The sequence below is a fragment of the Notolabrus celidotus genome, chromosome 11 (assembly GCF_009762535.1).
Source record: "Notolabrus celidotus isolate fNotCel1 chromosome 11, fNotCel1.pri, whole genome shotgun sequence".
Classification (NCBI taxonomy): Eukaryota; Metazoa; Chordata; class Actinopteri; order Labriformes; family Labridae; genus Notolabrus; species Notolabrus celidotus.
The window spans coordinates 13,797,755-13,919,650 of NC_048282.1; the positions used below are offsets into that span (position 1 = coordinate 13,797,755).

The 121,896-nt window shown below is 39.8% G+C and overlaps 9 protein-coding genes across 12 annotated transcripts in view; 4 read left to right on the forward strand and 5 right to left on the reverse strand.

Moving 5' to 3' along the window:
• Nucleotides 1-17,710, forward strand: part of kif5aa (kinesin family member 5A, a) — a 20,798-nt gene extending 3,088 nt beyond the window's left edge. The window contains exons 2-29 of the mRNA XM_034695640.1: nucleotides 1,071-1,158; nucleotides 1,240-1,313; nucleotides 1,670-1,774; nucleotides 1,933-1,981; nucleotides 2,098-2,153; nucleotides 2,293-2,380; nucleotides 5,269-5,393; nucleotides 5,512-5,616; nucleotides 6,315-6,463; nucleotides 6,658-6,806; nucleotides 6,941-7,125; nucleotides 7,468-7,536; nucleotides 7,717-7,923; nucleotides 8,318-8,464; nucleotides 8,599-8,787; nucleotides 8,901-9,018; nucleotides 9,231-9,292; nucleotides 9,537-9,646; nucleotides 9,805-9,906; nucleotides 10,367-10,427; nucleotides 10,647-10,718; nucleotides 11,007-11,111; nucleotides 11,440-11,656; nucleotides 11,906-12,080; nucleotides 12,311-12,390; nucleotides 12,562-12,601; nucleotides 12,869-12,954; nucleotides 14,946-17,710. Coding sequence (XP_034551531.1) covers nucleotides 1,071-1,158; nucleotides 1,240-1,313; nucleotides 1,670-1,774; nucleotides 1,933-1,981; nucleotides 2,098-2,153; nucleotides 2,293-2,380; nucleotides 5,269-5,393; nucleotides 5,512-5,616; nucleotides 6,315-6,463; nucleotides 6,658-6,806; nucleotides 6,941-7,125; nucleotides 7,468-7,536; nucleotides 7,717-7,923; nucleotides 8,318-8,464; nucleotides 8,599-8,787; nucleotides 8,901-9,018; nucleotides 9,231-9,292; nucleotides 9,537-9,646; nucleotides 9,805-9,906; nucleotides 10,367-10,427; nucleotides 10,647-10,718; nucleotides 11,007-11,111; nucleotides 11,440-11,656; nucleotides 11,906-12,080; nucleotides 12,311-12,390; nucleotides 12,562-12,601; nucleotides 12,869-12,947 — 3,006 coding nt within the window. The 3' untranslated portion in view covers nucleotides 12,948-12,954; nucleotides 14,946-17,710. The remainder of the gene's footprint in view (nucleotides 1-1,070; nucleotides 1,159-1,239; nucleotides 1,314-1,669; nucleotides 1,775-1,932; nucleotides 1,982-2,097; nucleotides 2,154-2,292; nucleotides 2,381-5,268; nucleotides 5,394-5,511; nucleotides 5,617-6,314; nucleotides 6,464-6,657; nucleotides 6,807-6,940; nucleotides 7,126-7,467; nucleotides 7,537-7,716; nucleotides 7,924-8,317; nucleotides 8,465-8,598; nucleotides 8,788-8,900; nucleotides 9,019-9,230; nucleotides 9,293-9,536; nucleotides 9,647-9,804; nucleotides 9,907-10,366; nucleotides 10,428-10,646; nucleotides 10,719-11,006; nucleotides 11,112-11,439; nucleotides 11,657-11,905; nucleotides 12,081-12,310; nucleotides 12,391-12,561; nucleotides 12,602-12,868; nucleotides 12,955-14,945) is intronic.
• Nucleotides 17,711-30,034: 12,324 nt separating this feature from the next.
• On the forward strand, nucleotides 30,035-55,643 carry LOC117820972. The gene is made up of 25 exons (XM_034694933.1): nucleotides 30,035-30,365; nucleotides 39,238-39,435; nucleotides 39,626-41,927; nucleotides 42,021-42,224; nucleotides 42,666-42,786; nucleotides 43,036-43,129; nucleotides 43,524-43,610; nucleotides 43,897-44,013; nucleotides 44,136-44,234; nucleotides 44,467-44,618; nucleotides 44,778-44,916; nucleotides 45,448-45,570; nucleotides 45,662-45,859; nucleotides 46,049-46,770; nucleotides 47,524-47,970; nucleotides 48,736-48,985; nucleotides 49,139-49,228; nucleotides 49,461-49,784; nucleotides 49,877-50,047; nucleotides 50,186-50,363; nucleotides 50,460-50,576; nucleotides 51,230-51,514; nucleotides 51,934-52,175; nucleotides 52,602-52,661; nucleotides 53,571-55,643. Exons 1-24 carry the CDS (start codon nucleotides 30,363-30,365, stop codon nucleotides 52,638-52,640), a joined length of 6,702 nt encoding a protein of 2,233 aa, XP_034550824.1. The 5' UTR covers nucleotides 30,035-30,362; the 3' UTR covers nucleotides 52,641-52,661; nucleotides 53,571-55,643.
• A 2,072-nt stretch (nucleotides 55,644-57,715) lies between these two features.
• Nucleotides 57,716-65,784, forward strand: LOC117821642 (protein-glutamine gamma-glutamyltransferase 2-like). Of its 2 annotated transcripts, none has more exons than XM_034696065.1 (15): nucleotides 57,716-57,923; nucleotides 58,295-58,480; nucleotides 58,636-58,869; nucleotides 58,962-59,080; nucleotides 59,256-59,384; nucleotides 60,706-60,874; nucleotides 61,079-61,211; nucleotides 62,428-62,531; nucleotides 63,228-63,316; nucleotides 63,533-63,686; nucleotides 63,802-63,890; nucleotides 64,366-64,549; nucleotides 64,636-64,796; nucleotides 64,938-65,074; nucleotides 65,290-65,756. In XM_034696065.1, exons 1-15 carry the CDS (start codon nucleotides 57,839-57,841, stop codon nucleotides 65,435-65,437), a joined length of 2,121 nt encoding a protein of 706 aa, XP_034551956.1. In that variant the 5' UTR covers nucleotides 57,716-57,838; the 3' UTR covers nucleotides 65,438-65,756. The 2 variants fall into 2 exon arrangements, with proteins under 2 accessions (XP_034551956.1, XP_034551955.1); XM_034696064.1 differs by having other exon boundaries at nucleotides 57,875-58,002; nucleotides 65,290-65,784.
• Nucleotides 65,785-66,471: 687 nt separating this feature from the next.
• LOC117821229 (kelch-like protein 10) lies at nucleotides 66,472-70,175 on the reverse strand. The gene is made up of 5 exons (XM_034695373.1): nucleotides 69,900-70,175; nucleotides 68,924-69,410; nucleotides 67,885-68,502; nucleotides 67,449-67,598; nucleotides 66,472-66,867 (listed from the first exon to the last, which is right to left on the reverse strand). The coding sequence occupies exons 1-5, from the start codon at nucleotides 70,040-70,042 to the stop codon at nucleotides 66,520-66,522; spliced, it is 1,746 nt and encodes a 581-aa protein (XP_034551264.1). The 5' UTR covers nucleotides 70,043-70,175; the 3' UTR covers nucleotides 66,472-66,519.
• Nucleotides 70,176-73,426: 3,251 nt separating this feature from the next.
• On the reverse strand, nucleotides 73,427-85,521 carry LOC117821228 (gastrula zinc finger protein XlCGF57.1-like). Of its 3 annotated transcripts, none has more exons than XM_034695369.1 (2): nucleotides 85,017-85,521; nucleotides 73,427-76,110 (listed from the first exon to the last, which is right to left on the reverse strand). In XM_034695369.1, the coding sequence occupies exons 1-2, from the start codon at nucleotides 85,183-85,185 to the stop codon at nucleotides 74,468-74,470; spliced, it is 1,812 nt and encodes a 603-aa protein (XP_034551260.1). In that variant the 5' UTR covers nucleotides 85,186-85,521; the 3' UTR covers nucleotides 73,427-74,467. The 3 variants fall into 3 exon arrangements, with proteins under 3 accessions (XP_034551260.1, XP_034551261.1, XP_034551262.1); XM_034695370.1 differs by having other exon boundaries at nucleotides 85,021-85,134; XM_034695371.1 differs by lacking the exon at nucleotides 85,017-85,521 and adding an exon at nucleotides 84,913-85,011.
• Nucleotides 85,522-90,927: 5,406 nt separating this feature from the next.
• Nucleotides 90,928-94,439, reverse strand: LOC117821231 (kelch-like protein 10). The gene is made up of 5 exons (XM_034695375.1): nucleotides 94,147-94,439; nucleotides 93,401-93,887; nucleotides 92,324-92,941; nucleotides 91,907-92,056; nucleotides 90,928-91,325 (listed from the first exon to the last, which is right to left on the reverse strand). The coding sequence occupies exons 1-5, from the start codon at nucleotides 94,287-94,289 to the stop codon at nucleotides 90,978-90,980; spliced, it is 1,746 nt and encodes a 581-aa protein (XP_034551266.1). The 5' UTR covers nucleotides 94,290-94,439; the 3' UTR covers nucleotides 90,928-90,977.
• A 3,074-nt stretch (nucleotides 94,440-97,513) lies between these two features.
• LOC117821230 (kelch-like protein 10) lies at nucleotides 97,514-101,017 on the reverse strand. Its single transcript, XM_034695374.1, has 5 exons — nucleotides 100,735-101,017; nucleotides 100,003-100,489; nucleotides 98,926-99,543; nucleotides 98,493-98,642; nucleotides 97,514-97,911 (listed from the first exon to the last, which is right to left on the reverse strand). Exons 1-5 carry the CDS (start codon nucleotides 100,875-100,877, stop codon nucleotides 97,564-97,566), a joined length of 1,746 nt encoding a protein of 581 aa, XP_034551265.1. The 5' UTR covers nucleotides 100,878-101,017; the 3' UTR covers nucleotides 97,514-97,563.
• Nucleotides 101,018-103,262: 2,245 nt separating this feature from the next.
• On the reverse strand, nucleotides 103,263-110,854 carry rprd1b (regulation of nuclear pre-mRNA domain containing 1B). Its single transcript, XM_034695386.1, has 7 exons — nucleotides 110,147-110,854; nucleotides 108,491-108,620; nucleotides 108,015-108,148; nucleotides 107,362-107,480; nucleotides 106,969-107,095; nucleotides 106,545-106,720; nucleotides 103,263-104,841 (listed from the first exon to the last, which is right to left on the reverse strand). The coding sequence occupies exons 1-7, from the start codon at nucleotides 110,295-110,297 to the stop codon at nucleotides 104,692-104,694; spliced, it is 987 nt and encodes a 328-aa protein (XP_034551277.1). The 5' UTR covers nucleotides 110,298-110,854; the 3' UTR covers nucleotides 103,263-104,691.
• Nucleotides 110,855-115,835: 4,981 nt separating this feature from the next.
• LOC117821222 (taste receptor type 1 member 1) lies at nucleotides 115,836-120,897 on the forward strand. Its single transcript, XM_034695355.1, has 6 exons — nucleotides 115,836-116,020; nucleotides 116,148-116,475; nucleotides 117,165-117,929; nucleotides 118,037-118,255; nucleotides 118,561-118,681; nucleotides 119,762-120,897. Exons 1-6 carry the CDS (start codon nucleotides 115,836-115,838, stop codon nucleotides 120,685-120,687), a joined length of 2,544 nt encoding a protein of 847 aa, XP_034551246.1. The 3' UTR covers nucleotides 120,688-120,897.
• The last annotated feature ends 999 nt before the right edge of the window (nucleotides 120,898-121,896 follow it).

A 121,896-nucleotide genomic window follows, 5' to 3' on the forward strand; every position in this document is an offset into this window, starting at 1 on the left:
TATAATGTACACAAGTAATCATATTAATGCCATCAAATGTGGATTTTTTTCCTAACACATCAGAGAGACACTAAATTCCGGCCACCTCCTCAGTATGTCTGGCTAGCATCTGTAGCTGAAAGTTAAGTGGTATCAAATGAAAATGTTCCTATAGTCAAACTGGAGAGTGGAATGAAAGACAAATCATTCATTGGGGTATATTTGGTCTTCCTGCTAAAATGAGATGGAAAGAGTGATACCCCTCCCACTGTTAAATAGGAAAGTTGGTAATAGCTCCTTAGTCTAACTCATTAAGTTAAAGGTCTTCATGGTTCTGCATATGACTTATGTTCTAGCATAAGATTGGAAGCTTGTGCTAAAAGAAGAGCTTTTATTTAAAGCACATTGTAACCGAGTTCTGGATGAGATATGGTTCTTACCAGCTGGGGGAAAGAAACACTGCAGAGCTGACTTTCTCACTCTTTGCTGATGTCATCTTATTTCTCTGCTGGAAAATAAAAGATGAATTGCTATTGTACCTGCTTGTCCAGATAAGGTTGATATTACCTTATTACCTTATTAAGGTATGATGTATGATGATTCATATCACGTGGAACCAATACAGTTTTTATACCTTTTTAACCATCTAAATAATGTGCACTTACACGTCATTTGAAGTGGTCATTTAACGTTTTGACAAGTTATTAATTCCATGTGTCTTCGACTCAATCATTATTTTGTGTGTTTCCTGACCTTTAAATAACAAATATAGGACAGAGAAAGTGTCTTGTGAGCTGGTGAACAGGCAGCGACCATATACTCCACCAAAACAAAGACACCTGACTCACTGCTGAAGTGAAATCAATTATTTTGACATGTATTTTAAAAAGATAATTGCTGTACAAAGACATATAAAGTAAGACACATTTTGATTGGCTAGTTTGCTGTGCCTTTTATCTGCTCAATTCCAGTCACATTTCATTAAACCTGTAGGATGTAAAACAGCAGCTGTTTTGATGTCCTCAGACTATAGAGGGAAACTCAGTATAGAGATACATTGTCAACATTTGTTATTTTCCTGATCTCTGCAGGGGAGGTCCTACTCGTTCGACCGAGTGTTTCCGGTCAACACCACCCAGGAGCAGGTGTACAACACTTGCGCTAAGCAGATTGTCAAGGGTGAGGATCAGCTGCATCACTATAAAGTGGATTTCTGAATGCATTTTCTTTTCTCTTATGTTTTCCTTTGGGTTTTTTCAGATGTCTTGTATGGATACAATGGTACTATCTTCGCATATGGACAAACCGCCTCCGGGAAAACTCACACCATGGAGGTAATTAAGTAAAAACATTTCCACATTGGTATTGTCCAACCAGTCCAAAGATTGATTGATTTATTGATAACACAGAACAGTAAATAACTGTATTTAACTTGTGTCATGATAATATCTCCAAGTTAAAGTTTGTGTCACTGTAACTGCTAGAAATGTGTGGCAGGTGTTTCAGAAGAGATCAACCAGTCTTTTGTAAAATAGGTGTCTTGTTTTTTTTTTCTTACCTCTTTTTTTTCCTCAGAATGTTTTTTTTTTCTTCTGCCGAGCCATTTTATTAAATCTGAAAGGAGCAACTACACAAAGTCTCCTTTGACCTTTCACCTTGTTATACTTTAAACATCGACCTCCTGTTTCAGGGCAAGCTGCATGATCCCCACCAGATGGGAATCATTCCTCGCATTGCTGAGGACATTTTCAACCACATCTTTGCTATGGACGAAAACCTGGAATTCCACATCAAGGTATTGTAATACATTAGTTTGTGAGTTAATGGCTTGTACAGCATTTTGTGTGTTATTTTATATGTATGTATGAAAGAAAGAAAAAAAACATTCTGCATTTTAGCCCAAGCAAGCTTTAAACATGATGATATATTTAATTGTTTTTCTATTTTCAACAGGTCTCATACTTTGAAATCTACATGGATAAAATCCGTGATCTTCTGGATGGTTAGTCCCAATTAACTTTCAATGCTATTTTTTAGATAAAAAAGCAACCAGTGTTACTTCTGCATGACTTTTTTTCAGAAATACTTTTAAAAAACTAAATTTTAATCTCTTTTTAGTGACAAAGACCAACCTTTCTGTCCATGAGGATAAGAATAGGGTGCCATATGTCAAGGTTTGTCAGAGTTGTTTGTGTGTTTTGTATGTCTTTGTATGAGGTACAGATCTGCCTGTTTTCCTCATCAGATACATGATGTAAAGTCTCTCACATGGTGTGACTATGTATTTTGTGTTCTGTCCTCTTCTTGCCTCAGGGATGCACTGAGCGTTTCGTCTCCAGCCCCGAAGAGGTTATGGATGTGATCGATGAGGGCAAGGCTGCCCGTCATGTTGCTGTTACCAGTGAGTCTTTATTTAAAAAAATGTCATAACTACAAAGGTTATTCAGTAGACATACGAACATTGCAATCAAAAATCAAAAACAGCGACACATCATTATCCTTTTTTAAAGAAGAGAGTAAATTCTCTTGTTCCTCCTTTCGCATTTCAGAGCACGAGATCTCGTTTCTCTTCAGAGGCAGCAGAAGCGAGGGTTACTTGTTAGTGAAGCGCAAAGTGACAGCTGAGTCGGTGAAGCCTGTTATTGTGTTGGGTTATGTAATATTCCTGTTACAGCGCACTATAATGTTCAACGTCATTTATTCTCATAAAGAGAAATAAGATCCTGTCAGAGGGAGCTCACAGCTCGTAACTGTTCAGTCATTCTTAGGAACAAACTAAACCAGCTCCTTCTTCTTGCTCATTTAAGAAGCTGGTAGCAGTTTGCTGCAGTGTTCATTAGTTCACTTTTGATTCATGCAAAACCTTTAAAAAAAAGCTCTGATCTGTGACACTCATGCTGCTGACTCACTTCTCTGTGGTCCAGTAATATCTGACTAATACCGCAGGTGTACAGGTCAGAGTGATGATTTAGCTTCACTGTACATCTCACTACTATTTAATAACAGGGAGCTAGAAAATAGCATGTGACCTAATAACCAAAATACAGCTGTCATGCGGTTTTGGTTTATATTTTAAAGGGTTAAACTGAAACAATGCTTCTTTTTTTTAATCAAGATTAACATTGATTACACTACTTTCCTTTTTAACAAGTTACATTTCTAAACTGACTAGTATTAGTTAATGCCACCGTGACAAATGTTTCTTTGCATATGATGTATTTCAAATGGGTAAAATAAAACCTCCTTAAGAAACTATGTAAGAAACAAGCCTTGGCAGTATATTTATCAGTTTTCTTTACGAGTCTCATGCTGACTCACCAAGCTGAGGTCGACTGAAATGAAAAGAGCAAGGACAGATGAGCGTTGGGATTCAGTGCTGAACAAAAACACAAGAACTGCTTCGCTGTAATAAATCTCAACCTGCAAAGTTCACTTTCCTCCCTCATAAATCATTTTGTGCCCTGAGTGTTTGTGTTCAATAAACTCTCTGAGTTATTACCATAAAAAATGTTTTGTGTTCCCCTATGGTGCAAAGTGATTGACGGAGTGTGGACTTGAATGCATACTTATAGAAAAAGATGCATAAGGTGGTCTAAGGGGTAAATACTACATTTTGTGAAAAAGATCCAAGTTCAAGCAAACGAAGAGTTAATTTCCTAAAAAAAAAGTGTAAACAACAGTAGCTTATGCCATATATGGTCATTCTAATTAACCACAAAAACCAACATACAAGAGTTGACTCAACTGTAGTCATAAAATATGACTTATCTGGTTCTTTGTTACAACAATAGAGCACTTGTACATTACTTTTTGAGCTGCAGCTCCACACACACAATGACTGTGCATTAATCCTCCTTTCTCTCAGTGCCAGTCTAACTCACTGCAGCTTCCTTATGATGAAAATCTGAGCAAGGAGGATGAGTAACAGGTCAAAGTGATACTCTCAATCAAAGAGACTTAAATGAAACATACCAGCTTTGCCAAATTAAAATCAGTAAAAAAAAACAGCGTCATCTTATGTGGAGCATATCCAATCCAAACTCGGGTGAGGCCCTCTCGGGTGAGTTTCATGCCTAATTTAATTTAACCAAACCTTCAGTATTATAAACTAATACAAATATATTTGTCTGAAGCAGAATGAGATAAGAGGATTTTCTCTGCAGACACAGGCACTCACCCAGCAACAGAGTGTTACTATATGTGAGACTACAGCACGCTGACAGCTTTTCTATAAGGATGAAAGATCAGATAGCTCATCCTACTCAGATTTTTATGAAAGAACATGGTTGTCGTGAATCAGTATCGACTGAGCTGATCGAGGATCAATGTCTTACCAGACTGGCCAATAAAATACAGTCCCATTAAACTCACTACCCTGACTCTGAGCTGAAGTTTTGCTGAGAGGAGATCTGTCAGAAATGTTTGATTTTATGGTGTAAAATTTGGAAAATGATGTGGTAATTGGATTCCATGTTTCCTTCCTTTATAACAAACCAAATAGATATCATGTATTTTGAAAAGCAAAACTTAGACCTCGTCTATTTTGCATCCATTGATGAAGGGAAAATAAAGACGATGTTTTATCCGTGATAGAATCTCACAACAATCAAACTTGTAATCTCAAATGATGTAAGCAGCAGTGGATCAGATTTTGTAAAATGCGGTGCTTCCAGGCAGCACCGTCTTCTCTGTTTCCTGTCTGATGCCTGCTGACTCACTGTGCTGCAGAGAGGTGTGCCAATAGAGGACTAATGGAGCGACATCCCACAGACATTTAGCTGATGCCCTCAGATATCATCTGCAGAGAAACCTGAACTTTTTGTTTGAGAGGAGGTTCGATGAAAGGGGCATTTAAATCAATGCTGTTTTGTGCACTCTGTAAAGTGATGGTGCTGTTCTGCTGCAGTAAACATTTATTCTGGTTGACAAAATGGGATGTTGCAGATTGTGACATTTGTTATTTTACTACATTTAGGTGACATGATCCCAAAAAGTGAGAGGGGCATGTGGAGTTTGTTGTTTCTCAAAAACTACCCATCCTTCAGTCTGAATTTTGCAGTTGAAATGTAATTTTCTCATAAACTGGACCGTTTGAAGAAAATTGATTTAAAACGAAAAATGTCACTCATGCTGTTGTTTCTTGAAGGTTTGATTAGGCTTATATATACCTTTATGACCATCTGAAAAAGGATGAACTGCTACAAAACAATCATATCTAAAGGTATAGTGCTGCAGAAAATCTCTTTGCCTTTCATTAGCTTTATATGTGTTGCCTTTATCTTTACGCAGACATGAATGAGCACAGCTCTCGCAGCCACAGCATCTTCCTGATCAACATCAAGCAGGAGCATGTGGAGACCGAGCAGAAACTGTGTGGAAAACTGTACCTGGTGGATCTGGCTGGTAGTGAGAAGGTAAGAGACTCCACAGAGTCAGTAACGATTCAATGTATTCAGCCACTTCAAATCCATCACTCTTTAATGAGTGTGTCTGTTGTTTAACTGAAGTCATCCCGTCCCTTTTTTATTCCAGGTCAGTAAGACCGGTGCTGCCGGAGCCGTCCTGGATGAGGCTAAAAACATCAACAAGTCTCTTTCTGCTCTTGGAAATGTCATCTCTGCTTTGGCTGAGGGCACGGTGAGCCCCTTCAACTTTCCTCCATCTATTTTCAATTTGTGTGACTGTACTGTGTACAGTAAAACAGACCAGGTGGAATAATAGTAAACATACTGTATTTATCTTTTACCAAGTTAAGGCTTACTTTGGTGATTTTAGGCTCATGACATATGTTTAATTTCTATTTCTTTAACCATGTGTCTCCTGTTGCTGTGTTATATTTCAGCTCCAGAGACTGTAGCAGTAGACCTGTAGCCTTCTTCTTTCATTTTTAAAACTTAACAGACTGTTGGTCTCTCTTTGCATCTTGTTCAAAGAATCTATAGAGCTTGTTACAGACACTCTTCTTCCCTCCCTGCCAACCTAACAGGTTTTTCCATTAAATGGCAAAATTGTCCCCATCAGTAACAAATTAGTTTGTCATGCTCAATTCAAAAAAGGGAATTAAAGATATATTTAAAATTACAAGTTTATAGGACTTATATTTTTGCTGAAGATAAGCTGCTGATGAATCACTGCAGTGGTAATCAGCAGAGAAATTAAAGCGCAAAAAATACCTCAGAAATGTCTGTCTTTGTTGTCTCTTGATCTTTATCTTGTTTCATCTCTTCTTTTTTAATTACCATCCTTTTCTTTTTAACATCTGACTGACTTTTTGATTGTCCTCTCTTCATCTCCTCCTCCTCCATCCTCCCCCTCTTCTATCCTCTGTCCTACAGAAAAGTCACGTTCCATACCGTGACAGCAAAATGACCCGTATTCTGCAGGACTCCCTTGGTGGAAACTGTCGCACCACCATGTTCATCTGCTGCTCTCCCTCCAGCTACAACGATGCCGAGACCAAGTCGACTCTGATGTTTGGACAACGGTAGCTATATCTGTGGATGAAGTCAATAAATCCTGGGAAATAAATATTAGTTCCAAGATATTAGTGACTCAGTTTATAACTGTTTCCACCAACTACCATTTTAACCAAATTATCCCATTGATCTTTTGAACATAAATTTATTCATCAGCCTTTTTCTTTTTGGCTTAAAAATCTGATTATCTCTCATTGTCAAGTGCCAAGACCATCAGGAACACCGCCTCCATCAACCTGGAGCTGACTGCAGAGCAGTGGAAGAGAAAGTACGAGAAGGAGAAGGAAAAAAACAAGACAATGAAGGAAACCATCCAGAGGCTGGAGGCTGAGCTCAACCGCTGGAGAAATGGTGAGACAGATTGAGAGTCTCCTCACTTGCTGCCTTTTAGCTGAAGCTTTCTTAAAGTTGCATGATTCAACTTCTTGTGTTGACATTATAAACAAAACTAAGATACGCAAATGTGCCTTCATCCCTATCCACAGGAGAGAATGTGCCTGAAACCGAGCGGACCACAGATGTGGTGAACCGTATAGACCGTATAGAGTCTATAGAGGAGCGCCCCATTCTGGACAATGACACCTCCTCCATTGTGGTCCGCATTTCTGAGGAGGAGAGGCAGAAGTATGAGGAGGAGATTCGCAAACTGTACAAGCAGCTGGATGACAAGGTCCAAAAACTAAAACACAGAAATACTAATGTCAATGGACAGTTTTATTGTTTACTAAACTTAGTTCTACTGTTACTGATGTTGTGAATTCACAACTTCTGTTGTCATTGAATTATACATTAAAAATAATCACTGACAAAAGAGATTAAAACTGGTCAGAATATGTTTAAAGATAAGATAAGATATTCTTTATTGATCCCTCATAGGGGAAAATATTTGTTACAGTAGCTTATAACACAGGGCAGGGTTCTTCAGAATGTGTCACATTCATGCTTAAACACAAACATGATACTGAGGCTAGATGGAACTGAGGTAGATATTAAAGATAACATGATTTTGCAGGATGATGAGATCAACCTTCAGTGCCAGCTGGTGGAGAAACTGAAGCAGCAGATGCTGGACCAGGATGAGGTCAGTACACACAATCTCACCCAAACACTTCCACACTGTTTGCATGCAATAATTGTGGATAATTACTAAATCTAAACTTAAACTTAAGCCAACTTCCATCTATCTAGCAGCCCCTATACAAGAATAAGGAAGATTCACTGCTTGTCTATTTCACTGCTTTCCATCCCTCTGTCTCTCCAGCTCCTGGCCTCATCTAAGGGAGATGGTGACAAGGTCCAGGCTGAACTCGGCAGGCTGCAGGTGGAGAGCGACTGTGCCAAAGCTGAGGTGAAGGAGGTTCTGCAGGCTCTGGAGGAGCTGGCTATCAACTACGACCAGAAGAGCCAGGAGGTGGAGGAGAAGGGCCTGCAGAACCAGCTGCTTGCTGACCAACTGTCCCAGAAAATGGTATGTTTGAATCAGAATTGTGTGAATTTTTGAAATGGACAGAAGGAGAGCTAAAAGTCAAAGACAGAAGGGAAAACTGACAGACACATGTGCTTGATGGACTATAGACAAGCATATGCTGTAGTGTTGCAGGTTCCAGAAATTGAAAGTGCTGTTGGTTTGATAAGACAGACCAGTGCTGAAACAAAGGTGTTTCTGCATAAGTCTCTGCATTCGTCTAAGCTAACTGGAGCTGACAAGCAGATTCTCAGATCAGTTATGTTTGTTGACGTACATAAAAATTTGAAAGATGTATATTCAACATTCTTTAGTGGAGGTCTCAAGTTGTTCTTTGCTTCTTAATGTGTGGAGTTCTTTCCTAAACTGACTCTCTTCTCTCTTTTTCTTGTAACAGGCCAGTCTGATGGAGCTGGAGGCGGAGCTGTCTCGTATGCAGGAAGTGAGCGGTCAGCAGAGGAAACGCATCGCTGACGTCCTCAATGGTCTGATGAGGGACCTCAGCGAGTTTAGTACCATTGTGGGCAACGGGGAGATCAAGCTGGTGAGTATAAAATGAGTTTACATTAAAAAGATAGTAAGAGAGATAGTTTGCCACTCTAAGTCTTATTCTGCTGCATGAGACTGCTGGAGGAGCTGTGGAAGAGATGAATCAGAGTTTTCTCCTCAAATCCACAGCCAGTGGAGATAAGTGGTGCGATTGAGGAGGAGTTCACTGTGGCTCGCCTCTACATCAGCAAGATCAAGTCTGAGGTGAAGAGCATGGTGAAGCGCTGTCGCCAGCTGGAGAACATGCAGCTGGAGTGCCACCGCAAGATGGAGGAGACCGGGAGGGAGCTCTCCTCCTGCCAGCTCCTCATCTCTCAGGTGAGAATGGTAGAAGGAAGGAGATGAAAACTGATGAAGGGATGAATACAAAAATCAGTCATACTTTGTCATGGCTAAACAAATTCTGTTTTTCAAATTTTTAAATGTTACAGCATGAGGCTAAGATCCGCTCTCTGACGGAGTACATGCAGAGCGTGGAGCAGAAGAAGAGGCTGCTGGAGGAGAGCCACGACTCCCTAAGCGAAGAGCTGGCCAGGCTGCAAGACCAGGGTAACATGCAAACCATGCATTTATACATAAATATTTCTATAGTTACAGGATTATTTTATTCAACCAAAAAGAAAAGGAATCTTTTTTTATTTGTTAAAAAAAAAAATCACCACTCAAAACAGAAGGACATTTCACTTGAAAGAATTTGCCTGAAGATATAATGTGGTTGAGGCTCTGTGGGAAATAACTTATTTCTGTTTTTCTTATACCAGATAACTCCCTGATGGATGAGAAGGAAGGGGAGAAGGGCGAGACTGAGGATAGTAACATTAAGGTAAAAACCTCAAAAGGCAATTTTCCAGTACCCCTCCTGAAACATGAAGGCATTTATTTAAACACAAATATGACTCAGGCATGCGAGAAAATTACACTTGAAAAATATGATGCAACGGCTACATCATCTAGCCCTGCTTGATCTCTTGCTTCAAAGAAATCACAGATTTTGTATTGTTAAATGTTTGCAGCTGAAGCCTGTATCCTTTAATAGATGTTGCATGTTTGCTTCTTTTATTGTGCAGTCAACTGCTCGTCAGCAGGGGGAGTCTCACCGTGGCCTCCACCACAAGCAGCTGGCCCGCCTGCGGGATGAGATCAACGAGAAGCAGAGGATCATCGACGAGCTCACTGAGTCTGTGGCCATTTATTATTTCTGTATAGTCACACAAAAATACAATGGATTTAGTCATTACTTATCTCTGAAATAACATGTTTGATGTAGAAGATTTCAATCTAAAGTCTTCTTCTTTTTACCACCTCATCACGTCTTCAATTTTTTCACATCTTCAGTCGCAACTCCAAGCTGGAGCTGGAGCTGGCTCAGGTGCGTGCTGACTTTGAACGCCTGAAGAGCCAGGACAGCACCAAGAGCGAGCGCCTGGAGGAGCTCTCGTAAGATCTAATTTCTCATACTTAACTTAACATGTCAGAGAAGATATTATTCCAACTTTAAGAGTCTCCATTGGTTGATATTTCTTGTTGTATTTTAATGATGTTTTCATCAAAATTATTGAAATTGAAATAAAGAGGTGAGAGTCAAATTTCCCTTCTCTTAAATTCCAGTAGAGGGCAGCCAAAATGACTCTGTGAATATTGTCCTTACATGCACAGAAATAATGGCTTTGTCTGGAGACACAAATGATGGAGACCACAGTCTGTATGTGGGACACAAATATACAAGTTGTGTAAAATAAAATGTAGGATTTCAGTATTGTACTAAAACGTTTTATTCATTATATTTATATAATCAGTATTATCAGTATAATACTTCTCATCACTGAAATTCATGCTGTTATTTATTATTAATCAAAAATTGTCTATTTTATTATGATTGCTTTTCTGTTCATGTCAGATTCCTGCATGAGCGCCATGAGCAGACCAAACAGGACTTAAAGGGTCTGGAGGAGACTGTCGTAAGTGCATCATTCTGTCTCCTCTCTATGTCTGTCTTTTCCCCATCCATCAGAGTCAGACCTTTTCACTAAAGTGAAACCTTTCTCAAACATCTCACGCATCTTGAGACAACATTTGAATTAGCACTGTGTAAATACTTATTGACTGATCGATCGATCACAGTGCCCATACTTTTCTCTTGAACCTAAACCTAAACTCTGCACCCGTCTGTCCTCCAGGCCCGCGAACTCCAGACCCTCCACAACCTGCGCAAGCTGTTCGTTCAAGACCTCACGTCGCGGGTTAAAAAAGTAAGCTGCTCATAGATGATAACAGCAGAAAATAACTCTGTGGATTTTGTAATCACGCTAAGTGGGCATTAATGAATCTACAACATGATTGTAATTTGATAAACCTCAGTAAGAAAAGCAACATGTTAGGGTTAAGTTTCAAATGCCATCCAAGTTTTTAACCAGCAGGTTAGCAGTGTTTTTAAGAGCTGCTGTCCTGTCCAGTGTTTCAGTAATTACTGCCTTAACAGAATAGAAAATCATGTCCTCTAACTTTCCTTTGATTTATTTTTCAAATCTTCTCTGCAGAGTTCCGAAATGGAACCTGATGATAGCGGGGGGTCTTGCACCCAGAAGCAGAAGATTTCCTTTCTTGAAAATAACCTGGACCAACTTACAAAGGTTCACAAACAGGTAAGAAACTTTCTAAACAATCAGAGGAAATATAGCATAGGATGATGTCGACAAGGTCTGAGATTTGAACCATTTTAAACCAGAAGACAGTTTTATTCTGATACCTTTACTTTTAAGATATCCATGTTTTGGAAGATCATTTGCCTGCTACTTAAAAACAGTACATTTTACACCCAGAAGCTTGACCTGTAAAAAACTATCACTATATTTAGTTTAGTAGACTATCACTAACTATATATATATAAATATATATTTATTTTTACCTGTCACCAAGTACTGCACCTCTGTGTCACCTGTCATCTCTCTCTCTCTCTCCTTCCACCCCCAGCTGGTTCGTGACAATGCAGATCTGCGCTGTGAGCTTCCAAAGCTGGAGAAACGTCTTCGGTCTACTGCTGAGAGAGTTAAGGCCCTGGAGACTGCACTGAGGGATGCAAAGGAGGGTGCTATGATGGACCGCAGGCGCTACCAGCAGGAGGTTGACCGCATCAAGGATGCCATGAGGACAAAGAATGCCATGAGGCGCCCCCATGCAGCACAGATTGGTACTGCAGTTAAGCTTGTTGGTGTAAAGATGTTAGGAAGTAGATGTGAGATATGAAGACACATGACTTTTAGGTTTAATTGATGTTTTGGTTTGGACATATGTGAAGCCTCCTGTATTTCTAGTGTGTCCACTAGTTTGTGTAATAAATTGAAAGGCATCTTATTGTAAATTACTTAACTTTTTTCAATCATATTAGAGGCCCAATTTTGTATTTGTACTTGACCTTATAACTTTATCCTCCCAACAGCCAAGCCTGTGAGACCAAAGCAGCTGCCCGTCTGCTCTCCCACCAACCCGTTCTACACTTACATCCGTGCCACTGAACAGGCCAACACCTACAGCAACGCCCTCTTCCAGAACAGCGCAACACAGCCCGCCTCCGCAAGTGTCAACAGCAACCCAAACTCTATCCAGAGCAACACGTGAGTTCAAATCCTTTCAACTTCTCCAGATACACATTTCATGCTTTAAAGTCAGGGATGTCTATAATGCCCGTTACCCAAGGTTAGGATGAGACTGCACTGGTCTCCAGATGATAGATGAAGCATTTGATATTTACCTTAACAGGCTTCTTACTTAAATACTAACTGTTCCTTACTATGTTTTCTGTGTTTGCTCTGATTGTGTCATTAATCTGTGGGTTTTTTAACAGAGTTTCCACAGCGCTGGGTTACAGAGCAGGCAGATATAATGGAGACACACTGGAGTCCTACCCACTCAATATTGACAACGGTAAGTGCAAGAGCACACACATGCACCTGTATCCAAAATAATGTGAACACTCATGTTTTGGAATCAGATTGCATACATGATTCACATTATGTCCATAAGAGCCGTATAACATGTAGTTCTGTTTGTGCTACTTAATTACGAGATCATGAAACACTTGTTTTTTACCAACAGGTAACGCCATCACGGAAACAAGAGACATCAATGACAACAGGTGAGGAAAAAGAAGAAGAGAACTTGAGCTTTATTTATTTCTGATCACTCCAATTAACTGAATGCAAGATTAGGATTAATCTACATTAAACATTTAACAGTTTATGTATTTATATAAAGGTTGAATGAGAGTGAGTCAATGTTGGATCATTTAAGTTAATGAGGCTAAAAATCCTCCTCACCTTGTTAGTTGAAGTGATGTGTGGTAAACAGTTATGGTAAACTGAGTTGTGTACTGACTTTTGTGTTTGTGTATTTGAATCTATAGAAGTGATGTTCACTGTGGCAGCGAGGTGGATGATTCCAACAGGCACTACATCATTCAGCAGGAGACCGCTGCAAGTTAATGCCCTGGTAAATTACAAAGAACTGAGATCACATGCACTCTGACCGTACACACACACACACGTGCGCAATTTAAAACTTGTGTTTATGTTTACCACTCAGATGGATTTGGTCACTGTATTTTATGTTTTAACCAGTTAATTAAAAAAGGAATATTTTATGCAAAGATAAATACTAAGACAAATAGTCAAAATCACATCAGTCTTCTTACAGCCGATATTTAATCTTATTTTCTTTAAATTTAAATTCAAACTCCTTTTAAAATTGAAGTTTTAATGTTTTCTCATACAGTGGGGCAAAAATGTATTTAGTCAGCCACTGATTTTGCAAGTTCTCCCACTTAGAAAGATGAGAGAGGTCTGTAATTTTCATCAGAGGTACACTTCAACTATGAGAGACAAAATGAGAAAAAAAATCCAGGAAATCACATTGTAGGATTTTTAAAGAATTTATTTGTAAATTATGGTGGAAAATAAGTATTTGGTCAATAACAAAAGTTCAACTCAATACTTTGTAACAACCTTTGTTGGCAATGACAGAGGTCAAACGTTTCCTGTAAGTCTTCACCAGGTTTGCACACACTGTAGCTGGTATTTTGGCCCATTCCTCCATGCAGATCTCCTCTAGAGCAGTGATGTTTTGGGGCTGTCGCTGGGCAACACAGACTTTCAACTCCCTCCACAAATTTTCTATGGGGTTGAGGTCTGGAGACTGGCTAGGCTACTCCAGGACCTTGAAATGCTTTTTACGGAGCCACTCCTTCGTTGCCCGAGCGGTGTGTTTGGGATCATTGTCATGCTGGAAGACCCAGCCATGTTCCATCTTCAATGCTCTCACTGATGGAAGAAGTTTTTGGCTTAAAATCTCACGATACATGGCCCCGTTCATTCTTCCCTTAACACGGATCAGTCGTCCTGTCCCCTTTGGTGTTCTTGGGATGCAATTCAGCATTCTTCTTCCTCCAAACACGACGAGTTGAGTTTTTACCAAAAAGTTCTATTTTGGTTTCATCTGACCACATGATATTCTCCCAATCCTCTTCTGGATCATCCATATGCTCTCTGGCAAACTTCAGACGGGCCTGGACATGTACTGGCTTAAGCAGGGGGACACGTCTGGCGCTGCAGGATTTGAGTCCCTCTCAGCGTAGTGTGTTACTGATGGTAGCCTTTGTTACTTTGGTCCCAGCTCTCTGCAGGTCATTCATCAGGTCCCTCCGTGTAGTTCTGGGATTTTTGCTCACCGTTCTCATGATCATTTTGACCCCACGGGATGAGATCTTGCGTGGGGCCCCAGATTGAGGGAGATTATCACTGGTCTTGTATGTCTTTCATTTTCTTACAATTGCTCCCACAGTTGATTTATTCACACCAACCTGCTTGCCTATTGTAGATTCACTCTTCCCAGCCTGGTGCAGGTCCACAATTTTCTTCCTGGTGTCCTTCGACAGCTCTTTGGTCTTGGCCATGGTAGAGTTTGGAGTCTGACTGTTTGAGGCTGTGGACAGGTGTCTTTTATACAGATAACCAGTTCAAACAGGTTTTTTTTCTCATTTTGTCTCTCATAGTTGAAGTGTACCTCTGATGAAAATTACAGACACCTCTCATCTTTCTAAGTGGGAGAACTTGCATAATCACTGGCTGACTAAATACATTTTTGCCCCACTGTATATGAAAAAATAGGAGCAAAATATTAATTATAAGAGAAGTGGTAATACAGAATGTTTATAGATTAGGTCATTGGAAAAATTCTTCTTCACTGTGGAGTGTCTTTTTATATTTATGTCAAGCAGAGAATGAGAAGTCCCTGCAAATGTCATTTCCCGACACACTGCTAAGAACATGAAACTATGGCTGCCTGGTTAGAGAAAAGATCTTGCAATTTGCATTGGGAAAATGGTCGGCAATAAAAGCAAAAGTGTGTTATTAGTCTGCTGAGACCAGAGAAATCTGTGGTTTCCTTTAATTGATTTCTGTGTTTCGTTTATTTTCTCTTTTCAGGAGATGACCAAACACTGTACCACCCAAGGACTGTCCCCTCCCATCTGCATGCAGCCTGTCCCTCTGTCTCCACACTGCATCTCTGATGAAGATGATGATGAACATCTGTAGCCCCTGTAGTCTTTTAACTAGATGAGACCCTCTCTTCCCCCATGGTGACTGCATCACCCTCAGGTTTGAGGTGCCGTCTCTCTCAGTTCAGCCAGTGCAGGGAGGAAACTGTAAAAAAAATATTCTGTTTTTATTTTTCTCTGAATACAGAACCTTGTATTTACTCAGTGGTCGCTCAGCCACTCAATTTGTCTCTAGATATGGCTGATGATAATTACTTCCGTAGTGGTTGAACTGGAAAGGGACTGACTTCACCCCTGATACTTAGTACACACATGTTGTAAATAATATTATTGCTGTATACTCCAGTAGAGGTTACTGACCATCAACTGTTTGTGTGAATGCACTGCCTCCACCCTTCCCTGCACACATCTTCTTACGGACATCATATGGATGACATACTGTAGGCAGACATGACCTTTTTCTCTGCCGTAAATAAGAGTATAAGTGTGTAACGCCAGCTTGTAACAGAAGACCCAGACTCTGCATGCATGTTGCCTAGCGGGTTAGCTTTCAAATCTTTGCATGTGTCCTGATTCCGGTCAGGAGCTGGTATGCTGTGCGTGAACAGTCTGATCGACTTTGACAGATGTCAGAGACACAGACAGAGAGAAGGAAAGAGAAAGCTGGTTTCCCTTTAATCCTGATCCTGGTTCAGTTTTTTAGATTACATATTGAAATCAAAACTGAGCTGATGTGTTAATCCGGCTTAAACACTCCCAACACAATAGGTAGTTTTAATTTAATATTGGAGGAAATTAGATGTAACATGCATGAGGGAAATCTGGCCTAGAATTGCAGTGTGTATAGAGGAAACCTTTTGTAATTGCTTTGATACTGTGATGCTGAAGCTGTACGATGCCACCGTACATTGTTCAGATAATGTTGCCCTCATCTATTTGAAGTGGCTCCCTTCCTGCATTGCACCTACAACTTGTAACAACAACATAACAAGCTTTTACAAGAGTTGCTTTCTCATAATCAAACTAACACTGTCATGTCCATACATTTGTATTTACTACCTCTAGAGCTGCTCATTACACATCTATTACAGTATACTGAAATATCATCCTTTCAAACAGCCAATAAGAGCTGTTGTAGAGTCTCTAGACTTAGTCTTAACCTTAGAACAATAATAGCTGTAAGTAGTTAGAGAAGTAGTTATGCTCTCCTAACATACATATATACAAACACAGATCCCTTTTTTCATCTTATAACAGGATCAGAGCAGGCAACACAGTGGAAGGTCGATTATCAAAACAGAAGTATATAGCAGAAATATTCAACAGTTTTTCTCTTTTGGTGCTTGATACATTTCTATTTAGCACCTTAAGGGTGGAGGAGTTATACGTGCATCTTTCGTCTCCTTGTACAGACGTCTTATTTTAGTATGAAAACTTGGTTTTTAATACAGACATGAAATAACATCACAAACCTTTTTAGTGACCGTATGGAGGTTATTCAGTGTTTCAGTGCTTTATAACAGAGCCAATAATGTCCAGTGGTGATGGAGTGTCTGCCCCAGACCAGCATCCACCAGTCTGGTGTGGACACACTGTTTGACAGAACATTGTTATGTAAAGCGTGTTGTCAGGTCGTGTTGTTATTCTTCTGTTTGAAATCCTGATCAGCCAATCAGGACAGAAGAGAGCACGAGCCTTACATGAATGATGAAGACTGATGTGTTTGGACGTTGCTGAGTCACTGGATAAAAGGACAGATTGGACCAGCAGAATGCATAACAACAAAATCAATTTAGATCTCAGCCAATATCTACTATCAGACATTTTGATCATGAATTAAGTGTTTAATCATATTATTCGTCTTACTTAAATAATTAATCATTTAATTCCACACCGAATATTTCCTCTTGTAAAGTTTCAGTAAATTCCGTCCCATGGCTGGACTTTTATATAATTATTTGCAGAAACGTGCCCAAATGATTACTCATCTAACTCTTAACAGCTTCTTCATGATGGCACTACTCCGTCTCCTGCTCTTACTGGCATTAACAACATCTCAGGGCTTCACATTCACAATCACAGCCACCATGGGCCACCGTCACTGTCTTCCATGGATTTAGAAACCATGTGAAGGCTGATGAACAATCATGTTAATGTGTGTTTTTTGAGGCTTAGCAGAACTGTGTGATGAATCGAATTATGCAGAAATAACATCATATTATACATAGTACATAACCTGTCATTTCAAGCACATGACACCAAAAAGAGAAGAGAAAAACGCTCAGCTGCACCTGGTCAAACCCTACTGAATGTGTCCAAGCAGACCCTCAAATTGTCATCTTGTATTTATTATAGTCAAATTTTAAAAAGGGGGGAATGTGTACTATATTGTCACCTGCTATTCCACTGTCTGATTTCACATATCTAAATACATGTGCTATATATTGTTAATCTTGTAAGTAAAATAGTGTGCCATGACATAGTAAAATGCAAAGAGAGGCACATGCTAACTTTGTTTAGAGAAATGTTTGTTTTATTTACTGGTATTTCTGTATGCCTATACTGTAGCGTCAACCTGATTATGTGAAGATTCACCGTGCAGAATTTCTGTATATATAGACTCATCAATATGCTGTATTGTATGTGTACCATTGTGTTGTATTTAACAGTTCAATAAACTTGTAGAAAGGAGGTTTTGGAGGAGTCATTTCATTCCAAAGACTTTATTTATCATTATAGGTAATGTTTCAGAAAAAAAGAGAGAAGTGTGGGGAGGCGGGGAAGAAGCTGAAAATGGCCCCATCTCGGGAATAAAAAGGAAACTATATTTATAGATATTTATTTGAAAGGAGATTCATTTTAATGGCTTTCCTTCTCTAATTTTCCAGCATAAATCAAATCAGTCAACTGATTTAATGAACACACTGAGAGAAATGTTCTCTAGAACTTCCTCATGCTGCCTTTTAGCTACAATGACAATTAGATGGACTGAAAAGCTAGACTCCAAATACACATCTTTTATTCAGTATATCCCAGCAGTTGATTTTTACCAAACTAAATGCAACTCTCACTACATATCTCTCTCTGTCACTGATGATGAGTTGCATGTATGCTGGGCACTCTAATGTCTCTACAACAGAGAGCTCCTACTAACCTAAACAGGAAATACATTTTCAAACTATGTTATGAAAGGAACCTTTGCAAAAAAAGTAAGACATTACAACATTTTTGGTGTTGTAGAGAGAAATAGAAATAAGTTCAAGAATGACCCCCCACCCAAGTAATGTGGTCACAGTGGTAACTTCCTCATTGATACCCGTATTAATTTAAAAAAAATGAATGAAAATTCAGAGGTGTAGATGTGAAACATTTTACAATGTCCAAATTTCAGGCATTTTGCTTTAATATTTAAAATAAACAACACTAAATATAAAAAGTATAGTGTAGTAGTCAACCTCTCCTGTCACTAAACACAATAAAAAATGTTTGAGTCTGAGACTCCAGACTTTTTAAAAGGTACTTTACAGCTGTATTATAATAAATTCATATGTGAATGGTCAGTATTCTTTATTTAAAGAATACGTATTATCTATGAAAATTATCATTTACCCCAGTTCCCAAATCTAGTTGAAAGGGTTAAATACCATTTAGCAAAGAGACTTCCTCTGTGCCCTCTGATATTATTGTAAGCTGCTCTCCATCGTTCCCACGAGAAAGGAAGCTGTGATGTAAACAGCAGAGGCATGTGAAGCATCTTTATATGATGTGTGCTTTGTTTCAGTGTGGTGGGGACGCTGCATGTCCGTCCTGCCACAGTCTGTTGGATCATTAAAGATTATCAGACGTGGACGAGTGAGAAAAACTTACTTAATAAATCTGAAGTCAAGCTGTTACGAAAACGACATGTATTGCAGGCCTATTCAGCATTATTCTAAACTGCAGGCTATTTCAGTACACTTTGGGGAGGGGGGGGCTTAAAGTATAACGTTCTGCGTTATGTACACATGGAACTATTTTGCAGATTGATTTTTAAAGGGTTCAAAAACATATCCATTAAGTTGGGTAGAAACGTGATGCTCTTCTTTTCATTCACCGCCCACTCAAGCTGTCCATTGATTTCCATTCACTCCCCGCGCATCCCCGCCGCGCGCTCCCGCTGCCAGATCCGCTGTTGGATCAAACTCGGGAGACTCTGCGGCACCAGGAGGACGCTGCACCTCCGACCCAAACTAAAGGGCGCGATGAGCTGCCCTAGCTGCTGCAGCATTCCAACTCTAACTCTGCACACAGTCTGGACTTGAGCAACGAGCAAGGTAGAGCACCCACACTCAATAAGTTTCAGATTGTTGGTGATATGCCGAACATGCTTGACCTTTAAAACCATAAATGCTGAATAAGAGGCCGTGTTGTTCATATAATGCTTCAATGGGCTCAAAGTTGGCGAATTGTGGGACTAATTGACTTGTGTCAAATTGGTGTCAAGTTAAAGCAACACTTTCCGCCCTGTGGCTTGTCACACTGATTAAGTATTGACAGCAGAAAGACAGCATTACAGTTTTGAATCTTATGTTATCATTATTTTGATTCTGTTAATCATGTCTATTATGTTTTCATAATGTTGTCTGTGGAATCTCCTTCACTTAGAGGGCCTGTGAGAAGTAAAGAGGCCCATGGTGTTTATTTTGACACAGTGCTGTAACTGTATAGCAGCACAGGCCTTTGCATTATGCATGTACTGGCACTGCAGTATGTTAATGCCGGGGATCCAAGATCAATAGTGACTTTTTCAATACTGAATAATTAAAAAAATGCTCTTCTATTATCACCAACTATTAGAAAGATCATTCATTTAGCTTACATTATGTGATTTCAAGAAGTGATCCCACACTGCCACTGTACACTGCAGTATTTACACTTGATTGTGCCAGAGGGTGTCTTCTTAATAATAGCTAATTTACTTCCAAACACACATCAGCACCAACTCTTGTTTCAATCCAATAAAATCAATAGGCTATCAAGAGGATAAATGAATCCATTCTGATATTCTTTTGATCAGAGGTCAAGGAGAAGGCGATAATCTTCAAAACTCTGCACTCTGCTGACTGTCAGTTATATAAATTTAAGACTGATGATGTGATGACACCCACAGACACACATATACAGACACACACACAAACGCCCACAGACACACACACAAACACACACACAAACACACTCTCAGTGGTCTTATATTCCTACTCCTGCAAGCTTGTCTTATTTAATAAACTGTTGGATGATTGTTGTGGTCAGACACAAATACTCTCTCCTGATTGATGTGCACAAGTGTGTTGAAACATTATTATGTCGGATGTCATTTATAGTTTAGGTTTGAGATAAAATGGAACATCTTGATTAGCAAATATCAGGAGTAAATTACACCAGTGGTCATTATTTTATCTTACATTATATTTTATGTTTCTCTTTTGGTACACCCTTTAAAACGAAGATGATTAGAATAAATATGATTGATTAATGAGAATTTAATTAAGATAAAGTGAGGCAAATTTGAAGTGTTGATTAGTGGGTTTCTGTGTATTTGACTTATTTAATCATTTCTCAGGTACAGGCTCAACAATAAGTCAAAAAAGTAACTGAAAGATGATACATAATAGACAAAATAAAACTGTTTAGTGCTCTAATTTGCTGCTGTCTGTTATTCCACACCTAATGTTTAATGTTCCTCCTGTGGGACTTGAAAACTTTGGCTCCGGTAACCAGCTGTTACTGTCTGTCTGTGTGGCTGCGTCTCCCCTAGTCAAGGGCTTCTTCACTGCTGTGTGGCCAGGTTATAAATAAGAGGCTTGAAGGGATTTTTTGCGTGTGTGTGTGTGTGTGTGTGTGTGTGTGTGTGTGTGTGTGTGTGTGTGTGTGTGTGTGTGTGTGTTTGTGTGTGTGTGTGTGTGTGTGTGTGTGTGTGTGTTGTTTAACCAGCTGCTTGGAGGTTTGTTTGTCTACCCTGAGTGCAGGTGTACCGCTTGGCCTCTAGATGCTGTTCTCGGGCCTGTTTTAGCTCTTTCCCCTGACCGGCACCAGCCACCCTGCTCTGGAATCTTTGTGTGTTGAATCAGCATCACCTGTCTCCTATTTTGAAGCTATGTATGGCTGTATGTGACTTGTTTAAGGTTTGAATATGTTCAAATCTTTCAAATAAACATCGATTCAAGAGTAAGAAAACAGCATACTACATACATACTATATAGCTGATGTTGCTGGATACTTTTCTCTGAGACATATAGGCCCAAAAATCATTAAGTTAACAGTCAGACATTTGCAGAGATTTAAGAGTGTAAGGGGATTGCCTCTGTGGTGTTTATTACAAAAGAAATGTACTAATATTTCAGGCTGAGGAAAAGTGGAACCACCCATATTTTGAGGTTTTATTACTATATTACAGCACCATTATTAGCTTCCATAAGATACGTTGCTGCCTTGTGTGTTTGTGTGTGTGTGTGTGTCTGTGTGTGTGTGTGTGTGTGTGTTCTCGTCTAGACAGAAAGGAGCATGGGAAAATGGCCTTTCCTTTCCTCGACAGACCACCAGCAGTGACATTCACAAATAGATTCATATATTGACAACTTAATGACGACAGTGTAAAAAGGATCTGGTCTTCAGGTGAATATAGAGGATATTTAGCAGTGATCACCGTGCCCAAAATTGTTCACTGCCCATAGTTTTTTTCATGCGAACGCCATAAACTAGTACATTTTGTCACAAGCTATACGTTTTTATCGAAACAGAAACCTAAACACAAAGAAACAAATGAAAAACCACAAAAACTAACATTAGATCTCCTCGAAACTGCTACAAATCAAGCTCTACAGTACTTTTAATGAATACCTTAGATTGAAGCATGAGAAAAAGTTATTCTCTGAGTAAGAGTTTCATTGATTTCAATTCAAATCTCAAGTCAGTAAGTCCCCAAATAATTTGTCTAAAGGCATGTGGCAGATGCACTTAATTTAAAAGAATGACTTTGTATCAGTATGTCACAGCAAAGCCTGCCCTTTAATGCTGCCTGGGTATACATTCCTACCATTGCATGACTTGTGAGATTCAGTAAATGTTCATGTCTTCCTGAGAATGATTTTTTTTTCTTTTATCGAGCAGAATCATGATATCAAAGCTCAAAATTATCTGTTTCTTTGGTGTATGATCAAAATACTTGTAAACCTTAAAACATTCAAATTAGCCTCAGCTTGATTTGTCCTATGTATTTAATAAATCAGCAAATGTTAGCATGCCAAAAAATAAATTAAAAAAAACAAGTTATTTAACATGGTAGGCATACATGCTAAAATAAGAGTAGCATTGTCATTGTGAGTATACTGATGTACACATTCAGCTAAAAGCCTCCTGTGTCCAGACAACCTCACAGAGCTGCTAGCCTGGCTGTAGAGTATAGAGGAAAATTTTCATCCACACTCCGCTACAGTTTATTGGTGATGTGATGAACTTTTTTCTAAAGCCCTGCTGAGACATGACACTCAAGCCCTGCTTTGACATGAATCATATAGGAGTCATTTTATTAGAATCCAGCCTAAGGAAGATGAACAAACAAACAGTCTGACATAAAGCTCGATAAAACCTTGCCAGTGGGCCAGCACTCGGTCAATGCTATGGACATTTGCAATAGTAGAGTAGCTATTCTTGAATTCACTTTACATTCTTCAAATGTATCAGAGGAAATATGAATGCTTTGAAATGTAAGTTATATTTATTTTTGTTTGGTTTTGCCAAATATTAAGGCCTGAATGTGTCTTTACTTGTTAATCCAGCTACTGCAGGCGTCAAATTTCATACAGACATGAAAAAACAATATGACAATGTTTTCTTTTAAATCCACCCAGCCTCACAAGTCATTCTGAGTGGCCCAAACAGCTCGTGGTGATTGGTGACCTGTAGGGTTAGCTTCGGAGGAGACTGTGAGGGGTCACACAGTGAGTAAGAAGGCCAAAATAGACATCACCCCTTCATTCCCCCACTGGGTCAATTTGTCTCTCTTATCCCAGAGCTGTCACTGCAGAGCAAGTGTTGAATCACACAGCCTAGATCTGGTTCAGTCTGAAGAAGACCCCAACTGTTTGAGGTTTGTTGAAGCTCCCTGTTGTGGCTCTACTGGGTTCAACATGAGTGAGGTATAATATTAGCACCCAATGAGATACTGAACAGGTTTGTGTGTCGCATGGCTGTCTACACCTTTGTAAAGTGGGTCAGTGCATGTATAGGTTCTTAAGCAGTATGCTTAAAGTTTTGGTGTAACAGTCTGGATTTTGATCAACTTGTATGAAGGTTTGAAAATAAGTTTTATGCATCAGGATAGAGGCTGCAGAGAGGTTAGAGGGGTCTGCCAGTGGTTAAAAACACAGTTAAGGGTTGAAGTATTCAGAGAGTATTCATTAAAGGCTTGATGGCAAAATTATTCTAAAATGTCAACACAGAAACAAAAAGGAAAAAGGAGCAAGCTTGTTGCAGTTAACAGTGATTGAATTGTCAAAAAGAGAGACCTTTGCTCTACTCACAGGTTTCTTTTGGAGGTACCATCTAGTGGTTTATAGTGGAACTGCACCTTTGGGCACATGCACATTGATTTGACAAGTTCCAGCTGTGGTGGTTGTTGCTTGGGGGGAAACCAATGTGGATACAGCTAAGTGCACTTCTGCAACAGAGAAACCATAGGGTTGTAGGCCAATGTTTTCCTTTTTCTCTGACTGCTGATTATAGATCACGAGATATAGGCAGTATGGGATGAAAAGCTTGGAATGAAAACTACTTGGTATTTTTCCAGCAAGTTAGAGCTAAATTTATATTTATTCTCTTTATTTTCCAGATGGTTTGATAATCGGTGCATCTTGTTACTGATTTGTGCTTCAGGAGTTTTGATTTGTTGCAACAGCAGGCCTTAAACCTGTTTCTGATTTTGCTTTCCAGTGATGCTGCTAAAAATAAACAATAAATCTTCACAATAAATCTTCAATCTGAGAAGTTTTAGCTTTTTGTGACAAGTGAATAGTTTTGATTTGTATCTTTGTACAGAAGTTATTCAGAGAGTAAAGAAAAAAAGCACATTTTTCAACCACTGCATGTGGAATGCTTGCAAACCAAGCGGCAACCTCCGGTCTCAAACTATGAAGCCCATGCGGAAGTGTTATAAACTGTAGTTCATCGAGAATCCGCTTGAGGCTGGCTGCAGAAACACCGGAAACCACATAGACACCCATTCAAAAAAGACGATCTTTGCAGCATTAATAAACATGTTTACATCCTGGTTCAAAAAATGTCTTGGCTCTTTGTAGCTAATTTCTCTATCGGCACACACTGTACAGGGGGTGAATTTTTTTCTAACGTGACGGTTCAGAAGATATTACGATTACGAGTTTTTGCCCAAATAAGGACATGACTGACGTGACTCACGGTCGGGAACACATAGCTGTTGGCTAGGAGGCTCAAACTACGTCACACTCTGCCTGGTTGAGTTCCGCATTTCCAATATGACTGCCTCCATCGATTGGCTTCAAAACAGCTCTCAGGAACAGATGGGTGACGTCATGGATACTATGTCCATATTTTATACAGTCTATGTTGCAAACACAGGCACCTTTATTTATTTATCTATGCCAATTCAACCTTCAAGTGAAATATAGTCAACTTCTAAATGTGTCACTATAACTTGTAAAGACATATTTACACTGTAGTATTTATTAACTACATGCTATTGTCTGTGTTTAAGTGAAATACCTTAATGCAGAATGACACTTTCTTCAAAAGTAATATCTGCCTCATTGAAGCAAATTCAACCAAACTGATGTTTATACAGTATAACAAACCTACCAATATAAAGAGGTGCATATTTTACTGGTTTGAGGCAACCCTATAAAAATTAAGGGTTGGCAGTGCTATGCTTAGATATTGTCATCAATAGTACATCCATATAAGCTTTATAATAGAGGAGGTGTAGCTTCTTAAAAGAGCATTACCTAATGTTGAGGTGTAACCTTGTACAGGTTCAACTTGAAAACATACCCACTGTCTGTATCACTACAAACATGCCTGCATCTATGAAGTGGCCAACTGCAAATAAAACTGTTAATTATCTGAACTTCCCATGTTGACCCACTCGGACTCCTGTGTGTTCACTGGTTGGAATGCTTCCCCAGCTATGTTAACTGCTTTAAAGAATGGTAATGAGGTGCTAGCTGCTTAAACCAGAGTTTGGGATGATGCATTCTTCAAGTGCTGAGGATTCTGGAGGCCAAAATAGAAGCCAAAAGCCTGGTGCTGTTTTTATCGCTGCCTGGGATTAGCAGCTACCAAACACTTTGTTCCATGAAGTTTATTGTAACAAAGTAAACCAACTCATAAATACATAAGGCCATTTTAAATCTGCTCTGAGACAGACTAACATTGACACCAGCGCTCCAGAGTACACTGCAGTAAGTGTTGCATTCAGAGCAGCAGGCCTGTTTTATTGGCTGTTTTACATGTCTGGAGCTGGAAGTGTTGCACAGACAAACACACTGTTAATAATAGATGACTGAACCTGAATTCATGCCAAATATTTCTAAAGGAAGGTATATCTTATATGAATTGCCAGAAAATAAGCCTTGAAATTCTTGGTCCCTTTTCCAATTGTAGTCAAAACCATATCCACTCTGTTGTGCTACAAAATAGGAAGGCTGAGATCACCTATAGGCATTGGTCTCACTTACTTCCAATCAAACCATGGAGCTGAGCAGTGAGAACGCAATTAACCCAGCAGGAACAAATAGCTGCTGGAATATAGCTTGCCCCCAAGTAGCAGGTAACGGAGTTAGCATACATAGTGATAGGCTTATGTAAGTTATAACTCTTTCTGATTCAACATTGGCAGAAGAGCTGATGCTAGGCATAGCAACATCACAGGACTTGATAACATCTGGGTTAGCCTCAGGAATCTTGTCCAGCACATCAAACCGGGGGCATTTGTCCTTAGCCAAGCTGGTTGAGATTTTGGCCTTCATGCAAACCCCCTCTTGTTCATGCGCTGACTCACAAGTTTTTAAACTTCTGTGTTTTTATGAGTGATGTTCAACATTTGACAAATATGCTCATCTGCCCAAATGTTGATAAGGAATTTGACCTCCTCACTGCTTCAAGTCAACCCACGACTCATTTTGTTGGTAAGTTAACTGGCTAATGTACTGTACGTTGACATGTTGAAGCCAGCTTTCCACACTGCAAAGTGAGACCCATATGCATTGACATTTGTTTACCTTCTGACTGGGAAGGAAACTGTGATGTAATGACACAAGAACAGCCCTGCGATGGTGTGCTTTGGCCCAATGGCCCGACGTAGGATCTGCATAGCACACTTTCCATTCATGTCTCTCAGCCTTGACCTGATCATGCAGTAATAGACAAGGGGTTGTCATTTTATAGATGATTGATGTTTTACAATGGAGACTTAAAAAGGAGCTTGGTTTTCAGTCTTATAGACCTGCTGTCATTCATGTTTTGTTAGTGGGATCTATCCAAGTTTAGTCTGGTTCACCAGGCTAAGAGTGAAAAAACTGCAGTTCTCTGTATTGATTTTATGATTTATTTAAAAGGTAGAACATTTGCACGCAATAAAAAGACCTGTGATTTTTCCCATCAATAGTATCACATGTATTTTTGTATTACTATATTTGTATAGTTATAGAAGGGGGAGGGGTTTAAGTGAAGGATATGGACATTTAATCAAACAACAGTACTGGTTTGATTTCATCGTATCCAACCCGGGTGAATGAGTGTCTCGCAACAAGTTTACAATCAGTTCTCATCTTGTAATTACAGAGATAGTTTCTAGTTAGGGGCATACACACATAGCACACACTCACACACAAACAGATTTCGATTGACTTATTTTTGTTTCACATGGGTCAGGCCTGGTCTGTACAGAGTGTATTTTACAATGATGACCTGCTTTGGGATTAGGTAAAATGTCCTTTTCATAATATGCAGAGAGAGATTGTTGTTGTGGTGGTGGGGATTTGAGAGCGTGAGAGAGACAGAGAGATGAGGACAAGGGCGACAAGGCCTTGGCTGTGACCAGTTGAATCAAGAGATAGTCTCCTCTGGCGAGGACACGCTCCCTCTGCTTAAACCTTATACCGCAGACATGCTGTCACACACACAAACATGCGCCCACACAAACATTCAGTTTACTCATCTCCCCCTCCCTTTGTGACTTTTGCACATTTGCCTTGCCTTGTCAGTGCATTAACAGAGCCGGGAGGAGCACCGGAGAGGGAGGAAGGTAGATAAAGAGAGTGAAAGACAGAGATGGAGAGAGAGAGAGAGAGAGAGAGAGAGAGGAGGGAGGGGGGAGGACATGAGGACGGCAATGCTAGCTCCAGCATACGACACAAACAACATCAACACATATGTTTTTCCTCGGGCTTGTTCTCAACTGCAGAAGCCGAGGCAGAGGGCACACTACCCTCCAATAAATTATGAGGAATAAGTTGTTTTGTTGCTGAGTAAGAATCGGCTGATATTCCTCTCGTTCTTTTGGTGGAATCTATCAATGCTATACCCTAGTTCGGGTACTCCTTAGAACATAAATGTAACTATGCTTTTGTAGTCCCCCTGCAGTTTGTTTGATACAGTCATAGACCATGGATTAGACTTGAGCTTACCAGATAGCAAGAGTTTTAAAAGTGATAATATGCCAATGTGATGTTTACAGCTCATTCAGCTCAGTCCCTTAAACGGACAAAAAAAATCCAAGTAAATCATTCAGTCCATCACATTTTTTTTATTTCATGCGTCAGACACATTTTCGTGGATACTGATAAATATTGAGAGTTAAAATGTTCTCATACTCATTAACAGGTTTTGACTTTTTGATGACACGTGCTATTAAATACTTTGGAGGAATGAGGTGCATTGATTCAGTCTGACAGTCTGAATCAGAAACACAGAGAGGGATACCTCACTGTCATTTTATCTGTGGCTGTCACTATGTGTCTACTTTGACACAACCAGGTCAAATGTACAGAGATGAGATATTCTCGTAACCATTTTACAACAGCTTCCATCAGTGTAGTGTTTCACACAGTGGCACTGCCTCTTCGGTTCTGACACTTATCCTCTCCCCCTCAAGTTGTTATACTTCAGCTTCAATCACCAAAGCAGTGTTGTCATCGAGTCACTAAACCTTGTGTTCAAGTCAGAGAAGAATCTGAGTTGAGTCCCCGTTACTTGTGTCAGAGGTGTATATCCCTGGACAATCTTAATTTCCCAAAAACACAGTTGTCAGTATGGAATAATCAAGTCTACTTAAGAGCCATAATAAAGGAAATTATTCATCTGGCAACAATAAACAGTTTTACATACGCTGCAATAATTCGAGGCTTGTTGGTGAATTAGTATTAAAACAAACAGACATATGTTTTTCTTTTTTAAAAAGTCCCTTTTAAGTCTGTGACAACGTGGACTCTATCATGCCATTTATCACAGAAGTAACATTTATTTTGCAATAATCAAATTTCGTTTGTTCATTTTAAATTATTTGTGGTGTTTTTTATTTAAATTACTTTTATTGGCAGTGTTGCTTAAAAGTTTTAAACTCGCCAGTCACAGGAAATCTGAAATGAAGGGCAGCCTCCCTCATTTCCCTGCCTTTTAAGCTTTCTGAGGTCCTGATGGTTGTTAAAGACACTCCTACGTCTGGGGGAGAAACTTCCCACAGTAATAAAGTGCATTTCCTGTGTATACTATCTGTAAGTCAGAAATAGCGCATGTTCGGATGCATTCGAGTACTGCAGGAAATTTGACTATCGTAATGGCTCTCTATTTGTGTTTGTTTCCTAACGTTCAGTGATGTGTGTGCTCAACCCTGTAGGGAGGATGGTTCAGGGCAAGTGCTGGTAATTGATGATGATGATAATCAGTTGGTTGTGTGAAGTCAGGGGGAGGAAACTAGCAACAGATACCAGGATTTTATTTGCATTTTAATAACTTTATTTTTCAAGTGTGTTACACCAATGTGACATACAACAAGGTAATCCCCTTGTACACAACAGTTACAAAGTAGACCACCTAAACAGAATAACAACAAAAGGAACAAGACAGATTAAGATACACAGATTAAAAGTTTTGTACTGACAATTACACAGAAAAAAAATCCATAAACTTTTTTATCATACTCCACCCTTTCTATTGTTCATCCCCACATGCAGTACCTCAACTCGGGGTGCATAGCATGAGATAAGTTAATGGGAAAAAAATAAATAAAATAAACACAAAGCAACAAAAAACAAACAAACAAACAGATACCAGGATTTATGCTGTTACAAGTTTAGTTTTAATCAGTTCCTTATGTTCCTTGTGTTACTAGTTGTTCTTTGTTTTTGGATAGCCTGATTTTAACCATTAGCATTTGGGGAAAAGTGCCAGTCTCTTGGTCAGTGCTTACAATGCAACAATTTGATCAAATTTGTACCCAGAGAACAAGAATAACACCAGGACAAACAAACACATTCCCTAAATCTGCATGTGTATCATTTTGTGTTGGCTGGCTTGGGTTCTTTTGGCATCAGAGATTACGTTCTTGTTGGAATTACAATGAAGACAAACCCATTTTATTTATTCTCTGCATTTGTTTGTTTGGTTGTGTGTGTGTGTGTGTGTGTGTGTGTGTGTGTGTGTGTGTGTGTGTGTGTGTGTGTGTGTGTGTGTGTGAGAGAGAGAGAAAGAGAGAGAGAGAGAGAGTGTGTGTGTGTGTGTGTGTGTGTGTGTGTCTCTCTTTCTCTCTCTCTCTCTCTCTCTTTTCTCTCACTCTCTCTTTCTCTCACTCTCTCTTCCTCTCACTCTCTGACAATTTCTATCCCTCTCTCTTTCTCTTTCTCTCTCTCTCTCTCGTCCTCTCTCTCTCCTTCTCTCACCTCCCCTCATGCCCCTCTCACTCCAACATAGCGCCCAGCACTTGAGTCACTGCGGGAGGGAGAGAGAGCATACACAGAAGGCAGAGAGGCAGATACAGAAGCATAGAGAGCACAGTGAATCAGAGACATGGAGTAAGAGGACAGAAGGAAAATCAAAGACTCAGTGCATCTTAAGCGCAGCTCAGCTGGGGACCTTCCGAATGCTCATTCAGCTGGCTTATGATTGTCCTCACTTGCTCAGCTGTGAACGAGAGTCTGGCCAGAATGGATTTCATTTTGGTCAAACAGCCACGGACCAGGAGCGGCAGCAGCTCTGCAGATTATTATAACTCCGCTTGGATTATTTCAGAGACTTCTGCTCTTGTGATGAACGGAAATGAGAGCTTGCAGAAAGGAAGATGGTAATGTGGGAATCCATTTTGTTTACTCTGAGATGCTTTTACTTCTTTGGTTCTATCTTTGTTGAAAGCAACACATGAATATTTCCTTGGCTATGTATGATAATGTGTGTGATCAGTGAGTCAGAATGAAAATTTAAACAGACCTCAGTGTTTAAAATTCACTCACTGAAAAATTTAAGGGGCTTAAGTAACTTTGAATTTTAAATGATGTTTTCTTTACTTGCAGAAGCTTCTCCTATTAGAGTGATAGTTGCTATAGGCACTTGATATGGCTTTATTTTTCTATTATGTTTGACAGAGCATGTTTTTATATAACAATACCAACCTGACTGGATTTTAAGTTTAAGCCAACTGGCTTTTAACTCTCATTTCCCTGCTATATTCCCTGTCTCTCTGAGATGACAGTGCAAGGTCAGCTGCTATAAGCTTCTCCAACTTGAGAAGGTGATTTCGATATCTTGAGAATTAGATGGTATAAAGGGAAAATATTGGACATTGTTGTCCTATAGCTTCTGTATGAAATAATCTCTGGGTTACAAGCTGTTGGTCTGATAAGGAAATGTTTTTTCTACTTTCTTCTATTTAATGGACAAAATGATAAATTAATTAATTAGGTGTAAAAATAATTTTAACTCCTTTAACCCATCTTCAATGAGTCACTGATGTAGACTCCTGTAACATCTAGCTGCTCTTTTTAAATAGAACTGTCTTATTTATTGCTCATTGACACATAGCCTTTTATGTTAGAGCATGTTTGTACTCTGACTGTGTATAGCATAGCTCCCATAACTTCCTTTAGCCGCGGCTCTCTGCTGGAGTGTTTTGACTCAAGGTGAAGGTCTCAGGTTTCAGAGCATTAAGGCAGATTTCACAAACCAGCCACTGTATCTGCCTCCTTCCTGGATTGCTGTTTACTGGCATGTGAGTCATGCAGGAGCTAGAGCAGATTCAAAACATGAAGCCAATGGAGATACACACATCAACTCCATCTGACATTTTAGTATAGATTTGAAAGTTCAACACCTTTTGATCATTTCAGCCTGTTGAGAATCTTAGCAGCACATCCTGTTGAGGACATTTCTAAATCTTTCATTCAAAGCTGTTCTCAGTTGAAGAGAGGGTGTGTTAGTAGTGTATAAAGTAGATTTTGTTTGGCACTCCTGCCTTGGAGGGTGTTATGTAGGAAGTTTAATTTTAAAAAGCCCGCCCAGCTCTCCTTTAGGTTTTTTTGGCAGGGCCATGCATGTGTGTGTGTGTGTGTGTGTGTGTGTGTATGTACGTGTATGTATTGCTGTGATTTTCCTGCCGGTTTCCAGCATATTTGCCATCTCATTGAAGCCAGAGTCCATTAACCAGCTATTCCTGCTTTGGGAGTGACCTCAATGTTTGGGTATTTGTTCCTGTGTTGAGCAGGTTACACAGAGCATCCTTTTACTCTCAGCAGAAGGACTTCTTGTCCTGTTCTGGTGATTCAATGGAAATACGCAACAGTCGCCTCAACATTTCTGTTTGTGAAGCTACAAATCATCACCTCGCCCTCACCTTCAGCTCTTTCCTTTATGCTGCTTTGGCTGGGATCTGGGCTGCCTCTGGAGTCAGTGTATTCAGCAACATGTTTAGTGATACAAAACATTTCAGTGACAGTTACTGTGAGCTGTCGTGTTGAAAGGTCTGATGTGTCTCTGAGGCAGCTGCTCAGAGTGTTGGAGCCTGATGGGTCAGGACAACTACAAAGTGTTCATTTTGTTACTTTTAGGAAAAAAACACTGACCGTTTCCTGGAGATTCAGGGCCTTGAGGTTTTCTTTCAGTCTTGTTCATCCTGGCCTTTCGTAGAGCTGCATTAATGCACTCAGTATTATGTCCTGTCAGCCTGATTATACATTGAATTGTATGTTTCTGTGTATTTTGAGTAGAGATAGAATGATATGGTTTTTTCAGGGCCGATACTGATACTGATTATTAGTTGTCAAGGAGGCCGATAAACGATATTTGGAGCTGTAACTGCTGCAGGCGGAAGAGCACGTCTGTGTTGCGGCCGTAAATAGTGCAAAACCAAACAGACTTTCTGTTGGCAAATTAAAGTGCATAAAAAAAAATCCAAGTGGAGCGTACACCTAAACAGAAGTGAGTGCTTGGGATAGAATCTTTAAAAATTCACTAAATCACGTGGCAGAAATGACAGCGTCAGCAGAAACGGTAGCCTAGCTTGCGTTCCATTACTCCCTGCAGTTTCTCATTGGCTGATTGGCTGTTGCCCGTGCCGTGGGTCTGCGTGTAACCAATCAGATGGTGTAGTGACAACAGACAGAGAGGCGCGGCTGCATCAGAGCCAAAATAACCCAGTTTTAATTTGATCTCTTATCGGCCGTCGGATTTTTAAAAAAGGCCGATGCCGATTTGCGTCAAAATGCCGAGTGCAGTATAAATACTAGAACTATTTTGGTGTGGGTCCGATGAGTAAGACTTGGTGAATTTATCTGTGTTGTCACTTGTTTTTCTTGTATCTAAGTGATTGTTTCTGGATGTTTGTTATTAAATCTGCCAGTGTGAGTACATTTAAGCACAGCTGTGGGCTAATTACAGATGAGTGTGTCAGTGAAAGCGAAGCCACACTTTCATTTAATAACACTCCTCATACACACGGTGCAGATATCTCAACTCACTCGTGAGGAGTTTAAAGACGTGCCTAAAGTCCTGGCTCATTGATAATTCCCTGACGTGTTTTTAATGACTTAAACACAGGCTTTGCTGCCACCTGACTGCTAGTTTACAACCACCTTCAAACTGTCCTGCTGATCAAGGACGTCATGATGAGTGTTTGCCTTCCACAAGCCCAGATTTGCTGATCCCTGTGAAGCTACTAAATATACCGTCTGGCCATCATGGTGCCTCAGTGGTCTTGTTCAAGCGCTCCTCTCAGCCTGTGTTTAAGTCAAACCACAGAGGTATTTGGTTTGTGCTTGTGTGTTCAGCTAGAGCGCAGCTAGAGGTAAGAAACATATGAAGAATAAGAAAAACATTTCACTATTTAGTTTAAAGGCTTAAGTCCCAAAGTTAAATCTCAACATACAATATAGTTTTTTCTGCTTATAGTGTTTTCCGGCTGTGGATTGCCAAGCTATAAAAAACTCAGAATAAAGATAATGGGCATTAGAAAATATTCAGAAGGAACAGAAGATATTTTGGAAACCAGAAACAATCTTGTTATTATTTTCTGTTCTCTGTTTTTGCAGCAATAAACAAGAGATTCAGACATCTAACATTTAAATACTGTTTACAATTATATAAATAATGACAAAGATTAAATTCAAGTTCATTTTTTCTAAAGATTAAAGACATTTTCAGCGGCAGTATGAAAAAGAATGAATGAAAACAATGTAAAGGTATCTAGAAAATGCTAGCTTTTTTAGATACAGCTCATATAGTTGCTTAAATAACACTTGAGGTTTGATTCAGATTTATGGATGTAACTGAAGAAAAAAGAAATGTGACATGTTGCTTCTTGACCATTAAAGAATCTCAATTTAGGAATGTCTGTTTTAACAGGGAGACATCCCCATGCCTGGTGTGAGGCACTCCTTTGCTCTGTCCATTGTTCTGTGGTTTGTCACTCACGCCACTTGAGCGTCAGTGCTCATCTGCACACTGCTTTATTAGATTTTCCTCAGATTCACAAAATGTTTCAGATTGTCTGACACTATCAGGTTTCCTGGTCATGACTGGTTCTCATTCAGAAAGCTGTTTTCAGTGAACAGATCTATAGAGCAGCTGACTGAGGATAGCAGCTCAGTGGAATACGTGATGTAGTGACATAGATATTAATGTGTGGGTCTTACTTACAAATAAGAAGACAGCAGATGGAAAATTTCTCTTCTATGCTTGTATGCTGACTTGTTCCTACTTTGTACCTCCCATAGGAAGGTAAGAGGTCCTCTACATGGCATTTTAAAACCATTAAATCTATTTATCTATGTTCCAGTAGCTTAAAAGTCACCAGCAGAAGCTTTCAGAGTAGAAATAATTACATTTTTGGTGTTATTTAATGACGAGCGAAATCATTTGTTCACATTTCCCATTAAAAGATAACCCCAAACACTGACAGAAAGGAATCCTAACCTTTACATTACTTAATGTTTCTCCCTTCTTTATGTGAGCAATGGGAAAGTCATTTTAAGTATTTACTAAGAGCATTGGTTCCCAAACTTGTCAGCCCGCGACCCCCAAAATATAGGTACCAAAGATTCCTGACCCCCCTTGGAGTTGTTTCATATTTCATAGTTGGTTTGCAGAAAATTAAGCACCTACATGCACACCTGGCTGTATTTCCTGTGGTGCTGTGAATTAACTTGCTGCTACTGATGCTTCTATTAATTCATTGTTAACTTACCCTAACCTTAGGAGTCATCAGGCAACAAAAAAAGACAGAAAAATAATGAAACATTTTTAATTTTGCATGATTTTATTTGAAATTCACTATTTCTATCAAAATTATTTAGAATAATGGGTAAAACAGGCAACTTTAGATCATTTAGAAAAGAAAAACAATTCTGAAAGACATCTTGCAACCCTAAATTTGTGTCTCGCGATCCCCCAGGGGGTCCCGACCCACACTTTGGGAACCACTGACTTAGAGTAATCCTGTTGGGAATTTGTGTATTTAAGTCTTCATTTTTTAAGATGAAAAACCATAAATATAAACACAGGAAATGGATTCTTATCATGCTTATTTATGGACAGTATCTGACAGTATGAGGCTCTGAAGTGTGGCCAACTTGTATCAGCTTTGCTTATATGTTTCACATATTTCTCAAACATCTTGTATATAAGAACTGAATATTTTTAAGGCTACTTCATTTGGCCTCATCATTTGAGGGGATATGTTTCATTAAGAAAAACACCCTTAAATACATTTTGCCTTTGAAGTAGGAACTAAATTATTAGCAAACGTTTTAGCTATTTGTTTTCTAATGATTTACTTTTGAAATGACTGAATTCAGAACAAGGATTCCTTTTATGAATATATTTTGATTTTGAATGTTTTTTATGTTTCAGAATTTTTTTTTTTCCATACCCTTAACATGAGAAAAAGGAATTTGCAAACTATACAGGTGCCATCGGATAGCCTAGTTGGGGTTATCCTGGTTGCCTAGCTTAACCACTAAAACACTCATCATGTAATAGCAACATTCTCGGGTCAGATCAGGCAGCCTTTGATTCATATCATAACCCCTCTCAGTACCACACTTACAACCCTCCTCTGCCAGATACTGTCAAATAAACAGAGCAAAGGCATCTACAAACACAATAGATATCATATCACAGTTGAGGTTACCCTTTTTTATGGCATGACTGTCCCGTAAGATAGTATTCAATCATCATACATACTTTTCTTTTTCACTGTGAAATATTTTGTTCTTGTCCAGGCAGGAACTTGTTTGACATAGGAATGTACAAAGACTATTTCTGTTTCATAATGATACTGGACAGAGATATTCAAACTGTCCTGAGACACCTTATCCACAGTTATGTGTGCGTCGTCTTTTATTTCAGTGACTGAGTAAGAGAGATCTGAGTGTTTATATAGAGCAGTGTGAATCTATAGCAACAGTATTCTGGCTAGAGCAGGAGGACAGGTTCATAAAGTTTACTTATACATTTTCAATGAAACAAGCAAACAGAATAGAGTTTTTGGAGTCTTTACATGCTTCTTCTAAGCAGACAGTAAACAGTGTCTTGACTTATTACCTGCAGTTACAACACTCCTAAGAAAGGTTACCGTCTCATTTCAGTATCAATACAAATAATTTTCTTTAATGCATGTTAATTTATTTACATTGCCAGGAGACAACATCCCTATTTGGTTTTCGTCTTGAGATCACCTTCATTCAAGTTGCTGCAATTGTCAAGCTCCTGTAACCATGAAAGCCAGACCTCCCTCACCGATGACTGAGAAAAATTTGCAGACATTATTTAAGATTTGATGAAGAAAGCTCTCATGTATTCAGGATGGGAGAACATTTCATTAAAATTTTATAGACCGGAACAAAATTTTCTTACAGTACACAGTGTGCTTGTGTGCTGGCTTCCATACTCATCCTCCTCTTCTCTTATTTGACTTATTTGACAACCACCTCCATTCCTGCTTTATTGTCCTCCTTCTTTGTTTCCTTCATGTTAACACGATCCCCATCACTGGGATTTGTTCCAGGGGGTGTGGCAGGGCTGACCTGAATGCTCTGAGTCATTGTGCTCTTCCAGAAACTGTGGGGGCTGCGGACTGACCTAGAGCCCAGCATTTGGGGATCATAATGTAAGAGGATAAGACAGGGGGGCTGGATGACCAATGTTGTTTGAGAGAAAAACAAGATTACAGGCACAAAAACAACAAACATACTGTTTATTCTCAGAAAAGGAAAGAAGATTCAGGGTGAAAGTCCCCTTCTTATGAGGTCAAATCCTGAAAGTTCAGGCTTCTTGAAGCAGAGAGAGCAACATGTTTTTTATAGGGGTGCAGGGACAAGATGTAAAACAGATAGCAGAGCTGGACATGCAGAGAGCCAGTGTTAGTCTGAGGGGACATAATTCATCACACCCTAACACACCCCTCTCTGTTTTTATCCCTTTTTATCTGTGTCTGTCTTTCTTCATCAGCACAGCTGGGAACCCTTGGGTTCACTGAAATGATTTTGACCAACACATTTGAGGCTAATATGATCTTGTTACTCATCCCGCCACTAGAGAGGCAATTAAATTATTTCCCCTTCATGTTCCAAATATACCTTTGACCCAAATCATTTATTAAATTCAAGACAGCAAGATTAGGAAGTGAGCTTTCTCCAGTTTCAGCTCCTTGTTTATTCACTGACATTAATGTAATCTCAAACAGTAAATGGCACCGGGCACATGCAAGAGAGGGGAAATTGCAATATGCATGCTATGTGTCCACATTCACACATTAGCCTTCCTGATGCCATACACCTCCCCGCGGAGCCTCAGCCATGCATGTATACATTAACCCTGAGGTCTGCTGCTGTGGCCTTTGCTGCGCTAAATAAAGCAGGGCCTAAAAGTGGGAAGCAGGCTGTGAGTTCAGGTCAAAGAGAATGTGAAACCATAAACCAGGAGGCTAGCTAGCCTTGAGACCAGTAATTACACACTGTGTTTACTTGGATGTTTGCTGTCAGGCAGGCCGACTATATGTTTAATGGCGAGCACGGGGTGTTTGTGTTTGTGTAGCTCTTCTCACAGAAGGTCAAAAGGTTGAGGACAGGGCCTGTGTAATTTACAGTGAGCCACCAGTGAGATGAAAGTGACTGAGTCCAGGTTTCCTGTTGTTTAGCTCTACTGTTCCTTACAGGGGATTCAACTTAAATAAGAAGTTTCTGTTGACTAGCTACAGCTCACTCCTAAAAATTAAGTTGGATTTTTGAAGTTGGCTTGTGCGTTTATTATGCGTGTTTATCTTAAGATATGCTAATTTACTCTTTTAATTGCTAATATTTTTTTAATAATTACTATTTTATATTCTCTTGTTTACTGTATACTGTTTTGCACTCTCTACTTTGCGGCTGTAACACTTTAAATGTCCCCATTGTGGGACTAATAAAGGAATATCTTATATCTTATCTTAATATCAGAAACATATAAGTTATTGTTAATTCTAATATACTTATAAAAGTATGTGTGCCTAGAATAGAAAACAGTCAGTAGAGCTGTTCCTGTGAGAGCTGTCTGTGTTACACTGAACGGTGTCATGACAAAAAAAGACTTAAAAAAAGTCCAAACATTTCAGTTTATATATATGCTTTATTCTTGAATATCTTTTAAAGCACCTCAAAATCAGACAGAGTGTTTATTCAACTCTAGATTTTTTGCTGTATAACCATACAGTAGTCTTACTCATGCTTTGAAGTATAATAACATACGACAGCTATTTGGATCAACAAATGTGGTGACCAGCTCACAATGACATCACACCTGACTAGTCTGAAAATATCAATTTGTGTATGCTTGTGTTTGGATCACACAGATGACACAAGTTCTGCCGAGTAATAAAAGCTTGAGACAGCAGTGGCAAACTATACTGAATGTAAACATCATACTCCAACGCAGAGACAACACCACCTCTACAGAGATTATTTTCTGCCAAATAATCCAGCTAGACTTTTGCTACAATAGTACTCAAACAACAGGAAAGGTAGATACATAATGAAGGTAGATAAAAAGATGCAATAAACGAATGAAACAACGCACTAAACAGTTTTATACAAAGTTACCCTTCTCTGTCCTTAAACCAAGGTCTGCTTAAGTCATTTCTCTGTGTTCTCTGGATCATGAGATAATTACACAGTCCTCATGTAAAAAGTTCCAAACAATTGTCTGTCGGTATTTTCACTTTTCCCCTGTAAATATCTTTATATGCAAAACTGTTGGACAAAAACAAAAAGGCATCCAAAGGCTTCTCCTCAGACTACTTCAAATTTTAACTAGCTTTTTTTGTTTCTAAAGTTTGGCCTCTTTATCAAAATGTATACTCTATCAATAAAAGAATAGTCTGTCAATAATATGTTAGTTGCAGACCAAGCAGAGATTTGTATGTGTCTCTTATTATCTCTCCAAGTGCTGAGGAGTTGAATGTGGGGATTCATGAGAGAACAACAGAGTAGTTTTGTTTTTCATAAGTTCAAACTACACCACATAGGATTCCCGGAGTTTCTGGCTTTACATCTTATTTAGTAATTACTGACAGCTTTGAGAGTTTTCCAACTCTTGCATGTCTGTTAATCACGCACAGATTGTGACACGCCTATTTTGTTAATGAAGTTGCGTAGACTTATAATGGACTCTTCATTTTCTCTCTCACTCTCCAGAACCTTGATTCTTTGGAGGGCTCGATCCAGAACCTGCTGTCTGTGCTGTATCCGCCCTTCGAGGCCACTGCCCCAACTCTTCTCAGCCAGCTCTTTCAAATCATTGAAAGTCGATACCAGGGAGATGCCCTACGGTGCCTGCTGGACTTTTTGGTCCCAGCTAAGCACATTTTAGACACTGTGCAGCAGGCTGCTTGTGTAAGTCACAATTTGTCATCAATAACAGCTAAACCTGTGCCAGTGTAAGGAGACATTCACTATGTGTGTTGATATTGAGCAGGATCTTACTGGACTTAGTATTACAATAAAAAGACAACAGTTTTGATGTATTAAAATCTGTTTTTAAAATGTCTAAAACCTCATCCTGACTTCATTGTGTTCCCTTCAGGCTCCGTACTTTGATGCTCTCTTCTTGTGTGAGGGCTGGCCTCTGTGTTTACGTGACCAAGTTGTTCTCCACCTCGCTCCCATCAGCCCCCTACAACTTCAGCCTGGCGACTTTTACCTCCAGGTCGCACCCTTTTGTGACCAATCAGCTCGAATCGTGGTCTGCAGCCTCCTGGAAGAAGAGGGGCTTATAATAGAGGTAGTTGAGGAGACTCCAATCCCTGAGACTTCTTATCCTTGTATATTCAGCTGTGACTGGTTAGAGGAGATCAACCGAGGCCGCCATGGCACGCCTCTCAGCCAATGCCTTCTTGCCACAGAGAAGGGTGTGGTGAGGTTACCATGGGAACGGGTGGCCGTGCCTGACTTTGTGGATGTGCCACAGTGTGCTGGGAGTAGCATGGCCTCTGCTCCTCCTGCACATCCTCCTTTAGCTCCTCTGCTTCCTCTTCCATCTCCTCTTCCTCATCCTGACGACTCTCCTAATCATTCTTCGCCCCTTTCTCCTTTAAAAGAATCTGCACCAAAGGATTATCCCGTGACCATTAAAAATCCCATTTCATCCTCTTCTTCACATCCCTCTGCCTTCTCTGTGGAGACAAGAATACGTCCAGCAAAGCACGGCATTGCTGTGTCACTCCGCCTGGTGGATTCTAGGGCTGCTTCTTCATCTAGTCTGGCAAAAGTGCAAGAGACTGAATCAGAGCCCAAGCTTATTGGGTGGGTGTCTCCTAACTCCTCGGACAGTTGCTTAAGTGAAAGAGGTCCAAATACAGCCCCAAAAGTCAGCACTTCAGAAGGTATATGCTCTCCTGTATGTGTAGATGTGAACGGATGTAAAGATGAAGATATAGAGCAAGACAAAAATATAGATACAAATATTAAAGGGCCAGTAGGTCAAGTTCCTGCAGAAGGGGAATATATTGATATTCTGCAGGCAACCATGCTTTTCAGTAAAGCTCAGAAAGTAAAAGAAGAAAAACAGAAATTAGACATGCAAATGCAATCAAATGATCAAATCAAACCACAAATGCAAAGATATCCACAAAGATGCGCACAAATGCAACCACACGCGCAAATGCAGCCATACGGGTCGACACAAAGACAGCCAAACGCACAGATATCATCTCAGACACAGTCACAGGCACACTTGAAGTTTCCTGCTGAAACACAAAGTCACTGTAGACCAGAGGCGGCTGCATCAATGAGGCTCGGTACGTCCACAGAAGGGCAACCTCTATCTGCTCCCCATCATTCCCAGTCCCAGTCCCATCACCCTTACCCGGACACCCTAGATACCTCTCAGTGTGTCCGCACTGTCCGATTCTCTGAGAAACCCTGTACCCCGTGCATGAGAAGAAGACAGGGTGGGAAGGTCTCCAAAGCTCAGGAGCTGAGGTGTCGGTACAGGGATTCCTACCAGGCTGCTATCCAAAACCCTGTCGCCTTTGGACGGGAGAAAGAGAAGGACAATATGTCAGCTGTGATGGAGGAGGATGGTGAGTTCTCACAGTGTGATGACAGACTGAAACTACCAGAGACTAAAATGAGGGATCCGTGGTGTGCCATTCAAGGAAAGTGGTTTGATCCTGGGATGCAACGGCAGTCTGCTTCATCTGTCAGTGGAGGCATATGTATGGAGTCGGGAGAGAAAAACACTGTGCCGTATTGGAAAGCAGGGGATAAAAACACTGCTCCCTGTATGGATTACAGAGAAACTAGTGTTTCAACATTTGGTGGGATGCCTGCACAGTCATCTGAAAGGACCACTATGTCATTAAGAGAACCAAGGGACTCACATTCTGCAAAAACTTTTAGTAATTTTCCCAATGACAATGTGAATGGGTCAAACTTAGCAGTAGGTAGCAGTATAAACTCCAACAGAGCTCTGTCAAGCTCAAATGTTCCTCAACAGTCAGATGTTATCTCTGCTAAACACAAACACATGTCATCAGCCGGTACAAATCAAGTTTCAGACACTAAGGTGAACCTAAAACCTTGTGAAAGGCTAAGAAGCAGAAACAATTCCATGGGAGTGAATCCAAACTTTTCAAAGTCTCTGTCAGCACCACCTAACAGAACACGATCCACGTCAGATGGCAGGTGTTCATCCCTCTCCACAGCTGTGGTGGACACCTCAGAGAAGTGTCAGCTTGTCATTGTTGAAGGTAAAAATGTTCGGAGAAGAGAAGCTACAGACTTCAGTGCAGAGCTTCCTCAGCTGCATGTGGTGAAATGCAAACACAGCACAGCCTTCCGACTGGTGTCACCCAAGGTCAACAGGAAGAACAAAGCCATTGCTGGTATGAAAGTATGAATAATAAACAAGTTATACTCTAAATGTAAATATTAAGTTCTGGATATCAGCCACAAAAAAATGTGTCCAATTTCTACAGACAGTGCTCAGCCTGAGTGTTTGACCGTAACCAGTAGAAATGACCATCAGATGAAGAACCCGTCACAGACAGGTGCACCGCTGGAAACAGAGACAGCAACTGTCTCTCAGCCTGTCTCCGCTCGCCCCAGACCTGACCACCTCCCCCTGGGATCCCCTGACCCTAAAGCTCACCCTCTTTATTTAGGAGTGGCTTCTCTTACAGGTGAGTTGATTTAGGGTACAACTTACATCATTAAAAAATTAATGAATCCACGTGCATTGTTTGGCAGCCAAGTACATGGTTCCTTACGGTGTTAAAAGAACAACCACAACATGACATAAAATATATAATGAGTCCTTAGTTGACAAAAAAGAATGTTGATTACTGTTATTTAGTAATCTTTATTTAGATCCTGAACTGATTTTTTGCTGGTTTTGTCAGCCCTTGGGCCTCCTTTTACCTTTTTTTAAATATTTTTGCTGTTTACTTTTCTTCGATTTTTAAGCTTTTTTGCAATGTGCATTTATTCCCCATTAACTAGCATTAATTCAGCTTTGAGTTTATGTTTTATTTAACTATCTAGCTCTAATCTATCAGATTACCATTTAATCAGGATTGTTCTTCGTACAGTTGTCTTATCCTCTCTCTCTCTAACCCTTCCAGGCGGCCGAGACAGGACAGGCAGGACAATCGTTGAACTCTATGGAGACCACCAGGGATGGAGATCAGCTATTACAAGCATGGAGCTCTACACAATGCTGCACTACTTCCACTCTATAACCAGGTTACATCTGAATGCCAGTTAATTGATGAATATTTATGTGTTTATTTAAAGGGAAAGTGTATGTAAATGAACATTTCAAACTAGCATTCATGTAAATATGCAAGAGTAAGCCATAAGGCTAATTTTCATCTGTAGTGTGAATGCATTACTATCCTACAGCCATTCTTAAGGGAAGTGTAGCATCCTTTCAGTCTTTATGGTAACTGCTGTGTGCACCACACATATATATCTTTTTATATCTGTATCCAGGAGAGAAATCAGAGAAGCTGGAATGACGCTCATTTTTGATGCAAGGAAAACAAACCCTCAACCACAGCTCTATAAAGCCTTAATGACACTTCAGGTAAGAGTCCTTAACTTTCTATATTACACATGGCCTGTGTGGGTTTTTTTTCCAAGTGGAGAGCCTTGCTGGTGCTGTGCTGTTTACAGAAAATGAATTCTGAGTGAAATGCTGTCACTAAATAATGAATCAGCTCCTGAGCACAAACAATATCCAAACATCTTCCTTCAGGGCAGGTTTTGATTTTGTTTCAAAAAATGTTTTGCCTTCAATTATTTTTGGTTCAAAGTCCAACATGATTTAAAAAATATATACAGTCTGAATGTTAAGCTTTTGAAAATAGAACCGCTTAGGTTTTCACCCTGAAATATATTCTTATTTACCTGTAACAATTCATAAAATGGTGAAGGTGATTGTGTGTAAATAGAATTTAAGGAGTGTTTCATTGTTGCAGGAGCAGACTTTCCAGGCCGTTAACAGCTTCGTGCTGCTCTTCGACAAGGACAACAGCCCTCGGCCTGAGCAGTGTCCTGGGATCCAGGTCTGCTTTTTAACTATATATTTCACTGCTTATGATAATGCACTGTTTTTTCCTATGTTTCAATAAATAGCATAATCATTCTCATTAATGAACAGCCAAGACAGACCCCACATGGTCTCTTTGTATTGTGGTGCAAGTTAAAAAGTCCCCTTTAAGTTCCCAGTTTGTCCCAGGACACGACAGAAGCTATGTTAAATAAAAGAAACAACTGAATGTTATTACTTGGTTGAAAACTTTAATAGGTAGTTGATAAATAACTATTAAGAATAATGTTTCCTCAAAGCAGACTGAAATGGTGACATCAATGAAAGCCTTGCTCAAGCTGGTGGAGGTGAGTCAGCTGAGCTTCCGTCTAGATGGCACATTGTCTCACAGCACCTGTGACTGGATGGAGCTGCATCAGGTGAGACGGTCAACAATTCATGAGATGTCAATTTGTCCTCCATTCCCTCTCCTTTTTCCTTATCAGGTTGTGCACATTTTCATAGCTCGTCGTTATTTATGTCCATTACTTTTGTCCTCTAGAAACTCTTCCCATTTGTGTCTGATCTTCATGAGGCGTCCAACCTCCTATTGAGAGCCATCAGTAAGTTAGAGGAGCCTCACAGGACAGACTGTGTGCAGGTACATTCCTTTCCACTGCTCTCTTGGTGTATAACTGGGTTCTTCAGGCTCAGATTGTGTAATATGTAAATCTGTCTTTAACTCTGAAATAGATAACGTCTGTTTTGAATAGTTTCTACAGCTAGATTAAAGTACAATTCAACTCATATTGACATGGAAATTAATATTGACACTGATATTAAGGAGTTAACCCATAATTTGCTGATCCTAATAATTATTTTTTGTCTATAAGACTGTACAGCAGTGCATGATGGACCAGAGGACTCTGATGCAGGATGTACTGGAGGACAGTCGATTGGTCAGCCTGCAGAGGGAGGGCGGTGCTATGCTGGCGAGGCTGAGGAAGGAGAGTGACCTCAAGTACCCCAACTGCGAGGACCTCAGGTTAACACCAAATCTCCTCCTGCAACAGTATATTTACAAAACAGCCTCTATAATTTATGTCACATGACACCAGAAAACGCTCCTGAAATAACACCAGTTATTCATTTATCTTTGTTTGTTTGTTTCTCTTGAGCTTTTGATCTTTTTCTTCACATGCAGTGATGCAGTGGACTCAGTGACCAGCTTATACAACCTCGTGGAGGAGCAAGCTCATGTTCTTGTGCAGAGGTCCAACTTGTCACTGGAGCACCTGAAGTATCTGCTGCAAGTTAGAGAAATGGAGGGGCACTTCTTGCAGGTAAGCACTAAAAGTGCCCTCTGATGTTCATAAGAAAGCAACTTACTTTCAGAATATGTTAGATTTGATATTTGATGTAATGGATCTGAGAAACCATAAAGGACATTGCAGTCCCTCCGCTATCTAATGATAATATTCTGTTGTATGGATATTGGAAGACGTAGATCCAAAGCCATTCATGCGTTACTGGATTTCACAAATTTAAACACAAAAAATAATATGTTTGAGTTAAAAGACATTTATTGTTTGTTTCTCATACATCACAGAACACACAGTGATACAGTTCAGCAATGTGAAGGTAAAAGACTATTTCCTGAGACAGTTCTTTAGTTTATGGCTCTGTTGGGGAGCTATTCTCTTGTCTCCATTTGAGGCGTGTTACTGATAAAATCTTCATCATTTAAATTAAATAGAGAGAATGGATTATGTGAATGAGAGGACCTTATAAAGAAATTAATCTGTACATGTGTACAGCATAACCTTAAATATGGACTCATACATTTATATTTGTTCAACTTTCCAACCCTGTAGATGCAGCAGTGGTTAGACGTAGAGGGAGAGCGACACCTGCTGGATGCTGCATCAGTTGAAGAGTCTGGAGACAGAATGGAGCAGATCCTCAACAGCTTTACTGGCTTCCTTATTGATGCAAACGTGAGACTATGTTTTCTTGTTAGTTCACCTCCTGTGTTGGTGTGTACATGTCTGCCAACTTGTCTGGATTTTTCACACCCTCCTAATCCAGGACCGGAGGCAGCATGCCATGACTTTGGTGTCAGAGGCAGAGCGCCTCCAGCTGAGTGGGTCAGCCTACCTGGAGACAGAAGCCTTTTGGACTCTGGTCTGCACCTTCAAGACGGGCCTGGAGGACTTTCTCTGTAGGGCTGAGGAGTGTGGCAGGGAGCTGCAGACCATGGTCAACGTTTGTGATTTTTGTGAGCAGGTTGGTGCAATGTAATGCAAATTTGCTATCTTCAAAAACAAAACCTAATTTTGAAATTGAGTGCAATGTTACAACAATTCAAGTAACATCGGAGTCAGGTGACTGCATGAAAGATAGTGTGATATTGAAAAGAAAAAGAAGTATGTGCACTTTTGTTCTTGTGTACAATAACATGATATCTCTTAACAGGCTACAGCTCTTGCAAGTGAATGCATTGAGTACTTGGACCAGAGTCTCTCTGGAAAGCACACATTGAAAGGCCATGATGAAACTTCGACACATATAAATCAAACAAATGATCAGTCAACACATCACCAAAGCCAAGAGTCTGGACCAACCAAAGCATCCCTCTGCCCATCTTATGCTCCTGCAGCTCATTGCTCCGATCCAACAATGGTCGACGTATTACTGACAGAAAGTGACAACTCTGTGCTCCAGACTTTCCAAGACAAGTTCCTACAATTCAGCCCAGAGAGATTTCAGGAGGTGAAAGTCCAGGCCGGCTCCCTGCAGGGCTCCAAGGGGATGCGGGTCTGGAATGTAGCCTGGCTCAAATGCCATGAGGCCAGACAGCAGCTTCAGGAGAGGATGCAGGATGCTATCGAAGTTTTCCAACAACCAGAATCTGGCAGTCAGTGTGAACATTATGTTGATGTGGTGAGCACTAATGCCCAGACACTGCCCCCTGGTGGCCAGAGTCTGGTGGTACAATCAACACCTGGGCCTCGACACCCGCAGTGGGAGGGCATCATAACTGGAGCTGTGGATATAGGGAAGAGAAGGCCTATTCTGGGCAGTAACAGCACTAATTCAACACCTTTAGCCTGCTGTAACATCAATGCCAAAGCTGAGGATAGCAGTGATGCTGGGAACAGCCAGGGGTCAAAGGTCACTCCACAGTCACCTAAAAGGTAATTTGTTTATACATTTACTTGATCCCTCAGGTTGGTACTGACCACAGAACAACAGCATATTCTGTCACTCAAAGGCAGACTCTTTCAGTTTTAAAAGGTTTGATGACACTTGTATTAGTGTTTGTTACGTCTCCTCTTGTTGTTCCTCCTTTACTTGCAGCATTGCAGGAGCCGTCAGTCATAGCACTTTACCAAGCTTTTAGCTTCCTTTTGTGTAAGATTTATTTTGATGTGTATTTTGATTTTAAAGTTTGACCCTAGTTTTGCATCATGTTTTCCATATTTTGTTATACAGTCTATGGAATAGATTAAATTGATTGTGCAGTTTTCTTTTCTGAAATTATAAACTTACAACACAAATGCATTTTAACATACAACCCAAATTTAAAATAGATGAAACTAAAAAGTTAGCTTGAAAATCAAAAAAGCTAAATACACTGTAAACAATAGCATACCATCTGATAAAATGCTAATGCTGAGAGGAAAATATGAAACATTCTCTCCAAGTAATGATGTTAGAAATAAAGTTTATTCAACACTTTATGACAATAATACATTTATTCTGCTCTATGATGTAAACACTGTGGGAAATAATTTTACAGAAGACGTGTTCACCATTCCATTTAAAACTAACTAGCATATCCATTTTATTAAATTTAATTTAAATGATCTATTTTAAAGCAAGTTACTGAGAATAATAAAATAATTGATCTTGACACATACTGTTGCCTTTGTATCATGTAACAACAGGTCAGTAAGAAAAACAGAACGAGAGACAAGAAGGAGACAGGCTAGCAGAGCGAGGAGTGAGAGGGATGCTGCTGCCCTGTCTCAGTCACACACTGTCGGATGTCAGTGGTTCCCATGGGGGCGAGGTCTTGGACTGAGGTCTGTCAGCCAAGACTCATGCACCCCAAGAGTACCAACAGCAGAGTCACCCTCTCCTCCAGAGCATCAGGTCCGATCCCCGTCATCCTGCTCCCACCACGGTCAGCCATCTTGTCGGATCCTTCAGGAAGCTCAGAAGTTCCAGATCTCCCGCCACGGGAGCTTCTGCTCTGAAGACTCCTGCTTGAGCGGCCGGGCAGCTGCAGGGGCTGATGGGACTATGAGCTGCAAACACTCCAGCCTGCCTATTGGAAGATATGAGGGGGTGTTTAGTTTGGCAAGTCCTCAAGAGAGTGCCAGCAATGCCATGTGAGTTTACTTCAAGGGTCATTTGTTTGGGTTACAGAGTAAAAAGATAATTTGATTTATTTTAAATACAATTCTATGACTCTTAATATTTTTTACTGATTTTCCTCTAATTTCAATCAATCTTCTTCAACTTGATGATATTTCATATAACCTTCCTCTTCTATCTCTTAGCTTACAGTGAAGTACTGCAGGTATTGTTCCTTCTGATTTCCATTGTTTCTTTGTTTACCTGTCATCAAGGATTAACTAACAAACAGGTACAAGAGACACAGACCTTTTAACTGTGACTGCCATTAATGACGATGTCCTACATTTTGTGAAGATTTCTCAGTACAGAAGTAGAAATTGATTGACATTTATTGATGGATATTTATTGATCATTGCAAGGTCGATCGGAAAGCATCTGTTGGTCTTTAAAAACATCAAATTGTTGTACATGGAGTCATGGACAAATTGATTTAAAATTGATAATAGTAATGCATACCTTAAACGAATACCCCTTGTTTACATTTTTGTATATTGTTTATATTTTGCTGAGACAGAATGAGTAATTGGAGAGCATTAAAGAGTCCTCAGTGTTTCAAGATGATCCAAAAACAGGTCTTTGCTGATCTAACAGTTTATCTTTCCACCTTGCAGCAGTTATATAGAGGTATATTAGTGGATACCATGGTTGTGATGTCAGGGAGCCTTATACATTTAGACCACATTTAATCTGAAAACTCGTAATTATTGTTAAGATCTTTTTTCTGTTTGGATTACCAGGAGGTTGCAGCGTGTCCTGGAGGAGCTGGTGTTCACAGAAAGGGAATATGTACGTTCACTAGGTTACATCCTGACCCACTACCACCCCCTGCTGGACAAACCAGACATTCCTCAGGACCTCAGAGGAAAGCGAGGTGTCATCTTTGGAAACCTGGAGAAGCTTTATGACTTCCACAGTCACTATTTCCTACCAGAGCTGGAGGCCTGCCAGAGGGAACCTGCCATGGTGGCCCGATGCTTCCTTAGACATGTGAGTAGTAACTGTATAACTGTAAAGAATATGGCATATGGCATTTCCACCCTGCCTCCCCACATCTGCTGCTACATTAAACAGATGTATGTGAACCTCTTAAGTTAAAGCTGACTTTTCAATAACTTGCATAATATTACCATCTTTTTACAGTGTGACAGTTTTGGCCTGTACGCTCTGTACAGCAAAAACAAACCTCAGTCTGATGCCCTGATCCTGCACCGTCGGCATGACATCTTCAAGGTCAGTTTAGTGGGAAGGTTTCTCTTTGTCTGTTCCAAGGCTGTTTTGTGAAGTACCCAAGCTCTGTCTTCCTGAAGACATGCTCTCGTTTTTTTCATTTTAGGATATTCTATCTGTAAACCTCCCTGAATACAGAAGTAAATTTAGAATCAAGTCTAGTCATCAAACTTTTATAGAGTATCATAAAACATACCCATATGCAGTCATCATCGAGGGTTGTTTTCACCCACAGAGGAAGCAGCAGGAGCTTGGAGACATGATGGACCTATCATCCTACCTGCTGAGGCCCATCCAAAGAATCAGCAAGTACAGCCTCCTGCTGCAGGACATGCTATCCCTAGCTCGCTCATACAGGCCAAAAGACATGATCCAGGATACGCTGCATACTAGTGTGTCTGCACAAAATGTATGCAGCCTAGGCGCCTATTTGCCTGATCTGACAACCGGTGAAAGGGAGCGGGAGAAGGCTGAGATCCAAGCTGCCGCAGACCTGGTTCGGTTTCAGATGCGCCATGGCAATGATTTGCTCACCATGGACGCCATCCAGGACTGTGACGTAAGATAGTAATATGATAGATATGAAACATGGTAAACAATATTGATGCAAAGATAACTATCAGTCGGCTATATTTTTCTGTTTCCTTTCAGGTAAATTTGAAAGAGCAGGGTCAGCTGGTTCGCCAGGATGAGTTCACAGTTCTCTTTAGGAAGAAGAAATGTGTCCGCCGCGTTTTTCTCTTTGAAGAACTCATCCTCTTCAGCAAGACCAAGAAGACAGATATCGGCAACGATGTGTATGTCTACAAGCAGTCATTCAAGGTCCGTGATGAGAGATTGTAATAGCTGTCATGGTTATCAGTGCATTCTACAATGTATCACTGACATTTTACTGCAGAGATAGCTTTCTCCATCTTGATCATTTCCATATGACTTGTATGTATGTGTTTCCTCTTCCAGACGAGTGACATCGGGATGACTCACAACTCAGGTGTGAGTGGTTTGTGTTTTGAAATCTGGTTCCGTAGGAGAAAAATTGAGGACACCTATACCCTGAAGACTTCCAGCATGGAGCTGAAGAAAGCCTGGACCACTGACCTGGAGAGGATTCTGTGGGATCAAGCCAATCACAGCAGAGGTTGCAATAAAAACATAGCACCATATATTTTTTCAAATTCTCAGGGTGTCATTTTAAAAGTAAAAAAAACAAACATAAATTAATTATATGTTGCAGAGCTGCGCTTGCAGGAGAGGGTGTTTATGGGGATGGGCCGCAAACCATTCATGGACATTCAACCCAGTGATGCCGCCATCTGTGACCGAGCTGTCAGCTGTGCTCTACCAGGGAAAAGTAAGGATCTGCATCTAGTTGGAATATTTTCTCATGCATCTGTCATCAAAACATTTTCCACGTCATAACAAGTTCAGAAGCAAAGTTTCATGACATAAAAACATATACAGTTTTACACTGTATTTCAAATTATTAACTGGAAGTGTTTAACCAATAATCCAGAAAATAAAAGAAGATGTAAAAGACCTTTTTTGTCATGATTCGCACAATCTGAAAGGACATTTATCTCTATGCTCTCCCAATCAGTGGCCACCATAATACATGGATGGTGGATTTGTAAAATGATTAACTCAAATCTTTAGGTTATTTAAGAGACTGATGAGAAGAAAAATACTTTTTTTAGCCACACAAACAGCTGATGGTAGGTCCACCACTACGTTCAAGTCCCAGTAATGATGGATTTCACAAAATTTTCTCCAAATATTCCTACATCATTTAATTTAATTTTCTATTTTATTTATCCATGTGTTGCATGTCTGGGGCTTTAAGTAAATATCTCAAGAACAATTTACATATTTAACTTTTTGCATTTTTTTTTGTTGTTCTATCAAACATATATCATTGTCCCAGAATCACTTAACAGCCATGCTTGTACCCTCCGCTCACTGACCTCGCCCATTATTTTCTGATGTAATCTATCTGTGTGTCGTCAGTCCCTGTGGCCTGTTGTTCATACAGGGGCTTAGAATATCCACGGCCACACTCCATTGGCTCCGGTAGCACCGCCTCGACCACCATCAGCCAATCATCTTCCTCCTCTGGACGAGGTTCTCTGCCCCCTGCTGGTTATTCTGGAAACCAGTCCCAAGGATTGGAATCTAGTCCTGTTGGCTGCTCCTCCCCTGAAGCTGTAATTGATAATGAACTAAACAATCACCATCTCCGTCAGCATCATCTTCATCGTAACAGTGAACCGTGGAGAAGTCATCCTACCCTGGGTGAGGTTTCTTTTTTTTTTAGAGTTTCATGCATTTATATCTTACTTTTGTCAAAAGATGGAAGGGTCAGGTTTCATCATCACAGTATGACATGGTATATTTATAAACAAAATAAGAAATACACACAAACACACTTGATATCAGTGAAGGAATTAACATTTTGTTGAAAACAAGTTATTCTTAAAACCACTGTAGATTGGTTATTGGTAGAGATGCATGCTATGGTAGCTTGTTATTGGTGGATATTGTTAACATTAAAAACAACATTGGGTTGGATAGCAATAAATTCAGGACAAACTAATATGAAGAATCTTTTTCCAAGTTTTTTTTTATCTATTCATATTTTAATTCCATTTTGATATTATAGTTTTCAGCAAGTACCACAGGTTTTGTGATTTATTGTTGTGAGTGTGCTTCAGTTGACAGCACTGAATCATCAGGAGAATGCAACAACCACTTCAGCAGCTCAGACCGCAGCTGCCTGTCTGCCATCAGTGGAGAGGTATTGGATGACTCCTCCTCGTTCATATCCCAGAGGTCTGTGCAGCGCCCACCACTTATTCGGACCCCCAGCATGAGTAAAAACAGCTCACCAGCGGTTACAAGAAAGAAACTAGGTGTCGCTCTGAAACCTTCACATCTGGCAAATGCTCAGGTACAGGTGAGGTGTAACTCTGTGACCTGGTGTTGTAGCTTAATATCACTGCTGTCAGGAAGATATCTCTATATTTATTTTTTATTTTTTCAAAACTTTATGTTTTTGCTAACCATTAGTGCCTGTCAGTGGGTATAGCTAAATTTCTGCCAATGAAAACCATTAAATGCAGCTTGTGACTGAATCCCGTTCTGTGTTTTGTTACTGGAAAAAATGTTTTTTTAATACCCTAAAAAATTGTTGTTTTGGAGATTTGAGGTTTCAGTCTGACAGCAGCACAATTTATTTTATGTTTAACCTGTAAATCACATTTTGTTTGATAGTGTTAGAATAAAAAAGGTTTGGAGAATATTTTATTTGTATACAGCATCAATTTAAAAAAAGAAAACTGTCCATTTTTATCATGATATTCTTTTTGATGATTTGTTGCAGAGTGATGACATCATCATTGGAAAATCTACAGAAGTTTAACCCCCTTGATCCCTACTGAAGGTATTTCTTTAGATAATGTATCTATTTCACAAATCAGTGCCTTCGGTTTGTAGAGGAGCAATCATATCAGAGGACTTTATGTTAAAGGGGTGGTAGAAATATTTCCAGGTGATGAGGATAACCATTAAAAAGTCTTGATCTGAACTTAAGTAAAGACACAGACTTTTATAACTGATTTTACAAGAACATTTTCCTTTTAAACCCCTTTTTATTCTATATTAAATCATTTTTTTGTTTTTACTTTTTAGTTTTTTATGTATTTATATAATGTGTCCTTGATTTTTTTTTCTTTTAATATCTTTTTATAATAACATGGTTCTGCTCGAGGTTTCTTCATGTTAAAAGGAAGTTTTTCCTTGCTGCTGTAACAAGCTTAATACTGCAAGGTGCAATGCTCATGGTGGATTTAGATGAAATAAGATTGAGTATTATCCTGTCTTGATGTTGGGTCTTTGTTAATAATTTAACATGAAGTATGGTCTAGGCCTGCTCTGTGTGCAAAAGTCTTGAGATAATGTTTGTTATGATTTGGCGCTATACAAATAAAGATTGATTGATTGGTTTATTATTATTATTATTATTATTATTATTATTATTATTATTATTATTATTATTATTATTATTAATATTAATATTAATAATATTATTATTATTGATGTTGTTATCATTATTATTGTTATTATTTATGTTGTTGTTATTATTATTATTATTGATGTTGTTGTCATTATTGATGTTGTTATAAATATCGTTATTATTATAGGTGATATTGTTATCATTATTATTATAAATTATTAGTAGTGGTAGTATTATTGTTAGTATTATAATTATTATTGATTAAAAAACAGTATTACATTTGTAATAATTTGCAGTATTAAAGTAAGAATAATTTTTGTATTCAATATTTTGCAGATCATTGGTCTTCTGAACTTTCCTGCCTCTCTGAGGATCTTCTGACCTCCATGCAGATAGAGTGAGAAAGTTACCTTGTGGCCACACAGTCACATGGCTGTCAACAAGCTTTTTCACGACACTATTTCTTCTTTTCAATGATTTATTGAAGCATTAGTGGTGGGTTGTGTTGGCATCATAAGACAGTTGGTAGAATGAGGATCACCTGCTTCATATGCTGACTGATGCCACCATTGGAACAAAGAAGATGAAACTGCTACGTGGGCACTGTGGTTAACAGTTGACAGACTGAGAGAACTACACACATGTGAACAAGCAAATTTTTTGCCTATTCAGTCTCACAATACTTGCCTTTCTGTTTTCACACGGGAGGATCATCATCACCCAGTCAAAGGAGACATATGACATGTACTTTGATCAAACGCCTGTTCTGTGCGGAGTGTAAAAATATTAATTATTATAAGCAATGATTAAAGATGATTTTTTTTTTGTCACATGAGTGAAAAGCTATAATGGAACAATTGTTCCAGAGTGGCATCTGTATTTGAGAGCTAACCACACATATGGGAGAGCACTTGCATCCAGTGTCACAAGTGAAATTCATTTCTCCATGTTTGCTGCTCCTTTTTATTCATCAGCTGTGAAGTGTTGTGTAACTAGCAGTTTTAGGTCCCATTGTTCTTTTAAAGCAGGACATCATTGTTTTGGTTAGAAGATGACAAGGGAAACACAGCAGACCAAAACAAAGCTCAAGTCCTGAGCTTTCCTCTGGCCATAAGCCCAGTGCTAGCTACAGACGCTTTATTAATTTAAGACCATATGTGGATACACATGTGGATGTTGCAGCTCATACAGAGAACTAAAATCATTTGTTAATAAGAAATGGAGATGTTAATACATACACCTTAAAGGATTCTTAATCATTTCTTTTTGAAGAAGTTTTAGCTTTCTGCTGTGTTTGTAAACACATACTTTTTACATTTCCTTCACTGGATATTGTTACAGTAGTCTTATATTAACTAATTTATCCAAAGGAACAGACCACTTGTTTGCATGTTTGAACACCCTGATTTGAATTGCTTTAGGCCTTATATAGTTCATTGTCCACATACTTCATACAGACACAGTATCTGACTTTCAGGTAAAAACCACTTCCTGGTATTAAGGGTCCACTAATGGTTCCACACTGATCAAACTTCCAGCTTTATACTCATTAAAATGACCGTCACAGAAAAGTGTTTTTTTTTTAAGAACATGAAAATGCTTTTGTTTTTGTTTCATAGAAAAGTCATTTAAAAAGATGTTTTTTTCAACCTCTGAATATTGTTGGTGCAAAAAGTATAAAAAGCTATGACAAGAGCTTGAAACACAGAGGTCAAAAGGTGAAGCTCTGTGTAATGTTTTTTTTCAATCCACTAACTCCAATGACACAACTTTTTATTGTTTGATCTTTTTAATTGATTACTTACATTTCCCAAAGGTTTTGTTTGTCAACGTGTTTATTCATTTTATTGTTTCTTGTTTAAATGTGGGGTCAATGCTATTCTTTTTTTCTTTCTTTCTGTCTAAAGTTTTCTTGAAGAGATGTTTCATTGTAGTTTCTTTCCTCTGAACTCTGTTACCTTCAAGAAATAAGACAGACTGTAGTAACACGAAGATAACGAAAGTCTGTGAAAAAAGTTTCACTTCTTTATTCGGATAATGCATCAGTTCCCCAGAAGGACAGGCGTAGACACTGTTGCACAACTCATCAGTTTAAGCTGGGGTAGGTTTAAGGTCAGTCCTGACACATTTAGTTCCCTATAGCTAAAAATATATTCACTGTACAGTAAATATACAATTTACCCATTCTGTGGTACTCATTTCATTTATACACAACTCTTGAGTTTCTTGTATCAGTATGCCAGATTAGAGAATAATTTAATTTCATGAGCTGTTCAAGATAATCGACAATCCTGAAAGAATGAGTTCTGTCACCCTGAGCTGAATGTGAGAAATATGTATTTATTGTATTTTCTATTTAATTATTTGGAAAATAAAAAACAGTAAAAAAAACTATCTATTGTTTTGGATTTTAAAAGTTACATTTATAAGTTTCTGATTTGTTTTAATATAGCTTTTTGTTACTGTTTAATCATGAAGTATTGCAGCATCATTGCAGCTCAATGATAAATAAATAATTAATAAAAAAAAGTGTTTTTGCTGTCCTTTGCCATGAGACATGCCTCACATGTAGACCAGTCTTAACTGTGTTGTTGTGCCGTGTTATATTGTAATTTTTGAGACAAACATACAAGAAAATGTTTGTATGTTTGTCAAAGTTTGATCTAGGTGCTGACATTTACGCAATCCTAAGTAAAAAATGTGAGTAGTTAAAGTCAAACTAGAGAATGCAGTACTGAAGAGATTGCACTGTGAATGCTGCATGCTGAATAAGATAGTGCCAAACTGCTAATGCTGACCTGAAAAATGTGACTGACTTAAGCTATGTCTGAAAATGATCAATATATTGGGGAAAAACTGCTAAAGCTGCGGGCTGATTGCGCTTACGCTAAACAGTGACTGCTGATCTGAAGAAAAGGAATAAATGGAGACTTATGAATGAATTTGAATATTTGTAGAAAAGCTTTTGCTAAACCGCTGAAGCTGCATGCTGAAACGTATGAATGAATTTGAATACAATTTTACAGCTGGCACTGAACTGCTGATGCTGCCTGCTGAAGAATAAATAAGAATAAGTGATGTATTAATGATATAGAATATGTTGTGAAAAAAGGCGCAGATCAATTGTTAATGCTGCATTTGACAGTTGATTAACATGAAACATGTAAAAACTGTTGGAAGATGAAATAGAGGAAATTAAATAAAAGGTACCAAAATAGATGTAATTGGAGATGAGGATCTAGAAAGGATTGACTTTCAAAATAGTATTGTCAAGCCTTAAAAAGCTTCAAAAATGTTTGATGTATTTCCTATGAGTGTGTGTTTCATTGCAATTCAGATCACAACTTAGTAACTCTTCTTGATAACTGTGTTGACCGTTAATTTCCTTGAGACTTTTAGTCACACTTTCCTCAGTGTGCATCCTCACGTCTGCACCATCAAGATAGAAAAGAGCTCACATTTAGTCTTGATCTGGGGCAGCCAATCAAGTTCCTGTGACAGTGGGTAATTTACAGGATGAAGGATCACAAATTTTAGCTTTGAAAACCCACTTGACACAAGCAGTGACATTTTGAAGCCAAATGAGTGTTTTTTGTGCAATTTTTATCAGGGAGTCCCCAAAATATTTTTAATATCCTCCCCACTCTAAATATTGAAATCGCTCACTCCGCTCTGAGCTTGAACATGCTGTGCAATAAACACTAATGCAAAATGTCTTTGAAGGGATAAAAAAAGAACTTTGAGGGGTCACTGTGAAAAAAAACATGAATGATCTGAATCATACTGAATAAGTTTAGTTAAAGGAATATTTTCAAGGTTAAATGAATTTTCTATGTGAAAGTATGAATAAGCTAAATGCATAGGCGTTTCTAGCCCATTTTTGGGGGCACTGAAGCACCAGCACCCATAAAATTTGAGAGATTCTTTTTTTTACTGTATGTCCTTTTAAACAAGCTACAAAAGTTTTTGGTACTCACTATAGGGGGCTGGTTTACTCCATAAACATACATACTGTTTATGTATATGTTGAGGAGCTGCTGTATCAAAATGAGTTGTCTTTCCCCAGAAATTAGGGTTATCATAAGTTTCTTTTATGATTCCAATCCATTCTTCTTTTGCTGTGGCTCAGAATCTAAATAACCTTTATCAGATTTGATGGTTTAGTCACAGACTTTCCCAAAATTTGTTATAATTTTCTTTCACAAATGTGAAATGAAATTGCATTAAAATGTAAAAAACATCGAACATTTTCTTGCACAGCTCAGCACCCCTAAACATACGATCCTAGAGTTGCCCCTGGCTTAATGAATGATATCAACATGAGCAGACAGTGATCTGAGTGAGCTGCACTAAAAGTTCTTAGGTTTATAGCTACAGTATGTGGAAGGGGTCAAACGAGGCGGAATTAATAAATAGACTTATCATAAAGAATGTTTGCTTAGAGGAACATCCTATAATTTGCTTCGACGCCGTTCTCAGTAATCACCAAATTGAAGATAAGGATGTCTGGACAGGTAGGCTGAGCGTCACGTTGAAGAAAAAGAGGAAGGATTGGTACAAGCCTGTTCACCACTCCGGACCGAAAACAGATCACGGCGTGACGAATGGACGGAGAGGGGCGTAACGATCGGGTTTCAGATGCTACAAATATCTCTGAGGGGTTCCAGAAAGCTAGGTCACTCACTGCCGGTGAGTACAGACAGAAACTTAAGTGTCGCTTTCCATCAGAGGTCGCAAAACAGGAACTTTACTGCAGACATGAGTCAAGGTAAGGAGGACGAGAATCATTTTTATCTGTCAGAACAAAGTCAAAGTAGTAAAAAGTAGGCTTATATCTAACTTAGTTTCCACCTTACAGAGTCTGTGTATGTGAAATATAGAAACAAAGTAACACTATCTGCTGCTGGGGGGGGGGGGGGTTATCGGGATATCATCTGAAGAAGCTGTTAAAGTTACCAATTCCGATCTGATCACTTTATCCTCAAGTCCAATATTTTAGTCTGTTAATGTTTACAGAAGTCGTAATAGATGTGACATATTCTGTTTTCTCCCCCACACAGCGTTGGACATTGAGCGCTGTGATCTGGACATTAAGAAAAACAGCAGCAGCCACCATACAAAACTGTTTGCAGAGGAGCGTTTGATTGTCAGGAGAGGACAACCCTTCAACATTATATTGCATCTGAAAGATGGCAGCAAGGAGTTCAAACTGGGTGAAACAAGTTTCACACTGATTGTAGAAACTGGTAAGCATCTTCTTTCACAGTAGTTTACACACGGAGAGAAATATGATGAGGAGCTGTGTGTGCATGCAAGAATGCATCCCTGGTGTGTGCACAAGATTTATGTTTCTCTCATCTTGTTTTAGATTTATTATTCACAACCTTCTCTCTCTCTTTAGGTCCATTACCCAGAAAAGAATCAGACACTAAGGTGTCCTTTGGCCTGAGTGACTCCATAGTAGACACAGAGTGGAGCGCTTCTGCCACAAAGGATTCCTCTGGAAACACAGTGTCTGTATCTATCTGTTCCTCACACAATGCACCGATAGGGGTCTATTCCCTGACTCTGGACCAGGAGGGGCAGAAGACCAGTTTGGGAAAGTTTACCCTGCTTTTTAATGCCTGGTGTCACAGTAAGTTCATTTGGTTGTCTGAAATTTGCCTGGTTATGTATGCAGACATGCTGAGATAAATGGACATGGTGCTTTCATTGATCCACTCACAGGAGATGCTGTTTACATGCGCAGTGAGTCAAAGAGGAAGGAGTATGTTCTAGAACAACATGGGCAGGTTTACAGAGGAACATTTAAACGAATCAAAGGGACGCCCTGGAACTTTGGACAGGTACACAAAATGTTCATTAGTTCATTAGATTGTACATAAAAATGTTGTGAGCTCTGAATACCTCTTAGTCTAAAATCCAGTTACATCAAAAAAAATAATGGAAGTATGAAAAATCTAGATGTGTAGAGCACATCTTAAATCTCTATTGCCTGTTCACTGTGATTGCTCTCATCAGTTTGAATTAGGGATACTGGATATATGTCTGAAGATCCTGGACGACAACCCGAAATACGTGTCTGATGCTGACAAGGACTGCACTGCCAGGAGAAATCCCATCTATGTGACCAGGGTGCTGAGTGCCATGGTAAGTCTCAGCATGGGTTTAATAAAGAGTTGATGCCAAGTGTATTCCAGCTTATGAATAGCCATTATGCAATCCTTGCACACAGAGATGACAATGGTGTCCCTATAGACTCTCAATGGGTGCACCAGAACACCCCTCAGTGTGCCTCTTTATTGGGGTACTGCTCTGCAGGGAAACCACCTCCATTCTTTAGAATCTCTCGATCCTCCCTGGACAACTTTTATGTTAAAAGGGTTTGTTTTTTTTAAGTTTTAACATGCCCAGTGACAGTTCTAAGCAGGTGGCCAGTTCTAAGCACTGCAATAAATTTAAGTCTGTGGGTGTATTTTTAATACTGCCAGACAGCTGTTTGGGGAATCCAAGTCTATTTCAACTAAGTATGCGTTAAAAAATCAGCAGTTTGTCCCAGTTTGTGAACTTATTGTTATCATTTTACTGTCAAGAACTCTGATCCACAAATCTAGCTTTAATCATTTAAGATGACCTTGTCAGGAAATTGTGTCTATAATTCAAGTGTCTGTGTGCTGGTGGCTGAGGAGGTAGAGCAGCATGTCCTCTTATCAGAAGCTTTGCAGTCTGACCCCAGCCCTGCCAGTCTGCATGTAGACGTGTCCTTGGAAATGATGCTGAACCCCATAATAGGCCCGCAGAGGCCTAGTTATTGCTGTGTGATTGAGTGTGTGGGAATGAGATTAGATCCCTGTTGGTGGGTTGGCACCTTGCAAGCCCCCCCCCCATCAGCGTGTGAATGTGTGCATGTGTGATGTGTTGAATGGTTGAATTTGGCACAAAGTAGCAGTTATAAGTGCAGTCCCCTGGATCCTAATGGGAAATGTATGATCTGCATACAAGGTGTATTTAAAAGTCAAACTCAAAGTCAAAACTTTGGTATTTGTCGCAATAGACTGCCCAGATGTCAGTCAGTGTAAAAGCATGGCTTTGTGCCTTGCTGTTTAACCTTCTAAATATTTGAACTTTTTGCATGGCCAGACTAATGTGGACAAAAGCTCAGAGAAAATGTATAGGCGTAGACGAATGCTTCTTGTATTTTTGTTTTTCATATATATCTTGTGAGGTTGTTTTTTTTTATCCAGAAAACAAGTAGGATACTTTTAACATCGAAGACCTACACTTGGAATAGAAAATATAAACAAAAAACCTGTATGTATACTTTGACATACAAATTACAGCTCAACAAAAGAATCAGAATAGTGAAGATAATGATAAGCATGCTCAGAATGAAAACTTTGGATTAAATTTTTCTTTTTCACTTACAGTCTCCATGCTTTCTGTTTGTCCTCCCCCCTGTCTGTGCCCTCAGATCAACAGTAATGATGACACAGGGGTCCTGGTTGGAGAGTGGGGAGAGTTTTCCGGCGGGGTTCATCCAGGAATGTGGATTGGCAGTGGGGAGATTCTGCGCAAATGGGCAGAAAGTGGCCCCGTCCGGTACGGCCAATGTTGGGTCTTCGCTGCTGTTGCGTGCACAGGTTAGAGTGTCATCCAAGTCACAACTTCAAGTTTAACTTTTATTAAATTAAATTTGGAAACTAATCTCATGGATTCAAAGCCATCTGCCTCATGTGATATTTTTGTGTGATGTCTTTATTACGGGTCTTTGATGACAGATGCTATCTCAAGTGTGTGCTTTAGATAGCAGGCGTGATGAAGTGTGACTCTCCTTCCTCCTTCAGTGTCCCGTGCCCTGGGCATCCCATGTCGAGTGGTTACTAACTTTGGATCGGCTCACGATTCAGATGCTAACCTGGTGATTGAAAACCTGTATGATGAAGACGGGGAAAGAATTTCTGGAGGTGATTCAGTTTGGTAAGTTATCAAGTTATTATTGATGCACTGTATGAATGATTCTCTTGTGCATCTGCTTTACCAAAATGAACAATATTTCGATATTCAATATTATAATTATAATAATAATAATACTACTACGACTATGACTACTATTACAACTACTAATTCTACTTTAAAAATGATAATAATAATCAATCTAATAACCAACCAATCTTTATTTATATAGCACCAAATCACAACAAATGTTATCTTAAGATGCTTTTACAAACATTGCAGGTCTAGACTGTACTCTATGTTAAATTATTAACAAAGACCCAACATCAGGATAGCACAAGATCAAGTCTTTTCTCTTCTTAATCCACAATGAGCAGAGCACTTCACAGTATTTAGCAAGTTACAGAAGCAAGGACAAACTTTCTTTAACAGGCAGAAACCTCAAGCAGAACTAGACTTAAGTTAGACATACATCTGCTGAGACCGAGTTGGGGTCGGAAAGAGGGATAGGGGAGATGAAAAGAGAGAGAGAGATGATAGTGGTGAGATTTATATAGTAGTAATGAAGCAGCTGGCACGTCCATAGCAGTTGGAATCTGGAACATCTATGTCTGCAGTGGCAGTGACTCAGAGGAACCTTCAATAATTATCATTATTATTATTATTATTATTATTATTATCATTATTATTATTAGTAGTAGTAGTAGTAGTAGCAGTAGTAGGATGAGGAGGAGGAGTAGCAGCATCAGCTGTAGTTACTTTATTTTATTACATTTTATTTCATTTTTTCAACTATTTCCTGCTCAGGGAAAATATACATTTACAAAAAATAATGCAATATTGGGCCAAATACAAAGTGAAGAGGATGGTTAAGTGAAAATATTAAGATTGTTCTTGTCTTGTAAAAAAGGGTAGATAGAGGTTAAAGAAAGAACAGGAAGAAGAAGAAAGAGTTTTTTCATGTTCAAAGAAATAAGATAAATGAGCCATAAGATGCTAGATTAGCCATTACCATAAAAAAAGAAAGAACAAAAGAAAAAAGAAGTTCATATATGTGTTTGTTTGCTTTTTATTGAAGGTAGGTAATGTTGGTATACATTTGTAAATTAATCTGATTCGCTGGTTTTGTATAGGGAAGTGTAAAAAAAGTTTTACATTTGTTCTTAGCTAAGTAATGTATCAAAAAGTAAAATTCAATATTATTTTTATATATTTTTTCCATTATCTAATTATTTACCAGGAACTTCCATGTTTGGGTGGACAGCTGGATGGCTCGTCCGGATTTGGGAACAGACTTTGATGGGTGGCAAACCAGTGACCCAACCCCACAGGAGAGAAGTGATGGTAAAATTCGACCTAAAAAAATGTATTTTGTGTCTCTAAAGACATCATCATGCTTAACTGCCAAACCTGTCACACAGGAAGGATAAAACAATGAAAACTAAGAGCAACTTTATCAAAACTGAAACAAAGATGGTCATAACAAAACTGCATGCTGCAGTCACAGGATTTTACCACAGTGGTTTGCGTGTGTTTCTGACAGTAGTCATGGTTTTTGTGGAAGGCATGATGTATAGCTTGTGGTTGGTAAGTTGTCTTGAGAACTTGAGACATAGCACGTGAAAAGGATGTGTGACCTGCATGGAATTTTCTGCTTCTTTGATGCATATCTTAAGTTATATTTTCTCTTTGGGACCTTCTACTTCAGGCAAGACTCTTCGTTGCTAACGGCTAACTCATATCATCTGTATAAAGTAAACCAAATTAAAACAGTATTTCTAATTTTGGTCATGAAACCTTTTACTGTTTGGGTACTCATCCTTTTTGTATTAAGATATTCGTTGCAAGACAACAATCAGTGTTGTCTTCTGATCTTCCAGCTCACCAGTACTATTTAATATGAGGCACTCTTTAGCCCCCAATGTACCAAGTGAAAGAAAATTGACTCCATCACTGAGCCACAGCTGGCTTTATGTCCTTTATGTGTTACTGTGTGTAACATCTGCTTAACTTAACCATGTCTCTGTGTATTTATGTCAGGGGTTTTCTGTTGTGGACCTGCTTCTCTGGAGTCCATCAAGGAGGGAGAGCTGACTAAGAAGTATGATGCTTCCTTTATTTTTGCTGAGGTGAGTTTTTTTTTCTAATCTAACCTATAAGCAGTGATTATAGTATTTGTGTTCTAAATATTAGTTACATACTGTTTTTCTGTGTAGAGGTATCTTCTCCTACAGGTTCCTTGAGCTGATGTTCATGTCTGTTTTATTCCACTAAATAACTGTAGCCTGTAATCTCTTTCTAACAAGCATTGTTTTAAGTCATCTTCTTCTATGTTTGGGGGTAAGGTCAATGCAGATATTGTGGACTTGGTACGCTTATCCAGTGGAGAGTTTGTCAAGTTCAGTGGATCAACTAAGTCTGTTGGGCGCTTCATCAGCACCAAAGCTGTGGGCTCAGACTTGCGACATGACATCACACACCAGTACAAGTATGCAGAAGGTACAGAAGAGTGCACAGACATACATAATACTCAGAAACACATGCCCTATGAATGTACATATTCTATTTATTGAAGTCTCTTTGCATCATTCTGTGTGATTCTGATGGTTTACAGGTTCAGAGGAGGAAAGGAGAGTGTATGAGAAGGCTCAACACAACAACAAGTTACAGCAGAGGGGAGAAGAGCCTGGGCTCCATCTTAAGGTGTTAGTGTTCATTCATATGAATAAGAAACTGCTCTCAACCCAACACTGAATTCAATTATTTAAGAAAGCATTCATGATGCTACTTCAAAGCTAGGTTAGCTCAAGTTGTATACATGATTAACAGTGGGCAAATGATATGACGGTTTTTAGAAAAAACTGGAAGATGACTAGGCTCTGACGAGGAAACATTACTTTCTTTCTTACTTGCACATACTTTCCATATGATCTATATCATATGACAAGGGAACTAGATAAAGATTGCGTGTCAAAAGAAAGAGGAACAACAATCGTGTTGCAAAATACCCTACATTGGTTGAACAGAAATACTGATTAATGCAGAAAACTGCCAACACACATGCTAATGTCACATATGTGCTTGCAATGGTGACTGAAAATAGAAAATTAAACATTTTATTATGTACCCAAAGAAGCATCTTTGAATGACATCAAAATCAACATCATTTTCATCTCAGATAAAACTGGCAGATAACATGATCGTGGGCTCAGACTTTGAGGTGTACGCAATCCTCACTAACAACTGCATGGAGGCCAGGACCGTCAACTTCCTGTTCTTTGCCAGAGCTGTCGGTTACAATGGAAGAGAAGGAGAGAGCTGTGGGTTTACTTCAGACAAAGTGGAGGTGCCCCCTGGTGAAGGTTAGCTCTGATCTTTGTACGAACAAAACGTTGCTTTCCATGATGAACCTGTTTGTTCACCTGATATAAAATGTTTGGTTTTCCAGAAAAGCGTCTGTCCCTGAAACTGGAGTATAAAAAATATGGATCAGCAATCACTTCTGACAGGTTGATCCAGCTATCAGCCATCACCATTGACAAGCAGACCATAAATTACAATAAGGCTGAGAAGACCATTGTGCTAGACGAGCCAGATACACAGATCAAGGTACGGATGATAGAAAGGAATTTGGAAGCAGTAAAAATGCTCTGGAGTATTTATCATTTTGTGGTTAGGTGGTTCAACAAGTTGTAGGCATAATATGAACCATTCACATTAAACCACCTGATGAAACCTGTTTCACTGCAGTTGGTGGGAGATGCTCAACTCAACCAGCCGATGACGGCAGAACTGAGCTTGGTAAACCCCTTACCAGAAACCCTGAAGGACTGCAGCTTCACTGTGGAGGGAGTCGGCATCACCGATGGCAAACCCATAACAAAGAAGTAAGTCAACACCAGCCAGTAGTGAGAGGATTCAGGAGAATTCTTTGCTCCTCTTCTCTCTCCTCTAGTAACAGTCAGAAAAACTTGACTCAAGCATGAATGCTGAAGTAATTTATCTGATACACTTAAAGATAGAGACAAGAAGATAGCAACCTAATTTGTTATTTTTGGGCTGATGATTTTCATTGTATGTGTATGTATGATTTATTATGCAGAATTGGAGCTGTGGGTCCCAAACAGGAAGCCAAGGCCAGCGTTGAGTTCAGTCCCACCAGTGCTGGCTCCGGCGTACTGCTGGTAAACTTTGACAGCAACAAACTGCAGAACATCAAGAGCTCCATCAATGTTGTGGTGAAAGAATGAGCTATGACATTATTCTTACAACAGTTGATGCTGTTGTTGCTGATGTTGTGTTCTGTTGTTCAACTGAACCTCAGTTTCAATTTGGGATGTAAGGAATTATTTTTAAATGCTTTTAAATACTTAGATTTGTATCCACACATTTATAGAATATAATGCACTATTTTACTATTTAAAGTGAAGTATTTTCTCTAATAAATGATCCCCTTATACTAACCATTATGTGCAGTTCCTCTGTGCGAGGCCATTAGAGGCCCAACATCATAAAACAACAAAGCAAGATGCTAATATAATTGTATTTGTAATAAAACATTTCAAACTTCCTAATGAAATAAAATGTTGGAAATGAGAATGCTTTGTTGTTTATTTGTTGTCCTGTGATGGGTTTGTGTACCTTGTTCAGAGGGGAATGTTCTCTCAGAGGATGGATACTGTTACATTTTGGACTATTTGCACAATGCCCTACATGAAGCATAAAACTTATATTTTAGCATGACAGGGAAATGTGAGGCCTACGTTTTATGTTTGCCAAAGTTAGAGACTGTGTGATCATACATTAAGAAACTATAAACTTAATGACGATGATTCAGTCTTGTTTATTTGAGATGATAAAACTGGTTTCCTCCTGGATACAGATTGCTGTTTTCATTACAGCACTTAGACACTACATGTACTGTACCTCTTTGGGGTCAGGCTCCCATTTAATTTTTAGCTTACTGATTATTTTGTTGTTGTTGTTGTTTGTTTTGAGGCCTTTTGCCTGTCCTATAAAGTATGCAGTTGGACAGGAAGATGGGCCGTGGACTTGACATTAGCTTGTCATTTGGTTGCATGAAATACATACTAAGGTTCATTCTGTCTTGAAATATCAAGTCTTAACTTGTCTCTTCCCTTAGTCTGACAGTTTTATGTGTTTTTCTGTTTCTGGACAAGTAAAAATAGTATTTTTTCCCTGTAACCAATAGTAAGGTCAAAGGTCATAGTGTTGTTTGCAGTCCCTGTACATCTTTGAAAGTACTGAAATAATACGAGTAGTATAATGCTCAGTTATATTTATTTGCATTTCAAAGTTCGATGAATCTTGTTCACTCCACTTCATCTGGCTCCTCATCCAAGAGTTGAAGGAAGTGACGAGGAGCAGCGTACTCAGCCATGTTGGGGAGTCCATACACCACACAGCAGCTCAGGGCACTGCAGGAGATCTCCAGGTCACTGACATCAGACCACTCACCAGTGTCAAAGTCATAGCACTCAACGTCAGCGGTGGTACTGAGGCCGTTGAAGCCCCCAGCCACAAAGATGTGGTCTTCAATAACTTCGATGCCAAAGTTACTCCGGGGGTTCAGCATGGAGGGCACATCGTGCCAAGTGTTAGTGAGGGGGTTATAGAATTCAGCAGTTCGCAGACGACTGATTCCATTAAATCCACCAACCTATAAGAGAAGAGGTGAAATGATGTCAGGACAGAGAGTTGTGTTTTTCAGCCCCCTTTTATACCCAGGACTCTTGAGCCCCAACCTCACTGTTGCCACAAACTAAAGCTCTGGAATATTTAACAGAAAAAGGAGGCAGCTGATACAAACATTATTTGGGTAAGACTGTGGAGTGTTATTATTTTCAAGCAATATTTTTTATCTGACAACTTTCCTGCCTGAAAATCATATGAGTTATCTGTTTGGATAATGTTTTCTCGAATGCATTGTGCAGTCTCTTTACACTTCTTATCTTCTAGCATAACTTTACTGTCAGCAATATCAAATATCAAATATCAATTTTGTTCTTTCTTTCTTGAAAATGTCATGAAACTATGATTAGGTTATCAAAACTAAATCCATGTATTAGTCCCTTCAGTGGAGTTATGACTAACTGTTGACATCAGTTCCTTCAATCTACAAGTGCATTGCTGACTTAAGTAATGTCAGTCCAAGTCTTATTTGAAATCTCTGCTAACATTTAAGAGCCTCTGTACTGTGTTCTGTGATGTGTCAGTATCAAGAGTATTCAATGTCCTTACTGCAAAAACATGGTTTGCATATGCAATGACTCCAACTCCACTGCGACTGCTTCCCATTGGTGCAATCAGTGTCCACTGGTCAGTCTTTGGGTTGTAACACTCAGCGGATGACAGGCAATCGGTCCCGTTGAAGCCACCACAAATATACACCTGATGGAAACAAAATGAATTGAAATGTAAGAATGCAATATAATAGATCATAAAGGATTAGGAGTCACTAGTACCATTGTACTCCTCTTAGTTATAGTTAGAAAGATTAAATATCTTGATTTTGTCATTTTGTTTGAGAATATTTCTTCCTGTAAAGTGTATTTTGAGAATGATCTCTTAATGATAGCATGATCTATAATTTTGTAAATGAATTAAGTTTCTCAAACTCCTTCCACAGAGCTATCTTATTTTTCCCAACTTATTATTTTTTTTTAGCTCAACCAACCTTGACATGGAGGGTTGTGCAGCTGGCGTCACTTCTAGAACGATGCATGGGTGCAATTAAAGTCCACTGGTTGGTACTGGGCTCATATCGCTCTGCAGTGTCCAAACGGTGATGACCATCATAACCTCCTAATGCGTATATCTGCCCGTCAAGCACTGTCACGCTCACATAGCAACGTTTTGAATGCATTGGTGCGACTTCCTGCCAGGTGTGTGTGGTCAGGTCAAACTTCTTCATTGTGCTAAACTGCACTACTCCATTAAAGCCACCAACACAGTAAAGTGATCCATTGAGGAAAGCAGTACCATGGTAGGCCCTGGGTTCAGCCTCATCGTCAGTGATACTGACCCAGCATTCAGCACGGTTATCATATGATGCAAAACTACTGGTGGGAGCGCCACCACTCCAGCCTCCAAAAGCCAACAGGAAGGCAGACGGCAGTCTTGGGCGGGCCATTGGGTGAAGGGGAATTAAGTCAGGGAGCCCTCCAGTCCGCAGGTCTATAACAGTATCCAGAGCTGTGAGGACAATTGCTCGACACTCCTCACTTGCCTCCACTAATTCGTTTTTTGCAACAGTCTCCAGGAGGTATTGTGGAATTATCAAAGCCAGCCTGACCTGTACAGAGACATGAGGACAAATATTGATACCAAAAAGTCCAAAGAGAACCTAACCATGCTCAGTATGAGTGATCAGGTCAGCCAATTTTAAAGGTAATCACAGAATTACTGCATGAAATGTCAGTCTTAAAACAAATTTTAAAAAGTAAGAATAGAAAAACAAACAAACAATTCATTAATGCATAAACAGCCAGATATTGAAAATGGTCCAATAAATCAAACTGGTTTCAGCTCTAGAATAAACAGATTCATGAAATGAGGTTCATTGCTTTATGCTATTGTTTGTCTTGAGATGATGTAATTCAGGAAGTAAATCTAACACGTCACCATAGATTTTTTCTTCTATAACTGGATTTTGGACCTTAAAGTAAATAAAGTAAATGATATGGCAGATGAAAAATTTTCCACCCCTCACTTACACAGGACAAAAGCAGTGTGATGTATCCACTGCGTTCCTCAGGCGCATGGTTGATCCAGTGAATGATGGCCTCAAACACTTTCTTCTCCTTCTTCACATTCAGATGATCATTCTCAAGAAGTTTAACAAGTTCTTGTGCAGGGAGCTGAAGGAACTCTGCAGAAGAGGAAGCAACCTCCTCAAAGTGACTCAGAAGAAAGGCATAAGCCTTGTTTTTCAGTTTGCGGGTGTAATAGACATCTGAAAGCGACCAGATCCCAATGCAGTTTTGTGGGATGAGCTGATTCTCCAGGTATGCACTGCAGGCTTGTATGATCCCCTGTACATTAAACTGGTCTGCTGCTATAAAGAGCTCACGTATGTTCTCCTGAGCCACACTGACACAGCCAGTGTAGGCAAACTCAACGATGAACTTCATCATGTCCAATGAAACATTGGGAATGTCAAAGACCCGACAGTGTGGGGTTGACCAGTGAGTAAAAAGGGCTCTGTGGGCCAGACAGGAGGTAAAGAGAGAGAGATTTAAATGCTTAGTGTTAAATCTTCATACTAACACTTAACAAAATGAGTATATCAAGCCAAAATTGCAATATTGAACTTCTAAGAGTAGATGTTACTAAGTTAAATGCAATGCCTAACAGAAAACAAATTACAGTGTTTTATTCCTCCAGCCAGTCACATCACATACATTGATATACTGTAATAAACAGAAGTCTTGCAAGAAGATGTTTATAATTTGTACATTTGCATTGAATGCATTAAACAAGCATTATATTGTTAGTCTTTATACATTCAAGGTTAGTTTATGCCTTCAAAACTGTCAAGAAGATCACAAAATGATTTGAAATAGTCACATAAATCATTGTCAGTCATAAGTATTTAGTTGTGTTACAGTTTAACCCGTGTTTGCTGATTTCTTCCTTAGTCAAAGACTGTGAATATGACAACATCCCCATTAACACCCAATAAAAACTCACCTGAAATAAGGGCTGCAGTTACACAGGATAATCTTGTGAACATGAATTTCAACACCGTCCACTCTGATCACTGCATCACAAAGCTCTTGCTCTAGACGGAGCTCGTTATAAACAGAGCTGCCGTTCAAAGTATTTTCACTCATCTTTGCTCTTGAAGAGGATAAGTTTCTCTCTTTAAATTCAGTGTAGGTCTCTCTCCTGACTTACAAGATCTGTCTGGAGTTGGGTCCAGTCTCAAGTCTTGACCGGGTTCCAGAATGGATCATTATGACTTCATAATGTCTCGTCACAAACAGGAGCAACATTTCTATGACACATTCCAAAAACAGAAACAGTCACATGTTTGTGTCTCTTCTTTGTCCAGTAGTGAACAGGTGCATCTTAATAAATTAGAACATTGTGAAAAAGTTCACTATTTTCCTTCAGTTATTTAAGAAAGTTAAGATTTGATACGTCTAGACTCATGACATTTTAATAAAAATGTTTCAAGTGTTTTTCTATCTTCATTTTGATAATTATGGCCTATAGCCATAAAATGTAAAAATACATCTTAACATTTTACAATATTTCATTTTGAGATTGAGTTCATTTCTATTCAAAATATGACTACTATGTATCTCTGAGTAAATGATAAATGAACTTGTATTTATATGGCACTTTCCTAGTCTTTCTGACCACTCAAATTTCTTTTACATTGGTCGTCACATTCACCCATTCACACAACATTCACTCACAGAGGCTGCTATATAATAAGGGACCATCAGTATTAGCTAATTTCTTCCTCACACAATAATACAGAGCCCCCACGCACAGACATCTTCAGGAAAGGGGCCAAAACTATTATATTTCTGATATCAGACAACTCCTGAACCAGAGAATACATCAGAAAAGTCATACCTGGGCTAAGGAGCAAAATAACTAAATGTTACTTTGTGGTCCAAACTCCTCTTTTCAGATTCGAGTAAATGTTGAATTATATTTGGAAATCAAGGTCCAAGTGTCTGGTGTGAAGTTTCCACAGTCTATGATGATTTAGGGAGCCATGTCATCTATGGTGTTAGTTTAATATGTTTTATCAGACCCAAGGCCAATGCAGCTATCTATCACATGAGTTTAGAGCACCTCCAAGTGTCCATATGCTAACAAGCTTTGTGAAGATGTCTATTTCCTTTTCCAGTAGGACTTGGCACCTACCCACAGCGCCAAAACTCCTAAAAAATGGTTTGCTGACTCAATTGGCCAGCCAGCTCCCCTGATCTGACCTCCTAAGAGAATACATTATGGGATATTTATCAAGAGGAAAATGAGAAACATCTGACCAAAAAACAAAACAAGCTGAAAGCTAGCTATCAAAGCAACCTGGGCTTCAATAACGCCTCAGCAGTACCACAGGCTGATCACCTACATGTAGCATGCGGCATTGATGCAGTAAGTTGTGAAAAACAAGCTCAACCCTTAGTACTGAGTGTATAAATGAACACACTATTCAGACGTTTGACATAGCTGCCAAAATCATCAAAATTAAATCAAAGTTATGAATAAAAAAATAATTTTACAATATTCTAATTAATATAGATCCGCCTGCATATTAGTCTATAAAGATAACGTTTTGCCTAAATTCTGATTCATCTTATTCCTAACAAACCAAGAGAGGCGTATTTGTTTTGGATAGGTTGTACTAATAATACTTAACCCTCCTGTTATGTTTGTTTCTTAGGGACAGCAATAATGTTCATGGGTCAACTTGACCCGGGGCACGTTTAATTGTCCAGAAGTGTCAGAACTAAAAAAAATATCCAATAAACAGTTTTTAATCTCATTATAAACTCCATTACTAACCATTTAAATCAATATTTAGTGCAATGGTGTTCTTTAATCCTCACAGATCATGGTTCAATGAGGATAACTCACTCGTTTTTTAAGAAAATTCAAGTTAAAGCTTTTTAATGTACATTTGAAAGATCTAAATATAAATACAATAGTTTTACATGACATAGATTTTTGTTTATTTCATTTTGATTTTTTGATTTTTTATTATTTTTATGAAGTGAAGTTGATAAATGAACAGGAGACACCTCTTCTGTTACATGCTGCCCAGATTTTGATGCTGTATTTAGCTGGCTTGGAAGGTATATATTGCCTGAAATGGAAGGAACCTCTGAATGCCTCTAGCCTTTCATCCAATGTGACTTTAGGGCCTGGGTTATAGAGCAGTGGAAGTTGCTCTACCCACTTGTCCCTCACTGTTCTAATGGCTGACAGCTTGTCTCTATTTGATCTCAGCTCCTGCAGTCAAATGCCGAATTGTCCTTGGGCAAGACACTGAACCCCAAACTGCTTCCTCAGTTGTTCAGTGGTGTCTAGAATAAGATTAGCTAATACTGATGGTCCCTTACTATAGCAGCCTCTACCATCATTGAGTGAGCGAGTAATGTAAAAGAGCTTTGAGTGGTCAGAAGACTGGAAAAGAGATATATGAGTACAAGTCCATTTATCATTTACTATTTATCATGACCTGCTCAAAAGCTGACTTGATGTCTGTTACACGAGTCACTGCTATCCTAGTGGCTCTGTCTTTATAATGTTTTCTGTAGACAGTTTTGCCTGACGTATATTTGGGATGAAGATCGATGTATTTCCCTATTTTTGATGTGAATGTCTGCTTGGAGGAATATGAATATCTGATTCCTCATTTGGTTCAGAATCAGAATCATCAGACTCAGAATTGACCACAAGATGTTCATCATCTTCAGACACACCCTCCTCTCTTTCACTGCCATGATCAAAGAGGAGTGCCAGGGTTATCACCTGTTTACTTCTGCTGCCCTTTTTTTGTAAAGCTCTGACAGAGAGTGTATCATGTGTAGAGGCAGAGTATAATGTTGGTAGGACTCCCTTGCAGATAATCTGTATATGTTTTTCCCCTCCCCTGCTGTAGTGATGGGAAGTCGGCTCTTTTCAGAGAGCCGGCTCCTTTGACTCGGCTCCCGAAGAAAAACCGTCTCCTTCGACTCCCAAACGGCTCTTAATTTAGGATCTTTGTAGCTGTATGTTTTACCTTAACTTTCCAAAAACTAATGGTTTGTGTGTTGAAAACCCTTTTACATACACTGTTTCTATGAGAAGCCTTATAATTGCCAATTTTGTGCATTTATTCTGTTACAAAACCATTCTTACTTTTGTTTAGTATTTTAATCAAACTTTATTATTGTACAAATTAACAAAAAACTGCAAACACATCCTCAGAAAAGAACCAGAACCAAACTAAAGCGACCAGAACCAGAACCAAACTCAAGCGACCAGAACCAGAACCAAACTCAAGCAAACAAACTCAAGCAAACAGAGAAAGAGCATGAATGGAGCACTATTGGAGATCACAGTAAATATGTAGCACTGTAGTTTTGATGAAATCCAGTAGGTGGAGGTAATGCACTCCCTTTTCTTGACTAAGCTGTAACTCCTCTAAAATGTGAGAGAGCTGATGATCACAGTTCATTCTCTGGAGACAAATCCAACAAGACACGTTCTACAAGTTTGAAGGGATTTTATTCAAGAACAAAACATTTTAACATTTTTGGATATCAACAACAAAATTAAAACATGTCCACGATTACAAAAGAAAATAGAAACCCTGCAGGTAAACAAACAAAAGGACTTCCCTGAAATTAAGACACATCAAACTCTGGACATATATTTAGTCTTCATGCACTGGCCGACACTAACAGTCTCAGGAACTAGTGACTGAGTTTCTGAGATGTAGAGCTCTCAACAGCGAGAGTACAGAGACCAGAGAGATGTGTGAAGATCAAACCAAAGGGTCTGTGGTTAAAGTCCACTTAGACTCGCAAAAGGTTCTCTGTGACTTCCTTCTATACTATGTTCCACCAAAGTTATACTGGTTCCAGTTCACGATGGAAGAACATGAGCATGACCTCTTACACCCTTTAACTCTTCTGCCGCTGCTAATCTACGATAGTGCATTGATGTAAAAACAAATATCTGGATTCGGCAACTTCAAAAGTCAATGCACTGATGTAATACCATCATTTCCTCCCTGCAAAAACACTCAATATAAATGTGAAATAATATCACTCATTAGTGGGACTCATTCACCACCTGATCTGAGCAGGACATTTGCTCTTAAGACTTACTTACACAGTTTTTTAAGAGATTCAAAGTCTTCTTACACTTATAAGAAACAATAAAAATATCAAAACTGGATCAGAATCAGCTTCATGGGCAGGGTATGTAAAACCACAAGCTTGAGACATTACATAGGCACATGTATGAGCATTGTCTGGGCAACACATGCTCAGTTATTGTTAACATTATGTGGATTATCAGTGATCATATTGTCTGGAGTGCTGATTAACTCACGGGTGGAACGGGACACATAATATAAGAGACATTCATCTAAATCGTGTCTTTCTATCTCTTCAGAAACTGTTGATGTTTAACCACTCATTACATCTCACTGTTGTGTTTTTAGCTGATAGGTCAGAGTGGTCATAAACATGACTAGTCCTATAGTGATTTAAGTCTTTTACTGCAAACAGAGCAGATGAGCCTTACTCTCCTGTGTGAACCAACATGTGTTTGATCAGACCTGCTTTCTGAGTAAACCTTTTACCACACTCAGAGCAGCTGAAGGGTTTCTCTCCTGTGTGGACCATCATGTGTTTGATCAGATAGGATTTCTGACTAAACCTTCTACCACACTCAGAACAGCTGAAGGGTTTCTCTCCTGTGTGGATTAACTTGTGTTTGATCAGAGTCTGTTTATGGTTAAACCTTTTACCACACTCAGAGCAGCTGAAGGGTTTCTCTCCTGTGTGGACTAATTTGTGTATGATCAGACTCTGTTTATGGTAAAACCTTTTACCACACTCAGAGCAGCTGAAGGGTTTCTCTCCTCTGTGAACCAACAAGTGTCCGGTCAGACATGATCTAAACCTAAATCTTGTATCACACTCGGAGCAGCTGAAGGGTTTCTCTCCTGAGTGAATAATCATGTGTGAATTCAAACCTGATTTCTGACTAAACGTTTTGCCACACTCAGAGCAGCTGAAAGGTTTCCCTCTTTTGTGGACTAACTTGTGTCTCATCAGACTGTGTTTCTGGTAAAACCTTTTACCACACTCAGAGCAGCTGAAGGGTTTCTCTCCTGTGTGAATAACCATGTGTAAATTCAAACTTGATTCCTGACAAAACCTTTTACTACACTCAGAGCAGCTGAAGAGTTTCTCTGCTGTGTGAGCTACCTTGTGTCTGATAAGGCTCTGTTTATGTTTAAACCTTTTACCACAATCAGAGCAGCTGAAGGGTTTCTCTTCACTGTGAACCAACAAGTGTCCGCTCAGACTTCCTCTAGACCTAAACCATGTATCACACTCAGGGCAGCTGAAGGGTTTCTCTCCTGTGTGAATAGACATATGTGAATTCAAACCTGATTTCTGACAAAACCTTTTATCACACTCAGAGCAGCTGAAGGGTTTGTCTCCTGTGTGAATAAACATGTGTGATGTCAGATTTACTTTCCGTCTAAAACTTTTACCACACTCAGAGCAGATGAAGGGTCTCTCTCCTGTGTGAACTACCTTGTGTCTGATAAGGCCCTGTTTCTCTTTAAACCTTTTACCACACTCAAAGCAGCTGAAGGGTTTCTCTCCTGTGTGAACCAACATGTGTCTACTAAGGCTTTGTTTATGTTTAAACCATTTACCACACTCAGAGCAGCTATGCACTGTTTCATCAGGCAGTCTCTCGGCTTTGATTGTTGTTTTGGAGTTGAAACCTGACTCATGCTCATTGGTCTCCCTCAGGTTACATATGTCTTCAGTTTTAGGCTCAGAGGTGTCTTCTTGGTTATCGCTCCCTGGATCCGAGTTCCTGGCTGTCTCTGGTCCTCCACAGATCTCTCCATCAGCTCCTGTTTCCATCTTTGGAGTGTGTCCCTGATGAAGCTGTAAGAACTGACATCTCTCTTCGTCATCTTCACTCTTCACAGGGAGAACAGTCAGTTGGAACTTGGTGGGATCAGCCTCTTCGAGTCCTTGAAGCGGCTCTCCCTCCTGACTAATCCAGAGTTCCTCCGGTTCCTCTTTAATGTGCGGGGGTTCAGTGATCTCCTGGTCCAGACAGGGGCTCCACGTCTGCTTCACAAGAAGATCTTCTTTACTCTCTGCCAGCTGCTGGACATCTGCAGGAAACACTGATAACAAAAAGACAAGATATACTGAGTTTATTGTACAACCTGATTTGACAAAGTGATTGAAACTGTTATTTTATCCTGATGTATTATTTCAGGACATTTTACAATGGCAGCAGTTCTGTACTGTTGTACCGAGGGTCTGAGAGAAACAAAATTTAAATCCTTTGTATGTCCGGTACATACGGCAGTATTGACAATAAAAGAGATGTTGACTTTGATCTTAACTCTGCTCTGTAAACGGCAGATTGGATATTTATTTCAATCTATAATTTGGGGATAGTGAAACTCCTAAATACACTGCTCAAAAAAATAAAGGGAACACTTAAAAATTACAATGTAACTCCAAATCAATCACACTTCTATAATATCAACCTGTCCAGTTAGGAAGCAACACTGATTGTAGGAGATAAAAGGAGGCTAGATGAGATTGACTATCTTTGTGGGGTGTCTGTTTCACAGTGCCAGCGCAAGCCTAGCGTGAGCTCCTGTGCATCACTCCACAAAGATAGTCAATCTCATCTAGCCTCCTTTTATCTCCTACAAAATGGTCCTTCGAGCTGGAGAAGCTAGCATTCAGGACTGTAAGACATGATGTTGCGATGCTGTCTGGATCCACAGTATCCTTCCAGATCTCCTCTGCAAATAACCCTAAAAGAAGATATAAGTTGAACAATGTCTTCACAGGAGCTGGACCCTGTCTGAACATTCTCATCCTGTGGCAGCACTACAGAAGAGGTACAATCACTTGCAAGGCCTCCCTTTGGAACATTATGAGCGTGCCTGCCCTCTCCTCCTTATTGGTGCAGATAACACTCATTTGATCACTCCTATTGAGCCTATCCGCAGGGGTACTCCAGGTGGTCCTGCAGCACTGAAGACAAGGTTGGGATGGACACTCCAGGGCCCAGCACAAGACATACAAGAGAATGCAGTCACTACTCACTGCTTTCATCTGAGCTGCAATTCACCTCAAGTTGAATTACTGCAGAATGTCAAGAGATTGTGGCAGCTAGATGTATTACCTCAGCGAAATGAAAAGGTGATTACCAGGTCCAAGCAAGATCAGGATGCCATATCTCTTTTGGACGAGAAAACCTGCAGAGTACCCGTTGATGGAGTAGCACGCTATGCTACACCTCTCCTTCGCAGCCCCCTTCTACAAGCTCCCAAAGAAGCTGTTATGCCAAGGCTTCGCAACACAGAAGCTAAACTGGCAAAATGTCCTGAACTGGCCTCTTCCTACAAAGAAGACATCCAAAAATTGGAAACCTGCAGCTATGTTCTCAAGTTGACCTCTGGAGAAGAGGAGGAGGCAAAAGAAACATGGTATATCCCTTCTGGGAGTCCTACTACGCTTCCGTCAGCATCCTGTGGGCATCAGTGGTGACATCAAAGGGATGTTCCACCAGGTCCGCCTCCTGACGGAAGATAAACCCCTCCTACGTTTTCTTTGGCGGGACCTGAAAAGAGAACCCCCCCCCCCACAGTTTATGAATGGAAGGTACTTCCCTTCGGCACGACATGCAGCCCATGTTGTGCCATGTATGCTGTACAGAAGCACGTCATAGACCACAGCCAGCCAGGGGAGGACGTGAGGTTCACCATTGACAACTGTTTCCATGTGGACAACTGTCTTCAAAGTTTCCCTATAACTGATGAAGCACACCACCTCCTGGACAAACTGAGAGCCCTACTGGCTACAGGTGGCTTTGACTTGCGTCAGTGGGCCAGCAACATGCCCTCTGTCATCAGTCACCTCCCCAAAGAAGCAAGGTCAGATAGCAGTGAGTTATGGCTTTCACAAAACAAGAGTGATGCACTGGAGCTCACGCTAGGCTTGCGCTGGCACTGGGAAACACACACACATAAGAACACCTATATAGACCTACCCACAGATGATGCAATTTCCTGCCTGTTGATGTTCCTGTACCTTCAATAAACAAGTGAACCAAATTCCTGCCTGTGTGTCCTGACCGACACTCCACAAAGATAGTCAATCTCATCTAGCCTCCTTTTTTCTCCTACAAAATGGTCCTTCGAGGCGGATCCTAACTGTTTTTGTGGATTTGGAATCTGTCATCACCTGAGTGATAGCACATTTGTAGGACTATATCAAGAAGGTGTTGGAGTTCCCCCTCCCAGCTGTTCCACTTTTGTAGTAAGGTGTTTGGGAGTAAAGGATCGTCCCAACCCCGTTCTTTATCCCACAGACACTGGACCAGTACCTTAGCCCGGGTGGTGTAGGGGATAAGGTAGCCGAGTGGATCATACTGGCTAGCCAGCACACGATAAATGTTGTGCAGAGTAGGCTGGTCATAAGGGACTGACCAGTGTTTGTAGCTCAGGGTTTCATACAAAGGACGCACACCAAAAGGCACAAGATGATGAAAACTTAACTTCTGGCTCTAGGAAACACACAACTAGCGATTGTCTCACGTCTCCAGTCTCCCGTCTGCAGGGGCGGGTCTTAAACACTGCAGGAAACCTCTCGTCTACTACTTTGATTGACAGCTATGTAACCAATTACATTTAGGAACGACTAAATATGATGCAACGAATAAGAGTTAGAACTCTGATGTCTATGCAGTTTTGTACACTGATTGTGATTCAATTTCACCTGCTGTTGTGCAAATGGAACAGACGACAGGTGGAAATGAGAGGGAATTAGCAAGACAACCCCTAGAAAGGAATGGTTCTGCAGGTGGAGGCCACAGACAATTTCACTGTCCTCATCCTTTCTGCCGGATTTTTGGTCACTTTTGCATTTCACCAGTGCCCTCACATGCGGCGGTGTCTGCAACCCACAGAAGTTGCTCAGGTAGTGCAGCTTACTCAGGGTGGCACATCAATGCACGCTGTGGCAAGAAGATTTGCTGTGTCTCCCAGCACAGTATCAAGAGCATGGAGGAGTTACAAGGAGACAGGCCAGAACACCAGGAGACATGGAGGGGGCCGTAGGAGGACAACAACCCAGCAGCAGGACCGCTATCTGCTCGTTTGTGCAAGGAGGAACAGGAGGAGAACTGCCAGAGCCCTACAAAAGGACCTCCAGCAGGCCACTCATGTGCAGGTTTCTGCTCAAACTGTGAGAAACAGACTCCATGAGGGTGGTATGAGGGACAGACGTCCACAAGTGGGGCCTGTACTCACAGCCCAACACCGTGCATGCCGATTGGCATTTGCCAAAGAACACCAGGATTGGTAGGTTTGCCAATGGCGCCCTGTGCTCTTCACAGATGAGAGCAGGTTCACACTGAGCACATGACAGACGTGACAGAGTCTGGAGACACCGTGGAGAACGTTCTGCTGCCTGCAACATCCTCCAGCATGACCGGTTTGGCAGTGGGTCAGTGATGGTTTGGGGAGGCATATCCTTGGAAGTCCGCACAGGCCTCCATGTGCTAGCCAGAGGTACCCTGACTGCCATTAAGCCAGAAATTTTGCCTTGAGAGCAAATTTCTCAATGACTCTATAGTTAAAGTCAGGGATGCTTTTGACAAGTTTATTCTCCATAGAGAGCATGGCCAATGCATTGAGACGATCCTGTGACCAGGGTTTCCGCTAGAAAAAATTGCCACCGGACAACGTGACCGGCAGGTTTTCAATTTACCGGACAAATGTTTGAAATTCCGGTCAAATATTATTTGAATTAATTGAGCTTAAAATGATATGCAGGCTATATAAGAATGATATCAAGGCATGTCAATTTATAGCATAATCTTTTTATTGAGAAGGCTATATCAAATAAAATGAGTGCCGTCAATCGACTCACGTAACTTCTAAAATAAATAAATAAATATCGCACAAGCCTGCGCTCTTTTAACATGAACACAAAACAATTGCAAACAATTGCAACTACAATTTGCAAACAAAAAACACATCTGTACTGGCTCATACCATTTTAATAGCGCAACGTGCTGCCAACTTGAAATCAAATAGATGCAAGAAAAACTCAAGAAAAACAAACAAAAAATCCCTTAACATGTTTCTGGCTTGGGACATTTTAGCCTACTTTTTACGCATTTTCACTGCAGTGAACTGTGCAGCAGCTGACTTAAAATCAAAAGTCTCAAGTGTCTCTCCGCAACTTGCAATGGGCATCAGTCCTGTGACCTTGTTCTCCCCCAGGCGACTTCGCTGCGCTGTTTTGATCCGGTTCTGCAGAGAGAAACCTCTCTCTGCTGGCACACTGGAGACAGGGATCACGCAGGCTATTTTGGCCAGTTTAGCCCACTCAGGGTAGATTTCGCTGAAATCCTTGATGAGAACTTCCCAGGCTGTTAAGAAGTTCAAACCTCCATAGCCGCGGAGTGCTGTCATTACAGCGATGGCATCTCGTTGCGCACTTGCGGCATCGATGAGCGGGGCTGTAGCTGGAGCCGACTCGTCCTCACTGGTGATTTCTTTGCCAAAATGACCAATAATGGTTTGGATGGCTGATTCAGCATACTCCCGAAGTGCTGAACAGACGGAGTGATCATGAATCAGTGATTTTTTTTTACTGAAACGTCAATAAACAAAACAAACAAAATAAATACGGTAGGCCTATATACATGGCAGTTTATTTTTTTAGTACATTGCCCATTTGTCATGCCTAGTTACTAGATAATGATTATTTTTGTTTTGATGATGATTATTAGACTGTATATTTTGTGATATAGGCATTTTAGCTCATCAAATTTGCTTCATCTTACCACTTGTTCTCTGTGGGTATCGGGAGGGGTTCAGAAGGACATCAAAGCAGTTAAGTAGATCCAGGGAATCCTCAGGGAATCGGTCCTGTAAAGCATCTATTAGATGTTGGATTAGTGTGCTCTGGCTTTTTTAAAAGCCTGCACGGCCCGGTCACCTGCGTACGTCACATCCTGGAACATGTTGTCTTTGCACTCCACCTGAAACAGCTCCTCTTCTGGACCTGGCGCATCTCGTAACTGGGTTAGTGCCGCAACTGATGCTTGAACCATTGGTCTGATTGTGGTCAGATTAAAATCGTCTTTCTGGAAAACCAAATTCAGTTTGGTCATCACAGGTAACACATCAGCCAGTGTGTGAGTCAAGGCGATGAAGCTGTATGGCTGGATTTGACCCAGGATACCTTGGGCTTGGGCATTTCCTCCTACAGCCTTTTCGTTTAGCTCCATCATTAGAGCAGGCCAGTTACTTTTCATGCTTTCCACTGCCTTGTGCAACGATAACCAGCGGACAGCGCACGGCTGCTTCAGACTTGTCATGTTTTCATCACTGAGTGCTGCTGTCAGTTGACGGAGGCGATTGGTCCTGCTGGCCGAGTGCTTGGAAAAGGAGTTCACAGAGGCAACTGTGCGTAGGCCCCTACCTGGTCCACAGATTTTACAGCATCTTGCGCAGCCAGTGCCACTCGGTGGGCAACACAGTGCACCTAAATGGAAAATGCACTCTCTCTCCTCAGAAGAACACCAATTCCAGCACGTTTCCCCATCATTACACTAGCTCCGTCTGAGCCCAGGCTGATGACACGGGACAACTCCAAATCCCTCTCGCGGAGCACCTTAACCAGTTTGTTGAATATGCACTGTGCGGTCCTGGAGTGCACATCATAATTTCCCAGCAAACGTGTTTCAACTCTCCCTTTTACTTCCATTTTGACGTATATAATCAGCTTCTTGTCCACGGTGATATTTACTGTCTCATCAATAATAACTCCAATGAAGTCACCCGCCTTTAGCTTTTCATCCAGCTGCTTCATCACAGCGCTTTCTAGCGCCTTTTCCATGTCATCAAAGTAGTCGCTGTGCCGGTACATGCCATCATGTGTGACAAAATCTGGATCCTTAACCGCTCCAAGTAGCTCAGTCAATCCCTCATACTGGTGACATGCGATGTCATTTTTGGTCATGTAGACTACAACTTGTAGCTGAGAGCACAGCTTCTTGTTTAAAGTTTCTTTAGCCTTCTCGCAGTTGCCTTTCAGTGTGGTTTGCTGTGAAAATAAATTGACCGCGATGACGTGATCATTGCACTGACTGTGCTCAATTAGAGAGGAGCTTCTCATATTTGTTGATCCTCTGGTAAATCCATTCTTCTTGTCCGACTTTTCACGGTGTGAGCAAAACATTTTTCAGATCCATCGATAATGTCACACCTCAGCCAGGGATATTTGTCTTTCCATTCGGGCCGGAATGCCCAACTTTTCCGTTTCTTTTTAGCAGGAGGCACGGCATCATCTTCTCTCACAGTGGTAGAATCAAACTCTCCTGAGTCCCTGATGGTTTCAAAACACTGGAGCGGGTCTTCTTTGTGCTCAAAAACAGTGTTCACAGCTCGGCTGTGGAAGTTCGACCTCACTGTGCTTGCTCTTTGGAGTCTGTGGGCCACCACTCTTCTCAAGCACACTGCTTCTCTTCGGAGATCTTGAAAAAAAGCCAGAGAATTCAGCCAGGTCGGGGAAGAAATTCCTCACTTTTGAGAGATGGGAAGTCACCTGCTGCATGATAAGGTTGAGTTGGTGAGCATAGCAGTGGACATAGTGTGCATTCACATAGACATCCTGGACCTTCTTCTGCACACCACCTGTGGTTCCTCTCATGACACTTGCACCATCATATGTTTGGACGATGAGCTTGCTCTTCTGGTCATCGGGGAGAATGGAGCTCAATCTATCCAGAAGTTCTGTGGCAATGGAATCAGCTGTGGCCCTTTGGAGAGGCATGAACTCAAAAAACCTCTCTTGGACATCACGGGCTTTGTCAATGTAGCGGATCGCAAGCACCAGCTGACACTGAGTGGAAATGTCCATAGTTTCATTATCCTGGATGGAGATAAAATCTGCACTCCTGATCACTCCAATGATGCACTCTCTCAAAACTGACAGCATGCAGTCAAGGAGTTCCTTCTGTACAGTCTTAGATGTCCTTCAACGCAGTGGCAGTCTGCAGGTGCTCATGTAGAACTGTATCCAGTAATGCTACAAAATCCACCAATCCTCTAAAAACACCAGGATTTTCTGAGCTCTCACTTTCATCATGGCCACGCAGGGCAAGTTCAAATGCACCACAGAACTTGACACAGTCTATTTTTTTTTTTTTACATAGGATGTGCCTGTTTTTGTCAACCTCCTCATTGTGCTTACGGATCCCTATCCTAGCCTTCATCAAGTTGGCATGATACGTTTATTTTGCTAGTCGCAGTGCGTTTTCCATGTGGATCCCAGTTTGTTCATGCCTCTTTAACTTTTCTGAAAAGTGCTTTAAATCAGTAATACTTGTCTTTATTCATGCTGGGTCAGATCCTGACGTTTTGAAAAGGAGGCAGGGAAAGCAGAATAACGCATTAGCATCACTACATGCAGTTAGCCAAGCCTTGTTGCTAAACCAGGTCCTGGAAAAAGGCAGAGAGTATCGTCTCCCTCTGTCTTTGGACTTCTGATTAATGGCGATGTTCGGCTGATCAGGTCCGGGCTCTTTCATGTCGAGCTTCTCCTGGTATGTTCTCCTCTCAAAAGGGGATGTTTTGAGTGATTTCACTGAATCATTTAATTTCTCTCCCTCCATTTTGCATCTCGGTCCGATCGTCTCCTACTCCCACGGCTCAACCTGTCAATCAGCCGCGCTTTATGACAGACGGCTGTGACGTCGGCCCCATGACAGGAGGGTTATACAGTCTATGTATGTAAATCAAGCTGCATACAGCTCTGGGCGCAGGGAAGGTGCGCCCCGACATGGCCCTATCTCTTGTATTGAAGAGGAGCTACTGCGCATGCACACCTTTTAACAAGAGTCTATGGCCAAAGATTTCTGCACGGGGGGAAAACCATAGACTGTATAAAATATGGACGTAGTATTCGTGACATCACCCATCTGTTCCTGAGAGCTGTTTGGAAGCCAATCGACGGCGGCCGCCATATTGGAAATGCGGAACTGAACCAGGCAGAGTGTGACGTAGTGTGAGCCTCCTAGCCAATAGCTATGTGTTTCCGACCGGGAGTCACGTCAGTCGTGTCCTTATTTGGGCAAAAACTCTTCTGAACCCTCGCGTTAGAAAAAATTCACCCCCCGTACAGTGTGTGCCGATAGAGAGATTAGCTTCGTAGGGCCAAGATGTTTTTTGAACCAGGCTGTAAACATGTTTATTAATGCTGCGAAGATCGTCTTTTTCCCATTCATGTGTATGTGGTTTCCGGTGTTTCTGCAGCCAGCCTCAAGCGGATTCTCGATGTATTGCAGTTTATAACACTTCCGCATTGGCTTCATCGTTTGAGACCGGAGGTTGCCGCTTAAGTAAAACCAGGGATCAAACTCAGGCTGTTTCTGAAACTGCCTGCTACATACTACTTACTAATGTAGAAGGCAGTAGGTATTGCCTACTACGAAGCTAATCTCTGTAATGGCACACACTATACGGGGGTGAATTTTTTTCTAACGTAACGGTTCAGAAGATATTAAGATTACAAGTTTTGCCCAAATAAGGACATGACTGACGTGACTCCCGGTCGGGAAACACATAGCTATTGGCTAGGAGGCTCAAACTCCGCCCCTTTACGTCACACTCTGCCTGGTTGAGTTCCGCATTTCCAATATGGCGGCCGCCGTCGATTGGCTTCAAAACAGCTCTCAGGAACAGATGGGTGACGTCACGGATACTACGTACATATTTTATAGAGTCTATGGTTTCACCCTGTGGTCTTGCCTTCATCGTGTGTATGAATATTTTTTTTTTCGTCTTCAGAAATCATATAAAAAGGTGTTTTTAATTCAAATACAATATAGTTAATTAAATTAAAATGATAATAATCATGATAAAAACAGTTGAGGTGATTGAACCTACTTTTCCCGTGTTGCTGCAGCAGCGTGACGAAACAGGGAAATGTCCACCATCAGACACATTACAAACATCACAGTCAGAAAAGAGTGTCAGGTCCAAAGACTAACCTACTCTCTGCAGCTTGATTTCAGGTGTTAAAATCACTTTCAGCAGCTCTCTTTGGCGGTGAAGCTCCTCTTCATATAAAGATGTTGTGGTTTGTCCTGTAATGTCTTTGATAACCACAGCGAACAGCCGCCGGCTGAATAAATCTTTAAGATCCTGAAACCCGGACATTGAAGCAAACTATTCTCTAAAGGAAGAAAAGAAGAGATGAAGACCGAAGCTCCGAAGTTTGGATGACTTCGAGGAACCGCGTTGTTTCAATAGAAGATGGCGGAGCTAGTGATGTTAAGAGATGTATCTTCTTCTTCTTCTTCGGGTAAGGCAGGCTAGACGCAACAACGGCGTATTGCTGCCCTCCTCAGGTCGATGAATCAGGTCCTTAGATCAATTCTTATATTCTTGTGTACACTCCAGTTCTGTGCAAGAACTCCAACAGTCTCCTAACTTTCCCCTAGTTGTCCAAGTTTAATAACGTGCTCATGCTAAAGACTGCTTCTCCAGCTGTTTGCAGCGTCCTTCTTTCCCAAGCATATCTTTCGCACTGCAAGAAAACATGACGCACTGACAAGGGGGCGTTTCCGGTATCGAGGCTTGCTTCATTGAGGGGAGGAGCCGAAAATGATGACGTCCGAAGCCTCGCTGTCCGGCTGTACCACGTGACTGCTTCATCAAGTGGTTCAGATTTTGCTGCCAGGTTTGACAGAAATATAAACCCCCTCAGGCTCCATTCATAATGTGGGTGTTTGATGGAGAGTTGCAGTCAGTTCAGAGTTCGGATAGAGTTTTGATAGTTTGGATACTAGAGTTTGGATAGCGTTTATATAGTTTAGAGAGAGAGAGAGAGAGAGAGAGAGTGAGTGAGAGAGAGAGAGAGAGAGAGAGAGAGAGAGAGAGAGAGCCATAACCAGACCATCCTGGAACAATACTGCCAGAACTGGGCCTTGGAGGTCAATTTTAAGAAGACACAAATAATGATCTTTCAAAAAAAGCCCAGATGTCTTGAAAATAAATATATTTTTACTCTGAATAACACTTAAATTAAACACACAAAGAATTATACTTACCTTGGTCTGAACATATCTGCATTAGGAAATTTTAACATGGCAATAAATGCACTTAAAGAAAAAGCACGGAGGGCAATCTATGCATTAAAAACCAAATAATTCAAGATTAACATTCCAATTAGAATCTGGACAAAAATATTTGATAGTGTAATTGTACCTATAGCTCTGTATGGAAGTGAAATCTGGGGCCCCCTCAGTAGACTGGAGCATGGCTCATGGGACAAACACCCAATAGAAGCTCTCCATACTGAATTCTGTAGAAGAATCCTAAATGTTCAAAGAAAAACTCCAAATAACGCCTGCCGAGCAGAACTGGGACGTTTCCCATTACTATTAAACGTTCAGAAACGGGCAATCAAATTTTGGACACATCTAAACCAGGACACAGACTTTTACAGGGATGAACAGAGGCATGAAGTATCTGACATGAAACTATATACAGGGAAGTCTATACTGTTTAGAATGGTTCCAAGAATTGGTAAGATGGGAGTCCCGCTCCTATAACTTTGATTGATTGTGATAGTCTTATATCAACAAAGCTGGGGTCCAGTACTAATGTAAACCAGATGTTAAAGCTGGGGTTGGTAGTCCCGGAAAACTAGCATGAATTTGAATGTAGCATGTCTTCAGGACTCCGTCTAAAGACCAACAGAGCCTCAGTATCTCAATTCACATCACAGAGCCCCGTGAAATGGAGGAGTGTTAGGGAATGTCGGGCAGAGGTCACAGATCACAGCTCCCCACACTCCGCAAAAACCCTCCCCTTTGTTTTGTCTTTCTTTCTTTGAGAGGAGGGGGGAAAGCATTGTGTGTTCCCTACTCTATTCTAGACAATAATTTTTCCCTAATCTCGGGGGTGAAACACAAATCAAATCACACACATTATATAAATGAAAACATTACCATATATTGTCAAAACCCAAGAATTCATCATGAAACCTAAATCCCTATCTCATCCCGAACTCTCTCTTAACTGCTGCTGGCATTATAATGCAACCCATGGTCATTTTACATACAAATATTATTTCTATTTATTGCTTAATTTGTCATTACCAACCATAATCACACCATGTCAACCTGTCACTACTGAAACATTTTTTAATACTGCCTGTAATTACTTCTATTTAATTTAAATTCCATTTGTAACATTGTATATATCTAAATTGTATTCTAGCTTTATTTATCTATTTTATTTTTATTATTTTTATTTTATTTTATTTTATTTTATTTTATTATTCTTATTTTATTTTATTTTATTTTTTACTTATTTTTTACTTATTTTGTACTTATTGAAACTTCTTTCTTGATTGTACTTATGTCTGGGTTGCTGTAACAACTGAATTTCCCCCCCGGGGGATCAATAAAGTAATATCTTATCTTATCTTATCTTATTATAATAATGTCAAAATCACACTAAGCACTTCATGTTTAAGGCCAATTTATATAGATTACTTACAACTTAATTTTAATCCAATTACCACAAACTATCGGTAATTGAAGAATACACCAAGCATTCTCAAATTGTCTGATTAATTTTTTCTCAACTTTTTCTCAATTTATATCATTCATTTATCTTTCTTTTATTTATTTTCATAATTCATATGTAAAATCAGAGGCTCTGTCAATTGTAAAATAAACATTTCATCCCTGAGGTTGTTATGGTTCAAGTCTGAGCAGCTGATAAAGCCTGTCTCACTGAAAGTGTTGTTTAACCAGTTCACTCACGTTTTGGTTCAAACCAGCTGTAACAGCCGGAGTGATATTTAGAGGAGCCTCAGTGATCCTGAAATTTTTTTTATTATTATTTTCAGACAGTTTGACTGCTAAAGCACACCCTTACAGACACAAATACTGGCTGCTCACATGTCAGCTGATAAATTCATCAGCAAGTCATTTACACTCCTCTGTTTGATTAATGGCAACTACGCAACAGCAATACAGTACAGGCCTCATACAGACATCAATGAAACACACTAAAGATGATGATTCAGCAACTTTTTCACGTGTGCCATCTCAAATGTGTCAACATTAACTTGGGAAGCTCCAGTAATAAACACAACTTTTAACAAACTGCAAACATTGAACTGCTTGAAAGGCTCTCTCACAGTAATTCTTAAATAAAGCCCACTACAATTAATCGAAGCAAGTAATTCGCACAAAAATCTTTTCCCATCAAATTTAAAACAGTTTTCAGAAATCAGAAAAGAATACTACACATCTGTTCCTTCCACAGCAACATTGTGTTCAGTGGAAACTGGCTCTAATATAGGAGTGCCTGAAACACCTACAGTGTGGATTATTTAGGATGCTAGATGTTGGGGTATATTCTTGTAAATTTAAATCTTAGCATCATCATCTTTAATTGACATAATTAATCTTTCAAAAGGACAAGTAGAAAATCTTATTGTTAATATTTGCTTATTGACTGTGGATTTGATTCTTCTTCTACATGGCCTCCCTATGTATCAGCAAGTTATTTATGTATCACTATGTTTGAAGATGAACCGACTAAGAAAGTCTTACTTTAGGAAAATTACTACAATTACGTGCGTATGTTCTTACATACTTCCCAGCTTTGTGATTCAACCACTCATTCATAGGTATGGTCATGGGCCACTGCCTGTCTGGTGAATCTGGAAACTTTAAATGCTCTCACACATTGGCCATTCTGCAGCATATGTGAGGCTCAAAAGCATCTCTACTTCAGGTATTAAGCAGTGGTAATAGTGGCAGATGCGTTTTAACCAAACTAAGAATGCTTCAGGACTAGAGATTGGATTAGGGGCACACTGTTTTATGTCTCTGACCTCAGATGGAGTCCAGGCCCTGAAAACTGCTACTCATCCTATAGAGTTTATTGGAGTATCAAATCTAGATGTTTTGTATCTATCTTGTGGCTTAGCTATGTTTCTAAGTCCATCTGTCTGATTTTGTCTCTCCTGAGGGAGCAGACTGGAGTCTGCTGCATTTTCACGTGTCTCTTCCGTATCAGTGATATGTGAGGCTTCAGCGAGTGCATACCTCTCTACTCTTACTTTATAACTTTTCATTGTTATGGCTACTGCATGCAAAAGTATGTAATCAGCGCTGTGTATAGATATCAACTCAGAATTGTCATTAAGGAAAGTCTTCAACTCATCCAACAACCATTGACAAAGCCTCTCTTCACCATTTTCTCCACACCTCTTACAGGCCACGTCAGACCACACTTTCACACATCTACACACATGCTTGTAATCCCACTCTATATCACCTTTTAGTGGTTTAATATTAGCAGTAGCTAACTCAATGTTCTTTGACTCAAATGACCTGAGATGTGGCCATCTTTGTTTTATCCATTTACCTAGGAGTGGTGAGAAAGTGACCACTCACTGCTCTTCTCACAATGCCCTCAGGCGTGTCTGTGAGGAATGATGGATCCTACTATGTTGTCAAGTCAATTGTATGTGAATTCAATGTAGTATTTGAGGTGGTTTAAACAGAAAGTCATGCACATTTATCATTAGCATGCGTGTGTTTATTCTTATCTTTATCATGTTGGGGTCTATTAGCTGTTGTGGACTGATGATTACACATCTTGCATAAACAATGAACATATAACTCAATAGCAACACAAACCAGCAAGAACACACAGCAAACACAAAACATTTAATAAACACTTCAACTGCATTCAGAGTCTCTTCTGAATTCAAGGAAATTTTAATCATTTAATTTTGGTTCAGATGTTGTTCATTTATGCGGCTGGGTATGTTTGATCTACTCTCTCTCTCTCTCTCTCTCTCTCTCTCTCTCTCTCTCTCTCTCTCTCTCTCTCTTAGTGTACTTATGTAACTTAATGCACATAGTAAGTAGTGTTGGGACTTATTATTTATTTAAATAGGAGGGATTATACCAAAATCGACCCCCTTTGGAGTCTTATTGTCCCGCCGAACACAGAATCACAACTGGTCTTGTCTTAACGAGATGTACCCTTTAATCATTCGATTCACCTTAGAACTTTTCCCAAGGGTTAAGACTCACAGATTGAATATTTTCTGTGTTGAGTCGCAGCCCGAAGCTGGCCCAGACCTCTTGTGTAGAACTTGATCAAGGAGAAATAACATAACAGTACACAGGCAGGAGAGTGCAGTGCAATGCCAAGTCAATTCTGTCAGACAAATGCCCAGGCATGGTATATATTCCCCCAAAGACGACACTAAAGTTAGATAACCATATTTGGACAATAGGAACACAACAATTCAGAAGAAGACCTGTGCCCTAGTTCTGGAGACAGTAAGTCTGTCACAACACACAGATAAAGACAGGGGCTGGGGGAGAGACCTTGATTACTAAACTGACACGTTTTATGTTTGCCAAAGTTAGAGACTGTGTGATCATACATTAAGAAACTATGAACTTAATGATGATTTATTCAGTCTTGTTTATTTGAGATGATAAAACTGGTTTCCTCCTGGATACAGATTGCTGTTTTCATTACAGCACTTAGACACTACATGTACCTCTTTGGGGTCAGGCTCCCATTTAATTTTTAGCTTACTGATTATTTTGTTGTTGTTTGTTTTGAGGCCTTTTGCCTGTCCTATAAAGTATGCAGTTGGACAGGAAGATGGGCCGTGGACTTGACATTAGCTTGTCATTTGGTTGCATGAAATACAGACTAAGGTTCATTCTGTCTTGAAATATCAAGTCTTAACTTGTCTCTTCCCTTAGTCTGACAGTTTTATGTGTTTTTCTGTTTCTGGACAAGTAAAAATATTATTTTTTCCCTGTAACCAATAGTAAGGTCAAAGGTCATAGTGTTGTTTGCAGTCCCTGTACATCTTTGAAAGTACTGAAATAATACGAGTAGTTTAATGCTCAGTTATATTTATTTGCATTTCAAAGTTAGATGAATCTTGTTCACTCCACTTCATCTGGCTCCTCATCCAAGAGTTGAAGGAAGTGACGAGGAGCAGCGTACTCAGCCATGTTGGGGAGTCCATACACCACACAGCAGCTCAGGGCACTGCAGGAGATCTCCAGGTCACTGACATCAGACCACTCACCAGTGTCAAAGTCATAGCACTCAACGTCAGCGGTGGTACTGAAGCCGTTGAAGCCCCCAGCCACAAAGATGTGGTCTTCAATAACTTCGATGCCAAAGTTACTGCGGGGGTTCAGCATGGAGGGCACATCGTGCCAGGTGTTAGTGAGGGGGTTATAGAATTCAGCAGTTTGCAGACGACTGATTCCATTAAATCCACCAACCTATAAGAGAAGAGGTGAAATGATGTCAGGACAGAGAGTTGTGTTTTTCAGCCCCCTTTTATACCCAGGACTCTTGAGCCCCAACCTCACTGTTGCCACAAACTAAAGCTCTGGAATATTTAACAGAAAAAGGAGACAGCTGATACAAACATTATTTGGGTAAGACTGTGGAGTGTTATTATTTTCAAGCAATATTTTTTATCTGACAACTTTCCTGCCTGAAAATCATATGAGTTATCTGTTTGGATAATGTTTTCTTGAATGCATTGTGCAGTCTCTTTACACTTCTTATCTTCTAGCATAACTTTACTGTCAGCAATATCAAATATCAAATATCAATTTTGTTCTTTCTTTCTTGAAAATTTCATGAAACTATGATTCGGTTATCAAAACTAAATCCATGTATTAGTCCCTTCAGTGGAGTTATGACTAACTGTTGACATCAGTTCCTTCAATCTACAAGTGCATTGCTGACTTAAGTAATGTCAGTCCAAGTCTTATTTTAAATCTCTGCTAACATTTAAGAGCCTCTGTACTGTGTTTTGTGATGTGTAAGTATCAAGAGTATTCAATGTCCTTACTACAAAAACATGGTTTGCATATGCAATGACTCCAACTCCACTGCGACTGCTTCCCATTGGTGCAATCAGTGTCCACTGGTCAGTCTTTGGGTTGTAACACTCAGCGGATGACAGGCAATCGGTCCCGTTGAAGCCACCACAAATATACACCTGATGGAAACAAAATGAATTGAATAATAGATCATAAAGATTAAGAGTCACTAGTATCACTGTACTCCTCTTAGTTATAGTTAGAAGATTAAATATCTTGATTTTGTCATTTTGTTTGAGAATGTTTCTTCCTGTAAAGTGTATTTTGAGAATGATCTCTTAATGATAGCATGATCTATAATTTTGTAAAGGCATTAAGTTTCTCAAACTCCTTCCACAGAGCTATCTTATTTTTCCCAACTTATTATTTTTTTTAGCTCAACCAACCTTGACATGGAGGGTTGTGCAGCTGGCGTCACTTCTAGAATGATGCATTGGTGCAATTAAAGTCCACTGGTTGGTACTGGGCTCATATCGCTCTGCAGTGTCCAAACGGTGATGACCATCATAACCTCCTAATGCGTATATCTGCCCGTCAAGCACTGTCACGCTCACATAGCAGCGTTTTGAATGCATTGGTGCGACTTCCTGCCAGTTGTGTGTGGTCAGGTCAAACTTCTTCATTGTGCTAAACTGCACTACTCCATTAAAGCCACCAACACAGTAAAGTGATCCATTGAGGAAAGCAGTACCATGGTAGGCCCTGGGTTCAGCCTCATCGTCAGTGATACTGACCCAGCATTCAGCACGGTTATCATATGATGCAAAACTACTGGTGGGAGCTCCACCACTCCAGCCTCCAAAAGCCAACAGGAAGGCAGACGGCAGTCTTGGCCGGGCCATAGGGTGAAGGGGAATTAAGTCAGGGAGCCCTCTAATCCGCAGGTCTATAATGGTATCCAGAGCTGTGAGGACAATTGCATGACACTCCTCACTTGCCACCACTAATTCGTTTTTTGCAACAGTCTCCAGGAGGTATTGTGGAATTATCAAAGCCAGCCTGACCTGTACAGAGACATGAGGACAAATATTGATACCAAAAAGTCCAAAGAGAACCTAACCATGCTCAGTATGAGTGATCAGGTCAGCCAATTTTAAAGGTAATCACAGAATTACTGCATGAAATGTCAGTCTTAAAACAAATTTTAAAAAGTAAGAATAGAAAAACAAACAAACAGTTCATTAATGCATAAACAGCCAGATATTGAAAATGGTCCAATAAATCAAACTGGTTTCAGCTCTAGAATAAACAGATTTATGAAATGAGGTTCATTGCTTTATGCTATTGTTTGTCTTGAGATGATGTAATTCAGGAAGTAAATCTAACACGTCTAACCCGTGTACACTCCATTTCATTGACAGTATTTGTCACCATAGATTTTTTCTTCTATAACTGGATTTTGGACCTTAAAGTAAATAAAGTAAATTATATGGCAGATGAGAAATTGTCCACCCCTCACTTACACAGGACAAAAGCAGTGTGATGTATCCACTGCGTTCCTCAGGTGCATGGTTGATCCAGTGAATGATGGCCTCAAACACTTTCTTCTCCTTCTTCACATTCAGATGATCATTCTCAAGAAGTTTAACAAGTTCTTGTGCAGGGAGCTGAAGGAACTCTGCGGAAGAGGAAGCAACCTCCTCAAAGTGACTCAGAAGAAAGGCATAAGCCTTGTGTTTCAGTTCGCGGGTGTAATAGACATCTGAAAACGACCAGATCCCGATGCAGTTTTGTGGGATGAGCTGATTCTCCAGATGTTCACTGCAGGCTTGTATGATCCCCTGTACATTAAACTGGTCTGCTGCTATAAAGAGCTCACGTATGTTCTCCTGAGCCACACTGACACAGCCAGTGTAGGCAAACTCAACGATGAACTTCATCATGTCCAATGAAACATTGGGAATGTAAAAGACCCGACAGTGTGGGGTTGACCAGTGAGTAAAAAGGGATCTGTGGGCCAGACAGGAGGTAAAGAGAGAGAGATTTATTATATTGTTAGTCTTTATACATTCAAGGTTAGTTTATGCCTTCAAAACTGTCAAAAAGATCACAAAATGATTTGAAATATAACATAAAATAAAGTCACATAAATCATTGTCAGTCATAAGTATTTAGTTGTGTTACAGTTTAACCCGTGTTTGCTGATTTCTTCCTTAGTCAAAGACTGTGAATATGACAACATCCCCATTAACACCCAATAAAAACTCACCTGAAATAAGGGCTGCAGTTACACAGGATAATCTTGTGAACATGAATTTCAACACCGTCCACTCTGATCACTGCATCACAAAGCTCTTGCTCTAGACGGAGCTCGTTATAAACAGAGCTGCCGTTCAAAGTATTTTCACTCATCTTTGCTCTTGAAGAGGATAAGTTTCTCTCTTTAAATTCAGTGTAGGTCTCTCTCCTGACTTACAAGATCTGTCTGGAGTTGGGTCCAGTCTCAAGTCTTGACCGGGTTCCAGAATGGATCATTATGACTTCATAATGTCTCGTCACAAACAGGAGCAACATTTCTAAGACACATTCCAAAAACAGAAACAGTCACATGTTTGTGTCTCTTCTTTGTCCAGTAGTGAACAGGTGCATCTTAATAAATTAGAACATTGTGAAAAAGTTCACTATTTTCCTTCAGTTATTTAAGAAAGTTAAGATTTGATAAGTCTAGACTCATGACATTTTAATAAAAATGTTTCAAATGTTTTTCTATCTTCATTTTGATAATTATGGCCTATAGCCATAAAATGTAAAAATATATCTTAACATTTTACAATATTTCATTTTGAGATTGAGTTCATTTCTATTCAAAATATGACTACTATGTAGAGTATCTCACAAAAGTGAGTACACCCCTCGCATTTCTGCAAATATTTAATGATATCTTTTCATGGGACAACACTGACGAAATGACACTTTGATACAATGTGAAGTAGTCAGTGTACAGCTTATATAACAGTGTAAATTTATTGTCCCCTCAAAATAACACAAAACACAGCCATTAATGTCTAAACCATCGACAACAAAAGTGAGTACACCCCTAAGTGAAAATGTCCAAATTGGGCCCAAAGTGTCAATATTTTGTGTGTGTATATATATATATATACAGTATATAAACAAACATATGTGTGTAAATACTTTATATATATGGATATGTATATACACACACGTCATTCAGTTTTTCATCAGAAATATGACATTTCAAAATTCAGCCTGAGATGCTGTTCATATGCAATTATCCTAAAAAACCTTGTATGTCCGGCAAATTTGGTCAAATATGAACTGATGTATAAAGTAACTGCTAATTACTATATCTTAACTAATGATGTATTAAACACATTTTCATTACATGAAGTCATAGTGACAGAATCATTAGTTCATGTTGAACAACAGGAATTAGTTATAAATTCATACAGAAAGTAATCATGAGTCATGCATTACTTCAACATGAATTAAGCATTATATTACTAATAAAACTGTTCCATTATTGTAACGTGTTACCCAGTAATCCATGTCCTTAGTCTGCTTGTCTTTAGCAGAGTGTTTGCGGACTTTCTTGTGCATCATCTTTAGAATAAATGTGAGAGGTGTACTCACTTTTGTGAGGTACTGTATCTCTGAGTAAATGATAAATGAACTTGTATTTATATGGCACTTTCCTAGTCTTTCTGACCACTCAAAGCTCTTTTACATTGGTCGTCACATTCACCCATTCACACAACATTCACTCACAGAGGCTGCTATATAATAAGGGACCATCAGTATTAGCTAATTTCATCCTCACACAATAATACAGAGCCCCCACGCACAGACATCTTCAGGAAAGGGGCCAAAACTATTATATTTCTGATATCAGACAACTCTTGAACCAGAGAATACATCAGAAAAGTCATACCTGGGCTAAGGAGCAAAATAACTAAATGTTACTTTGTGGTCCAAACTCCTCTTTTCAGATTCAAGTAAATGTTGAATTATATTTGGAAATCAAGGTCCCAGTGTCTGGTGTGAAGTTTCCACAGTCTATGATGATTTAGGGAGCCATGTCATCTATGGTGTTAGTTTAATATGTTTTATCAAACCCAAGGCCAATGCAGCTATCTATCACGCAAGTTTAGAGCACCTCCAAGCTTCCATATGCTAACAAGCTTTATGAAGATGCCTTTTTCCTTTTCCAGCAGGACTTGGCACCTACCCACAGCGCCAAAACTCCTAAAAAATGGTTTGCTGACTCAATTGGCCAGCCAACTCCCCTGACCTGACCTCCAAAGAGAATACATTACTGAATATTTATCAAGAGGAAAATGAGAAACATCTGACCAAAAATCAAAACAAGCTGAAATCTAGCTATCAAAGCAACCTTGGCCTCCATAACGCCTCAGCAGTGCCACAGGCTGATCCCCTCCATGTAGCATGCGGCATTGATGCAGCAAGTCATGAAAAACAAGCTCAGCCCTTAGTACTGAGTGTATAAATGAACATACTATTCAGACGTTTGACATAGCTGTGATTTTCATGAGCTACAAGCCAAAATCATCAAAATTAAATCAAAGTTATGAATAAAAAAATTGTTTCACAATATTCTAATTAATATAGATGCGCCTGCATATTAGTTTATAAAGATAACGTTTTGCCTAAATTCTGATTTATCTTATTCCTAACAAACCAAGCGAGGCGTATTTGTTTTGGATAGGTTGTACTAATAATACTTCATGCTGATCCTATACATGTTTAATGGCTGGAATTCATTTGGATGTGCGCATGGATTTTTTTTTTTCCACCTTTTACAGACACAAATTCAACCACTTATCATCAAAGCACTCTGTGAATGTAAATGAGTACAGCTGAGCAGACTGACCGATCATTCTTTTTAGTGAAATAATATAGAGGAAATTAATAGGTAAAGTATATAGGAGAAATCACATATTGTTGGTTGACCATTCATGTTGTCACCAGGACAAATCACTGAGACACTGCTGTATTCATGTAGTCCAGCAGTGCCAGTTCATGCAGGATCTAAACAAGGGATTTGGAATGGCAAAAATAAAAACAGATTCATCATATGGTGCATACTCACACCTGCAGTCAGTAATCTCCTGGATGATAGTGTCTGTTACCCTGACTGTAACAAAATGCCTATGTAAATGCTCATTGAACAGCGCCAGCCTGTGGTTCAATTTTGTAGGACAGTCAGAAACTGAAAGCAACAGGTGTGTGTGTCTGGGTTTTGCACTGCATAAAGTAGGCTGATAAAATAATGTATCTTTAGTTATCACTGCATGTGATGCATGAAATAATAACTTAATCACTGGCCCATTTGAGTCATTAAAAATGAAAAATTCCTACTGAACCGTTTTTTATCATCCCTTTGATATTGCATAAAATACAGACTAAGGTTAATTTTGTCTTGAAATATCAAGTCTTAACTTGTCTCTTCCCTTAGTCTGATACTTTTATGTGTTTTTCTTATTCTGGAAAAGTAAAAATAGTATTTTTTCCCTGTAACCAATAGTAAGGTCAAAGGTCATAGTGTTGTTTGCGGTCCCTGTACATCTTTGAAAGTACTAAAATAATACGAGTAGTTTAATGCTCAGTTATATTTATTTGCAGTTCAAAGTTAGATGAATCTTGTTCACTCCACTTCATCTGGCTCCTCATCCAAGAGTTGAAGGAAGTGACGAGGAGCAGCGTACTCAGCCATGTTGGGGAGTCCATACACCACACAGCAGCTCAGGGCACTGCAGGAGATCTCCAGGTCACTGACATCAGACCACTCACCAGTGTCAAAGTCATAGCACTCAACGTCAGCGGTGGTACTGAAGCCGTTGAAGCCCCCAGCCACAAAGATGTGGTCTTCAATAACTTCGATGCCAAAGTTACTGCGGGGGTTCAGCATGGAGGGCACATCGTGCCAGGTGTTAGTGAGGGGGTTATAGAATTCAGCAGTTTGCAGACGACTGATTCCATTAAATCCACCAACCTATAAGAGAAGAGGTGAAATGATGTCAGGACAGAGAGTTGTGTTTTTCAGCCCCCTTTTATACCCAGGACTCTTGAGCCCCAACCTCACTGTTGCCACAAACTAAAGCTCTGGAATATTTAACAGAAAAAGGAGGCAGCTGATACAAACATTATTTGGGTAAGACTGTGGAGTGTTATTATTTTCAAGCAATATTTTTTATCTGACAACTTTCCTGCCTGAAAATCATATGAATTATCTGTTTGGATAATGTTTTATCCAATGCATTGTGCAGTCTCTTTACACTTCTTATCTTCTAGCATAACTTTACTGTCAGCAATATCAAATATCAAATATCAATTTTGTTCTTTCTTTCTTGAAAATTTCATGAAACTATGATTAGGTTATCAAAACTAAATCCATGTATTAGTCCCTTCAGTGGAGTTATGACTAACTGTTGACATCAGTTCCTTCAATCTACAAGTGCATTGCTGACTTAAGTAATGTCAGTCCAAGTCTTATTTGAAATCTCTGCTAACATTTAAGAGCCTCTGTACTGTGTTCTGTGATGTGTAAGTATCAAGAGTATTCAATGTCCTTACTGCAAAAACATGGTTTGCATATGCGATGACTCCAACTCCACTGCGACTGCTTCCCATTGGTGCAATCAGTGTCCACTGGTCAGTCTTTGGGTTGTAACACTCAGCGGATGACAGGCAATCGGTCCCGTTGAAGCCACCACAAATATACACCTGATGGAAACAAAATTAATTGAAATGTAAGAATGCAATATAATAGATCATAAAGGATTAGGAGTCACTAGTACCATTGTACTCCTCTTAGTTATAGTTAGAAGATTAAATATCTTGATTTTGTCATTTTGTTTGAGAATGTTTCTTCATGTAAAGTGTATTTTGAGAATGATCTCTTAATGATAGCATGATCTATAATTTTGTAAAGGAATTAAGTTTCTCAAACTCCTTCCACAGAGCTATCTTATTTTTCCCAACTTATTTTTTTTTTAGCTCAACCAACCTTGACATGGAGGGTTGTGCAGCTGGCGTCACTTCTAGAATGATGCATGGGTGCAATCAAAGTCCACTGGTTGGTACTGGGCTCATATCGCTCTGCAGTGTCCAAACGGTGATGACCATCATAACCTCCTAATGCGTATATCTGCCCGTCAAGCACTGTCACGCTCACATAGCAACGTTTTGAATGCATTGGTGCGACTTCCTGCCAGGTGTGTGTGGTCAGGTCAAACCTCTTCATTGTGCTAAACTGCACTACTCCATTAAAGCCACCAACACAGTAAAGTGATCCATTGAGGAAAGCAGTACCATGGTAGGCCCTGGGTTCAGCCTCATCGTCAGTGATACTGACCCAGCATTCAGCACGGTTATCATATGATGCAAAACTACTGGTGGGAGCTCCACCACTCCAGCCTCCAAAAGCCAACAGGAAGGCAGACGGCAGTCTTGGGCGGGCCATAGGGTGAAGGGGAATTAAGTCAGGGAGCCCTCTAGTCCGCAGGTCTATAACAGTATCCAGAGCTGTGAGGACAATTGCTCGACACTCCTCACTTGCCTCCACTAATTCGTTTTTTGCAACAGTCTCCAGGATGTATTGTGGAATTATCAAAGCCAGCCTGACCTGTACAGAGACATGAGGACAAATATTGATACCAAAAAGTCCAAAGAGAACCTAACCATGCTCAGTGTGAGTGATCAGGTCAGCCAATTTTAAAGGTAATCACAGAATTACTGCATGAAATGTCAGTCTTAAAACAAATTTTAAAAAGTAAGAATAGAAAAACAAACAAACAGTTCATTAATGCATAAACAGCCAGATATTGAAAATGGTCCAATAAATCAAACTGGTTTCAGCTCTAGAATAAACAGATTTATGAAATGAGGTTCATTGCTTTATGCTATTGTTTGTCTTGAGATGATGTAATTCAGGAAGTAAATCTAACACGTCTAACCCGTGTACACTCCATTTCATTGACAGTATTTGTCACCATAGATTTTTTCTTCTATAACTGGATTTTGGACCTTAAAGTAAATAAAGTAAATGATATGGCAGATGAGAATTTGTCCACCCCTCACTTACACAGGACAAAAGCAGTGTGATGTATCCACTGCGTTCCTCAGGCGCATGGTTGATCCAGTGAATGATGGCCTCAAACACTTTCTTCTCCTTCTTCACATTCAGATGATCATTCTCAAGAAGTTTAACAAGTTCTTGTGCAGGGAGCTGAAGGAACTCTGCGGAAGAGGAAGCAACCTCCTCAAAGTGACTCAGAAGAAAGGCATAAGCCTTGTGTTTCAATTCGCGGGTGTAATAGACATCTGAAAACGACCAGATCCCGATGCAGTTTTGTGGGACGAGCTGATTCTCCAGGTATTCACTGCAGGCTTGTATGATCCCCTGTACATTAAACTGGTCTGCTGCTATAAAGAGCTCACGTATGTTCTCCTGAGCCACACTGACACAGCCAGTGTAGGCAAACTCAACGATGAACTTCATCATGTCCAATGAAACATTGGGAATGTAAAAGACCCGACAGTGTGGGGTTGACCAGTGAGTAAAAAGGGATCTGTAGGCCAGACAGGAGGTAAAAAGAGAGAGATTTATTATATTGTTAGTCTTTATACTTTCAAGGTTAGTTTATGCCTTCAAAACTGTCAAGAAGATCACAAAATGATTTGAAATAGTCACATAAATCATTGTCAGTCATAAGTATTTAGTTGTGTTACAGTTTAACCCGTGTTTACTGATTTCTTCCTTAGTCAAAGACTGTGAATATGACAACATCCCCATTAACACCCAATAAAAACTCACCTGAAATAAGGGCTGCAGTTACACAGGATAATCTTGTGAACATGAATTTCAACACCGTCCACTCTGATCACTGCATCACAAAGCTCTTGCTCTAGACGGAGCTCGTTATAAACAGAGCTGCCGTTCAAAGTATTTTCACTCATCTTTGCTCTTGAAGAGGATAAGTTTCTCTCTTTAAATTCAGTGTAGGTCTCTCTCCTGACTTACAAGATCTGTCTGGAGTTGGGTCCAGTCTCAAGTCTTGACCGGGTTCCAGAATGGATCATTATGACTTCATAATGTCTCGTCACAAACAGGAGCAACATTTCTAAGACACATTCCAAAAACAGAAACAGTCACATGTTTGTGTCTCTTCTTTGTCCAGTAGTGAACAGGTGCATCTTAATAAATTAGAACATTGTGAAAAAGTTCACTATTTTCCTTCAGTTATTTAAGAAAGTTAAGATTTGATACGTCTAGACTCATGACATTTTAATAAAAATGTTTCAATTGTTTTTCTATCTTCATTTTGATAATTATGGCCTGTGGCCATAAAATGTAAAAATATATCTTAACATTTTACAATATTTCATTTTGAGATTGAGTTCATTTCTATTCAAAATATGATTACTATATAGAGTATCTCACAAAAGTGAGTACACCGTACACCACTGAGCTTATATACAGTGTAAATGCATTGTCCCCTCAAAATAACACAAAACACAGCCATTAATGTCTAAACCATCGACAACAAAAGTGAGTACACCCCTAAGTGAAAATGTCCAAATTGGACCCAAAGTGTCAATATTTTGTGTGGCCACCATTATTTTCCAGCACTGCCTTAACCCTCTTGGGCATGGAGTTCACCAGAGCTTCACAGGTTGCCACTGGAATCCTCTTCCACTCCTCCATGACGACATCAAGGAGGTGGTGGATGTTAGAGACCTTGCGCTCCTCCACCTTCCGTCTGAGGAGGCCCCACAGATGCTCAATGGGGTTTAGGTTTGGAGACATGCTTGGCCACTCCATCACCTTTACCCTCAGCTTCTTTAGCAAGGCAGGGGACGTCTTGGAGGTGTGTTTGGGGTCGTTATCATGTTGGAATACTGCCCTGCGGCCCAGTTTTTGAAGGGGGGGATCATGCTCTGCTTCAGTATGTCACAGTACGTGTTGGCATTCAGGGTTCCCTCAATGAACTGTTGCTCCCCAGTGCCGGCAGGAGCCATGCAGCCCCAGACCATGACACTCCCACCACCAGGCTTGACTGTAGGCAAGACACACTTGTCTTTGTACTCCTCATCTGGGCGCCGCCACCCACACTTGACACCATCTGAACCAAATAAGTTTATCTTGGTCTCATCAGACCACAAAACATGGTTCAAGTAATCCATGTCCTTAGTCTGCTTTTCTTTAGCAGAGTATTTGCGGACTTTCTTGTGCATCATCTTTAGAATAAATGTGAGGGGTGTACTCACTTTTGTGAGATACTGTATCTCTGAGTAAATGATAAATGAACTTGTATTTATATGGCACTTTCCTAGTCTTTCTGACCACTCAAAGCTTTTACATTGGTCGTCACATTCACCCATTCACACAACATTCACTCACAGTGGCTGCTATATAATAAGGGACCATCAGTATTAGCTAATTTCATCCTCACACAATAATACAGAGCCCCCACGCACAGACCTCTTCAGGAAAGGGGCCAAAGCTATTATATTTCTGATATCAGACAACTCTTGAACCAGAGAATACATCAGAAAAGTCATACCTGGGCTAAGGAGCAAAATAACTAAATGTTACTTTGTGGTCCAAACACCTCTTTTCAGATTCGAGTAAATGTTGAATTATATTTGGAAATCAAGGTCCCAGTGTCTGGTGTGAAGTTTTCACAGTCTATGATGATTTAGGGAGCCATGTCATCTACTGGTGTTAGTTTACTATGTTTTATCAGACCCAAGGCCAATGCAGCTATCTATCACGTGAGTTTAGAGCACCTCCAAGCTTCCATATGCAAACAAGCTTTATGAAGATGCCTTTTTCCTTTTCCAGCAGGACTTGGCACCTACCCACAGCGCCAAAAGTCCTAAAAAATGGTTTGCTGACTCAATTGGCCAGCCAACTCCCCTGATCTGACCTCCAAAGTGAATACTGAATAAAATATACTTTTTTTTAATCTATCAACAGCTAAAAAAAAGTGTTCAGCTAATCTTATTTATTTGGGGATGATTTTTTTCTCACATTTTCCATTATAAACCCTCAACTTCATGGATTTTGACACTTTTCTTTTGTTTTTCTCTACCTCTTGACCTCCGTGCTCTCTCTTTTGTTTTCATGGGGCTTCAGACTCATTCATACAACTTGGAAGCAACTAAAGTTTTTAACTAGTCATGAAACAACCTGGGTTTACAACCAATGCATCCCCATGATACAGAAATATGACCATTGGTCTATTAATGAATGGCTTTCATCAGGATTCACCAGCCGAATCTATATGCTTACCTTTTCATTTGAAATGTTTGGAGTAAGGATGACTTTAGCAGTTAAAAGAAAGTAGAGGATTGATTTTATTTTCCACTTTTTGTTATGTCTACAAAGGCAGATCAGCAAAGACAAAAAGAGATGTAGAAAGGGACAAAGAGAGCAAGGGCAAACCCATGAGTCAGCCTTTGTCTGTCAGTCAAATAAAGAAGAAACTGATGAGAGATGAGAATGGGTTCCACCTTGGCACCCTGTTCTTCTAGACACACGCATGTATGCTTCATATGAAGGCCACGTTTGACATTATATGGCTTTGAGACAACCCACTCATAAGATCCACAATGGCCATGCTACTAGCTATATCTTGCGGCCCATTTTGAGACGTATTTCAAGGGAACTTTAACTATCCTCATCAAGAAAATCACTACTGGGCAGCCATGTCAGCTCACCGTAGATGAACATAGACTCAAACTGATACATTACCTTGCTGAGCATCCTGCAAACATGAATTGCGTCTTTCTTTTGGATGACAAAATGAATGCACAAGCCAGATCAAGGTCTGTATAGCATGAGGCTTGTCAACAGGGGCAGCAAAAATCCACACATAATGGAAGCTCCTTGTAGTTTCTTCGAGACAAGGCAGTTTATTGGATAGCAATTTTGTTCAAAAACTATTTCCAAAAACTCCCAGGATTTATTTTGTAAAATTCAAACTTTGTCTAGTACACACTCATGAACATAATTAGCCGTATCATTTTTCAAGCATCTGTCCAAATAAAATCCTGAAAGAAATGAGCTCTTTGAATTGCAAAGTGTTAATCTGCAAAGAAGAAAAAACACTTGCAGGCTGTGACAAGAAAACCAAGGCCTATGGACTTTAAACTATGTGTTGATGCATCCCAACAAAACCTCTTTGATCACAGTTTTTATCATGTGTTAGTGAAATGTACTATAACAGTACAAACAATACAAACCATTTGTCCATAAAAGCCCCAAACTGAAAACCAAAAAATAAAACTAATGACTGGAAACTCCTCTACACAGAGTAATAATGTCTGAGAGCAAACAGCTTACCTCTGCCTTCTGAATCTAAACGTACCACACAGATAAACACTTTCATTGACATGTACTGAAAACTATCATTGACACCTGTCTAAGTTTTGTATCTTTACCCCACCCATCCTCCAAGATCCCTCTGCTTTCCAGCATAAAAATAAAAAGCAAACAGGAAACAAATTCATTCCGAGCTGGTGGAGTGGAATCCTCATCAACTGAGCAAATGCTAGAAAAGTCCAGGCTGACAGAGTCTCTGTTCTCCTCTGCAGAGTGTTTTCATCTCCCCAAACCTCTCTTTGAGTGTCCCTTCCTCCATCTTGTCCTGGAGGGTTGACCACATGTCCTCTTGTCAGAAACACAACTAGAATATTTTGTGAATCAAACATGTTGCTGTTTCTTGGTAGGGAGGTCCGAGGGGAGTACTTTCTCCGGGCAGACGTCTCAGTCAGTGGAGAAAAGGTCCCCGGCGGAGGGGAGCGGGGCCAGACCCCCAGTCACATTGGGCAGGAGGGAGAGGTCAGGGAGACTCTGGATGTGGGATTTCAACTCTTTCCTTACCTGGGTTACTCTCGCTAATTTCTGTTTGTAGTCCTGCAGAGGAAAAGACGACAAAGCCCCAGTATAAGCTAAAAAGATCACTCATTGACACATTAAAGTTAGCATTATTTGAGAATGTATTTAATAGGGATGCACCGATCCGCTCCTGGTATCGGATATCGGCTAGATCGAACTCAAAAAGCTAGATCGGATATCGGTGACAAAGGGCCGATATATAGTGCCGATCCATACGGCAGATCTGTTCATCTCTGTTCTATGCTTTTCTGTGTTTACAATAGCCATGTGCGTCTCCTACGTCATCAGCGTCTCTATAAAATGTGCTGCTGATTAATATTGTCACAATATCAGACGCGGAGAAGGGAAACAGTAAGGGCAAAGCTTGGCAGAGTAATAATGTATTCAATGATTTTAATATCTCTCCTCCCTGCAACAGGTACACTGTACTTCTGTGGGAAACACTACCTTGACATATTTTTTATTTTCTCATTTGAAGCAGTTTTTTTAATACAGAATATTTAATTCCTCTTATCCACTGCTGAGGTTTAAAGCTGAATTGTAATATCTGTTGGTTATGAAGATTAACTCACCAAACTGCCGGTACACATTTATAATCTCTTGAATAATGATACTGTCAGTTCAAAAAATGTTTTTTTATTTTGGTTTACAAAGTCAGAAAAGCCTGAAGTTGCCAACACATGATTCTATCCTCACATTAAAGAACAGAGATTGTTAAATTAATACCAGGACCGGATCGGCTAGTATCAGTATCGGCAGATACCAAAGCCCAGGTATTGTGACTTAAAAAGTGGGATCGGTGCATCCCTAGTATTTAACTTATCCCCCAGGCATCTTTGAACCCATTTTGTGCACAGTGTGACTTTTTTTAACAAACTAATGTTTGGATGATCTGAGTAATCAAACTAGAGCAACCCAACCACTTGATTTGGAGATACTAATGAGAGTAGACAGTAAGGACGGATTATGAGCCATATGAGCAGAAACCATCCACCTGGCCTAGTTTGCTATCACTTTAGTGTAACAGCTTCTGTTGCTCTGATTGGTTCAATCATCAATCAATCAATCAATCTTTAGCTGTATAGCGCCAATTCACATCAAGTGTTATCTCAAGACGCTTCACAAACAGAGCAGGTTTAAACCGTACTCTATGTTATATTATTAACGAAAACCCAACATCAAGACAGGATAAGATCCAGTCCCACCTTCAGGCAAGAGTCGGTCTTATCTTATCTTATCTTATCTTATCTTATCTTATCTTGTCTTATCCACCAAGATCAGAGCACTTTGCAGCATTTAGCAAGTTACATTGACAAGAAAAAACTTCCTCTGAACAGGCAGAAACCTTGAGCAGAGGCTGACTGATGTTACACAGCCATCTGCCATGACTGTTGGGGTTGGAAAGAGGGATAGAGGGATGTAGCCCCGAAAGCATTTTGGTTTTGGTCCGTTGATAAACCCTTCGGAAATTAAAAATCAACAAATAGGTTCAGAGTATTTTATCAATTTGATGTGAGTCAAGACTAGTTATGAGTGTTAAAAACATAGAGTTTCTCATTATTATTTAAATCTCCTGCAATAATGTCTACCTTCTTTTCATTTGGTGTTATAAAACGTGACTTCACACCCATATATTAGAGATCAGAAACAGGTAAGTCCCTGATGTTTGTCCCAACTGTTGTTTATTGTTATTGGTGATATTTGTGTGTGCAGTGCTTTACCTCTAGTTTCTTCTCTCTCTCCATCAGCGCGTCTCGCTGGCTGCCGATGTATTCAGTCAGCATGCGGGCCAGCTGCCTGCGGTCCTCAAGCTCTGCAGCCAGACGCCCATTGTACTCGGCCAACAACAGACAGGCTTCATCCACCGTCTTCGACAGCTTATCTGCTGCATCCTTGTCTGGATTTGTGACACAGAGGTTTGTTATGGTCAGGAGATATGACATTTAACTGTTAAAACTCTTTGAAAATGTTTTTCTTTTCTGTGCACTCACTTTCACAATTGTATACGGTCTTTCTACTGTTTATTTTCATTTCATGTAGTGCTGAATACTTTGCCGTGTATTACTCTCTTTAAGACTTCTCCCCACATGAATACAGCCTATAAGTTACATGCTTTTCAGATCAAGCTGAGAACTATACGCTTACCAGTGATTTTCTCCAGTAAAGAAACATCTTGGACTTCCTGAGGCAGGGAGGCGATCTTCTGACGAACTGCTGCATCACCCGATGCAGCGTTCTCCAAGTCCTGCAGGGCCTTTACAAGTTCCTCCGTCTAAGAGAGTAAGAGTGGGTTTAAATGGAATAAAGGAGGAAAATACAAAGAAGGCAATACGGTGAAAACCACACAGCATAGAGACCATGTGACAGAAAAAAACAGTAGGTAAAAGTTAAAGAGGTTGGAAAGGAGGATGAGGAACAAGAGCAGGGACAAGAGAGTTTAGTGTAGTGCAGTGTAGTGAAGTGTAGTGAAGTGTAGTAGAGCTGAGGCATTCATTTGTGAGGAAGGATTCCTTGCTGTTCGTTTTTTGTTGGTCCTACCAGCTGACTTGCAGTGATGTCTGAGTTATGAGGTGACATGTGGCTTCTGTAGTCATCATCTTCATCATCTTCCTCTTCTTGGACCTTCTGATAGCTCCGTTTCACAGGCTTCTTCTCTTCTGTAGAGTCAGGTTTAGACATCACAGAACAGAAAACATGTTTTAATGTCCTTTATTTTTGAGATAGAAGCTTAAAAAAGTATATCAGAAATGTCACTCTATAGTTTAAAAACAACTGTGGTATTTTGACATTTTGTAAAAGAAGAAGAAGAAGAGGGGATTTCATACTAACAAAATGATTTTAATAAAATTAATCAACACTCAATAGAACCATTGACAAAAGGAAAGAAGTTGGGTCTGTCAAAGTCCTAAATGTACAAACCAACAACTGTATAGCAACAGAATGTTCCTGTTATGTCTGCAACATTCAATGGTATAAAAGGTTAAATAATACCAGGGGTGAGTGTATTGATACTTCAACTACTAAAACTTAACAGTAATGTTTAAAATCAAACTACTATTGTTCAACCCATCTTTTAAACAATGCCATTCTTCTCTCCACTACATACTACATGGTTGATAACAGTAAAAGTATATCAGTACAATGAAGCAAGGCCTGTTCTTTTAATTTGGTGTGGCTTGTAGGGATCTCACCTGAAGGCCTGGGACTGTTAGAGTCTTCTATGGCGAGTTTGAGCTGCTGAATAAAGTCTGCTCGATAGAGGGCCCTCTCCTTCCAGATGTTCAGCAATCTCTCCATTGGCTTTTTACAGCCATCATCTGCCTCCCTGCGATGTTCAATAAAGTATAGTAGAAAAAGACAGGATTTAACAAAATAATCATGAGCTGAAAATATTGAAATTAAATGATAGATGTATGTCCAGAGGGATTCAATCATTTGAAAAACACCAAATTCGTTTTTTATGAACATTTACACAGCATCCCAACTTTTTAGAATTGGGGTTGTAACACACACACACACACACACACACACACACACACACACACACACACACACACACACACACACACACACACACACACACACACACACACACACACACACACACACACACACAAACACATACAAACACACACAAACACACAAACACAGATCGCATAACATTCACCTTGCAACATGGGAGTAGGCGTCGACAAGGACAGTCTCAAAGTCTTTGGCAAACTCTGGTCCTTTCTTTTTGCTGTTCTGGATGACATCATTGGCCAGATACAGAAAAGTCAGCTTTCTGCTGGTCTTGGCTAGAGGACACAAAATCACATTTTCACATTTCTATTTTTAGAACGTTTTTTTCCAAGTAATAAATGAATGCATTCCATAATAATCACTATATTTTACTAAAGTAGCTGGTTATACACAGTTCAAGTATGTAGTGAATAAGTTGCTGTAGTCACAATGAAGTATTGAGATTTAAGAGAGGAAGTCATACATTTAACCCAACATGTATTCTGGGTTCATTCTGATCCACATATACCAGTATGCATGTCCTATTATCAGTGGTGGACAAAGGACGCATCTTCATTACTGAAGTCAAAGTATAGATACTCCAGGTCAAATATTACTCCAATACAAGTGAAAGTTGCTCTGTCAGATTATTATTTCAGTTAAAGTCCTGAAGTACTTGCTTTTAAAAATACTAAATATACTTAGTGTATTCAAAGTACTTTTTAAAATATCTCAAAACTTTGTATTTTCGCAAAGCATGAGTGCAGTCAAGAATACATAGAAGTACATTCTGTTACATTATGTTACATTATGTTTATCTAGAAACCATTACTTGAAATCTCTAAAAACTATACCGTGGAATAAAACAGAAACTAAGTTACTTCAAGCACAGACAACTTAGTTTGAAATGTTCATCTGGAATGAAACAAATGTTACGTAGCTCAACACGCTTTCTCAGGTTGGACTGTGAATGTTTGTATGTTTGAGCAGAGTGGGAAACAGGGAGAACATTTCAAATGATACGTATCATTCTTCATTTTTAAAAACCTCTAACACGCGCTGAAGATATGACCATGGGTGCTCAGGTGGAGAATTATAGCCATCATTACCACCTCTAAATGAACTGCCTGATCTGAGTGATGCTCTGTTTGCTCCATGTTCAACCGTGGAGACGCACGATATACAGGTATGACTAAACCACTGAGACAAACAGAACTACACAAACACATGTTACTGTGTTAGGATCAGATTTCAGAAAAGAGAAGGAAATTCATGAGCTGACTTCAACGCAAAAGTAGTGAGTAACTAGAGCACTGATAGAAATGTAGTGGAGTAAAAGTAATAAGTTCCCCCAAAAATTAATACTCAAGTTAAGTACAGATAAACTAAAAATGTACTTAAGTACAGTACTCAAGTAAATTTACTTTGTTACTGTTCACTGCTGGATATTATCAGCATGTCTCAAATTGTGACTGGCTTTTGACTGGTGGTCAGGTAAAATTAGTACATTGAGCACTAAAATAAGTTGTAATAAGCATCATTAGATATGTTTAGTCAATATTCTAGAAATAGATATTTTAAATATGTATGGATGCTCATCTCTTGTAGAAGTTAAGTGCTGTATAGTTAAACTAAGCAATAGACGGTATCCTCTTGTTACCAGTTTTACTCTGTCAATAATCAATACTAAGACTGAAAGATATTTGGTTACAAACTTTTACAGATAACAAGTATACAACACTTACAGGTGAAGGTTCACGTGACCGACATTGTGAGTTTATGCATCAACTCTTACATGCAAGCTTTGCAGCACCATGCTCACCTTTCTTCAGCTCTCTGTGCCACACTTTGACGATGAGGGACGAGTGTTTGCGGTGGTGGATGATCCACAGAGACAGAGTTTGGACGCTCTGTTGCGAGCTACTCAACTCCGTCAGCTTCTTCTCCAGGGCAGACTCCGAGAAAGATGACATGCCGGTGTGCGTTTGTGTTTCTCCTGTGACCCAACTGACCCCCGAACCCGCTCTAAAGCCCCTGAGCTCCGACCTAGTCTAAAGAAACTCGCACAGTCATCAATACTGAAGTTGCATCGCTTGTTTACACCCGCGCAGCATCAGACCGTCTCTGTCCTAAATGTTGAATCCTAACTTAACCCACTGAATTATTGTGCAAATCTACCGAGCAAACATGGAAAGTGTGAGCTCTCCGTCAGCTATGGTTTCTTCACTATCTGTAGTGTTTGTTTACAGCAAAGGCTAACTTTAGCTAGCCGAGCTAAGCAGCCATCTGCAGCTCACTGCAACCCTCAGCTAAGCCTGTGCAATAACTAATTAACTACGGTTTTAATAAACAAAGCTTCTGCAATCCTCATGCATAATATTTAAATACGCAAACAGATGAAACACATAGGCTTATGAGTGACGGTGGAACTCACAGTTGATGTTTTTGCTTGTCTAACTACTCAGAAGGTTTCCATCGAAAAATGGCAGCCTGCACTTTCACCTCGACATGTGCGTCGCACAGTAGTGACGTAGGGAGACGCAGGCATCATCCCCAATATCCAGGGTTCAGATGAGACATTAGCCAACATGTACTCAAGACTGAAAAAATATCAAAACTTTAGACATTTTGGTATTTTTCTTTATAGTAGCAAAATTAATTTGTAATAGACTGCTTTGTTTTAATTTGCTCTTTTGATTATTTATTTTTTTCTATCATTTGTTGTATTTGTATTTGTTTGTTTTATTCAATTTTGAACTTCATGTCAAGAGTACAGTGCATTTTAGTTGTTACACAATATTTAGTTTGTTATACTTTCAGAATGGATATTTGACCCCACTCCACTTCCATTCTTACATTCCATTCTTGGCCCTGAAGTGCAAATCACAACAGCAATTGAGAAAACACAACAGCAAATCAGAAAACACAAGGGCAATTCAGCTAGTGTTTTTTTTCTGATTTGCTCTAGTGTCTTCTGATTTGCTGTAGTGTTTTCTGAATTTGCATAGTGTTTCCTGTTTTGCTGTAGTGTTTCCTGTTTTGCTGTTGTGTTTTCTGATTTGCTGTTGTGTTTTCTGATTTGCTGTTGTGTTTTCTGATTTGCTGTTGTGATTTGCACTTCATGGCCACCGTTCATTCTTGTTCACAGCCTTGTCACCTCCTGTTTGGACTATTGCAACTCCCTTCTGTTTGGCCTCCCACACAAAACCCCCCATAGACTACAACTGGTTCAAAATTCAGCCGCCCGTATCATCACACGCACCGCCTCCATCCACCATATCACACCCATCCTGCAACAGCTCCACTGGCTCCCCATCACAGACCGGATCAACTTCAAAATACTTCTCCTCACCTTCAAATCCATGCATAACCTTGCCCCTCCATATCTCTCTGACCTCCTCCATACTGCCACACCTATCTGACCCTCAGATCCTCCTCCTCCATCCATCTCACTGTCCCCCCCTGCTCGCCTTGTTACCATGGGGAGCAGAGCCTTCAGCCGCTCTGCTCCCCAGCTCTGGAACTCTCTCCCACCTGACCTCCATAATACTGACTCACTCCCACATTTTAAATCCAAACTCAAAACTCATCTGTTTAAACTGGCTTACTCCATCTGACCACAACTCCACTGTCCATTCACTTAAAACTTTTAAAATTGTATTTGATTACTGTTTGTTATTAAACCTATATAAACTTATAATTGTATTCAAAGTACTGCATGGTGAATATGATTTAATACATAAAAAAAGGAAATAATTAAAACAAATATCCAGGATTAAGCAACTCAAGGACTCTATAATTTTGGGTGCATGACTCATTATATTAAAAACAAACTGTGAATGACCATGAGGGGTTAAACATCCTTGATTTCTTCAGATACCTTAAAGGTCAACTGGGTCTGAAAATTTCTGACAAAAGAAACAACAACTTGGAATTTTACCTCCACTTGTTTTCATAACTTGGAGGCCTTCAACTTGTTTTACTTTGCAGTTATAGGGTTAAAAAAAACATCAATTCAACTCTGTTAAAAACAGGAAGGCATTAAAAAACTTTAAATCAATTCATGATGCTTGATATATTTTAGAACTGATGAAGTGACTTCTTGTATCATCAATATTTAACCTGATGGTACTATACTTGGTAAATTTCATAACAATAAGTTTACATTAAATAATCCCGTTCTTGTCTCACAGTATTTATCATGGAGTGTAAATGTAATGTTAAGACTTTAAAGCAAACCAACAGTAACACAAAAACATTCTATCCCCCTCAAATTCAATTCAAGATTTACTGAAAGCCCGAGTGAGAAGATTTTGGCAGGTTATGAAACAGACTGAAATAAACAGTGACCCCTCTTTATGACCTACAAGAGTAAACAAGACTACAAACTACAAGACTGGCTTGTAATTTTTTGTCACTGTAACCACAGTAAGAGGTACGTAGGTGTCAGATAAGTGGATTTATAGCAATGTGAGGAACAACCTTTTCCACTATTCCCACAGCTTGGATTCACAGTGAGCGATACATTTCACTGTCAAAAGAAAGCATAATGAGATGTTTATCTCAGAAAATACAACCTACAAATGTACAGGACCGTATCAGGAATATTGTCAGAAGTGCCACTTTGTCCAAATAGTATGCAAAAATCAACACAAAGCTAACGTTCCTAGAAATGTTTGAATGTTTTGTCTTTACTTTAATGTTCCATTTTATTGTGTTTTATCTTATGAATGTTATCATGAAAACAAACTTTGCAGATGGATGTTGTGAAAATACAATGCCATATGTTGAATGCTGAAATCTCAAAAAAAGTTATCCAGGGATAGACGTACAAATCGTGGCCCTACATATAAGGATGTTTTTGGTTACAGAAAGCATTGTATCATACTGTAATGGATATAACAGATATCTGAATATTTATTCTTGTTGGCACAACTTGATGGTGAATCAATACATCAGAAGGACTTGTAGGGGGTTTACCTAAAGTTAGCATTTTTTTTCATGATTTATTGGCTAAATGTCACTAAATATTTACTACATGACAAAATTAAATGGCTATCAAGTAAAAATAATAGGTTGTGACATGTAAAACACATGTAGGACTAATTAATTCAGTTGACCAATCATCCTAATAAATCTATTTTGTGTCATTATAAGGACACTTTAAGCTGAATTTAAGTCTTTTAATTATTGTTTCTATAAACAAAAGATTCTAGTTTTAACTTTGTACAGCTATTTTAGTTGCAGTATCCTTTAACTGCAACATGACTACATTAAATATATATTTTTGGTTTGACAGTGAGTTGAAACAGTATTAACCAAACTGTCAAATTAGGAATAAAAATATCTGATGAAAATAAAAAGAGATTATTAAAAAAATTACAAATCTTGAGCTACCTTCTTTTATTTGTAGTTTAATGAGTATCAACACAAGAGAAGAAAGGACATGTAAGATCAGTATGAAGCTTTGAGAAAAAACACTGACTTTCTGTAGATTTTAAGGCATTCTTTTATATGTTGAAAAGATAATAAGACAATAGAAACATAATCTCTGTGGCACATGTAATGCATTTCAAACATTTAAAGTGGTTAGAGACCCACACAAGACCCTTTTCAAAGTCCTCCTGCTGAATCCTCATAGTAGGAAAAGCAAAGGTGTAAACAATAACATCCATAATGACAGCATCACAGTCACATGTCAAATCAGCTGCCTGATCTGCGTGTTTCAAAAGATATGATCATTAAAATGTATGAACAAATACTCTTCTGTTGGAAATGTTAAAAAATGCATGATGCAAAATGTTTCCCCTCAATTCTTTTGTGTTTGTACAAACATGAAGATTTACATGTTCATTTGCCTCCATAATCCTGCGGCTGACAAAATGCACAATATTCCTGTCAAAACAATGGGTTCAGGTCCTGGATGTGGGTGACTATCAGGCAAATCGCATGTTCGTACAACAGGTGTGTTTTACAAAATAAGCCTCAAATATCAACCAAGATGCAAATACAGCCACACCTGAAGAGGTTGTTTTCATGGCAGACATTTAACTTATCAAAGACTAAGACTTTTTATTTGCTACTGCCTTCCTATCTTAGCTTATTTTAACTCACTTTAACTTAATTTTATTTTTAACATATTTCTAATTTTCCTTTTATTTTCTGTTTTATTATATTTCTCAATTTAATTGTGTTCTTTTGTGCTTGTCTGATTGTTTCCAATGCTTTTAATGTTTTAATGTAAAGCACATTGAGTCGCCCTCGTGTATGAAATACGCTATACAAATAAAGTTGCCTTGCCTTGCCTTGCCTAGTAGTTACTGGTAAACAAGTGAGAAAATCTCTGATCAAATCCATGGTAATGCTACTGCTTCTACCACTTGTGGGATACATGACCATGTGAAATTGGAAAACTAACTGCTCAGAAAAACATCCTTGAAAGATATGTAGAACTGTTTTTAATATTTACTTTTAAGAGTGTCTGACATTTCCTTTTAGTTAACTTTTACAAGAGGTAACTGGCCAGATATAAAACCCTATTCAGCAGACAGTATAAAACACAAGGATGCGAGGCGACTGGACAAACTAGTGAAAAGAGCTGGCACTGTGACTGGAACCAGGTTGAACGCACTGGGGGCTGTGGTGGAGAGATGCACACAGAAGAAGCTAGAGGCCATTCTAAATTACACAGATCATCCACTTCACAACTTCTTTGTGGACCAGAGAAACAGCGGCAGTGGACGGCTCTTCTCTCTGCGCTGCAGGACTGAGATATACAGAAAATCATTCATCCCTGCAGCCATCAGGCTTCTTAACTCTCTAGCCAATGGGAGATGAGCTGACAGACACCTGAATTACTTGTTTTATGTGATTTTTATCATTTTATCTGCCAGACACGTGAATTTCCCCCTTCAGGGATTAATAAAGTACATTCTATTCTATTCTACTCTATTCTATGAGTAAATGTACCAAGTAACTTTCCCCCACTGACTGCAGGTGTCATATCAGTGGTGACTATGGCATGGTGAGTGAATACAATCTGTAGAACGCTTCAAAAGCAGGTAAACATAAAATAAACAATACAAATACAAACACCAACACCAACACTACAAGGACACACACAGTAGCCCCATTCTTTTAAACGGATGAGGAATTGATGTCTGCACACAATCCATTAAACAGCTCTGACACAGCATCTTGATGACATATACATAGACACTGAGCATCTAACTGTCTGTTTACAGTTGTATGTCACTAGCCTAAGATTTATGGGACAAACACCGGCCTCATCTTTCATGGCTTATTACATTTATGCAACTCAGCCAAATGGTATGGAAACTACACAGCCACACACAAAACAGACACGCAAATATACTTCACTCAACCAACACTCCCCGGAAAGATGCAAAAGTGGTCCTCTTATCCCTCCCTCCATTATTCCACACTTTCAAAAACAGGTCCTGATCAGTTTTGAAAACCACTCTTCCACAGAGTAAGAGTGAAGTAAGGACATGTTTGGTGCTGTGTTTCTTTCCTTAGGTGTGCTGATGGTGCAGCTAACGGACGGGGAACTTGATTACATCTCTAAAGGAGAAGGGATGCGGCTGCAAGGGGACTTCTCCATCGCTGGACTTTTTCCTCTTCACTACACGAATGGACAAAGTCTAGGACTGCCTGCTGTGGGTCAGTGCAACAGGTAAGGACAGGACAGTAAACATCTAGCTTTGGTACAATACAACACATACATTTTGCTTGTTTTTCTTTTTACTTATAGTTTTTATTAGGTTTGTATTCATTCAGCTTTTACATGTCACCTTTTCTAGAGGTAGCCACAACAAACACGGATTTCACTTGCTGCAAGCCATGAGATTTGCAGTGGAAGAAATCAACAACAGCACTGGACCACAGCCTCTGTTACCGGGAGTGAAGCTGGGCTACCAGATGTATGATATCTGCTCCTTATCTGCCAGTGTCCTGGCCACACTGGATGTGCTGGAGCAGCACTACCAGAGCCCTTCTACATCTGACACAGAGGGGAGCATGGACTCAAACTACAACAGCAGTCAAAGGACTGTGGCTGTAGTTGGTCCAGACAGCAGCAGCAAATCTTTTACCCCTGCTGCTTTACTGGGAGCTTATCTTATCCCACAAGTAAGTCTTGTCTTTGCCCTTAACCTAGAACACTATCACTAAAATTAGTAACACCATCACTAACGCCGATTGTTTTTTACCCGATATAATATACCCGATAAAAAGTACTTGCCATCAAAATATATCAAAATATGACAATACATGACAAATTAGGGTAGTGTTCTTTTATTTTATTTTAAACTGTGCCATGTCTGACAAAATTTAAAAAAAATTATCATGGGGGGACCTTATAAAAATGTTCCAAAATTACTGAAAATTTGGAATTCAGGACCAAAATTTCTAAAACAAAAAATGATGAAACTGGAAACTTGGTGTTCGGTCCACCCAAACCTGGGACATTTGAGACTTCCATGGTTAAGGCAGAGTCTCCTTGACACACAAACAGCTGCAGGAGAGAGAGAGAAAAAAAAAAAGGGTGAAAATCACCTGAACACGTGCCTGTAGGAAAAAGCGGGTTTTGGAATAGGGAAACACCCACGCCTTCAAAGACGTTAAAGATGATGCTAAAGCTACCCATGGACCCATGACACTCAGACAAATGCAACATAATGAAAATTATGTAAATGTGTTTGCTCGGGTGAAAATCACCCGGCGATATTGTTCTAGGGTTAAATGATTGCATGTTTTGAAATAAAAATGTGTCCACACAGGGTAGAATCATTCCTCTCTCTCCCCATGCTTCATTTTAGATCTCTTATGAAGCATCAAATGAAATGCTGAGCAACAAGTTCCTCTATCCAGCCTTTCTTCGCACAATTCCCAATGACAAGAACCAGGTGGCAGCAATGATCCAGCTTCTTGTTCATTTCAACTGGACCTGGGTCGCTCTCTTGGGCAGCGACAACGCCTACGGCCTGGAGGGAATGCAGAGCCTGTCCAAGCATGCACCACACCACGGCATCTGCATTGCCTACCAAGGAGTCATCCCCGCATTCAGCGCTGACACAATCCAGACCATGAGAAACATAGTAACAGGCTTATTGAAAACCAAAGTCACCGCAATCGTAGTCTTCTCCAGCAAGTCAAAACTCAAGGGCTTCATCCCATATGTCATTGAGCGAAACGTGACAGATAAGGTGTGGATAGGGACAGAGGACTGGTCAACGTCTTCCCTGATATCAGAGATACCTGGCATTCACACTATTGGCACTGTGCTTGGGATCTCTGTCAAGTATGCAGCCATTTCTGGTTTTGAGGAGTTTGAGAGAAAGTTTTTTGAGGCTTCAATGCAATACACCCAGGAACTTTCTAATGTCTCACTGAGCTCTGGCAATGGGTGTCTGCACAGCACAGACCTGTACAGTCTCGCCCGAGAGAGGTTCCCTCAGGACAGGTACGACATTACCTCCTCCTTCAATGTGTATACGGCAGTGTATGCTGTGGCTCATGCTCTGCACAAGGCACTTGCTTGTGATTCTGGAGAGTGCCAAAAGAGGAGAGTGGCTCCATGGGAGGTGAGAAAATTCATACTTATGTAGTATATACTTTATATGTATGTATATCTTTTTCCAAAGTCACTGTTTTTTTAGGCACTGATGTTTCCTTGTCCCTTTCCCCTCAGCTTCTCTGGTGGCTTAAAAAGGTGCAATTCTCTCTGAACAATGCCTCTGTTTACTTTGATGCAAACGGTGACCCACCAACAGGATATGACATCATTTCCTGGATTTGGAGCGGTACCAAATGGTCTGTCAGAAGGGTGGGCACCTTTAGTCCCGACCCCATTTCGCTTACAGTTGATGCTGATCAGATTGAGTGGTATTTCAAAGGAGACTCAGGAGAGGTAAGACCTGCACTGGAGTGTTTTGACAAAGGGGTGTAAAAGTTCTGCAAAGCACAAAAACTTTCAAGTTTTTTAACTGTTATAAAGTGTAAACACAATCCGGTTTTAAAAGAGAAACACATTTTCATTTAATAATTTTACAACAATTAGGAAAGAATGCTGAAAAAACTATCCCCCAAAACAGAAGACACTGTTTGCCATAAATCTAAATAGATCATTTTTTACCTTTCATGTAATTTATGGGACATTTTCTGACCCTGTGTTTTTGTTTGTTATTCATGTTGAATGCTCTTGGATTGATCAAGGTGCCACTGTCCATCTGTTCTCCGCCTTGCCCGAAAGGCCACAAGAAACTGCTGACAGGGCAACACACATGCTGCTTCGACTGCCAGGCTTGTCCCTCTGCCACCTTCCTAAACACAAGTGGTAAAATAAAGACACAAAAGAAGTATAAGAGATATGGGGAAAAAAAGAAAAGAGATATGAATTATGTTTATGAATGGAGTAGTTGCTCTATGTGAGACTAAATTACACCAAAGTACCAATCAACAAATATGGGAGACTGAAGAGGTAATGCAAAATTGAGATTTTACTTTAGAGAGTCAAATGTTACTAGTAGCAGCATCATCATGAGTGCAGATGAGTGAATGTCTGAAGCAGGTTACAGCAGTGGTCCACTGTTTTCCAGCTGTAGTGCCTGAAGCTGACCAGCAGGGTGTGCCAAGCATTCATATATGAACTGATGCATTCTGCAAAAGGACGCAAACCCTTGTTCAAAAACCAGTCACTATGCCTTACAATGTGTGCTAACAAACATCTGCTTCCTATTTTTCATAAAATGTTATCGTGATAAAACTACGGTGGCCCTGAAGGACAAAACAAATTTACAAAAGATGAAACACTTTTACCGTTAAGTCTGACTCCTTTTAGCCTGACTCCATTTATCCTGAGGCTATGTGGTCTGAGGCTGTTTCACCTGAATTCTGACACATGATGAAGGTTTTGCAGAGATATGACGGAGCTTTCCAGAGACATGATGCTTTTTCATCTGAGATCTGACACCTCACTCTAAGACCAGAGGATGTCCTAATATGTAAACCATGTCCATCTCTGTTTGGTTTCTCTCCATCAAAACAAACTAAATGACCCCTCACTCCATCACTTCTGGTATTTGGTACATTCCCTTTCCATAAAAATGAAATGTTAATTTGGTTCAGAAATGATAAAAGTGTTTAATCTTTTGTAAATTTGTTTTCTTAAATGTAAATTTGTTTTGACCTTGGTAAAAGTGTTTTGCTGATGTAATTTTGTTTTATAAAATATAAAAATGTTTTTACAAAAGTAAATTTCTCTCCAACTTTTAAAAGTGTTTCATCTTTTGTAAATTTGTTTTGTCCTTCAGGGCCACTGTATAAAACACTAAAACATGCACTTGACAACATGAGCCAATCATCCGTCTTTCCATCTTGTTTTTTCTTTCATAACTGTGTTGTTTCTTTTTCTCAGACCCCACTAACTGCCAGGAGTGTCTGCCTCAGCAGTGGTCTCCCCCGAAGAGCGAGCAGTGTCTCAACAGGACCATCCTGCTGCTGGCCTGGGACGACCCCCTCTCCATCGCACTGCTCTTCTTCATGACCTCCTGTCTACTCATGACCACCAGCTCTGCACTAATCCTCCTGCTCAACCTGAACACTCCAGTGGCAAAGTCTGCTGGAGGCCGCACCTGCCTCCTGATGCTGGCAGCTCTGACTGCTGCCGCCATGAGCTCTTTGTGCCACTTTGGCCCGCCATCCCCTCTGGCCTGCATCCTCAAGCAGCCTCTATTCATTGTCAGCTTCACTGTGTGCCTGGCTTGCATCACTGTGCGCTCCCTTCAGGTCGTCTGCATTTTTAAATTTGCATCCAGGCTGCCACCGGCCTATGACAAGTGGGCCAAGAAACATGGGCCAGAGTTTACCATTTTCCTGGTGTCCATCATTGTGTTGCTTATTTCTGTGCTCCGTGTGTCTGTCAACCCTCCTCGTCCCGACCAGGACCTTAACTTCTATAAGGATAGCATTGTGCTGGAGTGCAGTAACACCCTCTCACCCGGTGCAGGCCTGGAACTTGGTTATGTATCAATGCTCAGCGTCCTCTGCTTCTGTTTTAGCTACTTGGGCAAAGACCTGCCAGCTAACTACAATGAGGCCAAGTGTGTGACCTTCAGCCTGATGGTGTACATGATCTCCTGGATGAGCTTCTTCACTGTCTACCTCATCAGTCGGGGCCCCTTCACCATGGCTGCACAGGTGTTTGCCACACTCTTCAGCGTCCTGGCCTTCTTTGGGGGCTACTTCCTGCCTAAAATTTATATCATTGTCCTTAAACCCCAGATGAACACGACTGCCCACTTCCAGAACTGTATTCAGATGTATACGATGAGCAAACAATAGGCCTTTAAATATTTTTAAGCTAGATTTCACACCTTTCGATACAGACTCTTAATTTAAAGCTCATTTTAAACTTCTGTTGGGCTGCTACTCCTTATGAAGACGTACAATTAAAGTGCCCTCTTGCAGCTGTAGTAGGTGGAACTGTGAAACTAATGCTGTATGTAAAATTTGCACTTGTTTCAGTGGAATAAATGCAAGAATTAAAGAACCGGAAATGACTAGGTTAATTTGTGTTTTAGAAAGTTTCAGTTGTCTGCAGAATATTTAAAATAAATATATGAACTATCTGTTAAATTCAATCGTTGATGCATTGTAGTAAGAAACACTCTTGTTTGTCTCTTTATTTGTGAGATTTAAAAAAAAATTTTTTTTTAATTTGAGTGAATTTTAACATTTTAGTAGTTTTCAAATGTCACCTTGGGCTCACAGATATGAAGTTTTACAGTCTTACAGCATGATAAAACATATAATTACTCAAATAGATGCACAATTGTACTGTTTTTAGAGTGGGTGTGTACATGCCCCCCTCCCCCCACACACACATCCAGACCCAACCACACACACACACACACACACACACACACACACACACACACACACACACACACACACACACACAGTGCTGCTGCTGGCTGTTGTTTGACAGGAGAGATGAAAAGGCCTTTTGTAGTTGGGAGGTCAGCGCTATTGACCAGTAGATGTGTGAGTAGAGCCCGGGCTTGGTTTTCCCACAGTCTCTGTGTCCACTCAAGGCTTAATACCTTCAATCAACAATAGAAGTGTGCCACGGGTGAACAAGCAGGAGTTTTATTGTCAGTGCACCAAGGACCAGAGTGCACTGCAACGGGCGGGAAAGATCTCAGGAGTTCTTTTTGACAAGATTTTTGATTTAGGGAAAAACAAATCTTCATTATACTTCATTTAAAACATATGTGCTGTAACATGATCCACTTTTCAGTTTCTTTGAGTCAGTCAGACTCGTCATTTTCATTTGCCAAAATTAATTCTAAATCACTCAAGATGCCCTATGATAACAGACAAATCATAATTGTAGACATACTTGATTAAAGCATTGTATCCGTTGTGATGTAGCAGTGAATGTCTCTGGTAATCCCATCTGATTCTCCGTTATCACTCTTTATCACTCCTTTATCTATAACAAGTCACACTTCAGATCACTCTTAATCCAATACATCCAATACAATATAA

Coding starts and splice junctions, on each gene's coding strand:
- LOC117820972 (XM_034694933.1), top strand. Junction 44,014..44,135: donor ACTGGATGGAGCTGCATCAG/GTGAGACGGTCA, acceptor TTTGTCCTCTAG/AAACTCTTCCCATTTGTGTC. Junction 50,048..50,185: donor TCTACAAGCAGTCATTCAAG/GTCCGTGATGAG, acceptor TTCCTCTTCCAG/ACGAGTGACATCGGGATGAC.
- LOC117821642 (XM_034696065.1), top strand. CDS start 57,839: ATGGACGGAGAGGGGCGTAACGATCGGGTTTCAGATGCTACAAATATC. Junction 63,891..64,365: donor AGCCTGGGCTCCATCTTAAG/GTGTTAGTGTTC, acceptor TTTTCATCTCAG/ATAAAACTGGCAGATAACAT. Junction 65,075..65,289: donor GGCAAACCCATAACAAAGAA/GTAAGTCAACAC, acceptor TTTATTATGCAG/AATTGGAGCTGTGGGTCCCA.
- LOC117821229 (XM_034695373.1), bottom strand. CDS start 70,042: ATGAGTGAAAATACTTTGAACGGCAGCTCTGTTTATAACGAGCTCCGT. Junction 68,503..68,923: donor TCACACTGCTTTTGTCCTGT/GTAAGTGAGGGG, acceptor GTCTCTGTACAG/GTCAGGCTGGCTTTGATAAT. Junction 67,599..67,884: donor GCACAACCCTCCATGTCAAG/GTTGGTTGAGCT, acceptor TGTTTCCATCAG/GTGTATATTTGTGGTGGCTT.
- LOC117821228 (XM_034695369.1), bottom strand. CDS start 85,185: ATGTCCGGGTTTCAGGATCTTAAAGATTTATTCAGCCGGCGGCTGTTC. Junction 76,111..85,016: donor AATCAAGCTGCAGAGAGTAG/GTTAGTCTTTGG, acceptor TTTTGTTATCAG/TGTTTCCTGCAGATGTCCAG.
- LOC117821231 (XM_034695375.1), bottom strand. CDS start 94,289: ATGAGTGAAAATACTTTGAACGGCAGCTCTGTTTATAACGAGCTCCGT. Junction 92,942..93,400: donor TCACACTGCTTTTGTCCTGT/GTAAGTGAGGGG, acceptor GTCTCTGTACAG/GTCAGGCTGGCTTTGATAAT. Junction 91,326..91,906: donor ATGCAAACCATGTTTTTGTA/GTAAGGACATTG, acceptor CTTCTCTTATAG/GTTGGTGGATTTAATGGAAT.
- LOC117821230 (XM_034695374.1), bottom strand. CDS start 100,877: ATGAGTGAAAATACTTTGAACGGCAGCTCTGTTTATAACGAGCTCCGT. Junction 98,643..98,925: donor GCACAACCCTCCATGTCAAG/GTTGGTTGAGCT, acceptor TGTTTCCATCAG/GTGTATATTTGTGGTGGCTT. Junction 97,912..98,492: donor ATGCAAACCATGTTTTTGCA/GTAAGGACATTG, acceptor CTTCTCTTATAG/GTTGGTGGATTTAATGGAAT.
- rprd1b (XM_034695386.1), bottom strand. CDS start 110,297: ATGTCATCTTTCTCGGAGTCTGCCCTGGAGAAGAAGCTGACGGAGTTG. Junction 108,149..108,490: donor GCCTACTCCCATGTTGCAAG/GTGAATGTTATG, acceptor TGAACATCGCAG/GGAGGCAGATGATGGCTGTA. Junction 104,842..106,544: donor AGAGAGAGAAGAAACTAGAG/GTAAAGCACTGC, acceptor TTTCCTCTGCAG/GACTACAAACAGAAATTAGC.
- LOC117821222 (XM_034695355.1), top strand. CDS start 115,836: ATGTTTGGTGCTGTGTTTCTTTCCTTAGGTGTGCTGATGGTGCAGCTA. Junction 116,021..116,147: donor GCTGTGGGTCAGTGCAACAG/GTAAGGACAGGA, acceptor CACCTTTTCTAG/AGGTAGCCACAACAAACACG. Junction 116,476..117,164: donor GAGCTTATCTTATCCCACAA/GTAAGTCTTGTC, acceptor GCTTCATTTTAG/ATCTCTTATGAAGCATCAAA.